Below are 122,275 nucleotides of genomic sequence, written 5' to 3'. Positions count from 1 at the left end.
GGAAATTCTTGGCGCATTTACTGCAGGGGTTTATGCTTAGGGCATCAGCTGAGGTGCCAGACAGTATCCTCCTTTTAAGAACACCCAGGAGTGAGGCTGTTCAAGGGCAGGAAAACCTGCTCTTTTTGTGTGTGGAAGACACCAACCCAAAGCCATTTCCAAAGCCTTCACTTTGCCCTCCTTTTTCTACAAAAGCCAAAAAAGATAGATGCTTGACTTTCCAGCCTCTTTGGGGCAAGGAGTAATCACATGATCCAGTCTGGCCATCAAACATAAAAGGGAATCTGCAAAGAAGTTTCTTGGATGGCAATTTTCCTGATGAAAAAATGTAGTCCTCACTTGACTTGAGGCAATGAGACTGTAAGAGGGGAAAATCAACACCCTAAGGACAGTGGAAAAGACAGGAAAAGCCTGGATCTTTGATAGCAAGACTGAACAACTGCCCTCCTCTAAACTTCTTGCTAAGTGAAAAAAATAACCACCAATGGTATGTAGACCATTATTAGTTGGCCTTTCTGTTACTTGCAACCTAACACGCCCTAACCGATAATCCAACAGCCAGACTGGTTTCCATTTTATACCTTGTTATAAGCCTTGTAATTAGGCATGCCTCTTGTCTTAGCTTTGGCTCCCCGGGGAGGTTACCAAATTGTAACCCTGTCTACATGAGACCATATGCTGTTAATTTTTGTCTCTGTATTGGGAGGTGTTTATTTGGTTTTTAATATTTTATTTTTAAGTAATCTCTACACCTAACATGGGGCTTGAGCTCACAACCCCAAGATCAAGAGTCCCATGCTCTACCGACTGAGCCAGCCAGTTCCCCCTGGGTTGGTTGTTTGTTTGCTGATCTATGTTTTCCTTTTACCCCACTACCTCCAAGTACTTATTTTGCAATTCTGTTTATGCATTAAAAAGAGCAACTTTCTTTTCTAGTACACAGCAAGGTATAAATACTACGAAAGCAAACCAAAAACTCAAATTCTGCTGGAAGACTGAGGAAGTCGTTTTAATAAAGATTTCTCAGGGGCAACATCTGTGTCTCACCCTTTAGTTAAATTCAGTAGCTCCAATTAGTCCTCAGAGTGTAACTGAACCACATCAGCAAGTAGTTTAAAGAGTGGCATACCACATATTGTATCTCTATTAAATTCAGAACTCGAAGGTTCTCAACTACCGGGAACACAACTTAGACTTCAGAAGATCTGTAAACCTCCTGATAGAAACAAAATTTTGTTGGGACCCAGCAGTGTGTGTTTTTCTGGGTAAAAACCTGAGGCTTTCCTCAAATAGGCAGTCCGTTATTCTAAAAAATGTCAAGAATGTCTGGGCCAAAGTTACCCTAACCCTTTTTTGAGTCCCATTCCCACCTGCCCCCAAACCAGAGTGACCACCTTGGTTTTTGCTTTTCCGTCAGGATCCGGAAACTTCTGTCAGAATGTTGACACGTGCTTTGTTCTGGGCGTGCACACTCAATAAATGTTAGTTGACTTGCATTGATATTTAATTATTTACACTGCATTTGGTGTCTGGAATGGCAGTCTCCAGTTGAACATTCTGGAACTGTGAATCCATCCGCTGCATCCCCATGGGCTTGGCGTGTTGTAGACACACAAATCAAAGTAGTGTGAGGGAGGAGAAAAATCCTTCCCTTCTAGGATAATGCATTTTTCATGAGAAACAGGTCATTACAGAACCAGTGCCTAGAGCTTGCTCTCACTCCACCTCTCCATCCTTTCTCTTGTCAATTTATTCTACTTCTCTGTTCGTCTCTCAGCGTCTCCCCTCTGCTTTATTAGTCGGTATTTGATTATTTTACCGTCTCCTCTTTTTCTGATGTATTTAAACGATTTCTACATAACATGTACCTTTGAACTCTTTTCTTGCGGATCTAACTTTTGTTCCTTTTTCATCTTGGGGGCATCTGTCTCTTTGTTAGCTGTTGCACATTATCCTGTCACGTTCCAGTTGATGCATTGCACAGATTTTCTCAAACTTATCATTTCAATTCCCAACACATAACAAGACAATGCTCATATCCTGTTTTTCCATGATACTTTGATTCTCCCTGAAGATTTAATTTTACTGCCCATTGTAATATGTTCCTATTTCCTTTTAAGTCTGTGAATATAGTAATTTACTTGTACCAGTTTTCTATCTGTTATGCAAATTCTGTGGCAATTTCCTCACAAGTGATGGACTTGAGGTGATCAATCCATCACATTTCTTAGAGCAGCTTTCTCTTCTCTGGTTATAATCAGGAGTGGGTTTAAGTAAGCTAGAGATTTTTGAGGAAGAAGATTTATGTCATGAGAGAAGTGACTCCTGTGGGGAGTTAGGGAATATCTCAGTAAAAACTTCTTTCATGTTTCTGTTGAGAGGGTTTGTTGTTGTTGTTGTTGTTGTTGTTGTTGTTGTTTTAAACTAGCTAAGTTATAATTTTTACCAAAATTTAATTACATGCAGAGAGTAAACATCTGGAAATCATCCTGGGTAATCAGCGTGAACTCATATGGTGAATCAGAGGCTTATATTATATGCCAGAGTTTAGAGATTACAATCTTAATGATCTGTACATTATTCATAAGTCTTTGTTTTAAATCTGTCTGTAAGAAATAATTAGAATCCAAGGCATTCATGAAACAGGAAACTTGCCACTTCTTACTTTATTTCTTACACATATCTCCCTCTGGAGAGCAGGGTTGTTAGAAGGAAGAGTTAAGAATTGGTTTGTTTTTGGTGTGTATGCTTTTTTCTTTACTTCATTTAATTTGTGAAATTTAAGAAGCAGTAGGGATCCTAAGTCAGGCAAGTAAGCTGGAAAACAATAAAACTTGAAAACTACCCAGGCGTAAAATCCCCTTGAACTAAGGAATGCTTCCAGCATTAAGTTCTTCATAAGCATGAACTATAAATGATAACATTTCAAAATTAGTTTTTGAAGGAAGGCTCATAATAGGAAACTTGATCATCTAAAATTAGCCAAACCTACCTTCTTACTAACCTAAAATAATAGCCTATACCCCTTCTGATATGACCTAAAAATAACAGATTACATCTCACCCCCAAAGTAACTTGGCTTGAGCCCAAGAATTAATACATACATGACACTTAGGATTGCATCCAAAAAAAGAAGTGGCGTTCTCTTTCTTGTGAGCTGTCACAGGGTGGTAAGCCTCTCTGGTTCTGTAATCCTAATTAATGTTCGTTGTCTTCACTGTGTTCGGTGTGAAAAATGCGGAGCAGCAACACTCTTTACTGGGAATGAGGCTCTCAAGAGGCTGCCATTTCAGAAGGTGTGTCTCAAATGCTATTCTGAGCCTTCCATTCTAAAAGGGATTATGTGTCTTCCCTCTGAAAGCTGATAACCTGAGGAAATAAGCAGCTGAGACAGGAAAGAAAAGCTAACACGTGAGAAATGCTCATTTTTATTTTTTGTTTTCATTTTACAGGAGAGGGTCACAGGGAGATAGGCCAGAGAATGCTAGAGGTAGGAGAATAATAAGTAAAATGGTGGAGGGATGCCTGAGTGGCTCAGTGGGTTAAGTGTGTCCAGCTCTTGATTTTTGGCTCAGGTCATGATCTCCAGATGGAGAGATGGAGCCCAGCCTTGGGCTGCCCACTCAGTGGGGAGTCTGCTTGAGGAGTCTCTCCCTCTCTCTCTGCCCCACCCTCTGCTCATGCACACTCTCTCCAAAATGAACAAATAAATAAAATCTTAAAAAAAAAAAATGGAGGGGCAGAGTAGAGAGAGGCAAGGAAGAGACAAAGATGTAAAAAATAATGGAAAGAGAGAAAAAGCAATGCAAAAGGGAAAAGCAGATAGCAGGGCTGTGCTCTGCCTTTTGTGGGCCCTGGGAACTTTTGCCTTTGTGGGTGTCTTCCTTCAGAAGAAAATATTAAAATGAGATTTTACTACTGCATTGGAATAAAGATAACTATACTTACATAATGTATTAAATTTTTTCTTTGAAAATGAAAGTTCAGTTTTTCTTCTGATTTTAAAGGAAATAAACATATTTTTGTGTGTTCCTAAAAGGATGATGAGCCCAAGATACTGTGCCCACTGTGTCTAGGGGCGAAGTTGGCCCTACAGATAGAGTGAGGAGGAGGGAGATAGGAAGAACACTTTGCTCAGAAGGGAGGGCAGAGTGGGACACCTGGGTGGCTCAGTGGTTGAGTGCCTGTCTTCTGCTCAGGTCATGATCCCGGGGTCCTGGGATCGAGTTTTGCATCGGGCTCCCTTCAGGGAGCCTGCTTCCCTCTCTGCCTATGTGTCTGCCTCTCCCTGTGTCTCTCATGAATAAATAAATAAAATCTTTAAAAAAAAAAGTGAGGGCAGAGTTAAAAGGAACAATACAAAAATTCCAAAAGTACATATATTTGTGTATTTCTACAATCTAGATCTAAATCATGTATTAAGTCTTCCTAATCATGCCAGCTAACCTTTCTTAAACAATTACCATGCGCCAAGCTCCTGCTTTATCTTACCCATTCCACAAAATAACCCAGAAGCTAAGCAGAGGAAGATGGGCCTTGAAGCTTTATGATCCCTCACTTGCATGGGTTCCTTCCAAGATTCTGTGCCCAGTTTTTAAGAGGGCCTCTCAAAATTCTGTACATTTCAAACCCTAAGATACCTGAATCTGCCCATATGGGAAGTAGACAATACATACCTTCAATTCACAGTTGAGCTCATTGAAACACATAAGTGACCTGCAGAATGTTTAGGGTCACAGAGCTACTTGTTGAAGGATAGACTCAGGGAGATTGAGTTTGATTAAAAAGGGATCTTGAGTCATAGGCTGGAATTCAGAATTGCATTCAGTGTAAGATGCCCAGAACTCCATTCTCAGCTATGTCTCCCGGAATCTCTTTAATGTCCCTGGCATTAGCTTTCACCCATTGACTGGTGACCACCAAATTTATATCTTCAGCTGCTTCAATTAAGATGCTTTCAACTGTCACTAACAAGACCCTCACCCTAATGATCATGAAAGACACAGAAATGCTCATAGAAGAGGCAGTCCAGAGGTGGTATATGCTTCCCAAATGGCTGATGCACAGGTTCAACAGTGCCATCAAGGAAGCAGATTCTTTTCTTTCTACTCTGCAGTCCAGAACTGGCTTCACCCTGTGGCTGGATGTCTTTGTGGCTGGAGGAAAACTGTCAGGAACACTAGGGCTTTAGGTTTCCTCATCCATATCTATTGGGAGAGAAATCCTGACTTCCTGCACCTTTCCCAAAGGCCTCCTGCAAACCTCTCTTTGTCTCTCATTGATGGGGATTAGATCACATGCCCATCCTTGATGTAATTATTGACAAGTAATTACTTCTAAATAAGTACTTTTAGATCAGTCAGTCCCATGTTTAAGATGAGGTTAATTTCCAAAATCACACTGAGAGAGGAGCAGAACAGGTATCGAGGTGTCAAAGAGAGCTGCAATGTCAGCCCCAGACCTCTTCTAATTTGTGCCCACCACTGGCTGTCTCCCCATCTTACTGTCCACGGTCATCTTCAATGCAACATGTCCAAAGGTGAACTCCTCTTCTTCCCCTAGAAAGTGCTCTTCCTCCCATATGCCTTCATTTGATCAGAAATATGAACCCGAACTCAGAAAATAATCCTCAACTTCTGTCACTCCTTCACCCCCGTATCCAGTTGTTGAGGCTGCCCCCGCCCAGCATTCTCAGCATCACCCTATTTAACCCCCTTATGAGTCCATATCTGAATTATTGCAATATCCTTCTTCATGAGCACCTTAGTTCAAATCTACTTTGATCCATGTACCCACTGCTAACAGAATTGTTTCCAGATAGAATAATAAGGGAAGTTCGTGTCTCCAGTTTAGATAACTTCCTTTAGTAACTCCCCATTAGCTTCTGGATATGGATCATTTAATTATTTTTCAGCAAATATTGATTGAGGATTTCCATATGTCAGTCTCTGGGCTTGGTGATATGGAATAAAAAGATGAACAAATAGATGAAATCTCTTCTTTGATAGGAGTTTATAGTCTAGGGGAAAAGAAAAAGTAGGCAGAAGTCACCTGGAGAGAAGTCCTGATCCAGAGGGCATGGCAACTGGTCAGTTTTTGTAGGAAATTGGCAACTTGAGATTGGCTGGAAGGGAGTTGCTAAAAGAGCAAATAGCAGTGCTCTCAGTGTGCCCAGAATTCCTTGGACCTTATTAAACTGTTCATTGTATTGTCTTAACTATTTGTCTACATCCTAGTCTCTCCCTTTAGACTATCATCTTGTTCAGCTTTATATCCCCAAAGCCTAAAATTTCTGTGTGTCTTATTTGTTCATTTCATCCATGCACTTATACCTTACCCTGGATACCCCCACCACCAAAAAGAAAAAAAAAAAGGGATTTCCTGGCCCATAGTACAAATGCAAAAAATGTCTTGAACAACTTTATAAGTGTAAAATTGAGACCCAAAAGTTTAAAAATGTTGAACAAGGGCAACCAGCTAAATTTCCTCTAAAGCTGTATAAAGTTCAAAGAGTTATCATGAAAGGTGAGTTCCTCATCACAGGAAGTATCTGAGGACAGGCTGATGTTGAGTCATAGATTATCCTTAAGTCCAAGTGGTCTTGTCCAAGCTGTGATTCTGCAAAGCACAGTACTGGCTAGTGACTTATAATCCCTTACAGAGCTTTTTAAATACGGTTACACTAATCTTATTTTTTAAGTTCAAGATTTTAAATATTTTAGGAAATTTTTATTTTAATATCTATAAATATTTACCTAAAGAAGTTTGATAGGTTCTAGACAAATACATACTCTAATGGGAATCCAAAAATTATGTTGATCTGTATAATGTAAATTCACCTTTTAGAATATGAATGTGGTATAGCAAAAACAACACATTTTGAATTTTGTCCAGGAAAGAAGTTTTAAGTGAATGAGTTGTGCTCAACACCCTGAAAGAATAATGTAAGTTCTGAAAATCCTATGGAGCCAGCCAAATTTATCAATGAAACAAGAATTAACCTTGAAGAATATTTTAATATACAGTTGCTTCTAATAGGTATGCTAAAATCATGTGAAATGTCTCTTATCCACATTAACAAATGTTTATTAGGCTTATCATGTGGATGGAATAATGAGGATGTGAAAGCATTAAATGTCCAAAAGCCAAACAATGCCTCAGGATGCTCCTTGGATTCTTTTTTTTTTTTTCCCCCTTGGATTCTTAAATGCAATTTTTATTTAATTGGAGTCTATAATGTTTTATTGAACATTCTACCTCCAAATTTATAACAAAAGTACTTGTGAAAAATTACTGTTTTTATTTTGACTGTGCAACCAAAATCCTGGAATATATTTTGTATAGAAGAGAGTGAAATCATACTTTAAAAAAAAAAAAAAAAAAAAAAAAACTTTGAAGACATTTTGATGGAATTTTACGTCTCCTGAAATTTGGTCTCTTCCATGACATCTGGCTGAATAGTATTGCGTACATTCAACTTTACGACTTAAACTGTAGACTCAATAATGAGTATTTTCCTACCTCCCTAGAAATGAGAATTATCTAACCTACTCTAGGCTCACAAGATGTGTCAATATTTTTTCTAAAACCATCTAGTCAAATGCCTCCTTTACAGGCATTTTCTGCTTTGTGGAAATGAGCTATGAAGACCTACAATTCAACTCTCAATTATAAACAAAGCTTCCTTGTCTTAAAAATTTGTAAAGGCAAAATTCTATCGGTAAATCTCTTCTTAAATTGTGCCTAGTAGCTTGCCTTGTGTTTGTGGAAAGATACAACTTGTTAACAGTAGAGCCTGAATACTAAACTTAGAAAGATAGTCCAGGAGAAAGGATCCAATGTAAACAGACATTTCCAAAAGTTGTAAATAACAAAGGGCACACATTTGATGTGTATTTCATTGAGTTGCCACATCATGGGCTCATAGTAAATGAGTCCAACATGGCTCAAGATCCATGCTTAGAATTTCTCCTATTACCTAATGCAATGTGGACACGCACGTCACACTCCGATCCTTGCTTTCACCAGGAAAAGTAAACAGTGACATGACATCATTCACAGCCAATCCAAGCACAGTCACAAAGGTAAAGAAAGTATTGGGAGAATCATTTTGCAATTGAGAGTCACAGTGAGTGTGCAATATGTCTGATAAGCTATGCTAACACATGCCCGAGGGTTTCAGCTGTAGTCATAAAATAGCATTTGTTGGACTCAAAAACTTCTGAGGGAGGCCAGCAATATGTCACGTTCCACAAGAAGAGCAATTGTGAGGATGGACCCAACGTGACCAAGGACAACCTTTGTTCGCTGTTCCATCACATGGCTCTATAATAAATATTAGTCATCCAGTGTACACATAGGATGTGGTGAGGCTTTCTGAGAGGGCAAAACCCTCTCCCAGAGGTCAGAGTACACTCCCTGTTCCAGGCAGATCCGTAATCAGATTTATAATCTTTACCTTGGAGAACCACAGCTTTCTATTAAGTAGAAGCCATCACAGGCGGCAGCATTGGAGCTCATTTATTAGAGCTACTTTCAAGTTCTCCTTTTTCCATCTGAGTCCCAAACAGTTCATGGTCCCCTGATTTTGATTAAACCAGATTTTGCTTTTTTCAAGTTTTGCTTCTCTCCTTTATCTTGCCATCCCTAAGTTAATATAAAATGTTCTGAATGGTCTCACCTTCTGGCTTCATTGACTAGAGATACTGCAAAATCAGAAGGCGCTGCTATTATATTTGGAGGCACAGGCCCATTTTATCAGAATCTATCTCTTCCATTCTCCATTAGAACACAGTCTTCTCTCAACACCAGGTTGTAGATTCTTTACCAAGCCTTAGCAGAAGTCAAAAACAAAACCAAAAAAGCATGATATGCAATACACAGCATCAACTTAACACAAAATATTGTATTATTTCTTAGGCTGTGTTTTATTTAAAGATATAAATACACTGTGGTTTTCACCTTTTCCCCCAAAATGAATAGCCTGTTTTTTTTTTAAAGAAATACTCAATATTGTAGGAAACATCATACTCTATCACTTCTATTCAAAAAACTAATATGTGAAGAGTTAGAACTGATAGAAAGAATTGGCAAGGGACACCTACCTTGGATTTGTTGAGAAAAAAATAACACAACACTATATATACAGCAAATACAGTGTATATACACTATATACAGCAAATGCTCTGAGCATCTTTACTAACTAGAAATATACCCATTTTTTAATAGATATTGCCTGAGTTGTTATATCCCTTCACCATGAATATTGCCTTTCCAAGAAAGACTATAGGAATTAAAGAAAGGCCAGCACCTTGTTTAGCCCGGTGATTGCAATAAGACTTTTTCTTAGTCCCCACCCATCCATCACTCCAACCAGTTCTTCACAATTGTTCTGATCCTCCTAGTTGGAGTAAAAGATTTATAATTAGGACTCATGGGACATCTGGATTCTTCTGATATATTTTAAATTCCTCTACCCTGATAAAAAGCTCTCTCAGGGGCAGCCCCAGTGGCGCAGCAGTTTAGCGCTGCCTGCAGCCCAGGGCGTGATCCTGGAGACCCTGGATCGAGTCCCACATCAGGCTCTCTGTATGATGCCTGCTTCTCCCTCTGCCTGTGTCTCTGCCTCTCTCTGTCTCTATGAATAAAAAAAAAAAAAAAAAAAAAGCTCTCTCAGTGACACTGGCATTTATCAAGATCTGGTTCTGCATATAAGGAGCTGGAAAGTCCTCTCTCTGTCCTAACAACAAGTGAAAAGCTCAAGACTGAAAACTCAACGACTCTATGGATCCGTGAGAGAGGGGAAAACACAGGGCAGATACCTGCACCCAAGATTGAAGAGACAGGCAAATACAGAGAGCCTTGGCTTATTGAAACAGAGACTCAAGAGTAGAAATTACCCACATGAACCAGTGCCAGGATAGGAAAACCTGAACTATAATTCATGAATTGCTGGCAGCTCAGTGGGGACAAGCCTGAGAGTTAAAAACTCCGGGGGGGGGGGGGGGGGAGAGGCAGTCATTCAGGCCTCCCTACACACACACACACACACACACACACACACACACACACAATTGCAAGATTTACCTCCAGGAGTTCAACCGGGTTCTCACAGTAAATATCAGAGAAAAATCCTCTTGTGCTTCCTGAAAGAGGAGAGGGAAAAAGTCAATTAAAAATAATGTCAGAGCATTCTTTTTCTTTCTTTTTAAAAGATTTTATTTATTTAATTGGGAGAGAGAGAGAGAGAGAGCACACAAGTAGGGGAAGGAGGACAAGCAGACACCCCACTGAGCAGGGAGCCCAATATGAGGCTCAATCCCAAGACCCTGAGATTGTGTCCTGAGCTGAAGTCAGCTGCTTAAGCGACTGAGCCATCCAGGTACCCCTGAGCCCTCTGTTTCTCTTAACAACAGGCATGCCTTAAGGGGATACTAGTTAACAAGAGCCTAAACAGCTGTGGTGTTGTCAAAGCCTAACTGACCTGAGGAAGAATCACTCCAATTCCAGCTCAATCTGGCCATTCTGTCCCACCTATGGGGAAGAAAAACACTGAGAAACACTTGTGAAGTTTACAGTCCAGAGGGTTAGGCTCACTAAAAGACTAAGGTCTAATTATAGGGCTACAGGATGATTTCCCTCTCCCTGCAGCACATTACTAAAGGCTTATTTACAGCAGTTCCTTTTACTTGATACATTGGGTCTGGCTTTCAATGAAAAATTACAAGGCATACTAAAAGGAAAAAACAGTTTGAAGAGACAGAGGCAGAGCAAGCATCAGAACCAGACATAGCAGAGATGTTGGAGTTACAGACTAGGAATTTAAGAGAACTATAATTAACATGCTAAGGGCTCTAATCGGTAGAGTAGATAACATGCAAGGACATATGGGCAATGTAAGCAGAGAAATGGAAATCCTAAGAAAAAACTAAAAAGAAATGTTAGAGATCAAGAACACTGTGACTGAAAGGAAGAAGGGCTTTAATAATAGGCTTAGCAGTAGATTGGACATGACTGAGCAAAGAATTTCTGAGCTTGAGGAAATCCCAATAGAAATCTCCAAAACTGAAAAGTAAAGGGAACAAAGACTGAGAAGAAACAGAATACAACATCTAAGGACTGTGGAGACATTGAAAGGAAGACAAAGAGACAAAGAAACAGATGAAATATATGAAATAATTTCAAATTATTGAAATTCATTAATGTACTCAAAAACCGAGAATTTATCCTAAATTAGTTAATGTCAGACACAAACCACAGATCCAGGAAGCACGGAGAACACTAAGCAAAATAAATGCCCCAAACTCTATATCTAAGAATGTATTTTGAACTTACAGAAAATCAAAGATAATGAAAAACTCTTGAAAGATTGGGGGAGTGGGGAAGAAACACTTACCTATAGAAGAAAAAAGATAAAAATTATATACAACCTCCTCAGAAACCAGGGAAGCAAGAAGAAAGTATAGTGCAATATCTAAAGTGTTGAGTGGGGGGAAAAAAACCCACCAGCCTAGAATGCTGTACCCTGCAAAATTATTTTTTAAAAGTGAATGAGACTTTCTCAGATAAACACAAATTAAAGGAATTCATTGCCACTAGACCTGTCTTGCAATAAATGTTTAAAGAAATCTATGAAATTAGAGAAGGAGATAAACTGTAAGAAACTCTTAATCATAGGAAACAACAAACTGAGGGTCACTGGAGGGGAGGTAGGTAATGGGATGGGGTAACTGGGTGATGGACATTAAGGAGGGCATGTGAGGTAATGAGCACTGGATATTACATAAGGCTGATAAATCACTGACCTCTACCTCTGAAACCAGTAATACATTATATGTTAATCGATTGAATTTAAATAAGAATTTAAAAAATAAACATGTCTTTAGATAAAAGGAAAATAATATAGATCGGAAAATTGGATCTACAGAAAGAGGGGAAGAGTAGAAAAGACAGAATAAGTGAGAGTAGAAAAAAATTATTTTTCTCAATTTTTTTAATATATTTTTTTTAATTTTTATTTATTTGTGATAGTCACAGAGAGAGAGAGAGAGAATGAGGCAGAGACACAGGCAGAGGGAGAAGCAGGCTCCATGCACCGGGAGCCCGACGTGGGATTTGATCCCGGGTCTCCAGGATCGCGCCCTGGGCCAAAGGCAGGCGCCAAACCACTGCGCCACCCAGGGATCCCTATTTTTCTCAATTTTAATTGATCTAACAGATAAGAATTTGTTCAAAATAACAGCAACAATATATTCAGTTATGTATGCTTATATATCTTATGTATACATGGCTCATGTATGTTTACAAGTAAGTGAAATGAATGACAGCAGTAATACAGGGGATAGGGGAAGGAATTATTTATTATCAGTATTATTATTAGGTACTCACAATACTTATGAAGTGGTATAGTGATATCTGAAAGTAGATTTGGATTAGTTGTAAATGTACATATTGCAAACTCCAGGGCAACTATAAAAAAGGGGGGGAGAAGTATAACTGATATGATAAAAAAGGACAGAAAATGGAATCATATAAAATGCTCAGTAAAAAACACAAAAGGCATAAGGTGCCTTGGTGACTCAGTCAGTTGAGTGATTCTTGATTTCGGTTCTGATCATGATCTCAGGGTTGAGAGACTGAGCCCTGAGTTGGGCTCCATGCTGACTGCAGAGTCAGCTTGAGATTCTCTCTCCTTCTTCCTTTGCCCCTCCCCTGGCTCTAAATAAATAGATAAATAAATAAAATCTTAAAAAAAAAAAAAAAACCACAAAAGACAGGAACAAAGAACAAAGGCTACCAGTAGAAAACAGAAGCAGATATGACAGCTATTCATCTAACCTTACCAGTAATCACTTTGAATGTCAATGATCTAAATGTGCCAATTAAAACTATGATGAATATTTCATCATAATGGATAAGGAAACAAAATCTAGCTATATATTGTCTACAAGAAATCCACCTTAAGTAGAAAGACACATACAGATGAAAAATTAATGGATGGGGGGAAATATTCCGTGCTAATATTAATCAAAAGAAAGCAGTAGTAGCTATATTAATTTCAGACAGGGCAGACAGCAAAGCTAGGAAAGTTATCACAGATTAAGAGAAGTGTTACATAATGATCGGGTCAGTTCTCCAAGAAGATACAACAATCGTTAATGTGTGTACACTTAGCGCAGAGTGTCAAACTTCATGAGGCAAAACTGTTGGAACTGCAAGGAGAAATAGATGAATCTACTCTCATAGTTGGAAGTCAACACTATTTTATCAGAAATGGATACATCTAGTAGGCAGAAAATCAGTAAGGACATGTTGAATTCAACAACAGCATCAATCAACTGTGTATAATTGACATCTATAGACTGCTTCATCCAGCAATAGCAGAACACACATTCTCAACCTCCTATGGAGCATTCACCAAGAAAGGCCATATTTGGGGCCATAAAACATACCTTAACCAATTTAAAAGAATAGAAGTCCTACCATCTGCTCTCAGACCACAGTGGAATTAAATTAGAACAGTAGCAGAAGACACTTACAAAATCCCCAGATGTAGGGAGATTAAGCAACACACTTGTACATAATACATGGGTCAAAGAAGAAATCTCAAGAGATGTTAAAAACAAGATTTATATCTACCATGAGCCTAAAATCCAAGCTTGTTCTTGACCAGAAGTCACTCACTAGGCTGAGTCATTCAAAGATCACTGAAGCATATTTTGAACAGTTTGATTTTTTACCTGTACCTTAGTCACCAAGCTAGCCCATCGCTGTGTTCTCACCTTGGCTTGCCTGCATCCCTTTAATCTGGGAACTCTTCCTGCTTTACTGACGTCTTCCTATTTTCTATAAGGTGGATGTCATGTGTCAGACCTCCCACCATATATGCTATCACAGTCATGATGAACAGAGGCCATATAAGACTCCCAGGACCAACTATCAATCATCATCATCTTCACCTTTATGAAAGCTTCACCTGAGGCCCTTATAAATTTGCCCCTTCGATCATTCTGATCCGAAGTGTCCAGAATTTAATGGTGGGGGGAGGGTTAGCACCTTTTCTCAAGCCTCAAATCCATGGTCCTCAGTGAAAAGGATTCCAGGGGCAACCTATCCTAGGTAGCCTCCAATCTTTTCCATTCTTACTCCTAATCCAAGAAGAGATTTTTATCAGAGCATGATAGAAATAACATCAACAGCCTTTCTCCATTTCTATCAGGTCAAATCAGTTTTTATTTATTTATTTATTCATTCATTCATTCATTCATTCAGATTTTATTTATTTGTTCATGAGAGACCTAGAGAGAGAGAGAGAGAGAGGCAGAGACACAGGCAGAGGGAGAAGCAGGCTCCATGCAGGGAGTATGATGTGGGACTTGATCCCAGGACCCCAGGATCATGCCCTGGAACGAAGGCAGGCCCTAAACTGCTGAGCCACCCAGGGATCCCTCAAATCAGTTATTTAATTATTTTAATGATTTTGTACTTCCTAATATTTTAAGGAACTTTTGAAAGGGTGTCCTAAAATCTCTTTTGACATTGTTCATAGTTGTTTTGGAACAATTCCAGAGAAGATTCCAAGTTGGGGGTGGGAGAAAAGACCTAAAGGCATAATACATTTTGTATTTAGAGATTCTTCACATCAGATAAGATTATTTTATAGAAAGATCTTTTTTCTTATGTTTACTTTTTAAGCTGGATGTTACTTGCTGAAATGTGGCTAGTGGAATTATTGAACTCTAAACTTTTTTCTTAAAGGTAGCAGAAAATGTAGTTCCTAGAGAGGATGACATTTGTGAAGTGGAGCTATTGTGGAGATTTCTGTTTCTCAGAGGGAATTTTTCTCATTCAGAAGGATCAACCACAAATTAGGTGGTCTATGCTCTACTGAGCCCTGGGGCTAGCCTTTGGCAAATCTGAGTAACTGGCAAAATCAGGCTTTGCTGCAACCCCCTATACACCCACACTGGCCCAGGCGGATACCAAGCACCTTGAACCCTACTCCGGCCAATGTCTAGAAAACGTCCTGTCAAGTGTCCTATGCTGTAGAATATTCTTCCTTCTCTCTCTTCTCTGAAAATGTCCTCTCAGGAGACTATCCTATTGTAAATGGAGAAAATAGGGTCAAATTACAGAATTTTGAAAGCCATCACAAGTTAGTTTTAAAAATGCTAAAAAAAAATGCTAAAAGTCATCCAGTAATTTTAAAAATTATTAATTCCTAGATTAGCTGTAAAACTCTTTCTTCAGAAAAAAACAAAATTGAAAGAAAAGGTCCAACATATAAATAAGATACTCAAGAGCTACTTTGATCAGACTTTTCCCTTCCCAGAAGAGAACTTGAAAATGTATAGAGACCTAGAAAAATATCAATCTAATGCATTCCTTCAATTTACAAATGACAAACTTGAGCCCAAAATTGAATCAACTTGTCCAATATTGCCTAATGAAATGATGACAAAGGTCACATGCTCCTCAGAGGCATGTCACTGAGCCTGACACAGGCCCTCAGAGGCCCGACAATAAATGTTTATCACCTGACTTCAACAATTCGTACTATGGTGTTAATGACTGATAGCATCTTTACACATCACCCTTCTTAAAAGTGTTTACTTTCAGTTAAACAGGATTCAGTCCCTTAGATCAGAGAAAAGAATATCCAAGAGCAGATATGGAATGTTATCAATAAGCTTGTTGGTGCAGGAGAAAATTGAGGGTAATATAACAGAATCTCCAAAGAGGGCTATGCTATCATTTGAAAATCATATACAATTTTCTAATATGATTGTGGGTGTGTTGTTCTCAGGGCAGGGGAAGAATCAAAAGCAATACCTGTTGTTTTTATAAAAGTACCTAAAAGAAGAAAACCTAAACCAAACAATATTGACTGATCCGGTGCACTGAAGTTGGAATGAGAAGTATTCAGAGTTGGTCCTAGAATTCAGGGAAGGACCTATTTGTTAGCTACTTGTGGTATCATCAACTATGTGGTACGATGTATACTTCTCTGCCATGACATGAGCAGGATGTTTTCTGTCTTAAGATGAGTGTAAATTTTGTTTCAATTTAAAATTTGCCTTGATATTACAGTAATATAGTACCAATGAAAGGACTTTCAGGCCCTTAAAATGTATTCCTCTTTCTTCTTCTATTTCTTCCAGCCCATAAATTGAGAAAGTTGAAAAAAGTGTGAAGTAAGTAAGTAAATTTGTTTAGATTTCCTAATGGCATCAACAAATGGTGGCAGGTATTATACTGTTGAGCAAATGTGTCAATGGAAAATAAACAAAAATTCCATTTATTAGAGATCTTGGAAAATTAAGTCCTTGAGGGGAGAAAACCATACCACCCAACACCCCTATCAGGCCTCCTTTATTGCCTGACTAGACTGACTAGACACCTTTCCTTCAGTACTCCTGAATTATTATTATTATTACATAATTATTATATTATAAGATATAATATTATAGTGGTTGATGGGTGGTTGATGATAATAGGAAGAAAAAGAGAAACAAATATAGGGGGCACCTATATGGGTGGCTCAGTGGTTGAGCGTCTGCCTTTGGCTCAGGGCCTGATCCTAGGGTCCTGGGATCAAGTCCCACATCAGGCCCCCTACAGGGAGTCTGCTTCTCCCTCTGCCTGTGTCTCTTCCTCTCTCTGTGTGAATATCTCATGAATAAATAAATAAAATCTTAACTTTTGTTTCTTTTTCTTTTTTTTTTTTAATTATGGCTTCTCGGTTATTGCCAAAGAAGAGATCCCCCTTCCCAGTGTGTTACAAATTCCAAAACACTCGACAGCAGCACTATGTGACTATCATCTTGAGGGACATTTGAGTCATAATCATTCAAATCTAATTTAAAATGCTGCACAGTTGTTTATTTTTCTGCAAGTCACAAGTGTCAGCAACACACAAAACTGAAAATATTAAAACATCAAGAATTCACAGGGTGGTGAAGGTTTTCTATCATGAAATTAGGAGCAAAAAAACAAAACAAAACCTACCACTTCATATTCTGCATTCTTCCAAAACTATATTTAGGGAGAAAATTAAGAAAAAATTCCCAAATATTTCCTCATCCATTTCCTACCAACAAATGACAAACATCATTGTTACCACCAATCCAATCATTGTCCTTTCAGGCATTTTGAGGCTCCATCCAAAGAATGTTCTGCTCAACTCTTTGCTCATGTGACTAAAGATGATGTGTAGGGAGAAATTCTATCTTGCTAAATATTGGAGATTATCATTAAGGCTTATGGTTTCTTAAATTAGTTCAAATGAGTAAAAATGATCTTAATGCCCATGGAAGGTGCTCCAAGTCAGAAATTTTTGTTGAAAATCAAAGAACAAAACTTACCTGCTGTTACCAACCATGAACTTCCACATTTGGCCTAGGAAGCTATAGGAAGACATCGGTTTTGCCCTCAAAATACGTGATGGGCTGCCTTGCTTTAAGATCTGCATGCTTACCACATACTCCAAGTCTTTGTGGAGTTCTAGATTCATCGAGAAATATGATTGGCTACATTCAGCAATTGATAGATTAAGCTGTCCCATTTTTGAAATACGGAGAAAGGACTCAGAATAAACCTTCAAAATATGTCATAGTCAGTATGGCCTGGGCACGGACAAGATGGATACTGGCCACAAATGATAGGTCCGGCTGCACGGGGGTGTACCTCCCCAACACCAGTCTTCCCCACTTCAAATTCAACGAGATTGCACCATAGGTGTCATACACCAAGTGAGGAAAAGAAAAAGAAAAAGAAAAAAAGGTTTGAACCCTATGTATGATTCCATTTGTAAAAGTTTAGAGGAACATCCTCCTCTAAAGAGACTTAGAAAATACCCCAATAGGGTTGTGATAAACAGGTGCAGAACCTTGCACAAAGAGAGCCCCTAAGAGTCTATTTCCTAAATTCCTGACTCTACCACACTGCTTAACTCTTTTATACCTCGAGTTCTGTAAAATCAAGGAGGTAGATTAGGAAATCGTGACACCTCTTGCAGTTCTAATTTGCTATGTGTGTTAAGTATTCTTCCTCAGTTTCCTTTCATGAAATAAGGGCTTCAAAATATCTTCTTCAAAGATTATTGAGACGCTTTAAATGAGTTGGTTTGAGAGCCCACTTTGTAAATTTGTGAATACAGTTTACTGATAATGATCCATAGCTTGAAAAAATTCTGCATTACAGTTTATTGTATCTACTAGTTCTTCCTAACTTTAGCTCCGTTTGGGATATTACCTACACATATTCTTCATCATGAAAGCAAAGAACTTTATGTCTAAGGTTATTTTAGGGGCTGAACCATATCAAATGTCAGCCTCAGGGAGCAAAAAGTCTGTGGCAGCAAAGCTGATTGAGCTGAACTTCTGAAAAGTGAATTCTGTTTTCCCACGGATGCCCTTAATGAAATCAGAATTGTGTTTCCTAGAAAATATTCCAGTGGATTCGGTTGCGAACTTATTTTCTTATTTGAAGAATTATAGAAGTTGGCTGGATAGCCTTTGTGTAGGGCCTCTGTCAACTAAAATAGACTATGGTTCTGATTCTATTTTAGGATTCAGTCCAGGAGGTACCCTCCCACAAACTGCAATGCCAGTGAACGGGCCCCTCTCAGAATTCCCTAGTGTCTTAGGAATGTGTATCCCTTCTGGATGTCAATCCAGTAAAGCTGAGTTTACTCCAAATTTGTTTTTTTTTTTTTTTTATTAAACTGCGTGTCTGTCTGCTGAGGACAGATATAGGATTGGTGATAAATGTCATTGAGAAAATAATTCAATATGAAGAACTTCCTAACAACCAGAGTTGTTCAATTAAAAAAAAAAAAATAGGCTGCCATTTGGAAGAATTGAGTTCTGTGCAAAGAGAGAGTCCAGAGAAGGCTCTCCCTGCTTATTGGGGTGGCTGTCCACTTTGTGTCAGGGTATTTATGCTTATATTTTATCTCCTTTAATATAGTCTAGTCATGCTGAGGACAGGTTTTTTTTAATTTGGCTTGTTTTTGGATTTCTGGACACATTGTAGATTTCAATGAATATATTTTTATGAATGAAGGAATAACACAGAGGGGAGGTAACTAGCATTCATTGAGTAGAACATTGGACAGAGAAAGTTTAAGATCCCTTAATTGTGAAATTCTTGGAAGGGTTCATTGTCCTGGGGAAAAGCAAATTCAGTGGTAAAGGTATAATGTCATAGTGAATATTTTGCAATTTTCTGGAACTCTTGGCTCTCTCCAGACTGTTATCAATTCCTTCCTGCAATTCTCTACTGACACTATTTTATTCTTACTTCAAATCCCAACTACATACTTAGGTGCCCTGGAACCAAGAAATCATTCTTCTTATTGCAAAATGTCTCATATTTCAAAGAGCTATGATGCCAAATCATCTCTTGCCAGTATGAGTCACATACTGATTGCAAAAAAATTTTAAAAAAACTTTGAAGTTTCCCATTATAGCAAATAATGATAAATTTGCTAACTTCTGAATTCTATAAAACTTGTCTGCTTCAAGTAAAGTATACTTGAATCTCCTGTCATTCTAGAGTCCAACCAGCACCTTGATTTGTTCAGGTCTTTCACACTTGGAGCCTCAATTCTTCAGTTGATGGTAAAATAAATTTAATGGGTTAAAACCAGAATTTTAAAAATTTTAAAAGGGTTGCCCAGGCATTTCATTTGTTAAGTATCTGATTCTTGATCTCAGCCCAAGTCCTGATCTCAGGGTGGTTAAGTTCAAGCCCTGCACTGGGCTCCATGCTGGCCATGGAGCCTACTTAAAAGAAAAAGAAAAAAGAAAAGGAAAGAAAGAAAATATGAGAATGCATCATATTTAGCAAGGAAAAATATTTTTTTCATGGAACTTTTATTTAAGTAACTTAGTTTTGTGTGGGTGTATAGTATATGTGTGTTGTGATATGAAATGTATTTCTTACAATGGCTTGTGTATAAAAAAAGTTTTGAAAATATTGGTTTATGGGATGCTCCAAGGCCCTTAAAATAATGTCCATGGTTTGTCAATAGTTTGATTTTCTCAGAAGATCCCTTTGATAGCTAGTCAGGCTTATACCCAGTGAAATTATTCAGTTCAAAATTTCTTAGCAGCAATAAGAACAGATGACGCAATTCGCAAAGTTCATGCACTTAAATTCATTGGAATTAAATAAGAGGTATAGGGTATTAATTTCTTTTAAATCATCCCCAGATGATCTGAAGGGCATGTGTTTCACAGGCTCCAAGGGTCCTGACATTTATGACCCACTACCTTATCCTGGGTCTGTGTGTAGCTATTATTCCTTTCCTAAGTTTCTCTATGGCAAATACCACCCTGAATGCACCGGATCTCATCCGATCTTGGAAGCTAAGTAGGGTCGAGCTGGTTAGTACTTGGATGGGAGTCCTGTCCTGGATTTATCTTTGTTGTCTTTCTCCTTTCCATCTTGCTACCCACTATTAGAATTTGCCTTACTCTTTTTCTTAGCATAAGACAAATAGTGTGAAGCAAAGTTTTTAAGAATTAAGTATTTCTAAGAATCTCACTCTGTTTTTTAAAGATGTATTTATTCATTTGATGGAGAGAGGGGCAGAGGGAGAGGGAGAGAAGTAGACTCCCCACTGAATGCAGAGCCCAGTGGAACCCCACAGAACCCCAGGGAGCCCGACAACAAAGGGGACCCTGGGCTCTAACTCACCAGGACGACTTGGGGCTCTGTCTCAGGACACCGAGCAGAAATCAAGAGTCCAAGGCTCCACCAGCTGAGCCACCCAGGTACCCCTGAGAATCTAACTTTTGAAAGGTTGCTAGAAAGGAACTCTTTCCACTACCTTCCTTACTTCTTTCTTCTTCCTTTCACCTCCACTCACCCTAAAGCCACAAGATAAGTATTTAAAGCCATTCTTGTTCAGAGTGGTCTCATCTCCTTTAGAATAGATTTTCTGTGTGGTGGCAGTGGTTGGAATAAGTCAAAATAACAAAAGATAAGCGAACGTAAACAGTTTTAAATTGCCTTTTTCTATTTTCTTTCAGTACCTTTAAATAGCTATAAATAATACACAGTTCATAAGAAGAATAAAGTTGATGCATATACGTATTTTATTCTTTTGACGGAGCTAAAATGTTGAACCTATTTCACTTGGTAATATATTTTTCCATTTACTGGTTCTTTTCAAAAAACACTCCCCCACCCCCATTTCTGCCTTATCAGTATGATGCACAAAGAATATTTTATTTGAGGTTGAATCTCTTCTCAGTTTTTTGGTGTGACTATTCTCTAACGAAAGTATTGTTAAAAGCAGACATCCACAAAATGGACCTTACCAGTAATTATTTTCTTTGAATATGAAAAGGATATTTTGATTTCTCAAATGCACATTAACTGGATTCTTGAAATGGATCCTTTCGTGGGTGACTTTTCTTTCTTCTTATTCTATAATAGAAATATGACATTGTCTCCCAGAGACCTCTAACGCTCAAGAGTCCATGGCATGTGTCTTACATGAACTAAACCCAGGACAGTATCAATTTCATTTTTCTATCCTGCTGTAGCTCCTATAGGGCCCTAACTTTTGAACTATGGAGTGCTCAGTGTATCTCTTGTCAAGCCCTATAATAATGCTCTTCAGAGAGGAAAAGCAACTTGAGTTTTCTAGAAAGGGACCTATGACAGTGAACAAGTACCTTTGCTTTTTGTGACCTCAGTAACTACTGTATAAATTTCAGCGAGAATAATCTCCAGGGGCTTTTTAAAAAATCTTCCAACCTCTAAAAATTCCCCAATTCTATCAGCCAATATTTAACTATTTCAAGTTGAACAAAACCAATTTTTGCATCATTGTAGTGTTATAAATGTAGGTTTCCTTCTACACTGTCTGGAGTGGACGTCTTAGAAATATATTGGATTTCATTGTATTATATGTAAATTTGAGCACTTGTTAATGGGAGAAAAAGATTAAAACTAATACTGGTTTGATTATTATGCAAGCCAAGTGAACAGACTGGAGGGGGGTGAGAAAATCTCACAAGACAACAGCAAAGACAACCTTTGAATTTCTTCTCTCCTTCATTGAAACCTATTACTAGTAAAGTGTATATGATCAAAAAAGATTCACAAGTTAGATGGTCAGTATGGTGGCAGTCCATGCTGATGGGACACAATACAATTTGGTTAAGGCACCCTAATTGAATACCTGAGAATCTTGCCTTTCCTCTAGCAGCTATATAAAGTTAGACGTGTTTGCTTTCTTCAAAGGCTAAGAAAAGTTGCCAATTTGATTACCAAAATAATTCATGAAAACCTAGCCCAGTCAGTAAGAGCTGACTTGAGCTGTTCAGAGCGTACCTTGAGGCCACAGGAAAACACATCTTTGCAGCCCCTTCCTCAGGCGGGAATGCTGACATTATCTTATTCTCAGTGGAGGACCATCTCCCTTGCCACACCCGCCCCACGGATTGCTGAACCTAAGGGTCATTTCTCTCCAGTCCAGGAAAGAAGGTAAAGGGAACTAAAAGTTAAGCTGTTCAGCCATAAATCTTGGGAAGGTCCTAGAAGGCTTTCTTTCTGCCCAGAAATTCAAGAGGAGGCCTAGGGCTAGGGAGATAAACAATGCTATCAAAGAGTTGGATCCTAGAGACGCCCCTCCCATCCCCATCTGCCTTTGCAGTAAGGTACCCAGAAGGGCAAAAACGCTTGGGAAAGACAAGGAACTGTATTACACAGGTCCTTATCTTTGCCTTACCAGTCTTTATTTTAAAACCTTCTATATTGAACATTTTTCAGATACATACAAAAGTAGAAAGAATAGTGTCGCTCAACTCAGTAACTGTCAACTAGTGGCCAATCTCATTCATCTCCACTCTTCCCACTCCCTGCCTTCTGCCAGCTTGTTTTGAAGCAAATCCCAGACAGCACAATATTCTAGACGTTTTAGAGGTGACTTTTTTGATGACTTAAAATTATTTTTCAGAGATCAGGAAATCCAAATGAAGGAAGACAAATGAAAACTTCGGGTAAAATTGTGATTAAGATAAATTATATGGAGGGGCGCCTGGGTGGCTCAGCTGGTGGAGTGTCTTCCTTCAGTTCAGGTCATGATCCAGGGGTCCACGGGTCAAGTCTGCATCGGGTTCCCTGCTCAGCTGGAAGTCTGCTTCTCCCTCTCCCTTTGCCCCTCCTCTCTTCATGCATTCGTGCATTCTCTCTCAAAATAATTTATTTTTTAAGATTTTATTTATTTATCAAAACCTGTTATAACCCAAGTGGAATTTTTATTATATCCTCCAAATTGATATCTGTTAACAATCAGTCAACAAATATTTGAGTGTCTCCTGTGTGCCACACTCTGTTAAATCCCAACACCTTTAAAAACCACTAATGGCTCTGGTAAATGAATATACAGCTATTTGCCTAGGAACAGACAAAAAAGAAATACATATGCATTCCTAAAGAAACAGATCTTTGCTATCAGAAAGTTAATGAACTTTACTATTTATCAGAACTCAAAACCAATATGAATCCAATTAATTAGAAATTCCCAAGGAAAAATAGATCTGAGATCACTCCTTGTGATCATCCTTAGATACATGGTAATGTTTTTTTTCTACATTTCTTATCTAGCAAAAATAAAATACTCATAGTAGAAAAGGCCCTCATGATTTTAATGGCGTTAACCTTCCCCAGCCAGCCTGCCAGAAGGAAATGTAATCTTGTCCACACGGATTTACCTGTACCTACATTCCTGGAAAGACTGCAGTAAAGGTAAATACAGGCCTCATTATGGGGCTAATTTACATTTCAAACTGCAATTCTTTATAGCCTAACAGTCTACCTTTACAAGCTAGCAGTGAGGCTTTTCCTAAGACAAAACAAAACAAACCCAACCCCTGATTAACAACAAAGATTCTCTTATCTAAAAAATTTATTTTTCTTCTCTTCACTCAAGATTCTATTTTTGGACTGATTGGAGATTTCTCCTGTCCTAAATTAGTTCATCAAAAAGATCCATTTCTATCCATCGGCGTCCAAATTTAGTTTAGCTTGAAAAGATTTTTTACCTCCATTCTTAGAGACTGTCTCTCCAAAGGATTCCTCCTCCTGAGGCTTCCTACTTTCTGGAGAACCCAAGTTTCAGGACTCTGAGAGCACCCCGCTCTGCCACAGACAGACCTAGAATCTCACGAAATAAAAACAGAGATGAATGAGACAGTGAATTCTCATTTGGTTTTACTGCCAAACTTGTATAACACCCTTTCTAATGTCTTCTAGATCTTGGATGGTGTGGATAGTCTTTTTTTTTTTTTTTTTTTTTTTTAATGGCAGAGTCTGTATAAGTGGTTAATGTTCTTACAATCACAAACATACACATTTTTCAATGTTCGGCCACTGTGTCAATGTAGAAATTTAAAACTTGGTGGAGGAAACTTAGTAAATCCTTTCTTCACATTTTTATTATCCTCAAAGGTCTTGAACACAAACTGAGTATTTACTAAATAATGCTTTGTGGTTCTTGAGTCAAATGTCATTAAAACTTGATATGTTGAGAAAATTGACTAAAGAGAGCTCCAAATCAAGGGGAAGAAATATTTCTAGAACTTTCCATGAGCTGGTATGTCTTCAAATTGAAAAATATGTAAATATGAATTTCCTTGACCTCTTCACGGAATAGATGTTTTTCTTTGAAAAAGAATTATTCATGTACAATTACTTATACCGTAAAGAACTCTCTTTGGTTCCATCCTTAGCTAATAATTACAGGGCTATTTTCCATTTCCATCTCCAATATTAACATACCATGACATACAACACCTGACCCTATAGAACCAAAAAGGTCTTCAGAAGCCTCCACAAAGAAGAACCTGAAGGCTAAAAAGGGAACAATTCTTACAGAACATTTTGATGAGAAAATAATGCCAGGCTCTTTAGGGACTTAAAGTTCAAAGTCCCTAAATGTATAAATGCGAAATTGAGACTTGAGCCATTATACCATTTGCTCGAAGTTTTTAGTGGCAAGAACCACTTGTTTGTTTCAACAAATACTTATTGAACAACTATTCCATAGCTGGTGCTAAAGATATTTTGGAAAAAAGAGATGCAAGACGCAGTTCCTGCACCCTCACCCCGGCCACAAGGTGTTCACGGTCTATGGGAATGGCTACTCAGTAAGCAGACATACAGAGGATAGGTCTCTTGCTAGAGGATGCCACAGGGTGAAGCCCAAAACCCAGAGAGCAAGAAATCATCTTTCTGGATTGACCCTTTGCTGGTTCTTGCAAAAGGCAAAGTTGCTGGTCAGGAAAGGAAAAGATCAGAAGTAAAGGGACTGGCTCCTTAGCTCTTCCTGTGTTCGCATTAGACTAAGTCTACTATTAAAATATCTGTCTGATATCAAAGTATTGGGTTTTGAATTTTGTTTTTATCTGTGAATGATTGTATCTCTAAGTCAGAACATGGTGCTCAAGGACTGAAAGCCACAAAGGGAAGGAAACCCAAACCAGCCACCTAAAAAAAAAAAAAAAAAAAAAAAAATCTCACACCGACCACAAGAGGGAGCAGGTTAGAGACGGCTGAATTTGGGCAAATCACTCACCACTCCTACTAAAAACTATGGGCAGGCAAGCAACCAAGTGTAGCAGAGGAGGGGCAAAACCCACCCTAAAGACCTCTTTGCTTGCTGGGTTATTCATTTCATCAGTCTGTGTTCTTTGCAACAATCACTTTAACATGCAGGTAGAAAATAAGTCTTCAAAAAAGCATATGTAAAACACAAATTCATTAATTCGAGCATTTCTTGAGTTGTTCTTCTTTGCCATGTAGATTTTTAAATGACATTTTAATCATACTTTTAAACCTTTTAAAAGGGATTTGGGCCTTTAGTTTGTTAACACATTTATTCATGTGTTTATCTCTGCCCTACTTTGAAGGCGTTCAGTCTAGAAAGACAATTACATCAAGAACAACCTCAGTGTGATACTGTGTGATACAGTGTGATTTCAGACAAGACTTAATCAGTGTATAGAAGATGGAGTCCGTTGCATGAAGGGGACCACTAGTTAAGTATCTCTTGAAGGAAGGTAAAAAGAGTGCTTGGAGAACACCCTCCCAACAGGCTGTATAAATGACTCTAAGCTATCAAAAGTGGGATTTCTGGATATTTCAAATTTGTGTGTGGTGCCACAGTGTGTAGAGTTGGAAGGTGATATCAGAAGTTCATTCATTCCTTCATGGACGCTGTGGGCTCTTCCCTGCCTTCCAGGCTCTAAACAACTGGTTCTCTGGACCTCTGAAAGGGAGACCACATTTTTTTTTTTTTAAGATTTTATTTATTTATTCATGAGAGACACACAGAGAGAGGCAGAGACATAGACAGAAGGAGAAGCAGGCCCTATGCAGGGAGCTGGATGTGGGACTCAATCCCAGGACTCCAGGATCACGTCCTGAGCCGAAGGCAGACGCTCAACCGCTGAGCCACCCAGGCATCCCACATTTCTGACCAAAATTTAGGAACTGTGGTCTGACAAATACAAATGTCATTAGGAGGAAAATGCATGGAACGTTTAAAATCAGTATTGTCACGGAGAATTCAGAATATACGGTTGCCATAAACCAGCAAGATTCCATGGGCTTCCTGCCGGGGTGCTGGGGATGAGGTAAAGAATCATCCCTCATAGATAAAGAAGTCCTTTGGCCTGACGATTAATAAGATAAGCAGCAAATTGTGAATCAATTACCTGGTCACTTCTAGCCTAGTTCAAACTCATTCCCTGTCAGCTGCACTCACTAGCTTCAACCGACGCCAGAAAATTTCCACTGACTATGGATCCTACATTAAGAATATATTAAGAAGATCAACCAAGGAACTCTACTTGCTGGAAAATCAAGAAGGTGTTTCTGTTTTGTTTTGTTTTCTCTAATCTACGCCAAGTCTATATTTATATTTATAATATAAAATATTTATATTTTCACCAGCTTTTACCGAGAGAATTCTTCACCAGGTATTTCTAACTCTCCACAATCTGACACATGGTCAGATTGCATTTTCCCAGCCCTTTTTAGTTGGCTCAGGCCATGTGAATATTTCTGACAAACAAGTTGAAGAAAATGAAATAAATCAGAGCATTTAATTGCTGTTTTGAGAGTCTTCAGAGCACTCTGTTCTCTCTGGCACAGAGGTCAGCTATGCTCAAGATGGCAGCTGCTCTGTCAGCCAAGGCCCTTGAGTGATGACAAAAAAATGTAACCTTTCTCTCAGGGTCTGCAAGCCAGGACTGATTTCCTTCAAGCCGCATTCCCAGAGCCTGGTGTTCTCAATAACTGCCATTGGTTTTTCCATAGCACCTTAAAACTGTAACAGTATCTCTACCCTTCCCCTCTCTCTTAAAATCACAGGTCATTGTCTTCAAAGGCCAGATTCAGTCAGTCCCTAGTTGATTTCTTCCTTTAAAAAAAAAGATTTTATTTATTTATTTTGAGAGAGAGAGAGTGAGCAACGAACGAGGGAGTAGGGGCAGAGGGAGAGGGAGAAGCAGGCTCCCCACTGAAGAGGGAGCCAGATGCAGGGCTCTATCCCAGGACACTGGGATCATGACCTGAGCCCAAGGCAGATGCTTTAACCGGTTGAGCCACGCAGGCGCCCCACCTGGTTGATTTCTTGGAAGTGTCTTTACCCATACAGGAGATATTTTTCCTTATCACAGCTTACGCAGTCAGTAACTGCAGAGCAGGAACTGTATTAGAGAGAAAAATCACAGCACAGGTGACCTCATGGAAGGAACACCAGAGCACTCTAAGTATTTCTTTGATTCCAAATTCTCATGACGGAAATAAGAGTGGACAATGTGGTAATTACTAAAATGTACTGAAGCCTTACTGTGCGCCAGGTGCTATCCAAAGTGCCTTTCACGGAGTCCTCACAGCTCTTGGATGGGGATATGATTACCGTCAACAGCTGAGGTTATCAAGGCACAGAGAAGTTGGGTAACTTGCTCAGGCTCACCCAGACAGCAGGTTAGAGGGTCAGGATTTAACCCAGGGCAGCTTTGCTCCAAAGTGCATGCTTTTGCCCGTTACTCTATTTTGGCTGCCTCCTCGTGTCAGGAATTTGGTGGGGGACAGAGAGTATGTTTTAATGTTTTGGGTGGAGCATTACTAAGCTTGAGATGTTATAGGGCTTGAGGAGATAGTGTTTTAATTCTTCTGTAAATGATTTTCATTTAATGCCATTTGCCGAACTCCTAGTTTTGAAAGTTACTCATATCTTTCCTTTTTACCTAACTTTTCATATATTTTTGTCTTATCTCTGAAACCAGATTTTAAGCTCTGAAGACAACTTTTTTTGAAAGCCTATAAAACCTACTACAGTATCCTTCATACAGTAAGTGTTCAGGGATTCGTTGCTAAGTTTCTGAGAGCAGACAGAATTCCATCACAACCTTCTGTCTCTCCTATCCTGCCTGGAGTTTCTTTGTTTGTTTGTTTGAATATTTAAAAAAAATCCTTCTAAAGAGCACTTTTAGGTTTACAGGAGGGTTAAGAAGGAGGTAGATTTCCCATATACTCCGTGCTCCCACGCATGCATATATCCCCTACTATACATTATCAAAATGTACCATATGACTCACCAGAATGGTACATTTTTTTACCAAGGATGAACTACACTGACACATCATAATGACTCAAAGTCTGTGTTTTGCATTAGGCTTCCCTCTTGGTGTTATACATTCTATGAATTTAGATAAATGTATGATATATATCTGTCCTTGTCATATCATGCAGAGTATTTTCACAGCCCTGAAAATCCTCTGTACTTTGCCTGTTAATCTTCCTATCCTACCCCCACCACCCCTTTCAGCAACCAATAATCTTTATATTGTCGCTACGGTTTTACCTTTTCTAGAATGTCATATAGTTGGAATGATATGGTATGTAGCCCTTTCAGGCTGGCTTCTTTCCCTTAGCAATATGCATTTAATATTTCTCCATGTCTTTTCATGGCTTCATAGCTCATTTCTTTTTAGTGCTGAATAATATTCCATTCTTTGAAAGTACTTCAATTAATTTATCCATTCACTTGCTGCTGGAGGACACCTTGATTGCTTCCAAGTTTGGGTGATTGTGAATAAATCTGTTATAAACATCTTTGTGTAGGTTTTCGTATAGATGTAAATTTTCAACTCTTTTGGGTAAATGCCAAGGAGCGTGTTTGCTGGATTGTATGGTGTGTGGCATCTTTTCGTATGCTTCTTTGCCATCTGCATATACTCTTTGGTGAGGTGTCTGTTAAGGCCTTTGGCCCATTTTAAACCAGGTTTTTTCTTTTCTTATTGTTGAGTTTTGAGAGTTCTTTGTATATTTGGGATAGCAATTCTTTATTGGATGTGCCTTTTGCAAAATTTTTTCTGGTATTCTATGGCTTGTCTTTCCATTCTATTAATAATGTCTTTCACAGAGCAGGGTTTTTTTAATTTTAATGAAGCCCAGCTTATTAGTTATTTCTTTCATAGACTGTGTCTTTGGTGCTGTACCTAAAAACCCATTGTCAAACTCAAAGTCATCTAGGTTTTCTGCTATGCCGACTTATAGTTTTCCATTTTCCATTTGGACCATTTGAATTTTTGTGAAGGGTGTAAGGTTTGTGTTTACATTCTTGCTCTTTTTTTTTTTTTTTTTTTGCATGTGGATGTCTAGTTTTTCCAGCACCATTTGTTGAAGAGACTATCTTTGTTCCATTGTATTGCTTTTGCTCCCTTGTCAAAGATCAGCTGACTGTATTTATGTGGGCCTATTTCAAGGCTCTCTATTCTGTTCTCCTGGCCTCTTTGTTAATTCTCTTGCAAGCATCACACTGTCTTGATTACTGTTGCTTTACAGTAAGTCTTGAAGTTGGGTAGTATCAGTCTTCTATATTCTTCTCCTTCAATATTATGTTGGCTGCTCTGGGTCTCTTGTCCCACCATATAGATTATAGAATTAGTTTGCTGATATTTATAAAATAATTTGCTCAGGTTTTGATTGAAACTGGGACTCTTTTTAAGTCATCCTTTGACCTCCTTGAGATAAGCAAACTTATTTTTAAAAAGTCCTCTCACTTCCCCTCTCCTCCTTTCTTCTCCTTTTCCTCCTTCCTCCTCATCTCATTCTTATTCCTTTTCCTCCTCTTCCTCTTCTTCTCTTCCTCTATTTCTCAAGTGTGGCCCAAGACCAAGAAGAGGGTAGAGTCAAAAAACAGTAGAGACAGTTTATGCCTGCCAGACTTAAAATTTTAGCTGCTATGTTGGGGATGGGATTGGACCTGGAGGCAATTGGATGGCATGAAAAGGAATTAGCACACAGGCTGGTATTCTGGCTTTACTGCTAAGTATCTGGATGTGTTATATAAGCCACTTGGTCAACATGGGACTCCATCTCTCCATCTGTAGGAAATAATAATAGCTAATATTTGTTGAGTACCTATTGTGAATTCAGCCACTGTTCTAAGAGGTTTAGATGGAGGAGGATGGCCAATGTTTTTCACACTTTACTTTTATTCAAGGGACTCTCCTTCAATAAAATAAAGTCTCACATGGCTTCCAATACAAAGAGCAGGTAGGAGGGGCATACCTAATTTATTTATAAATTGAAATATATAATATTTCTTCATGAGAAATTGAAGAGATCAGTCTGTGATCTCTATTGCTTCAACCTTTGATCTACATTTGAGTATCATGATTTTCTAACTTAGTTTTTGAAAGAACTACAAATAAATTCAGTCAAATGCTTGTGGATCTCCTAAAGCACTTCTATAGGATCCTTGTTTCCACAGAGCACAGTTTAAAAGCCTCTGGGTAAGTTTATCTCTGAGGTCTCTTTTGAATCTCATATTCTCTCTGAATCTGAGCTTGGGTCAGATGGCTAAAACTGCTGCCAAGAACATACACAAACCAGACATTCTTCTCTTCCATGAAGAAATAGGTTTCTTCTTCTATTTTCTAATAGATCAATGCCTAATACTAAAAACCTATTGTTACAACTAGTCTTGATTTAGGTATTGCTCTGTCTATGACAGTCATAGCTGCTTTGAGTTTCAGCGTGGACTCCCAGTATATAAATCTATATGTTTGCAGAAGTATCAAGTCAAGCTCAATAAAATTTGTAAGCCAGGGGACCTGAAATCCAGTGAATAAGAAGTTTGAAATAGTATCACATAATGAATTTCAACAATGCTCCTTAAATGAAAAGAGGAGTTCCCATCCTACTACATGCCTATGTGACCATGGCCAGTCACTTTATATTTTTGGAGCCTAGTTTTTGATCAGCTGCTCTGCCTTATATCTCCAGTGCTTCTTAGCTATCAGCAGGGCTGGCCTCATGGACATATATACCCTGTGTATGCTCTGGGCCCCACTTTCAGAAAGCCCTGTGCTTGGTTTAATGCTATGCCGCTCCACATTGAAATTCTTAATAATTTCATTTTTGAACTTGCATTTTGTACATGAAGTCCAATGGGTGCACATAAACAGAAGAGATACATGGAATATGCATGTTCACTGCTGCTGTTCCTTGCCACCCCATTTCCATTGCCTTCAAGATGCCCACTGACACAGAAGCCCAGTGAACCCACAATGCCCGAGAGTACATCAAGACCCATGTAAGTACAAAGCAAGTATGTTATGTCTACTACTGAGTAAGCAGGAGTGCTGACAGCTCTGAGAGGCCAAGCTTTCTATTCAAACTAGAACTTGCTTCAAACTCAGAAAGAAGACAATGGTTCTCTAAGATACATGAATGAATGATCAAGGAATACGAACATATTCTTTGTTACTCATATCATTTCTCTATGTTCGCCAACTGCTTATGCTGAAAATGATGACAGAGAAGGAGAGGTAAAGGTCGGGCAACCCAGGAGTCTTTCTCTTTGCAGCCATTCCTTGTTTAAGAGTAAGCTGAAGGCAAAAAAGTGTTGGTAGAATGTGTGAGTATCAAGAAGTTCAATTAAAGCAGTGGAACTAATTTTGTACAACTTTTCCACTGTTCTGGCAAGAACAAAAATACATATGCATGCGCAAGCTATGAAATACAAACTGTATAATTTTGGTAATTCTACATATGACTTAACTGTTCTCCTAGTTGCATTTAAAACTGGCTTTACATGATATAAAATGAATGATAAAATTTAGGATGAAATTTTATTTTTTTAGAACAGCATTAGATAGCAAATAAATGTTATGACATGGTATACTTGTATAAAGCTAATAAAATATGTATAAGATCTATAGGAGGGAAACTATAACACTCTCATGAAAGAAATCTAAGTAGATCTAAATAAATAGAGATTATTCCATGTTCATGGATGAGAAAGCTCACTGTTAAAATGTTAATTCTTCCTAACTTGATCTGTAGCTTCAATGCACTCCCAGCAAAAGTCCTAGCAAGTTGTGGTGATTGACAAACTGATTTTTTTTTTTTATTGACAAAAAGATTCTTAAGTTTATAGAGAGAGGCAAAAGACCTAGAGCAGTCAACATAATTATGAGAAGGGCAAAGACCTAGAATGGCCAACATAACACTGCAGAAGAACATTGAAGAACAAAGGACTGGCACTATACAACTTCAAGAGTTGCTATAAATCTATGTTATCAAGACTGTAAGATATCGGTGAAAGAATAGACAAATAGAAAAATGGAACAGAGTAAGAAGTGCAGAAATAGACCCACACAAATATAGTTAACCAATCCTTGACAAAGCTAAGGTAATTCACTGGAAAAAAGATAGTCTTTTCAATAAATAGTACTAGAACAACTGGACACCTATACACCCCCCACCCCCACCAAAAGAATCTAGATCTTGACCAACTTTTCACAAAAATTAACTCAAAATGAATCATAGACCTAAATGTAAAATACACAACTATAGAACTTCTAGAAGTTAATGCAGTAGAAAATCTAGGTGTATGGAAAAATCTCCCCTAGTTTCTCCTTTATTCTCACACTCCTCCTGCAATGAACTTCACTTCTCACACAAAATATGTGGGTTTTCCACGCCTCAAGCAATTTTCTGACAGCAGCAGGTGTCCCACATAGTAACTCAGTTTTGACACTATTTACCTGGAGACCGAACTGCATTCCCCCTCAACTTCAGAGGCTAAACAAAAGTCCCAGGTTGTCACCTGTGTTTCTGACTGACCAGCTATGAATTGAAATTCCTACAATCCCCATCTTGGGTTCAATAATTTGCTAGAATGACTCACAGAACTCAGGGAAATTTCTACTTACATTTACTGATATACTATAAAAGGATATAATAAAAGATACAGAGGTATGCCCAGATGGAAGAGAAGTGTAGGGCAAGGTATATTAAAGGGTCTCAAATGCAGGAGCTTCTGTTCTCATGGAGTTGGGATGCACTACCCTCCCAAGCACATGGATGTGTTCACCAACCCAGAAGCTCTCTGAACTCCATACTTTGGGGATTATTATGGAGGCTTCCTTATGTAGTATGATCAATCATTAACTCAATCTCTGGCCCCTCTCTGCTTCCTGGAGGATGGGGAATGGGGCTGAAAGTTCTAAACTTCTAATCATGGCTTGGTCTTTCTGGTGACCAGCCTCCATCCTGAAGCTGTGCAGGAGCCAACCAAGAGTTGCCTCATTAGAACACAAGATGCTCCTATTACCCAGGAAATTTCCAGGGAATTAGGAGTTCTAATCAAAAATCAAATATTAGAACAAAAGTTGCTCCTAGTATTCTCTCTTATAACTTAAGACAATTACGTGGGTTTTAGGAGCTCTGTGTCAGGAATGGGGACAGAGGCCAATGCATATATCTTTTATTATTTCATACTAGGTGACCTCGGGTTTGGCTGAGTTTTTAAGATACAACACCAAAAGCATGATCCTTAAAAGAAAAAAGATTGATGTTAGATTTTATTAAAATTAGAAACTTCTGCTCTGTAAAAGACACCATTAAGAGAATGAAAAGATAAGCCACAGACTAGGAGGGAGTATCTGCAAAAGACATTTCTGAGAAAGGAGTTGTGTCCAAAATATATAAAGAACTCTTAAAACTCAACAATAAGAAAACAAGCTAATTAAGAAGTGGGCACAAGATCAGAACAGACACCTCACCAAAGACATACAAATGGCAAATGAGCACGTGAAAAAATGCTCAACATCATATATCATTAGTAAATCATAAATTAAAACAGTGAGATACCACCGCATACCTAAGCTGGTATGGCTAAAATCCAGAACACTAGCAACATGAAATGCTGGCAAGTATGTAAGAGCAACAGGAACTCTCTTTCATTGCTGGCGAAAGTGCAAAATAGTTCAGCCACTTCTGAAGACAATTTTACAGTTTCTTACAAAGGCAAACACAGCCTTCCAGAATGATCCAGCTATTGCACTCCTAGATGATTATCCAAATGAGTGGACAAATAATTAGAGTGAACTCTAATGTGAATTATAGTCTTAGAATTATGTATCAATATTGGTATCTTTCTTTTTTTAAGATTTTATTTATTTATTCCTGAGAGACACACAGAGAGAGAAGCAGAGACACAGGCAGAGGGAGAAGCAGGCTCCATGCAGGGAGCCCAATGTGGGACTCGATCCCCGGTCTCCAGGATCACGCCCTGGACTGAAGGCGGCGCTAAACCGCTGAGCCACCGGGGCTGCCCTCAATATTGGTTTCTTAATTAAAATATATGTACCACACTAATGCAAGATGTTAATATAAAGGAAACCTCGGGGCTGGGACAAGGGATATATAGAAACTCTGTATTTCTGCTTGATTTTTCCATAACCCTAAAACTGCTCTAAAAAAGTCTATTAGTTAAACAAAACAAGAACATGACAAGTTGAGAGAGAGGGCATGGGATAAAAGAGAAAGCTACATAATTTAATACTCTAATAGCATTTTTTTCTTTTCCTTTGAATAAGTGACCCCACGTTTTCACTTTGCCTTTGTGTCTGAAAATTATGTACCCGGCCCTGTTTATCACTGTATGAAGAATAATAGCTAATGTTTGTTGAACACAGTTTATGCACCAGGGACTATGCTAGGTACTTTTCATATATTATTTCATTTCATCTTTACAATAACCCTGAGAGATAGGTAATATTTTCATGCGCACTTGTAAATAAGGAAATCAAGATTTAAGAAGTCAAGTGTTTTGATCAATGTCACTTAGCTGATAGGACAAAGAATCCGATTTGAACCAAGCTGCCTGATTCCAGAAACAGTTCCAGAATAACCACTGCCATCTTAGATTTCAAGCCTTTTGAGGTACTTCTTTTGCTATGCTTCTGACCTCCAAATATAAACTTCACTGATTGCAATGCTCAGGCATCTGCCAGAGGACAGTCTTGCAATTTTAATCATCTTGGATGAAATGTGGAATATTCCCAACCAGCAGATACTTTGAACAAAACCTCTCAAATTCTTTGGATGATGCAAGCCACATAAATGCACAAGAGACTTTACGAACATTATGGACAGTACTTCTTTAGAAACCCATAAATCATGAAGGAATTAACTTTCTCTAAGGAAACACACGCTGTATATAGAGAGAGAGCAGTCCTCAACAATCTTGATTTTTGAATCGAGAAGGCACATGCTAGATTTGAACATCAACAACAAAAAATTGAAATTAATCCTCACAGCGTCTTTGGATAAGTTCTTTTCCATACTTCCTCCTGCTTTTTTTTTTTTTTTTTTTCCTTAAACTTGCTCAGCACATAACTATGGGTTTAAGCAAAGGAGATCTTTTCATCTGTGCGGGTTTTGAGGCGCAGTTGTCCATACAAAGTTCAGGGCTCTCTGCCAATCTCACAGGTTCCAGCTCTGCAGCACAGATGTATGCCTCAACTTACCGGGTCAACTCAGCTCTGGAGGAACCGATCTTTCTCATAGTAACTGCTGATCTTAAAAGGAATCTGATACGAACGAGTCTGCTGAAGTGAGCTCTGTACTTCTGATGGAAAACCACATCTAACTGAGCGGTCGAGCCTGTCATAAGAGCCTTTGGAGGTTTGAAGTAGATGTTTTTAATCCTGCTGTGATAGAGTGAACTAGCCCATACATCTCTGCTTCTTTGGTGCATGATGGAAGCATAGAGGATATGTTATGATAAAAATCCCAATTATGCCTTCCACCATCTGTTAATAACATGTGCTTGTGGACACGTTGCCAGGAAATATCAAGAACAAAGGAATGAGAGGCTCTCATTCCAGAGAAATGGATCTCGGCTCCCACTGTGGCTCACTGGTTTGGTTACAGATGTGTCCACGTCCTCGACACCCAGCCCCATATAGCACAGAAGGCCATGGCCTTGGGGAAGACTAATCCAGGCCTGTTTGGAGGAGGACTCCGTGGCAAGCAACACTGATGTTTTTCTTAGAGTGTTTCGAAAATACAGTTAAAACAGAGAGAAAGCACCAACTAGCTTCCACTTCATATATGTATATGAGAGTTGCTCACTAATATTTTTTTTTAAGATTTTATTTTATTTATTCATGATAGACACAGAGAGTGAGAGAGAGGCAGAGACAGAGGCAGAGGGAGAAGCAGGCCCCATGCACAGAGCCCAATGTGGGACTCGATCTCAGGTACCCAGGATCACACCCCGGGCTGCAGGCGGCACTAAACTGCTGTGCCACTAGGGCTGCCCACTAATAAAGATTTTTAAAAACCACAATGCTCCTTGAAGAGAAGGCATGCACATGCCATGTCTTGAATCAAGTTATATGAAAAGATAAAAACTTACTAAATATCTTGGCTGGAACCATCTATCTGATCACATCGGGGGACTTTTTTCTTCAAAGATGATTGAGAATAGCTAGAAAAGACCTAAAACAATATGTAGAAATAAGCAGTAACTTTGCATAGATAATTAGAACCCACATATAGGGATCCCTGGGTGGCTCAGTGGTTAAGTGCCTGCCTTCAGCCCAGGGCGTGACCCTGGAGTCCTGGGATCGAGTCCCACATGGGGCTCCCTGCATGGAGCCTGCTTCTCCCTCTGCCTGTGTCTCTGCCTCTCTCTCTCTGTGTCTCTCATGAATAAATAAATAAAGTATTTTTTTTTAAAAGAACCCACATATAAAGCAATATATTGAATTATTGGTTTCTATTTCCATTTAACTGAACTAGTATCAGAGCTAACAACCAGCGAAAATCCTATTGTATTTTTAAGATTTTTCTATTTTATAAAAAGATCTAGACTTTTAAGAGATGTGTCTAAAGTGCTACAAGATGGAAACTATTGTGTTCCAAGAAACTGAGAGTCTATATTAGAGGACCCCAGACTTTCTTATAACACACAATCAAGGATCTTGTCACGAAGACCATATTCAGAAATGCTTTGTAGAAGTTAGAAGTGTACCTGGGAAAGCAAAGGTTTTCCATGTATAAAATAAAATTGGAATCTTATTTCTGTTCCCAACATCCCGCTTTGATAATACCTTTGAGTTTTTAGTTAGGGACAAAGTTTTCTTCTAGCACCACCACTAAATGACGCCTTCCAACAGCCACTTTGCCAAAATTCACTTTCTTCCCCTCCAGCAAACATTCCTCCTCCAGAGTCTACTTGGCACTACTTCTCCTTTGTCAGTTGAGTTGCCTGCTGCCGCACATCTACCTTGAAAGCTGGCTCACACAGAATATCCAGAAATATGTGGATCATTTTGTAATGTAACCTACTTACTTTAGAGATGAAGAAATTGATGACCAAGAAGTTGAATCACCATGGGACTTAGCATATGGAAAAAGAACTTCTGGTTCATTCTTATTCTTATTCTAGTGTTCCTTCTGAGACAGTTGCTGCCTTTTTGCTATTCATTTGTCCTTTGCCTCTCTGCCTATTGCCACCTCCACTCCTAACAGAACACTGGCCCCATCACATTGTGATGGTTACTCTTCACCCCCATTCTCACAGGACTGAACAAGGAAGGAAGGGAAAGCCCTCCTCTTCCATTCTCTCTTCCTGTACCTCTTTCCTCAGTTGCCTCAGTACACAAAATAAAAAAGCACTAATACATAGGCACATAGTTTCTTAATTTTCATATTATTATTTTTTTAAGATTTTATTTATTTATTCATGAAAGACAGAGAGAGGCAAAGACACAGGCAGAAGGAGAAGCAGACCCCACACAGGGAGCCCAATGTGGGACTCGATCCTGGGACTCTAGGATCACACTCTGAGCCGAAGGCAGATGCTCAACCGCTGAGCCTTAATTTTCATATTAAATTAAAAAGTTAACCTCCATTTCCAGTAGAATACTTGTACAGTTATAATGAACAAGACAAAAATCACCTGTAAATCCACAACCCAAATATAACCACTGTGAACATATTTGATCTATTTTCTAATTTTTTCAATACATTGCCATATGCTTTAAAACTCTTAAGACTATACTAGAGATAAAGTTTGATTAAAGCTTTTTCTCCTCACATCACTAAAAATTATTTAAAGCAAAATTTCAACGATTGCCTGCCAATATTTTGTCATAAACTCCATATGAAGAGGGTTGCTCACTACCAGCTAACCCTTCATATTGACCCTGTCTTAGGGCTGTGCTGGTAAACTTAGTTTCAGGGCAGGGGGCAGGGAAGCCCTCATTTGTAGCATTTGCCAAATTCCACGGTACAAATCTTCCTCCTATGAGGGATTTCAAGCTACCAAAGATTAACCAACTGGCTCACAAGTTTCTGAAAATTTAACAATTGATTTTTAAACTGATACAAGCCAGTTTCACGCACCACTGACTGTGTCATATTTCTACCTTGAGGACGCCATACTTAAGTAGGGGAGTAAAGAGGTCCTTGATAAACAAGGAAATGGCTTTTACCCACATGGTGGCCTCAGTCTTAGCATATCTCCTAGCCCTTTAGCGTATCTTTACTTCAATCAGTGATGTATTTCTACTAAAGACCTCAGAGAAAGACTGGCAACTTAGAATGTCCTATAGTACTTCCCTTCACATTCCTTACCCGGGTCCCTCAAAAGCATTTTCACTAGGCTTCTGCTTCCTGCTTTCATTGCTTTACAATCCTAATGGTTTCCAACTAGGTAACTTTTATTCAGGTGTGGTTACATATGTTTTGAATGTGGAAGAAGATGGTTAATCTGAAGTTAAAAAAAAAAGAAGAAGAAACAACCAGTTAACAGTAACTAATCTTGTGGGTAAGTGAAATGAGCTTTTAAGTCATCTAGGGCTGACTGCTGACTTGTTCTTTAAAAAAAAGTCTTGGGGGATCCCTGGGTGGTTCAGCAGTTTAGCGCCTGCCTTTGGTCCAAGGCATGATCCTGGAGACGCGGGATCGAGTCCCATGTCAGGCCCCTCACAGGGAGCCTGCTTCTCCCTCTGTCTGTGTCTCTGCCTCTCTCTCTCTCTCTCTCTTTCTCTCTGTGTCTCTCATGAATAAATAAATATAATCTTTAAAAATAAAAAAAGTCTTAAAACTGTGACATTAAAATAAAATACAGAGTGTTTCCGAAAGCTTGATTACCTAGAATGGGATTCTATTGATCATGAGCTTCAGAATAAGTGTGCTGAATTTGAATTTGAAATATTTCACGTATTATCATATTATTATAACTCTTGGTCTTCTCAGCCGAGTAAAACATTAAGTAAAAATTTCAGATTCTACCTGAATTCATCTGTTTCCCCATAAAGCTTAGGGCAGTGCTTACATGTGGTGACAATTCTCAAAAAACATTTCTTGAATGAAAGAAGATTGACATGGGGAATGAGGAGAAAAAATGTTGAATATTTGAGGGTTAGTGTCATAAATAAAACATAGGAAGCAAAATGACCGGACTTGAAATCCCAGTTCCCTATTTATCAACTGTATGACCTTGAATGAGCTATTTACTCTTTCTGAGCCTGTTTCCTCATCTAAATATTTGGATAATGTCTATTTTAGTAGGGATAGATTGTGAGATGTTTCAGTTATCAACTGCTAAGGAATAAACCCTTTAAGACTTACTGCCTTAAAAGAGCCATTTATTTCAATTTCAGTATTGTAGTTCAGGAATTGGGGGAGGGCTCAGCTGGGTAATTTGTCTCTTCCATGTGGCATCAGCTGAGTTGGCTGGGGCTGGAGGTCTGAGTGCACGGCTCAGAGGTAAACATGCACTCAAATGTATCAGTGCCTTAGTCCTTCCTGGCCTTTCCTTCTCATCCTCTAGGGTGGAAAGTAGGCAGACTTTTCCTATAAAAAGCCAGAGAGTAAACATCTTAGGCTTTGAGGGTCACACGATCTCTGTCACAACTATTCCACTCTGTTCTTTTAGCATGAAACCAGCTATAGATGACAAGGTAAATAAATGAACATGGCTGTGTTTCAATAAAACTTTATGACATTGAAATTTAAACTTCATGTATACTTTTACATATCAAAAAATATTCTTTTGATTTTTTTTTCCCCTGACCATTAAAAAATGTAAAAACCATTCTTAGCTCTAAGGCCGTACAAAAAAGGAGGTGGGCTAGATTTGGCCAATGGACTATAGTTTGTTGACCCCTTCTCTGGGGCCTCTACAGATACCTTGGGCTTGTCACAGCATGGTGGCCCCAAGGCAGTCACACATTTTAAATAGTGACTGATTTCCAACTATAAGGATTCTGAGAAGGAACTAGGCTCTTAAGGCCTGGGTCCTGAAACCAGTGTCATTTCTGCCATATTCTTTTGATCAAAGCGGTCATAGGATCCATAGAGATTGAAGGGGGTGGAGAAATCAAGTTCTCTTGATGGGGTAATGGCAAGGTCACAATGCAGAAGAGCATGTGGAAGGAAGGGAGATGTTATTGTGGCTACAGATACAATCTATCACATGAAGATCAGCAATAACAAAGTACCTTCCTCATGGTAGATGCTCCTGTGAATGATGACTCATATTACTATTAATAGTATCGCTGTTAGCTTTTAGAAAGGGACAATCACCATTAAGATTCATCCTGAGTTTCTTAGAGGAGAACGGTAGCAAAAATGGTCAAAAATTAGGCTTCTAAGAAACTCTCACTTGTATTTTCCTCATCTGTGTAATGGGGCTTATAATTGCACTGTCTTTTTTTTTTAAGATTTTATTTTTAAGTAATATCTACACTTAACGTGGGGCTTGAACTCACAACCCAAGACTAAGTCAAATACTCCACTGACTAAACCAGCCAGGCTCCCCCATAGCACTGGTCTTTTAGAGTGGTTTTGGGAAGTTAACGAAATGAAATCTGAGAAGTGCTTAAGTAGAACAGGCTTGGTATGAATACAATAATAGCTATTGCCATTATTACTGTTTTCTGTCATGGTTTGAAAATAATGGATCATTTTCAGTTACCTAGGTTTTTCTAGGACTTCTAAAACCTATACTCTGGGGATGCCTGAGTGGCTCAGCGGTTGTCTGGATCCGGGATTGGGTGTTACATGGGGCTCCCTAGATGGAGCCTGCTTCTCCCTCTGCCTCTGTCTCTGCCTCTCTCTCTCTGTCTCTCATGAATAAATAAATAAAATCTTAAAAAAACAAACAAACAATTAACGAGCATGTTTTAGATGCATTTGACAGAAATAAAGCACTGGGCTAATATGAAATATTGATCACTATAGTAGCAATAGCACAAGAAGAGAAACAATAAATAAGAAAAGCAACTGATTGAGAATTGGAAATAGGGTGCAAACTAAAGCCTTTTGGGTTTTGTTGATTGGTATTGCTTTCAGTTAGTGAGTTTCTAGAATAAGGCAGCAACTAGATAAAGGGATCAGAGCACAAATGAAAGCTCTAAACAACTGCAAATAAACTAGATTCCCAAGTAATAAATCTTGAATCTTGCTGTTTGATCACCCTTATCAGGCAGAGGCCTGAGAAAATAGAAGAGCTCTCCATCCTGCCCAGAAGGTCAAGGACACGCTCAGCATCACGAGCCCCACATTCCGAAGGGGAGGACCCTCTACTGAGAATGCAAAGAATGGCTTCTTGGTCTACATAAAACCTTGGCTTGAGGGGCTCTATTTCCACTGGATCACGGCAAGGCAGCATGTAGCAGTTTAAGAATTACACACTTTGATGCTGGGCAGTCATGAAATAGAATCTTTGTTGACATGAGAAGACAGCCCCCAATATGCTGTTACATGAGAAAAATAAGTGCAAAGCTATAAGTATAATGCATTCAATTTTTGTCAAACAGCATACACTAAATATACATGGAAAAAACCCCACAATGTAAGACCTTGCCAAACATAACGGAGCCTGTCTCAGCGTGGCAGGATTTCTGGTGACTTATATACCTGTTTGTATTTGTTTTGTAAGTTTTCTGCCATATCTGTTACTTCTAAGATAGAAAACAGTTGTTTTAAGACTGAACTAGGGGCAGCCCGGGTGGCTCAGTGGTTTAGCACCGCCTTCAGCCCAGGGTGTGATCCTGGAGACCCGGGATCGAGTCCCACGTCAGTCTTCCTGCATTTGGAGCCTGTTTCTCCCTCTGCCTGTGTCTGCCTCTCTCTCTGTGTGTGTGTGTCTCTCATGAAAAAATAAATAAAATATTAAAAAAAAAAGGCCTGAACTAGAAGAGAAAGAACAAAAAAGTGATACTGAAAGTAAATAAGGCATAATCTGACAGTGCTTGCCGAACAAATCAGTGTTCTCTCTCTCAGTACATAATATCTCAATTCAGTCACAATATGCTATATTAAAAAAATTCATGTAAGTTTTTACAAGGCTCAATTAGGAGGTGTAATCAATAATGTGTAGCTATTAGGTACTGCTACATGTAATTAAATAATGAAAATTTATCAGGAGAAAGACATACAAAATTGTAGTTTCCAATATACAGACTTAGAGCAAACTTGAGCCTTGTGGCTTACATCACATAAGGTTCTTTTAAAAAAAATACCATCGTGTTGGAGACCATGACATCATCATCTCTGAATCATGGGTCTATTTGACCCCGTTTGTGGTGAAGTGAGGGTGGGGGCAGGAGGCAGGAAATCAGTTAGACGAAGCAATATACGTGTTATCTTTTCAGAGGGGAAAAAAACCCATTGTAGAATTGAATTCCTCAGCTTCCCTTAGGTTGTGTTCCCTGAGGTTTATGTTGTGTACAAAACCCTCTTCCACAGGGTGGTTGCTCTGTCCTTGATCTCTTTATCTCTAGTACCTGGTGCATTGTGTATGGTGTGACCCGGAAACACTCGTGCGGTGAAGAAGGCCAAAGTCTTGCTTACAGGTAGTGAATGTACTACAAGTAATCCCAACATCCCTTCATAGAAATACTACTTTCAGTTAGAGTTGTGCCAATACACAGCACACTTAATTACTACTATCAGAGTGACCCGTTTATCTCTGTTGATAAGAAATAATCATCATTTCCTTACATGTGTTCTGGGCTTGCTTAGTCACTAACCAGTCATCAGTCACAGGTTATACAAGTCAAGAAACAAAACGAACTGCTGGCTCACACTGTAAGTTCTTTAACGATACCTGTGTGTAGAGTATTTTCATTTTGTCCCCTTCACCTTATAGAAAATCCCCCTTTGGCCAACCATGAAACTGAGAAAATCTTTTGGTTTAGCCTTACATTCGTTAACTTTATGGGAAAAGGAATGGCTGTGTGTCTAATAGATCTGCATGTCAGTTGGGAGTACAAATTCTCAGAAGGCATGATTTTGATCTCCTCGTATTTTATTTTTGTTTGAACCTCCTATGTTGCCTCGTCTGTATGGTTACTTAATAAGGGCTGTTCTGAATGCCTGATGGGACTGCTGAAAGCCTTTGATGAGTGAAACTCTTTTGTCCTTACAGAGTTTCTCCATGTCAAACTGTTTTGGAGCACTCTGTAAATTGGGAACTTGGCTTGTGACTGCCAATCCCCCATGGATCCTCAAGAATGAGGGACTGGCCCTGTTGTTCCCATATTAAAAGCAAATCCAGGAAGGAAGAACCCTTCATGTGCACGTGTCTGTTTACCTCATTCCAGATGGGGAAGTACACTGATCACTTGGGGTCCCTTCCAGCTCCACTGGGGTTTGGTATTAATTCCTTTGTGCATTGATTGAGCAAATATTTGTTAAGTGCTGACAATGTACAGAGCTCTGTGCTAGGTTCTTTGGGGATATAAGGTTATAAAAGACATACCTCTAACCCCCAATAAATGTGTATTATGTGCCAGTTTGCAATTTAGTTAGGACAAGCAGATTCTTTTCCAAATAAATAATACATAAAGGAGCACTTCCATTCCGAAGCAGTGGCTTACATGTTTCAAGAAATATTTGAGACTGCTTAACTTCCATGTGACTTTTAAAAAAAGAAAATAAGTACATCTGCAAGATGCCACACGGAAAATGATGTGAAAATTATTCATCCCTGTGTACAAGTTAAAGTTCCTGCTCATCTTCATTAAGATACTAGGTGTCTGGGAATCTGGGGCCAGGGTTTTTAAAAGGAAGCTTTGACCCATATGGTCAGGACGACATGGTTTCTACGGTATATTAGTAATTCATCACAGTCATTTGAGAAATAACACCGCTACCTGGGAACTCACAGACAAAGCCCCAGACTTAGATTTCCTTAGCCAGTAGGATATTTCAGTTCCTTCTTTGTTTCTCAATTCCTTACCCTTCTGCTTAGGCTGCCACACTATTAGTTCTCTGATGTTTTTGGCAACACTGTCTCATTTCCTTCAGAAATCATTACAGGCTATTAAATATCTCTTCCAGAAACTCCTCCAATGCATATGTCATCAAGGCAGGAGAAGTACTTTTGCAGAGGATACTCAGGAAGGGGAGCTCCCTGAGCCAACCTCCAGACCCTACAGACAAGAGAGGAGATCTAGTCCTCCCACAAACCCAAATAACGGTGCTAATAATCCTCACCCAATTGTTCCTATCATCTGTTTTTGGTTTTGTTCTGTTTTCTAACCTCTTAATTGGGTGAGGCCACAATGTATGGCAGACAGTATAAAACGAATGAATGAGTTTCCTAACTTCTCTCAAAGCATCCACCTCCCACATCTCCTGACCCATCTACTAGTAGAGGCAGCAGAGGCAAAATGCTAAGGCTGGTCATTTTTGACCTTGGCATCTCCTTTCTCTGTCACTGCTGCTTATCATTTGGTAAAATCATTCAATGGGCAGTATGTATTTCTCCTCATTTATCTTCTTTTTTATAGACTTCTCTTTTTTTAGAACAGTTTTCGGGTCATAGCAATATTGAGCAGAAAGTACAGAGATTTCCTATACACCCCACACCTGCCACCATATACGCACAGCCTCCCCACCTTCGACATCTAGATGTTACGTTTGTTACAATTGATGAACACACACTGACCCATCATTATCACCTAAAGTCCATAATTTACATTAGGGTTCACTCTCAGTGGCGTACATTCTATAGGTTTTGACAAATGTGTAATGACACGCTTCTGTACCCGCCATTGTAGTATTATATGAAATAGTTTCACTGCCCTACAAATCTTCTGTGCTCTATGTATTCATCTTTCTCTCCTCCCTAACTCTTGCCAACAACTGATCCTTCTATGGTCTCTAAAATGTTCCCTTTCCCAGCACATCATGTAGTTGGAAATAAACAATATATAGCCTTTTTAGATGGATTTCTTTCACTTAATAATATGCATTTGGGGTTTCCCATGTCTCTTCATGGCTTGATAACTCATTTCATTTTTTTTAAAGATTTTATTTATTTATTTGAGAGAGAGAGAGAATGAGCAGGAAGAATGGCAGAAGGAGAAGGAGAAGCAAATGGCCCACTGAGCAGGGAGCCTGATGTGGAACTCGATCCCAGGACCCCAGGGTCATGACCTGAGCCGAAGGCAGACACTCAATCACTGACCCACCCAAGTGTCCCAATGCAGAAATATTTTAACTCAAAAGCCTTCCCAGTGCCCTAGGAGCCATAATTACTCAGTTTTCATTGATGTTATCCAGTGAGGCATGGTGATCATACATCCTGACTTATCTAGAATATGTTTATACCTATGGTCCCAGGAAAAGCTATTAATTGTGCCCCCTTTCACTCTCCAAGATATTCTTGTTCAGATGATTAATTATAAATACATCCCATCAGAAATATCCAGGATATATAATCCCAATGTGAGCCCTTCTTGACTGCCCTCTGGCTGGGGGTGTCTGGAGTACCTGGTAACTATTGGGGTACAGCCAAGGATCCTGGCCATTCATCTGCTTTATATTCATATGCAAGCTCCTGAGGAAGTGGAGACTCAGAAACTTTCCCAGAAAACCTTGGCTGTATATTTTATACAGCACTGAAGTATAGGCAAAAGAGGAAAATGGTCCATCAGAGTATTTTGCTTGTGTTTATTTGACTTAATGAGTCTTCATCAAGGCCTAGTTTCATCAATGCTGGTTTCTTTCCTTCTGCAATAGCAGTAAATTCATCACGGTAACTCAACACAGTGTGAACGGACAATTACTGTGTAATTTTAACAGCTGCCTAAATCAGCACTATTAGAATATATTTTCATCTAGTTTACATCAGGAGAGTATACCATAGGTCATGGTCAGGACAGGCATAAAGCAAGTGGTTCCAAAAACCCTGCCTATTAATTTCAGGTATACTTAGTAGTAGTAATAGCCCTCCTTCCGGAGCTAGTGCACATAATCAGACAAGACCACTCACAAATGCTCTTAAGCATTAGCTTTAGTCTTTTTCAACAAGAGTTATTATTTAGCTATTATTCTTAAACTCAGGATGGTTACCACAATTGAACATAAGCCCCAACTTCCTGGCAGCCAGAGCAAAGAATTAAAAATCAGTGGTTCATTTCCATTTACTTCCTTAAAAGAAGCCTATCTGTTCATGAGGAGAGAGAGATTTGTTTTCCAACTTGAATCATCCCACATGAATTTAACAAAGGAGTATTTTCCACAAGGGACATTGAAAGGCAAAAGGAGTGCCAAAAGCATGCAAAAGCCTAGAGGTGACAGCTAAGGAGGACTCAACGGTGACAGCCAGGCACTGTGGTAAAGACCTTTAGCTCATTTAATATTTACAACTTAAGAGTTTAAGGTAGGATTCAAATGCAGGGAGTCTGGCCCTAGAGCCCATATCCTCAGATTGCTACAAGGGGCTCACAGTGACCTACGGAATTCAAATGTGTGGCTTCCTGGTGACTTGACTTGCTGGAGTATGAGCTCATTGATGTTACACAAATGAATTGTTTGCGCACACTAAGACTCTTAAATTCTCAAATTTCAGTGCTCCCAAATAGGCGTGTGAGAGAAAGCATTAACGGAAATTCAGGACTAAACTTCCTTGATGTTCACTAAATTGTGTGTGTGTGTGTGTGTGTGTGTGTGCGCGCGCGCGCATGCAGCCAATATAGGCTGAGAAAATATTGCTTCCTACTTGGGAAGTAGAAGACATGCAGGGGCTCATGAAAAAAGCTGCCAAGAAGACACTTGTCTTCTAGAAGAAGCCTTCTAGATGCTCAAGAAGGCAGGCATCACACAGTTCCCATTGCACTTAAAAAAGATACTTCCTTAAATCTAATGTGAATGAGATAGAAATGTCAGGATTATGTTTCCTTTAAAAAGCAAGGGTTTAGGGGGTGCCTGGGTGGCTCAGTCAGTTGAGTGTGTGACTCTTGATTGCAGCTCAGGGTCATGATCTCAGGGTTGTGGATCGAGTTCCCATGTAGGCTCAGGGCTCAGCACTCAATGGGGAGTCTGCTTGAGATTCTCCCTCTCCCTCTCCCTCTCCCCCCTGCTTGCATGTGTGTGTTCTCTCTCTCTCTCTCTCTCTCTCTCTCTCGCTCTCGCTCTCTCTGTCTCTCTCAAATAGATAAATACATCTTTAAAAAAAACACAAGGGTTTAAACATTAATGGCACAGGAAGGAACAGATACTACCCCACATAGCTGGGTCCTTTCCCACTCTGGAGAGAGAGCCCATTTTAGTTCTCCTTTAGCTATGGTAGAGGGAGGGCGTGCCAGGCAAAGTGAAATTTCAGGACACAAAGCTGATAGAAGAAGTAAAAAAGGTTCATGAACAATCAGAATGGATCTTAAAGGGCATCTGGGTGGTGCAGTCGGTTAAGGGACCAGATGCCTGGTTTCAACTTGGGTCCTAATCTCAGATTTGGGGGATCAAGCCCTGAGTCAGGCTCCATGCTCAGCATAGAGTCTGCTTGTGACTTTTCTCTCCCTCTGCCCCTCCCCTGTCCCCCTCAAAAATAAATAAATTTTTTTTAAAAAATGAATTTTAAAAAATTGGTGAGAAGCCCTGCCATGATGGTTGGAGACCTGATATGTGTGGGAATTAAGCTACAGGAGTCCGAGGACAGGGAATATCCATCTTCGTTGTGGATGTTTCCATTGCTGTTGAATGCTAAGCCTCAGAGAGGAAAGCTAAGGTAGGAAGGGCAGTTACCCTCCTTAAATACACCCCCTGGCCCCTTCCTCTGCTTGGAGAGCTTGGAAAAAATGTATTCACATTTTGCAGAACCACTTTTCTGTTTATCCCCCAAATTAGCTGTGAATTTTTTTCCTGCCAACGTTAAGTCTTCCTAGGCTCCTCGGTTCCGCTTGTCTTCTTGGATTAGATTCTCCTCAAGGCCAGGACCCCTGGAATCTCAGCTCCATTTCTGAGGTAATTCTACAGGAAGGCAAGTTTGGCAGGTCGGTTTTTCATACACGCTGTGGCAGTTGGGGGGTGAGGAGGAGAGAGAGAGAGAGAACACAATTCTATGAGCCCTGGAAATCCAACTGGAATTTCTGCTAGTTACATTTTTGAAACTTATTCATTATCCAGACCTATGATAGACTCCAACGAAGAATAGTTCATACAATATACTTTGGAAAACTACCAAAATGCAGAAACTCTCCTAGTCAGCCAGGACTCCATGGTGTTTCCCTGGGACTTTGGTGGATTTTTCAGGAGGTCGGTAATTTAAGAACCAAAGAGGTTAAGTATGGGATGTGTGCACTGAAGTTCTCTCTCACTTCCCTAAGCCTCAGTATAAAGCCTTGGGCTGGCAGAGGAATAGTGGTAGCAAGCCTGGCGGGGTGTTGGCAAGGACACAAACGACTCCCAAGGAGACCTTTAATTTCTAAACAATGAATGGTCACAGGATTACACCCAGGCTTTGCAAGGGAAAGAAATGGAGTGCGAAATCCAGCCTGTCCTAAGTGAGCCCAGCTCAGGGGAGGCACCCAGGTTGGGTCTCACCTGTCATCAGGGTAGGGGCTGATCAGTGGGCAAGGCCAGAGAGGATTTGGCAAGGAGGTTATGGAAGCTTCCCGTGGCCTCTGCATTCAGGCCCAGCATAGTCACCAAGGCAGATGGCGCACATGAGATCTTGGTGACATTTGCTCAGGTGAAAAGTGCAGGGTGTGGCGTTATCAACACTTTGTTTGACTGGGCAGTCATAATTCTTCTGAGGTCACAGAATCTTGAGTGTCAGATAGCTTGGCTGGGAAAGGCGAGGGGATACAGCTGCCCCGTGTTTGGGAATGTCTGTCAGGGTCACCTTAGCTGCAGTGTAAATATAGTATCAGGAAAATGTTCACTTGTACTCATTGTGCAATTGGTTGACTATCGAAAGCACAATTATTCTGAGTAAACATTAAATCCTCACCACTAACCTAGGGTAGTTCTCTGACCATTTTTTTTTTCACCTTTGTTGCTTGCAGAGTTGTTTTTTAGATAAAAAATTTTTTACAATAAAACTTGGTATATATACAATTAACTGCCCCTTTTTGGGGGTGTATAATTCTTTTTTTAAAATTTTTAAAAATTTGTTTATGATAGTCACACACACACAGAGAGAGAGAGAGGCAGAGACACAGGCAGAGGGAGAAGCAGGCTCCATGCACCGGGAGCCCGACGTGGGACTCGATCCAGGGTCTCCCGGATCGCACCCTGGGCCAAAGGCAGGCGCCAAACCACTGCGCCACCCAGGGATCCCTGGGGTGTATAATTCTATAAATTTTAACAAATATATAAAGTCATGTAACCATCACCACAATCAGGATGTCCCTCACTCCAAAAACATCCTTGATTCCTCCTCTTTGGAGTCAAACCCTCCACCCATCCCCAGGCTCTGGCAACTCCATACTATAGTTTTGGCTTTTCCAGAGTGTCCTATAAATCGAATTATATATCATGTAAACTTTTAGTTCTGGCTTCTTTCACTTGTCTAATGAATTTAAAAACCATTGATGTTGTAGTTTCCAGTTGTTGGTGATTCTAAATGATGCTCCCATAAACATTTGGATTATAGGTTTTTCTGTGAACTTGAGTTTTCTTCTCTCTAGAGTCAATACCTAGGAGCGGGACTCCTAGTCCTGTGGTTTGTATCTGTTTATTTTACGAGAAATTGCCAAATTGGGCACCTGGGTGACTCAGTTAAGCTCTTGATTTAGGCTCAGGTCATGATCTCAGGATTGTGAGACTGAGCCCTGCATCGAGCCCCAAGTCGGGCTCTGCGCTGGGCTTGGAGCCTGCTTAAGATTCTCTCTCCCTCTGTCTCTGGCCTTCCCCCTACCCCTCCATTGTCTCTCTCTTCAAAAAAAAAAAAAAGAGAGAGAGAGAGAGAGAAAGGAAAGGAAGGAAGGAAGGAAGGAAGGAAGGAAGGAAGGAAGGAAGGAAGGAAGGAAGGAAGGAATTCCCAAACCGTTTTCTAGAGTAGCTACATCATTCCACATTCCTACCAACAATGTGTGAAAGTGCCAGTTGGCCCACCTCCTTGTCAACCCTTGGAAGGATCAATTTTATTTTTACTTTTAGCCATCCTAATAAGTGTATAGTAGTATCTTATTGTGGCTTTAATGTACATTTCCCTAATAACTAATATACTTGAGCATTTTTTTCACGTATTTATTTGCTATCTATGTATTTTCTTCAATTAAATATCTATTCAAATCTTTTGCTTTGTTTTATTGGGTTATTTGTTTTCTTATTGTTTTTTAAGAATTCCTTTTTAGGGGCATCTGGGTGGCTCAGTCGGTTGAGTGTCTGACTTTTGCTTTTAGCTCAGGTCATGATCTCAGGTTTGTGGAATCAAGCCCCATGTCAGGCTCTGTGCTCAGAGGAGAGTCTGCTTGAGATTCTCTCTCTCTCTCTCTCCCTCTGCCCCTTGCCTGCTCATGCTTTCTCTCTCTCTTTCTCTCTCTCTCTCTGTCTGTCTAAAAATAATCTTTAAAAAAAGAACTGTTTATATATTCTGAGTACAAATTCTCTGATAGACATGTGATTTCTGAAAATTTTGTCCCAGTCCATAACATATGCTTTCATTCTCTTTAGTGCATCATCTACAGAGCAAAGTTTTAAATGTTCTTGAAGACCAAGACATCAATGTTTTGTGTGTGTGCAGGGTCATTCTTTGGTGTTTCTTTTTAGCGACTCCTTGCCTAACCCAAGGTCATGAAGATTTTCTCACGTTTTCTTCTAAAAGTTGTATATAGTTTACCTCTTTACATTTCTATCCATGATCCATTTGGAGTTAAAAAAAATTTTTTTAGAACTTTTCAGAAGGGGTTATTTGTTAACTGAAACCAGCATATCCATTTACATCTGGTCCCCGGTACGTATATGAGCTCAGAGCTACAAGATATCTTTATCAGAGGCATTTTCAGTATTCCTGTTCTTTAATCAGTCAACAAATATTTATTAACCATGGCATTTTTCTTTTATTAGTGCCTTCTGAAGCAATTTAGAACGCCCCTGGGTCGACATCCTGTACTCCTAGTTCACATCTCTGGATTTCATTGTCCTCACAATTATTCCCATGGAACCAAAACTATTTTCATTAGCAGCCCACTGACAGATATACATTCAAGAAGTTTGGAGTCCAAAGGCAAAAGCAACTGTCTTACATCTCTCCCCAGTAAAATTCCATTTATTGTTCTCCTTAACAAAAAAAAGAACTCAGCCACACAAAGTGAAGAACAAATGGAGGTAATTGGTGGGATAATTCAAACTTCCATAGTTCTGTGATCCACTCCATCTTGACTATGTGGATGTTAGTGTTTTACATCAAGCTGAAAGGAGCTTGGAGGTCCCCTCATCCCAGTACTTCACCCAACCACTTAACCAAGCCAACGCATATCGCCGAGAGCCTCCTATGAGCCAGAGGCCCAGCACATACCAGATGAGAAAATCAAAGCCCAGCCAAGTGCAGGGAGCTGCCCATAGCTAGAGCTTGTCCAGGGGGCACTAAATCATGATTCTCACATCACTGACCACCACAACCTCCTCATGTTGCTTCACATCCTCCGCAGGTCATAACTCCCTGATGCTTCTCTCCTGGATCCCGTCCCAGCACTGTCCTCGAATGATAGGACATGTGTGTCTTGGTTTCTGGGAGTGGACTGCAGCTCAGGGATGTGGGTTTTGGGAAACAGACTATGTTTGGGAAATGAGTTTAAAGAGAAGTTTTGAGAAGGAGTGCTGCGGCTTGGGAGATGAGGTAACTAGAAAGAAAAGGCCAGGGGCTGTGGTTTGGAAAAGAGAGTTTTAAGAAGGGAAAGTATGATTTAGGGTTTTTGTTTTTTGTTGTTTTTCGTTTTTTGTTTTTTTTTTTTTTTTGAGAGAGAGAAAGGTCTATAGTTATTGAGAGGGAGATAAGGGAGAGAGGGCTGTGGTTTGGGGCAAGGGGTTAAGAGAAGAGTTAGGAGAAAGAAGAATAGTTTTAAGGAGTCATCTGTGGATTCAGGCCAAGATTTACTTATCTTAGACTCAAGTTCATATATTAGGTACATTTCAAAATTGTACCTAAAACAACAACAGTACAGTTTTAAGGGTTATGCTCTGAGAGTTTTTTTTTTAACAATAACTTGGAATATTTCCTTCTTTGAAATAAGTGTTTAGGTAACATTCTCATGCATTAATGATGGCTTAAGAATGCCAAAAGTTTTGAGTTTTTTCTCTTTCAACTGAAGCAGGATGGAAATCCTGTCTCTTTGAAGATAGCCACGAAGGGCAAAGCAGCCTGCATGCTATGAGAATGAGGATTCCCACCTGTAAAACGACAGCCTACTTGGCACAGACAGGTGGCAGCCTGTGCCTTGTCCATACATGGAATGAGGAAGAAATACCTGAGCTTAGGTTAAGAAACTATCTAGTAGGAGCTCAGAAATGGATTCACTCCAGAGCCTGCAAAAAGAACAAGCTAGCCAAGTTGGTCCCTAAAAAGTTTATCTAAAAAAATAAAAAATAAAATAAATAAATAAATAAATAAATAAAAAGTTTACCTAGATTCATGAGGTCTGAGCCAGAGGGAAGCCCTAGGAAGACTGCCAGGTTCTTTGATAGAGAAGAAAATACTTGGGAATTCAGTCACTCAAGTTTATATCAACCTAAGATTCCTATGTTGAAATCCTAACCCCCAGTGTGGTGGTGTTAGGAGGTGAGGCCTTTGGGTGTGATTTAGGTCATGAGGGTGGGGCTCTCATGAATGGGGTTAGTGCCCAGCAAGTCCCCATGGAGCTCTCTAGTTCTCTTTCTGCCATCTGAGGACACACTGAGAAGACAGACATCTAAAACCTCAAAGACAGCCAGCCTTCACCAGAACCCACCATGCTGACACCCTGATCTTAGAACCTCCAGTCTCCAGAACTATGAGAAACAAATTTCTGTTGTTTATAAGCCACTCAGTCTATGTTTTTGGGTTTTGTTTTTTTTTAAAGCATCCCTAACTGACTAAGACAGATGCCTATGGATAAACAAATGTTCATAGCAGCTTTATTCATAATAGCCAGAATGTAGAAAAAAAACCAAATGTCTACCAATTAATAAATGAATCAACAGAATGTTATAACTGCATAGTGGGATGCTATTTGACCATAGAAAGAAAGGAAGTTCTGATGTCTGCTACCAACTGAATGAACTTTGAAAATATTATGCTAAGTGAAAGACACCAGACGCAAAAAAGCCACATATTACATGATTCCATTGATATAAAATGTCTAGGATAGACAAATCCATAGAGACAGAAAGTAAATTAGTAGTTGTCAGCAACTGGGGGAAGAGGAGAGACTGCTAGTGAGTATGGAGTTTCTTTTTGGGGGTGATGAAAATGTTCTGGAATTAGATACTGGTGTTGGTTGTACAGCTTAGAGCATAGACTAAAAACCACTGCATTGCACGCTTTTCAAAAATGAAAGCGTTCCATTGCCGTTGCTCAGGCTGGTCCATCCACTGATTTCCCTGTTGCCTTCTCTGCTTGTCAGAATTCTCAACCCCTGGGGGCACCTGGGTGGCTCAGTCAGTTAGGCATCTGCCTTTGGCTCAGGTCCTGATCCCAGGATCCTGGGATCGAGCCCCACATCGGGCTCCCTGCTCAGCAGGGGAGTCTGCTTCTTCTTTTCCCTCTTCCCCTCTTCTCGCTCACTCACTCTCTCTCAAATAAATAAAATCTTAAAAAGAAAAAAAAAATTCTTGACCCTTTTGAAGCCACCCGCCCCAGAAAACATTTCCATCCTTTAAGAAGGACCGTCTCTATGCTAACTTTCTGTTGACACTTCTCTCTCACATCCCTCAGCTTACTCTCTGCAGTGTTATAGGTTTGTGTACTTTTGTAAGCTTTGTCTTGCCTTGCCCTCTAAACCACTTGTACCTCCACGCTAGCCCAGTGCCTGGCACATGATAGGAACCGAATAGAAGTGGGCTCAGATGGGCATACCAAGCCACTCTTCTAACTCACCTGTCTACCATACCTGGTTATAGGGGGATCCTTGCTTCTTGCTTTAACCTCTTACAACTTCCATCCTTAAAGAGGGAGGTTGAAGGGTCCCAGCACCCAACATACCCTTCACTCAAGGCCTCCTGCAGCCTCTAGGACCGCACAAAAACCCCTTTGATAGATGCTCATGTCCTACAGGTAACTCTGAAAATGGTGAGGTCTGTTTTAGTCTGTTACTTGAGAACTAACATTAGGCCATGACACCAAGCAGCATAGCAGGACTCCTCCTTCTTCACCTCTCTCCCTCACGGCTACTGGCCTCCACTGTAGCTGATGCACTTAAAGATGAGAGAAAGCTGCGAGGCTTATAGGAATGGGGGAAGGGGTGGGCTTGGGGTAGAAGCTGCCAAGCGCCTGCAGCCAGCTCAGCTTGCCAAGCCTATTAGAGATGTCCGTAGACAGGAAGGCACCTCTGCTACAAGCACAGTATCTGTGTATCTGTACTCCACAGACAAGAACATTTCATCAGCCTAGTTTACTTTTCTCCTTTATTGGTTCTAACTTGGATTAAAAGGCTATGCCAAAAGGCCTGTAAATAATTTTAGCACAATTTATAAAGTTTGAATTTATATTACCCTCATTATTGAAGCAAATTATTGCAAACTGAACCAGATATTGAGTGCTAAAGAACATTCTATTTAAAAGAAGTGTATGGTGAATCCATTTGTAAAATGAATGGTCACTTCCCAGCTTATTTGTACATATGTTTGGGGTTTTCGAGCATTGGATTTCCTTCCAAGGTGGTAAAAGTTTTCTTAATAGATATGAGGCGGTCTTTGAAAAATAGCTTATTTCTTATTACAGAAGAAACAGATGGTCATATATCATATGTGTTTTTAGAACCTAAAAGAAAATGCTCATGAGAACTTATGATGCCTCACTCACGGTAGCTACTCATAAAAAATAAAATGATAAAAAAAAAATAAAACGAAAAAGAACTCACTCATATTCCCACTGTCTAGAGGTAACCAGCATTAACTTTGTGGTATCTATCTTTCTAGTCTTTTTCCGTGCATATTTTGAGCACACTGCTGTTTTATAAGCTGCTGTTTTCACTTAACAGGGCGTTGTGAACATTTTCCAGATCCCTCACTAGTTGCAAGGTACTCCCTGGTTCAGCTGGGTCAGATCTACCCGTATCTCGAATGCTGACCTGCAGCCTCCTAGCTAGGGGAGGGCAGGGACCATTCTGAAGGCAGCCCCTCCCGATGGAGCTGGCATTGCATTGCCTCAACACGTTTCTGTGCCATCCCAAAGTATTTAGGTTGAGAGAGCAAAAGTCCAAAGCCCCTCAGAAGGACCTCCTAGAGCAGGGCTGTGAGAAGAGTACCTGGCAGCCGGTGTGTCATCTGTCACCTGTCATGCTCTACTGCTGGGTGACATAGCTTTTTTTTTTTTTTTTTTTTCGGTCTTTTTCTGGCCTCAGAAGTTTCTTTCGGTCTCTGGCCTTAGGAGGAACTGATGGCAGCTCGATTGGGTTTCTGCCAACCATGAGGAAAGAAAAAACCCTACTCGAATGGTCCCTTATCACTGGGCCTAAGCTCTGCAGATAAAGTGGTTTCCTCCCGCATTACGTGTCATGGATTATTACAGAGTCACAGTGTTTCCCCCGAACTCTGTGACTGAGGGAGGACAGTGCTTTCCCAGGAGTATTAAGTCTGCTTTGGGGGTTTTGCGAGGGGACTCAGAGCCTGTGGTGTGCTGAGCAGCCAGCTGGGCTCAGTCTTTGATGATATTACGGTATTTATGTGCATGCCGTGTGCACAGGGGGGTGCAACTCAAAGCTGGCCTTCCAGGCTGGGGTTCAAAAACAGTTTATATTCCTAGCTAAAGGTACCAAAAGGAAACTACAATAGGTAGATGGAGCCAGTCCATTACTTGAGTATATTGAGGTTTAGGATTTCCTTAGGTTTGGGAATGCAATAGTGAAAATGTCTCGGTTACTGCCATTTACTAGGTGATTATGGGCAAGTTCCTTAACTCCCCTATTACTCAGGTTCCTCATCTATATGTGGCTAATAAATGCAATGCAATAAAGACATCAAAGGGGATGTCATCCAGTTCGCATTATGCAATGTGTACAAGTACTTAGCCCAGGGCCCAGTTCAGCAAAACCACCTCGTGAACGTTACCTATATTTTTTTCTAATAAATTTTTTTTATTTATTTATGATAGTCACACAGAGAGAGGGAGAGAGGCAGAGACACAGGCAGAGGGAGAAGCAGGCTCCATGCACCAGGAGCCCGACGTGGGATTCGATCCTGGGTCCTCAGGATCGGGCCCTGGGCCAAAGGCAGGCACCAAACCGCTGCGCCACCCAGGGATCCCACGTTACCTATTTTTATTGAAGTTGAGCTTCCTGTCTTGTGTCAAGGTAAGTGATGATTATCCTATCACGACCTGCCATTTAACCTCAGGGTTTATATCTTCTAGATAAAAACATGTAGACAACACTCATGTGAACCAGGGAATCATCCCAAAGATACATTGCCCTCATAGTACCTCCGTTTTTTAGGAAATGGGATGGGAGACAAAGACTCGTTTCTGTGACAGAAAGTGCTCTTGCTAAAAAGAAAAGGAAAGATTGATGAGGTAACTGAGATCAATGCAATTTTATTTGTAAACCGTCTCAGTATTTATTTTTAACTTATTATTTATTTATTTGAGAGAGAGAGAAAGAGAGCGCACAGACGGAGGGAGGGGCAGAGGAGAGGGAGAAGCAGGCTCCTCGCTGAGCACAGCACACAGCCCAATGCAGAACTTGAACCCAGGACCCTGGGATCCTGACCTGAGCCGAAGGCAGACGCTTAACCAACTGAGCCACTCAAGCGCCCCTAAACTGACCCAGTTTAGTAGTTTGACAAGAAAGATGCTTGGTTCTGAGGCTTCGGCAAAATATAAGAACAACCTGTGGTTTTACCAGTCCCACCCCTTATTACCCCAGTAACTCAAACTAGTTTGCCCCAAAGCTACTGCCATCACCAGAGAACCTGGCAAATAGTCGTCGCTGCCATGTACCTCCTGTTCCATGTACCCTCTAGCACACATGCCTAATGTTGCCTGCCCACCCGACACCCTGGTCCTATCAGCCCTGTACATGCTCATTTTGCCTGGGATCCTCATGAACTCAACAGCTGGCTTGGACTCAACGTTACTGTGACTTGGCAACTTCCCATTAGTAGATCCAAACTCCCCGAATAGTCAAGGACATGGGTCTTCAGACTCAAAGGTTTTGGAGCTCCCAGAAGGAGCCTGAGAGCTGTGGCTCATATGCATTCAGTTCTCATTTTCCCTCTTCCTGGATCACAAAGACACCCCCCACCCCATCTCCCTTCCTCCTTTCCTCCTTTCCTTCTTTTCTTCCTAACTTCTTTCCTAACTCCTATTCCTTCCTCCCTGCCTTTCTTCTTTCCTATTTTCCTTCTCTCCTTTAGGTCTAACCTAAACCTTTCTTGATGTTATTTAGGTTCATAGGATTAACCCATGCTGCGAGTTTTGTGAGATCCTTACCCAGTCTATATACATCAGTCCCTCATCTCTATGCTCAGGATTTTCTCTTAATCATTCACTATTGATTGCTTTTGCAGACACGCTGTGCATGTTCTACTTTACACAATGTTAACTACAATGTAGATTTCTTCTTACTTTAGAAGACGAGTCACAACTTATCAGAGAGCTAACCGTTGGAATCGTTACTTGTGCCTAGTGACAGATGAGGGAAATATCCTATTTCATATCCATTGCATAGCAATAATTATATCTGCTTGAAAATACCTCAATTGACACCTGAGGAAAAAAGTTTAGCAGTGGAACCATACTCAACAGCTATGACAATTGTGTGCTAGATATATCTTAGCTCTATTTTTATTTCATCACTTGAAAGTATACAAATCAGAGATAACTTTTATGATTTTCTTCATTTTAAGATTTTATTTATTTATTTACTTACTTATTTAGAGGGCACACATGGGGATGCAGGGCAGAGGAAGACGGAGATAGAGAATCTCAAGCAGACTCTCTGCTGAGCGTGGAGCCAGACGCAGGGCTTGATCTTACAACCCTGAGATCATGACCTGAACTGAAATCAAGAGTCTGACCCTTACCTGACTGAACCATCCAGGCATCCCAGATTTTATAATATTCTAAAATCTATCAATGATAAGGTAAATTTCAGACTGTCTGTATTTTCTCTTTTTTTTAAAGTTTTTATTATAATCTAGTTAGTTAAAATAGAGTCTTATTAGCGTCAATAGAGTGATTCAACAATTGCATACATCACCTGGTGCTCATCACCTGGTGCACACATCACAACAAATGCCCTCCTCAATACCCATCAGTTATTTAATCCATCCTCCCCCACCACCCTCCCACCACCAGCCCTAATCTCATTGGGTTCCTTAGCTCACCAAAACTTTTTCTCATCAAAGCCAGAGGCTCAACTATGCTTGAACTGTACTTATATTTTAAATCCTAAGGCCAACTATTAATATAAACTTCTCATCATCCTTTTAATATGATGGGATCTATCAATAGAGTCAGTTAAACAAAGAGCTGAAGAATCAATTAAATAGAGAAATGTTTAATTATGAATGATCAAGGCAATTGAGACCCCAGAAACCCTCTTTGCTTGAACTTGAAAAAGAGCCATTGCCTCCAGGAGAGCTCTGCTCTCCCCTGCTTACACCCAGGGCACAGGTTCTTTGGTGACTGCAGCACACTAGATGTCAGTGCCTACCTGCCCAGGTAACCTGCATGACCATGCCCTACACAATGATGTATAAAAATGAGCTTAACCTACAAAGCTATTGACCTGTAGTGTCCTCTAGCCAACTGATACATATTTCTACGCCCAAGCCCAGAAATGAGTATTCTGACCAGATGATAATCACAAGTATTCTCAAAATAAAAAGGGGGGTAGGAAATATGGTAGGATCATGAGTTAGCCAAATTCATAAGGATATCTGAAAGAGTAAAGCCAAAAATAAGCCACCTCTATGAAGATGATGAAGGTGAAATATAGGTATAGGTCTACTTTTAGGTACATTTGATTATGTCTTATGTTGGTTTCATGGGACCTCTGTTTTTGACTCTTTCTTTAAAAAATGTTCATGGAGCCATAAATTGATAAAGTCTTCTCACAATATGGTTTGGGAAGTCACTATCAGAAATCTTGAGTGACGCCTGGGTGGCTCAGTGGTTGAGGGTCTGCCTTCGGCTCAGGGTGTGATCCCGGGGTCCTGGGATCAAGTCCAGCATCAGGCTCCCTGCATGGAGCCTACTTCTCCCTCTGCCTATGTCTCTGCCTCTCTCTCTCTCTCCCTCTGTGTCTTTCATGAATAAATAAAAATCTTAAAAAAGAAAAAAGAAAGAAATCTGAATGTGCAAATATTTGAGCCAGCAATTTCATTCTAGGAATGGATCCTGAAGAAATATACACACATACCCATGAAAACTATAGGACAGCAGCAATGTCTCCAATAGCAAAAAATTGAAACCATTTTACAGTTCTCATAAATAATGCAGAAAAAAATAAGTTCATAATATTTTATCTCTTTGGATTATATCTTTAAGGAAAATTGTAAATAGCAACATTATCAAGTTAAACAAGAATTTAAACATTTTATGGCTTGCATATGCATTGCAATTTTTTTTTTCCCAAGAATAGCTTAAAAAAAAAAAAAAAGAATAGTTCTAATGTTGTTGCTCCAAGAGGTGTTGTTGGTTTTACTCTATTCTCAGTAGCACTGGGTATTAATTTTTTTAAACTATTTTGGGAAAAGTAGAACAATATACTCCTGGAATGAATTATACATTTGAAAGTTTCTCTTTTATTAATTAATTATTAATTGCATTTGGTGAATTAACTGTTCAGGTCCTTTGTCCATTTATTTGTCTAACAATATTTTTTATTAGTAATAATAGTTGACTCCTACTGAGTGTCAAGAGGCACTGTTCTAAGTACTACACAGATATAATCACATTTTAACTTTACAAAACTCCATATTACTGGTGTCACCATTTTACAGATGAAGAAACTGAGCCCCAGATATGTGCACATCGTAAGAAGTCTAATTTCAGAGTTGAGGCTCTTGCTGTTATCATATTCTGTGGCTTCATATGAATGTGTCAAATAGTTAAGATATCATCTTTCATCTGTCATACTTGTTAAAAGTATTTTCTCAGTGTTATATTTTTTACATTCTTGCATTCTTATGTGCAGAACATATTAATGTCCTTATGAATTCAATTTACTTTTATCTCTGTAATTTCTTCTATCATTTCTAAGCTTATAAAGATATCCCTGCTCCAGAAATGTGAGAAATTTTCAAATTGATATTTCCTTTCAGTGTGTGTGTGCAAAATATATGAATATACATATGCATTTGTATTTGCGTATATAAATGTACATAAACATTAACAATATACAAATTCTTTAATCCACATAGACATTATCATGGCATACGATATGAGGCATTTGGGACCTTTTTTAATCCTGACACTGTGGCTGAGCAGAAAATCTCTCTGCCAGTGTCCAGATGAGATACTAAGCTACTAGGATTTTAATCTTCAACTTACCTTTGCTCCAATTGATATGATTAAGCCAAGATTATTTAACCCAAGCCCCAATGAGTCATTCCAAACCTTTGAATCATCCTGACAGACTTGACAAATCTTCTGCTGAATTACTGCCTTGGAGAATTCTTTGCATGACTAGTTGAACATTGAATGTCTGCAAGCCTTATGATTTATAGTCCTTCATCATCGAGGCACATGCCTGACCCAATGGTTACACCCACTGTATTTCCAAAGAGAAGAAATATCTTAGGCATTAAATTGGTAGGTCCCAGTTGGTTCTGAAGTATAGGTCAGTAGAGCAGTGCATATAGTATGCTCCCATTTAGGGGGTGATGGGAGTAGGAATATGTATCCTTCACATATAGAAAAAGATAGGTATACATTAAGATATGAATATGGGTGTAGACACATAGTATAGATACATAGAAGGCTACATAAGAACACTGGTCAGACCTGGGGGCTAGGAGTGATGAGGAGTGGAGGAGAGTTTTCACTACTTATTATCTTACTGTGACTTTTGAATTTTGTTTTGTGTGCCTGTATTATCTACTCACAATGAATTTTTATATTAAAAATAATTAAAAGTTGGGATGCCTGGGTGGCTCAGCGGTTGAGTGCCTGCCTTTGGCTCAGGGTGTGATCCTGGATTCCCAGGTTCGAGTCCCACATCGGGCTCCTTGCCTGGAGCCTGCCTCTCCTTCTGCCTGTGTGTCTCTCTCTCTGTCTCTCATGAATAAATAAATAAAATCTTTTAAAAAAATAATTAAAAGTTAAGTTCAGGAATCTAAGTGGTGATTCAGTAACATTTTCGAGTCACCTTATGGAAATATAATGCAGGGTTGATAATAGAAGGGGTTACTAATTCCAATGTGGTTTGGTAACAGTATGCATTATCCAAAATTTCAGGTTTTGCGATGTGCAGGCCACACTCCCTTTGCTCTCATCTGAATCCAGTACCCCACTTTGGTTACAGGGAACTACATTTCCCAGCGTCCCTCCAGTCTAAAAGTGGGAGCAGCTTCCTAGTGTTCCTAATCTCTGGAATCCCTCTCCTTTCTAGCTTCCAAGTTTGCCTCCTCAGGTCTTCCATTTCCTAGGTAACCAATTCTTTGTATCAAATTTCCTCTGTTGGAAAAACCTGGAATGGCTCTGCTTTTCTGGTCAGACAGCCTGACTGATACACTTCACAGGCACACATTTTCTGTTTCTTGCTGGAAATATCCTTGCCCACGAATAAGAAAGACACCTTTGGGGCCTCTCATATATTATATGATCTTAGATTCAGATTGCAGAACTCCAAACACACTGAGCATTTGGTTATTTCTTTGCATATTACCCCTATATTCCATAACTACCATTCTGCATCATTGCCCAATGCTGTAAATGGTTTTTTAAAGGATACTATTTGGAGATACATACTTAGGAATAATTGCCTTTGCATTCTTCTCAGAGTCAGAACACTTAGGACATGAAAAGTGGAAACCTCTCTGGTGAGACTCTTCAGGACACTGGCCTGGGGCTGTATCAGGCAGTAGCTGAATTGTGAAAAAGTCAGATATACAGCTTCTCTCTGGCAGAGATTTTAGGGGGGAAATGACTGTGTGGTGCTCAAATATGGACTTTCCATTTCTCGGCTTGCTTTGTTTCCAGCAGTTCTACTCTTAGAAATCAAAATCTCATTTCATTTGTTCCTCAAGAAAGATAATTGTTCTTGACCAGACCAGTGGCCTTTATCTAAAGACCATGGGCCTATCTCTTGTCAACCGCAGGGTACTTGCTAAAATTTAACCTAAGCCTAACTGATACAGATCAATTATAGGTTTGTGAAGGTTTGCTAACACGTTTTAATTTGCTTAGGGTTTAATTCATCTAAAATAATTAGGTTTTCTCAATTCATAAGTTATCCAAATCATTTTCTGGCCTGGTGTGAGCATTATCATCCTTCATAATCACAGGCAGTGCCTGACTCAAGGCTTCTGACTTATGCATGACCCTTACATCACTGCTCTTCTGCACTTGGTGGGACCCCGCCCTTCCTCACCACCCCTGCACCTGTCACTTCTTTCCTCCATCTGCTACAGGTGAGAATGTACCTTCCTTCTTCCCTCACAATCCTCTTCCCTGAAGTTGACCCAATCCTTCTACCCCCTAACCACAGCAATATGAAGTTAACCTGAACCCCTGCACCCCAGCCCACTTCAGCTGTAGAATCTGTCCCCATCCCCATCTCTCCACTTTTGGCCTTTGGGACAGACCCACCCAACCTTTCACTAACCCTGTTGATGTCTCACACATGGCCCTATCCTGCAACCCCAAAGGCCCTGCCCCTCCAATAACGTGCCCTTAGTCCTGACTCTGCACATGATCCCTGATGCAGGAACAAACAACCTCAACTATTAAACATCTCCTCCCCAGGCATTCACCTTGTGAGGGTCCCGGTATCTGTCCCTCTTGTCCTTTACCTGTTCCCCATTAATCTTCACCCTCTTTGTCAAATCTCCCATCTCTCAATTGTTACTCCTGACCTGACCCTGTCATCCATGTAGACACAGATTTACTAAAGTGTTAATGAAGCTTAAATTTTAGAGGTCCTTGCACAGGTCCCTTCCAAGGCCTCATGTCTTGTTTTGCATTCATAATGGTGTGTTCCTCCTAAAGAAGGCCCCACACGTGTTAAAACTTCAGGCCACAAAACCTGGGTCTGCTCCTACTTAGGTGATAATTTCCTTATTATCTTGGAATCAGGGGAATGTTCCCACTCCCATCACAACGCTGCTTCTAGGAAATATGTGCTTCTAGAACCACAAATTGAACTTTGAATGCCCTCAACCTTAGACACATTGTTAAACTTAGTGGTTAGTTTTAATTATAAGACTGGTGTTTTGTTTCAGCTCTTTTTTAGGTTAAATAGGTTTTTGCTGATTGGCTTTGGAAACCAACCACTGAACAAGTGACTTGTAAACAAACTTCTGGAATGTAAGCCATTTCTAAATTGTAGGCTTCAGGGACTTACCATTAACAAAAGCCTATAAACCACGACATACACACTGTATTTTATGTGTGGAAACCTATGTATAAATACTGACATTTTGTCATATGAAAAAAATTACCCGGTAAAGTCGATCAAAAAATGTGGGAAATTTGTAACATTCAACGAGTCATGATGTGTAATTACAACCAGTCATGTATATTTTCTGAGGCAGGTTCAATTTGAAATGTTTTGTTCTGTGATCACCCTGTATGACTCTCTAGTTCATCATTTTATAGCCAGAAACTGGTATAGTACCTAGCACACAGTAGGCACTCAAGCAATACTTGCAAAATGAATGATTGTATAATACTGTTTTGCAGACCATGTGCCCTACTTTTGGTTTTAAGATTATGGTCACTGACTATAATGAACATATACAAGCAATTTAACTTTTTTCTTTTTACTATTTTTAAATATACATTGGCAATTTTTAAATATACATTCTGTCAATTTATTGAATTTTCCAAATCTCACTTGCAAAATAAAAAGGCTCGGACCTCAATGAAAGATACAATATATACATTACTGTCTCTCCCATCAGTGAATCAATTCTTTACCAAATAATTACACAACATCTTCCAGAATATTGTGTTTATTTTCTTAGTAATGTGAAAGAATGCTTTTATATCAGTTTTGGCATGCAAATAGTTTTATTTTTAAGGAATCAGTATACTTGGAGCATCCTAACCTCCCACATAGTTCTTCTAAATTCTACAAATATGTTGCACACACTCCAATTTTTAGTCTAAGAACTCATTAACTTTCAGTGAGGCTATGGATCCCCTCCAGCAAGTAGATTAACAAGGTGAGTTTGATGAAGAAAAATTTTCATGTAAATTATCTCAATCCTTCAAAGAATCCAAAAGTATTAATTATAATTGAATAATGATCAGGAATGCCTTTTATTTTGGATTCCTGGACTGCACCATTGTTATAAATTGGTAGCAGCTTCTCCACTGCCTCTTTCCCCTTCCCCTTCTATCCCTTCACCCCACAAGAGAAGTTAATAGTCAACTGTTGGTATTGGGGGAACATGTTTGGGGGAAAAAAACAGGAAGATTTTTTTAAAATTCTTAATTCTAGGAATATTTATAGCTTTGGAGCAAGTTTTGGTATTGCACTATTCATTTCTCCATCAGAATACCAGTCATTAGAATAAAGACAAGTTCTGATACCATTTGTCCTTTTTTCCTCACCCCACCTCTCACCCACCCAAAAACCCTCCAGAAGAAATATTTTTTCCTGTTCTCTTTTTGCCACAAGGATTTTTCATCCCAAATCATACAAGAGCACACCAAGAAATCTCTTGATCCTGAATTGCAACATACACATGTGTCCACTTCCCATCCTGATTTTTAAGATAATCCCTTCCACCTTTATTCCTCATCTTTGACCAACAAGTGAGAAATACAGCCAACTCCCTTTACCACACAAAGTATGACTCATGTCTTTCATGGCTGGGAATTTACCCAGAACAGACATAGAATGTGATAAATCTTATAGATTATTATTTTTATAAGTACATGAGTGGTCTCCACATAAGCTAGGGAAGTTGCTGGAAGTCTGGAGAAGTTTTCAGAATACCTGAAGGCCAGAGTCCACTTAGTAGTTCTTTGAAGAAGAAAATTCCAGACATTTCAAAAGAGCAGATCATTCAGACAACTGGCGTTCCATTTGCAAACCAGCTTCTATCCTCCCTACCCACCCCTTCCAGAACATCCCTGTCAGAGGGTCGTTAGAATGTTGTTTGAAATAGTGGTGGTTTTTCAAAAAATACCAGGTTCTCCCACTTCAAAGAACAGCCAGCAGAGAGTTATTGCTCCTTCCTGAGGCGTTCTCCTGGACAGAAGTCTACAAGGGCCTTCCCATATTTCCCTATTCTGCCCAGGCAGAGAGGGGAAGATTTTTTTCCTTCCTAGTTCTCTGAACGAGCCTGAAGAGAATTCTTCATGATGAGCACTTTAAAGCTAGATTTCAGAAGATCTACTTGTCTCTCTGATGAGCCAAGAAGAAAACTTGCCTACAAAGGAAATCCAAGAGCCTGAAGAGGAAGAGGAAGACATTGGCTATGACATTGCATTAGACCCCTGACTGGTCAATAACTTTACCAGGTGCTTAATTCCCCCCGAAGCAGTCATCAGACCCTTGGCAATGGGTGGTCACTACCTCATAAGCAAAGTGTTTTATTTTTAGCAATTGTCTCCAGTGGCTTGCTCACATTGCCCCTCAAAGAGATGAGATTCCAATGTCCTCATTGTAGTGGATATTTGTTCTCTTTCACCTCATACCCAGACTTTCCTGACTTGTCTGCCCAGAGGCAAGGCCAGTGGTGCTTTCATGGGACCAATCCTGTGGTGTGTTATTTTAAAGATTCTTGATCAGTTTTTGCTTTTCTATTAGGTTTCTAAAGTTTTCCATTGGTATTTTGATTGAAATAAGTTAGTCCTATAAACTATTGGGAAAATTTGTTAGCTTTAAAATTTTGTTTCCCGTCCAAAAACATGCATTTCCATTTATTAAAGTATTAAATTCCTGAATAAATTTTTCTAATTTTCTTCATGTAAGTTCTGTACAACTTTTTAATTGTAAATAGTTTTTTCATTGTATTTTTTCTAGTTGATTACTGTTCTTACAGAGGAGTTATTTTTAATTATATATTTGTGTAACTAACCACCTCATTGAATGTAGTTAATTTTCAGTAATTTCTCAGTTCTGTTACAATTTGTGGTTCAAGATTATACCAACTACGAATAATTTTTTAAAAAATCATGGTTTTAGAGGAGGCAAAGTGTGAATTCTGGGGGAAGTGGCAGCAGTGAATTTAGTGTTTAAGAAAACAGAGCACAGGTAATGAAATAGCTCATTTTCTCTTTCCCCCCAGGGGCCTATGGCAGCCTCTCCATGACCGTGGTGCCTAGGTACTGGAGGAAGGAGCAGTTCCATCTAGTTCCATGGAGATGGCCATGAAATGTTGCTCACTTATTTCTAACAACTTGGGGTCTTTAATTACCAGGCCATTCTCATAGAATAGAACTCAGCAAGAGGCTGGGAACCAGAGCTCTAAATGCTAAATTCTTTCTGCCTAAGGCTTGCTAGGGTACCTGATAAATTCTTGACCCCGTTCATAAACCTTGTTTTCAGCAAAGTCAAATGGAACAGCCTTAACACTATTGAATATTTGACTATATTAACTACCTTGCCTTTGAAAGCAACTCTCCACTTAGGGCAGGAGCCTCCATTCTGCAACCCAGGAGAGGCAACAACAGTCTCTATAACCCAAGTTAGGAAACCAAGAGGAAATGGTCAGTGGACTCAGAACACCCTCTTTCTCATTCTTTTTAGCCTTTCTTGAATAACTGAGCATGAGCTACACCTCTTCTCAGAAACTATTCTGAGATGCAGAAGGCCCATTCTTTCCCCTCCCCCAAAAGCTACATGATCTCCACACTATTTCCTGTAAGAACCACTCAGCTTGCTCTTAAGAGCAAGGTAGAAATAGTCAACATCATTACTCACCAGAGAAATGCAAATTAAAACCATGATGAGGTACTATTTCACACCCACTAGGATGGCTGTAATAGAAAAGGCAAATAATAACAAGTATTGGTGGAGATGTGGAGAAATTGAAATTCTCATGTATAGTGGTCGGAATTTAAAAGGGTGCAGTCGCTGCGGAAAACAGTCTGGTAGCTCCTCAGAAGATTAAACACACAGCTGCAAATGACCCAGCAGTTCTTTTCTTAGGTACCCAAGAGAAATATGCCACAAGAAAAGCTTGTACATGAATGTTCATAGCAAAGTTATTTCATAATAGCCAAAAGGTGGGAAAAGCCCAACTGTCCATCAACTGATGAATGGATGAGTAAAATGTATATAGATAGATAGATAGATAAAGATATAGATATAGATATAGATATATATGGATATATATATATATATACACACAAGGGGAAATTATTCAATCATAAAAAAGGAATGAAGTACTGGTACATGTACAACACAGTTAAAACTTGAAAACATTAGCATATACTAAGTGGGAAAAAAGCCAACCACAAAAGACCATATAATGTGTAATCCCATTTATATGAGATGTCCAGAATAAGCAAGTCTATAGAAACAGAAAATAGATTAATGGTTATGAGGGGCTGAGGAGGAGGCGAATGACTGCTGACAGGTATAGGTTTTCCTTTTGTAGTGATGAAAATTTTCGGAATTAGATAGTAATGATTATGATTGCACAACTCTGTTAATATACTGAAAACTATTGAATTGTAACATTTTAATGTGTGGATTCGACAGTACAGAAATTGTAGCTCAATAAATCTATAAGAAAGAGAGAGAGAGAAGAACAAAAGAAAGAAAAAGGAAGGAAGGAAGAAAAAGAAAGAGGGAAGGAAGGAAAGAAAGAAGGAAGGAAGGGAGAAAAGAAAGAAAGAAGAAAGAAAGAAAGAAAGAAAGAAAGAAAGAAAGAAAGAAAGAAAGAAAGGAAAGAAAGAAAAAGAAAAAAAGAAAGAAAGAAAGAAAGAAAGAAAGAAAGAAAGAAAGGAAAGAAAGAAAAAGAAAAAAAGAAAGAGAAAGAAAGAAAGAAAGAAAGAAAGAAAGAAAGAAAGAAAGAAAGAAAGAAAGAAAGAGAAAGAACAAGCTAGGGAAGAAGAAAGGAAGGGAAGCAGCCTGGTTGGGGTAAAGACTGAGTTAGGTGTAATCTCGCCCTCTCCATATCTCTTTCCCCAATAGGCCCCTCCCAGGGTTCCTCTTCCTCTTTCTACTTCATCAAATTTGCCCCCAGAAAATGAAGCCTTTACAGCCAGTCATGACCTCCACCCTCCTTATAATTCATGAGCTGACCTCAGCCACATCCACTTGGCACAGCCTCAACACAGCTGCTCAGCCTCCTTGCTAGGGAAGGTATCTACCTACCAGAGCCCTGCCTTGAGCCCTTTGCTTGCAAGATCCTGTCCAGATGCCTCTGTGCTGGTGGTTTTGCTCCTGTACTAATCCATGGTTACACGGCCCCACCCCTCTGTGAGCATGCTGGGAGAAGCTAGCTGGCCTACGTGCACCCAACATCTCCAGCTGCGTCCTGCTCAGCCCAGGTAAATTCAGGGTGGCTCCTGCTTAAACTTCAAAAGAATTTCTCCTAAAAGCCAAGTGCTTGGTATACGTAATTCCACTTAATCTTCACAATAGCCCTCTAAAGAAATTATATTATCCCCATTTTTTTAAGAAGAAGAAACAGATTTAAAGCTTAACAGACTTAATCAAAGTCACATAGATTGGAGTCAAGATTCAAACACTGAACTGTCGAAGCCAGCACTCTTTCTGCTGCCCTGGATATGAGACAAATACAATATGCCAGGCAGTGTTCTAAACATATTAACAATATTATTTCATTGTCTCTCACAACCCCATGAGATAGGTACTAGCATCTCATATAATAGATGAGGTTCAGAGAGATTAACTCTTTTAGATAATATTTATCACTCACTGAGTGCTTGGGAGATTGGGAAGATTTTTGCTTTTTCATAAAGGTGAAAGATGCAAACAGTGCTGTCCTTTTTCTCCTTCTCTTGCCTTTAATTAACTATTTTGAGACTATAAAAAGAAAGGCAAAAAAAAAAATCACAAATATTTTCCCAAACATCATCAACCTACTAAGTAATAAACTACCTTTGGATCTTTTATTACATAAGAAAATTGAAATCCTACTTGTATAATCAATCCACTGTCACTAGATTTTCTGTTACTTGTACCTAAACATGTTCTTAACTCCTACAGGAAGGCCCTATTACTACCTTCTTACAGATAAAGGGGTACAGAAGGATGAAGTCTTTTTCCAAAGTCACATAAATAATAAATGACTGTGGCCAACTGATAATTGTCCCCCCTATTCCTCTTTTAAGAACTTAATTACCCAAGTTATAGCTGGGCACAAGGGTGCTCAGAAATGGTCACATTTCCCAGGCTTCCTTGTGGCTTTGTGGGCCAAATGACTTTATTTTGGTTAATGCAAAGTGAGTGGAAGGAAGGAATGTGATCAACTTCTTGGTCATGCCCTCCAGTTTCTCTTTCCTTCTTCCCACTGGTGGTAATGGTGAACCATCTTCAATTACATGGACCAGGGTAACACCTCAAGAGACAGCAGAGCAACAAGATAGAAGGAGCCTATGTTCTTGAATGACCTCATGGATTAAGATTGCTCTACATCCTGGGATCACCTACCAACTTGGGCTTTTAAATGAGAGAGAAATAAACTATCTCAGTTAAGTCATTATTATAAACAATATTGTGGCCAACCAATTTGCAAACATAGGTCTCATTCCAAATTGGGGTGATTTCCACTACAATTCAAGTATCAAATTCAGAGATTGTGAACTCAAATGCCTTTAGATGCTAGGTGGATGACAAATTAGTGATGAAGACTGGGCTGCAGAGCATATATGCGGTTACCAAGTCCTAGATCCCTTTTCTCCTGCTAGACTTCTTTCCTGGCTTTCTTATAATTATCTGGGACCATGTGACTGAGGTCTGGCCAGCATAATGTGAATAGCAGGAATGAATGCTGCATCCAGTCCTGGCCCCCAAAAAAGTTTCTCACTCAATAATATACTCTTTCTTTTCCCTCAACTGAAGTAGAAAAGATGCCCCAGGAAGTCTTAGGAGCCAAGCAATGCATATGGCAGAGCCACAGGATAGAAAAATCCCTGGGTAACCACTTAGAGAAGAGCTGCATAAATTACATTGACATGTAAATTTTGACACGAGTAAGAAACAAAGTTTTCCCAAGTAGATTCATTACATGCTCAGGTCTCAGGTCTATTGTTACCACAGCATAAGGCAGTTTATCCTCACTAATTCCCCTGTAGGAATGCAGGCCCAGTATTGCCAGATCTTTTGTGTTTGTTTGTTTGTTTGTTTGTTTGTTTGTTTTAAAGAAGACAGAATTGCTGAATGTTATGAAAAAAACATCTCATTTTCAGTGTTAGCCAATACTGTGAAGGTCAGACATGACCAAGATCCAGATCTATCCCAAGGACTACCAGTTTACCACCTCTGCCCCAGTGTTATAGTGTACCCTGATCCTGGACTTTAGCCAGCTTCTTCTACTGGTTCCCGGCTTCAGTGGCCCCTTAAAATCCAGTTAAGGTTCTAAGACTTTCCCCAATTTGTTATGCAGGCTTATTAAACTTGAAGCCAATGGTTTTTGGTGTATAATTGTGAAAGGCAGGAAATGACCTATTACCTAAAGCTGTTCTCTCATTTGATACAAGTAATCTTGACAAGCATTTGTCTGGAGCTCCAGTGTTTCTCTCTCATTCACATGTTCTTAAAGTTAAGACCTAATAATGCCTACATGTCCAACTACATTCTTCAAAATGAAACTATTTATAAACTTTTCTCTACTTAGCCACCTGCCCAAATTCTTTCCAACTCAAGGCTTATCTCAAAGATTATCTCCTCTATGGGGTCTTTTCCTTCCAACCAAAGGAGCATGGTTCCTTCCTAAATTGTGAACTCCTCAAGAGACCAGATCATTTTCCTTTTCACAGTATCAGTTTCTGGAATGACACTTAGCTCATAATAAGTGCTCAATACAAGAACTCAATATATGTGTTAGTGTTTTGTGACTATTGTTATATATTTTATAATTGTTTTGTTTTACTTGACGTGCACCTAAATCAATGGGTTCCTCATAATTGTGCTTCGCATCCTGTGGCAAGATGCTGTCAGGAAGTATTGAAACTAAGAACATTGCAATAATTGAATTCAAAAACGTCAAATATCTTAGCTATTTATAAGGGTAGACTCTGGAGCCAGACTGCCTGGGCTCCTATACCACACTTACTAGCCATAACTAGCCATACAACTTTGGGCAAATTAACTTGTCTGCTTCTTGGTTTCCTCAACTGTAAAATGGGAGTAATAATAATAGTACTATTGTATTGGTTTGCTAGGGTTGCTATTACAAAATGCCACAAATTGGGTTTCTTAAACAATGGAAATTTATCATCTGACAGTTCTAGAGGCTAAAATCTAAAATCAAGGTGTCCGCAGCATTTGTTTTTCCTGAAGGATATGAAGAAGAGATCTGTTCTAAGCATCTCTCCTTGGCTTGTAGATGACTGTCTTTTCCCTGTGTCTCTTCACATGGTCTTCTCTCAATGCGTGTCTGTCTTTGTGTCCAAATCTCCCCTTTTTATAAGCTCATCAGTCATTTGGGATTAGGGCTCACCCTAATGACTTCGGTTTAACTTGATTACATTTATAAAGACTCTATCTCCAAATAAGGTCACCTTCAAGATATTGGGAGTTAGGACTCCAGCATACCTTTTTTGGGAAGAGAACACAATTCAACCCATAACTATATTGCCTACTCAGATTTTTATGAGGATAAAATGAATTAGTACATGTAAAACATTTAAGAACAGTGCCTGTTATACTGCAAGTTTTTAAAAACACTAGATGATATTGTTATACTTCTTAAAGTCTTATACCAAGGTGACCCTTAAAAATAAGTCACAGGAAATTACACTGTTCAGTATCGTTGTTTTGGGGCAGTGGTTGAAGAGAAGTGGTGATGGTTTCAGTCCTCGTTCTCAGGATATAGCAAAATGAAGCAAGTGTGAGTTTCTGACATTAATAATACAATAGAAGGTATGGCAAAAAAAATAGCAAGTTATTGCACTCACCATAAGCTTGAAAATGACTCAGTTTGAGGGGTATGCCATACATTGAGAGGTGCGCCACCATTAGAATTCATCCTGCAATTTATTATTAGGTATTGTTAATACATTTTTAGCAACAACCACCAAATTAAAAGTACCATAAAAGATTATAGCTTGACTTCTGCAATTCTGGAATTTGACTTCTTTTAAACAAGGGATTGGTTTCAAAGTCTTCTTAGATATCCTAGAGTTAGGATTTTTAACTCAGTCTAGAGGCAAGTTGATGGTTGTGTGACTCAACCACTGAAATATAGTCCAATAAACCATTCAAGTCACAAAATTTATAAACATAAGTATTTCCTAATAATGCCCAGGGATGCAAATCCCTGATTTATAAGGATCCCTACAACAACAAAAAAAGTCTCTCTGGTGAGATAATATTTACCATTCTTTTTAACAAAAGGGGAAAGAAAAAGCCAGTTCTCAATGTTTTGTTCTCATTCTTTTGAGAATCTATCAACATTTTATTTTTAGTTTGTCTCCTAAATCATTCATGAGTGCAGTTCTGTGGTGATACGGTTTATACATTCCTTTCAGTCCTGACGGCATTTTAAATTCTGGCCTCTGAGTAAAAATTTCAGCGCAGGTCCCGTTGCATTTGTTGATTTTACAAATGAATAGATCTTCAGTAGGGAGATGTCGGTGTCCTGTCAAAAGCCCTCTTCAAAGCAGAGGCTGCTTGGGTGGTATGGGTGATCTGAATATCGCCTGTTTAAATGGGCGGTCAGTGATGCGCATACCATCCAACCACATGTGTGGCTTATTTCTGAATTATTATACCAGGTCAGGAAACCTACCTCATAAGTATGTACCACCGTAACCCTCGAAGTTCAGATATACTATTTCAATTATATTCAATCTGCAAATCCAGACTTTTCTCCAAAGTCATGCTTCCATCATTTGTGAGCTTTGAGAAGGGCAAGAGGGTATAGCTGAGGCCTCTTTTCTCTGCTCCCATCTGCTTCCCTACATCCTCCCAACATTCTCTTCCCTTCTCCCTGCCCCTCTCTTCTTCATCACCTGTTTGGTTCAGGTATGTTGAGCCTGAAGATTGCAGGATTTCATCTTTCTGTTTTAGGTATAGCCATCAGCCTTGTGGTTAAAATTGGTTTTTTATCTTATTTTGTTTTGTTTGGGTTTTTTTCCTGCTAATTTTCATAGGGTAAATGAAGATTCAGAAGAAAGCTTTATATATACTTTAAAAATAAATTATTTTCTTACTATGAAAGTAATCATGGTCATTGTAAAAAAATTTAGAAATACAGATGTATTTTTAAATTTTTAAAATTTTTGTGTGTATACATATTTAGTTTTAACAAAACCACTTGTAAACTTTTTTTTTTTTAAGATTTCATTTAGTTATTCATGAGAGACACAGAGAGAGGCAGAGACATAGGCAGAGGGAGAAACAGGCTCCCTACGGGGAACCCAATGTGGGAATCGATTCCAGGAACCCAGAATCACAACCTTAGCCAAAGGCAGACTCTCAACCACTGAGCCACCCAGGTGCCCCAACCTGTACACTTTCAATGTTTAAACCTGAGCATCAAGGACGCCTGGGTGGCTCAGCAGTTGAGCACCTGCCTTTTGCCCAGAGTGTGATCCTGGGGTCCTGTGATCGAGTCCTACATTGGGCTCCCTGCATGGAGCCTGCTTCTCTCTCTGCCTGTCTCTCTGCCTCTCTCGCTTTCTCTCTGTCTCTCATAATACATAAAATCTTAAAAAAAAAAAAGAAAAAAAATAAAACTGAGCATATTTCTTTTCCAGTGAAATAAAAAAGAAAATTTAAAAATAAACAGAACAAAATTACAGTAGAGAATGTCAATTTCAAATAAATTTCTATAGGTTTTCCTGATTCTTCCAGCCCTTGTCAGGACTAAAGTCATCATTAGGAGAGAATTTTATTTTAAAAGTGTCATCTTAAATTGCAAGGATCTCCACTAAACATCACAATTAAATGTGCCAAAGGAGAAACCGTGTTGTCAAAATGCCCAGTTAACCCACACAAACATCTCAAACCTAACTTCTGAACTTTGCTGAACTTCTGTAACTCCATTTCTTTAGGTTTTTTTTTTTTTTTTTTTTTTTTTTAACAAGAGAAAGTAGCCAGATACATATTGGTCAATGGTAAATGCTAACCATCCATATTCACATAGAGACACAGCGTAATCTCTGAGCCCAATATACAGAGAGAGGAGGGAAAAGGCTACAAGTCTGTGCACTACTACACAGGGGCCTAGCACCCTCCAGCTTCCAGCAGAGCTAAGGGAGCAGATTTTTTTTTTTTTCTCACAGAACACAGTGGTGTAGATCCCATAAAATTTTTGTTGACACAGGAAGGGATAAAGATGAATTTGGAACAGAAATGGAGCTTTGCACAGTGGCAGTATCATAGCCAAGGAGGTTTATCCGAGGCGTGATTATTGCTAATTGGAACAGAAATGGGCAGAAATTCTTTTCCACTTTATTTTGCTCAGGGTAATTCCTCCTCCCCAAATATGTTGAGAACCATAGTATAAAGGAAAAGAAAAGAACCTTCAAAAAAATGGCAAATGAACACAAGGGGGAATAAAAGACTGCAACTTGCTCCCAGAGAAAATTAAAAAAAGAAAGGTCAGAACCCATCAGTGTTCCATTAGTCAGCTTCTCTTTCATCCTCTCCTTCCTCCCTCTCCTCATCATCTTCATCTCCTTAATCAATATCTTCCAATCCTTCTTCATCATCATCATCTTCTTCTTCATCATCATCTTCTTCTTCTCCTTCCCCTTCATCATCCATATTGGGACCTAAGTAGTATTATAATGGACTTGGCCAAATATCATCTTTGATGACCTCTCCTAACTCACCTGCACCTGCATCAGAGTGGTCAGTAAACCAGGGGAAGAAGCTCTTTGGTTCCTCAAGCTGTATCTTCCTGCTGGCTTTATCCTGTGTTTGATTTGAACATTTCATCAAGTCTTTTTCAGAATTCCATTAGATTTCAGTGGACTTTGGAGATGGATCACCACTCTCAATGAGAGGAAATTCTTTGGACAGATCTTTATTTTAAAGTAAAGATTTTCATCAAAATAAAAACCTGGTCTGTAACCTGATTCAATATCTTCAAATTCTATCACTGCAACTCTTGTCAAATAATGCAGCATGTCTTCATCCTCCACCACAAGCAGCAGACACTTGTGGATAGTTGACAAATGCTCTTACCCCAAATTTGGGATTTTGGCAATCAATTCTGACGTCTTCTGAAAAAATGGTTGGTGGCATGTATTATATTTCTGTTCTACGTTCAAAATCTCTTCACTGGCTTGTTAAGCCGATCTATTTCATTTTGTACTTTATCTTTATATTTAATTGCTTAATTGCTTCTTGCTTTCTCCCTTTGGAAAGTGCTGAGAGGTCATTGCCTCCAGCTTGGGGTCAGGAGGCAGTCTCAGTTTCTTCTTTTGAGCAGGAGAAAAGAGTGGCATTTCAGTGGGAAGTCAATGAAACAAGGGCAGACACATGTCTGGAAGAGGCTTTGATTACTACAGACATGTATTTTTTATTTTTTTAAGTTTTATTTATTTAAGTCACCTCTACACCTACCATGGGGCTTGAATTCATGACCCTGAGATCAAGAGTTGCATGCTATTGTGACTGAGCCAAAAAGGCACCCCATATATATATATTTTTAACAAGGAAAGATAATACCCCAGAAGCTGAAACCCAGAATTAAGCATGGCTAACATTTTGATGCATAGTTTATCAACTTACATATGTTTTTTAAATCTCTGAATTACCATGTAGTCAGATCACCCAACTATTCTATCTAAAAGAAAGGCAGATGCTGAGAGGTCCAACTACCAGGTTAATGACCTCCTCCATTACCCTTCATGTCCAGGAACACTCTAAGGGACCATATCAATCAGTTTCCAAACTCTTGCAAGAGTTTCTTTCCTGGTTGCTAAGTCTCCCCATTTGTCTCCAGTCAAACATTATTCCAGTATTGACCACTTGGCCTCAGATTATCAACTGACAGGCCAAATATAAATATACAGTAAAAAGGAAAGGACCTCCCAAATTTTTGAAAGGAGAAAAGTAACTTTTACTATGGCTAACTCAGTGCAGCAGCTGGTCTAGTACAGTGAGAAAGTACATACACTGAACATGTGGACTCCATATTTTGAAAACTCAGCTCATGCTGAAGAAATTTACATCTACCAGGAGAAAAAATAACATCTTTTGGTAGATTTTACAAATGACATTTTCAAGTAAAACTGTAAGTCCATGGCCATGTCCAGACTCAATGACCATGTAAAATATACACAAACTTGCACATTTTAAGAACATTTACTAGAAAATTATATCTTAACTATAAGTAGTATCCTCAGAGAGAATTTTAAAAATAATTAAGGTTATAATTTAAGAGCTAAATATGATTTATAAAAAGGCATGGTTCAAAAATTTAAAAAGTTCTTAGAACTTAAAAATATGATAATTTAAGCAGAAATCTGATAAACAGATGGAAGGATAAAGTCAAAGAATTTGCTAAGAAAAAAAATTCAGGTAGATTGAAAATATAAAAGAAAGGCTAAATTGTAAGCTGTAAATCCAAGAGGCTAATGTTCAATGACTAGAATCTCCAGAGGGAACAGACAAAATGATAGGAAAATAAAAACAAAAAATAAAGAGAATTTTTTGGCTGAAAGACATGAGTCTCTAGACTGAAGAGAGAGAGAGAGAAGAAACAAATGCTGTAATGCCGGACACAATGAATTAAAAATGAACCACAGTCACAGAATGGTGAAATTTCAGAATGTCAAATATTTTTTAAGACTTTTATTTAAATTCCAGTTAGTTAACATATAATGTAATATTAGCTTCAGATGTAAAATCTAGTGACTCAACACTTCTATACAACGCCTAGTGCTCATCACAAGTGCACTCTAATCCTCATCACCTATTTCACCCATCCCCTCATCCAACTCCCCTCTAGTAACCATCAATTTGTTCTGTATAGTTAAGAGTCTATTTCTTGGTTTGCCCCTCTCTCACCCCCTCTTTTTTCCTCCTCTACCCATTGGTTTTATTTCTTAAATTCCACATGAGTGAAATTATATAGTATTTGTCTTTCTCTGACTTATTTTGCTTAGCATAATATGGTCTAGCTTTACCCACATTGTTGCAAATGGCAAGATTTCATTCTTTTTATGGCTGAGTAATATTTCAGTGTGTGTGTGTGTGTGTGTGTGTGTGTGTGTGTGTGTATACCACCTCTTCATTATCCATCAATAGATGGACACTTGGGCTGTTTCCATATTTTAGCTATTGTAGATAATGCTGCCATAATATACACTGAGGTTCATGTATCCCTTTGAATGAGTATTTTTGTATCTTTTGGGTGATATTTAGTAGTGCAATTGCTGGATTGTAGGGTAGCTCTATTTTTAACTTTTTGAGGAACCTCCATGCTGCTTTCTAGAGTGACTGCACCAGTTTGCATCCCCACCAAGAAATTCCATGCTCAAGAATTGGAAGAACAAGTATTGTTAAAATGTCTATATTAACCAAAGCTATCTACACATTTAGTGAAATACTTAAAAGAATAACAAAGATTTTTTAAAATCCAAAAATTTTCAGAGGAAAAAAACCAAATTGTCTTCTTTTTAAAAAAATCAAATTGGCATCAAACTTCTCTTTAGCAACACCAAATGCTATAATACAGTGGAGATGTGCCTTCAAAGTTCTGAGAGAAAATGATTTTAAGTGAAAAATTCAATATTAAATCAAATTATTAATTAAATTTGAGAGTAGAATAAAGACATTCTAAGTCATGGGAGGACTCGTAAGTTTACCTACCATATCCCCTTTCTATAGAAATGATTCGAGAATGTATTCAAGCAGGGATGCCTGGGTGGCTCAGGGTGTGGTCCTGAAGTTCCGGGATCGAGTCCCACATCTGGTTCCCCGTGAAGAGATTGTTTCTCCCTCTGTCTCTGCCTCTCTCTGTGTCTCTCATGAGTGATTAAATAAAATCTTTAAAAAAGAGAGAGAGAGAGAGAGAGAGAGAGAGAAAGAGAGAGAGAGGGAGAATGTATTCAAGCAAAATAAGAGAAAAAAATACTTTAAAAAAATGGAATTCAAGAAACAAGCCAATCAGGAGAAAATGGAAGTAAGACCTAGGGTAGCAACTTTTCACCAAATGTAGAGCACAGAGGTCCAGTTTGGAGCTGGTGGAGCAAGAGCTCCAGAAAGTAGGTGTCTAGAAAGGAAATGTATATGACCAGAAAGAATTCCGAGATTTGATACTATCTTGAAGAAGTTGGAAAATGAAGTTGTAAAAAAATGCAGCAATGCAGGAAATGAGTGAGGAAAAAGAGACAAATAGAAATTCCAAGAAACACACAAGACGATGTATAAAAGATGTGTAATTGTAGTGTACTATGCGGCTGACCTGTGAACAATCTTTACGTAGAAAAAATGTTGTAAATGCTGTTGACCAATTTGCAGCTTTTGGAATCAACCCACAGGCCAGACAAAAGGAAGACTCAGGTCTGGTGGCAAAACAAGATTCATGTTTTCTTTCTTGATACCATAAATTGAAAGGAAGCATTCGACTGTGCTTAGAAGGAAATGAGATGAAAGAAAAGATAAGGGCGTTCATGGGTTCACCTCACAAGGTGAAGAGTCAAGGGGTACTGTCAATGGTTGCGGGAATTATAAAGATATATTTACACATATAATATACCTAACACATAACAGGTATGTGAAATATATAACAAACAATACATAACAAAATATATAAATAGTAAACAATATGTCACAAATATATTCTCCTAGAGATATGGTAACTGCTAAAAGGGAATAGACAGGGAGAGGGTCAGGCTGTGATCCGGCCTGCTGCCTGTGAAGGGAGAGGGGGAAGGAAACCTTGGGTAGGAAGGGCCCCAGAACCCCACCCAGTTCTGAGAAAGCAAAGCCGGGCTGGTGGGGAGGGTGTGTGCAGAGGTTGTCCCAGAGGGAGATCCTTCATTAGGCAGGGTGGGCCAGCGTGGGTACCCTGGCACCTCAGCAGTGTCCGGTCAATGGCTGGTAGCAGCCTAGAAGGGTGGGCTCAGGTGAGTGCCATAGGCTCCAAAGATGTGGCAGCTGGGCTTGCCATTCCTCAGGCACCCGCAGCAGCTTCTCTTAAAGGCACATCTGTATGCATCTCCATGGCTGCCATGGTAGGCATTGATTTGATGTTTACATCGTTCAAAAGTTTATTAAAGGACAAATAATCTTATAATCAGCAGGTAACATGAATAAACATTCAGGGTGACCCAGTCTCTTTTTTTTTCCTGTTTTTTCTTTTACTTTTTCAACAATTCTCTACATTACTCAGTGCTCATCATGGTAAGTGCTCTCTGACTTCCCTTCACCTATTCCCCTCACATCCCCCATCCCCAGCCCTCTGACAACCACCAGTTTGTTCTCTGTATTTAAGAGTCTGGTTTTTTGGTTTGTCACTTTTTTTCTCTGTTGGGTTTTTCTTTGCACAGTCTTTTATAAAGTCCATCAGCCACCTGGTTGGTACTATTCATTTTGCATTCCTTTTTTTTTGTTCAAAGGTGTTGCATGGAGTCGGATAAATTTATTTGTTTTTCTTTTTTTAAGATTTTATTTATTTATTTATTTATTTATTTATTTATTTATTTATTTATGAGAGAGAGCATGAGCAGGGAAGAGGGCAGAGGGAGAGGGAGAAGCAGGCTCCCTGCTTAGCAGGGAGCCCAATTTGGAGCTGGATCCCAGGACCTTGGGATCTGACCTGAGCCGAAGTTAGACGCTTAACTGCCTGAGCTACCTAGGCACTCTTTTTTTTTTTTTTTTTCTTCTTAATTGAAAAGGGTCAGAGTGAAAAACTGATGAGGCAGCCATTGTTTCCAAAAAATATCCATTTGGTCAAGGAATCAGAGTCAACGAAGAAATAGAATAGAAGAATGGAGTCAGCAAAGAGGAGCATCTCTTGAGGATCTATGGATTCTGATGAAACAGTCTCAGGAATTACATACAACCACATAGAATAGATTGAGCCTTCTAACTCTGTGACTCCCGCAGCTCCAAAATTCCCAATGACTTCACACTTAAGATTAACAAATAATAAAAAAATTCTGTTTACAGTACAAAGCAATTGAAAAAGTTTACATGTACATTTTTTGCAGTTCAGAGGCCAAGACATATATCCAACATCTTAGGTCCTGAATCATACAATTTTGGGGTCCTGGCCAAAAAAATAAAGATACAAAATTTATAAGAATAAAATGGTCATGACCATGTGATGCCAACCTGCATAAAGGAAGGTATGAGCATGTTGCAGGGCAGGAGCAGAGTGGGAAGAGATGGCAATCTTAAGCAATTGTAATTAAAGTTGCTTACTTTTGCAAATTTTGTATAAATACATGACCATATGAACACATTGCTAGCACCCCTCCCAGGGTCTTGGAAAGGGCCCTGCTGTTTATGCTTCATCAGCATCTTAGTAAATTCACATCTCTACACAGCCCTATTTGAAGAGGAACAGAGAATAAAGGAGTGTAGATTTTCTTAAGAAGTTTGTGGATATAAATATGAGTTGTTGGGCAGGGAGGGGCCCTTCACACACATGTTAGTACTGAAAATAAAAAGAATGTGTGCAGAGATGACTGGTCGTTGGTATAAATCATCTTCCATGTGTCTGGCACCCCCAGGCACTGATCACTCCCTGCCAGGCTCTGGCTCCAAACCCATGACACTCTCACGGGTCTTCTGCACACTCAGGGAACGGTCGCATCTGATTTCCCTGGGAACCTGTCACTCGGAGCAGGGAGCTGAATGACAAGAATGAGCAAGGCACATTATTGGGTTTTGTTATTAAAGAAAATGAATTTGGCTTGTTGAAAGCATGGCATATAGTGTATGGCCACAACTTCTTTTTAAAGAAAACAAAACAAAAAATCGAGAGAAGAACATGCAAATCTTAACAATAGTTCTCTTTGGGTGTTAAAACCGTGGGTAATTTATTTTAACTTACCCACTACATTTTCTTTAACAAGCATGTATTGTCTTTAAAATGAAAAATAAACTTTAAAAAGCATTCAGAGGGGTGCCTGGGTGGCTCAGTTGGTTAAGCATCCGACTCTTGATTTCAGCTCTGGTCATGATCTCGGGGTCGTGGGATAGAGCCCCCCATCCAGCTCCACACTGGGCATGGATGGAGCCTGTTTAAGATTCTCTCTCTCCTTATCCTTCTACCCTTCCTCCCACGCCTCCTCCCACTCCCACTGCTCACAGGTGCATGCTCTCCCTTCCTCTCTCTAAAAATAGATAAATAGGGGCGCCTGGGTGGCTCAGCGGTTTGGTGCCTGCCTTTGGCCCAGAGCATGATCCTGGAGTCCCAGGATGGAGTCCCACATCGGGCTCCCTGCATGGAGCCTGCTTCCCCCTCTGCCTGTGTCTCTGCCTCTCTCTCTGTGTCTCTCATGAATAAATAAAATCTTAAAAAAAATAGATAAATAAGTAGTGTTTAGAAAAAATGCATTAACTACATGTATATATGCATATATGATATATGTATAAATTAATGCATGAGCTATGCAGGCAACCAAGGAGACTTAAAGCTTCCCAAGACTCCCAGTAAGAGTATTTCACATGGTAGACATTATGAGTGTGATATGAGAATCAGAAAATCAATGAATCTCAGGTTTGGAAGGACCCTTGTATTCATTATCTACTGCTGTATAACAAATTACTCCAAAACTTAGCAGCCTAACCCAACAAACCTTTATTATCTCACACAGTTCCCGTGGCTTAGGAATCTGGTCATGACTTAGCTGACTGGTTCTGGCTCAGAGTGTCTGTCGAGGTTGCAGTCAAGCTGTCTGGCAGAGGCTGCAGTCATCTGAAGGCTTCTGTGGCACTGGAGGATCTGCCTCAAGATGGCTCGTTCATATGGCTGTTGGCAGGGAGCCTCACTACCTTACCACACGATGATTCACAGGGCTGCCTGACTGTCCTCACAACACAACAGCTGGTGTCTCCTGGAGGGAATGATCAAAGACACAAAGAGAGAGATTGAGAGGCAGAAGCCAGACTGTCTTCTATGATTTAGCCCAGGAAAGGACATACCATCACTTTTGTCATATTCTTTGGTCACACGGGCCAATCCTGATGTGGTGGACTGTAGGAGGCAGCTACCCAGGGCACGAGGCAGGGATCATGAGGGGCCCTCAATGACCTATCCCCATGGCATCGTTGGGAAACTAAAATTTTGCCATACATTGAGGTATACTGAGATTGTTAGTCAAAATAACCTAAGCCTTTGAAGGAAATAGGTATTTGAACCCTATTTTGTATTGTGATGATCAGGAACAGCTTCTCTGAAAACTTACTATGTTACTGGTCATGAGTATAAGTGACTTTTTAAAATGTCAATTGGCTTCACTTCTTGGAACATTACAGAAATTTTTTCCCCACTCTCTTCAGAGAAGATCAAGTAGAGTTTGGGGAGGGGGCAGGGTTTGTTTACAAATCTTAGCATTTTGATTGCATGGTTGTCAATATTTCTATAGGCAAAACAAAACAAACACTCTTTAGTGACTGTTTTCAGACTGGCTAGATGTCTAACTGATTAAAAAAAATACACCTCCCCCCTCAATTCTGTAATACTCTCCACAGATTCCGACATATGCAAAAGGCAGCTCATGAAACCAATGCGGAAGCTATATTGTTAAAAAAAACAACAAGCAGAATGGAAGGTCTGTCTGACTTGGGATTTTCTTTTCAAATGAACTAATTTATTTAGATGAAAAAACCTTGTAAATATCATCAAAATTAAACTCACTTTAATACATTTAATGAATTGCCTTTGATAATAAGATTAAAATTACGTGAAATGAGAAATGTCTTGAAATTTGAGACATAGAACTATAGAAACATGGGGCAGTGCATCACTTCCTCAGAGCTACTCCTCATCAGAAAGGGGATGGGAGTTGGTCAGTATTTGCCATTACCCGTGGACTCTTCAAGACCAGGAATTCTCTTGCATTCATTTCAAATCCCAAATGCCCAGTAGAATGCTAGGTACAGAGAGAAGGTCATGAAATATTTGCTGCATGAAGAAGGAAGGGAAAAAGCAATAAATGTGTGAGGGAAATGAAACAACTACAAAGGCCATTCTCATCCTATTTCCCAGTTTTTCCTTTGTCCTGTAAGTGCCCAACTTCCCCTGACTTCAAAGAGAGTCCCCAGGAAGAGAGCTGAACTCAGCCTTGGCATCAGTAGATCACCAACGGCTCCTGACTTGTCATTTTACCACATCCAATTAATCCCCTCTTCTGATATTTTAAATTCTAGCCCTTAATACTAAAGGAAAATGAATCTGCCCCAGTTCTTGTTTGTGGCATCTGTTTTCAACACCATCCCATAGATTTCTCTGCATTTACTCTCTCCCCGGGTGTAAGAATGGAACACGGATTCTGGAGAGGATGGATTCTATCTCCTGCCTTTCTGTCCAGCTGGAAAGCTACTTACTAGTTCTTTGTCTTCTTTTATAACAGATTTTCTCCCAGGAACCTGCGCTGTTGCTGTTAAACTTCCCAGCAAGTTCAAAGGCACTCTCATCCCCACCAGATCTGCCGGTTAACTTACAGCTGCTACACGGTATACTGCCTTTGATAATTTAGGCCTTCCCAGAGTCAGGTTGTTCTCTAGCTCAGGATAAAATAAGGTTTTATCAAGCTGTCAAATCCCTGGATTTTGGCATAGCTTCCAAAAGGGTGTTGGAATATTCCCAAAGGATGAATCCTCTGGAACTAAGGAATCACTGAGGGGAGAGGAATGCAGGCAGGTCTGACAGGATCTGCAGCTTTCTCCTGATTTATTGCACCCTGCTTGATAGGGACTAAAGGCTCCTTCTGGTGAGTTCCATAAAGATGAGACACTCTCTGTGGATCGAGGATTTCACCACATGCGGTTGGGTCATGCTTATCAAAACTCAGGTGTGCTCATCACTGAATCAGTAACCTCATTATCCACTTGGTTTCAAACTGTTTATCCCAGCACGTACATACTGTACCCCTCCAATATTTTTTTTCTTTTAGGGCTGAGATTCTATCAGCTGCCATTACAGCTTTTGATAAGCTATTCAAAGTTTAAAGTACTTTAAAAAAAAAAAAAATCCCAGGGGACTACATCTCCAAGTACAGGGTGGTCCAGGATAAATCAGATCTACAAAAAAGATAAGGGCTACGCTGGTCTTTTTGTTGTTGTTGGAAAAGTAATTGTCCCAAATTACAAAAAATACAAAAAATAAAAAAAAGGAAAAGAAAGAAGAATACAAGAAATAATTCCAGGATAGTCTTTGGTGTGTTTCCTTTTAGTCTTATTTATTTATTTTTTTTTAGTCTTCTTTAAAAAACATAAAATTTTGATTTTTTTTTTCTGCTTGATCTATTACCACAAGATCTTATTTTTTAAGATTTTATTTGCTTGAGAGAAAGAGAATGCATGAGTGGAGAGGAAAGGCTGAGAGAAAAGGAGAAGCAGACTCTCCTGCAGAACAGGGAGCCCAATGCAGGGCTCGATCCCAGGACCGCTGGGATCACAACCTGAGCTGAAGGCAGATGCTTAACCTACTGAGCCACCCAGGTGCCCCTGTGATCACAAGATTTTACACCATTTTGTTACAGAGTTTACTTCATAACTATGGCTTTTAGAGGTAGCTTTGACAGGGCCAGGTTTTAGCGAACAAAATTAGGCTGGGAATTTAAAAAAAAAAAAAAAGGAAAATTGAGGCCATCACATATTTTTCATTATATTATTTTCCATTACCATAGTTCATTGAATTATTTCTTATATGTATTTCAGAGTATTGCTGTTCTAAGCAGTACTCAATTATACATCAGATATGTTTAAGGGAAATCCTGAACTTGTTTTAAAGTTTATTTGCTCCACCAGGCAGCAATGATACTTTTCTTTTTTCCTTAAAAATTAAAGAACCCAGTCACATCAAAGAAAATGAACTTCCAGAATTGAGTTTCATGGGAACTCAGTTAGTCTGAATGTGTTTCCCAAGGTATAATCATGCTTTGCCAGTCCCAATACAGGGTGGGAAGATCTTAGGAGAATCTAATGAATGGACACAATGCAGAGAGCCTATCCCAGGTCCTCACCCTTCAAAATTCAAATGCAGCATTCCACTTGGTCCTTTTTAAAGTTTAATAAGAAGAATAAGGTAATATGTTGGAAGATATTGGAAACTGAGCAAAGATGAAAGGAGCAGTGTCTTATGTTTGTGTTTCTTTCACATTTGATATCTTCCCATATTAGAGAGAGAAAGAAAATATGCAAGAATACGAAGGGCAATGTTTTTAATAAAACCTTGGCTGCTTTTCTGTAAGAATTAATGCAAACAATTTTATCTCTTTGGGGGTCATTTTCAAAGCAAGAGGAAGAAGTAAATTGTCAGGCTCCCATAAGGTACTTGGAAAATACATTCTTTTTGTGCTTTAGCTCAGCTAGGGGAAAAAAAACCCAACCGAGCAAGAAGGCAAGATTTCACTCAGATTTGCTTCATGTTGAAGGAAGGAAGGAAGGAATGGAAGGAGGGAGGGGGGCAGGGGGAGAAAAACCCTCTCCAACTCCATGCCCTGTATCCTAGCATTTGCAGTACACTTGTAAAAGAGACTTTAAGATTTGTGCTTTAACTATACAAATTTGAATGATGGTCTTGTTTTGTTTTTTAATGAGAGGCAAAAATTATTATATTTCTATTTTCCTGACATGAAATGAGAACCTAAGTGAGCACAGAGACCCTGCTGTCAAGCTGGCTCCCACCTGAGCTCCCAGGGAAAGAAATCCTTTGCAAAGGACTGTATTTTATGGTCCTATCCTCAACAGTTCAGCTGTGATTCATTCAAAGATGCATTTCTGCCTCCCGTGTTCAAATAACCAGCAAAATGTCTTGCCCCTCAGAGGAGCACCTTTGGAAAAACAAGAGAACGAATGTACTCAAGCCACGTTCTATCCTAGAACAGCTACGAGGCGAGCTGCCACAGAAACAGAAATAGGGCACATCTGACAGGTTCTGGGTTTTCTTTTGAAAACAGGATATAGACCAGGCTTTCTGAAAGGGCCCCTGATTTCGCAAAATTTTCTCTGCCCCTGGTTGATTGAGTGAAAAAGAGCCAACTCCTAGCTTGGATTGGAAATCATGTGAAACTTATTTACACCATTTTTTTTATTTTCTCTCTTTAACTCCCCATCAGACGTTGAGCAGAGGTTGTGTCTGAGTCTGGAGCTGGTTTACATTCATACTGGAAGTCAAACTCAATATGGGGTAAGAATCCAGGTCAACTGAAGTAAACTCTTTGTGAACAAAATAACCACTGTATGTCCTCCCTCAAAGCCTACCAGCGCCTGAGTAGTTCCCATAAATCCAGGCTGCACTGAAAGGGTTTGCTCCGAGCTTTCCACCAGTAGCTTGCATCCACATGCATCAGATTCAGCTGTCTCTTAAATCTGCAAAATGTTATCTGTCTCACTGTGCACAAACTACTGTCCCAAACTGTATTCAATCCAGATGGGCGGCTTCGCCACTTCCTGACTTCCCTGCTATTACAAGAATGAATATTTTGAAACCAGGCAACTAGGAGACGGAGAGCCCAACTGAATGAGAGGCATATAATATTTGGGGAAAGCTTTCTAGGGGGTCTCCCAGAAGATGAGGATATTATGGCCCCCCCTTGACCACGGGATGGCTGAATTTTTCAACCTCCCAGCATGTGCATCAGATCACCTTTGCAAGAGGACATACCCTGGACATTTCCATACACAGGGTCATATACAATTCTCAGTGAACCAGTTTGATCTCTGTGTCTTTCCCTCTCACTCTCAAAAGCAAATTAGTGTATTAATTTGATAGCACAGAAATAAGCCATATCACAGGAATAAGCCATATCACAGGAATAAGCCATATCACAGGAATTAACTCTAATTTTTAAAAAATAAAATAAAATTTAAAATAAAATAAATTTTAAAATAAAATAAAATTTGCAGGGGCACCTGGATGGCTCAGTGTTTGAGAGTCTGCCTTTGGCTCAGGTCGTGATCCTGGGGTCCTGGGATCAAGTCCCACATCAGGCTCCCTGTAGGGAGCCTGCTTCTCCCTCTGCCTGTGTCTCTGCTTCTCTCTCTGTGTGTGTCTCATGAATAAATAAATAAAATCTCTTAAACTAATTCGCAAACACTGGTAACAACAATTAACTGTGACAGCTGATCAGACACGTTGGCATTTCAGTCCTAATCTACGCAGGCAACTACCATCCCCATAAACCTCAGCACTCCTCAATCGTATGGTGGCCATTGGTTTAGGTACCTACACAACCATAGGGGCTAGGACCAGGTCTTGGCCATCACTTTATATGAACCAATATCCAGGCTATAGCAAGGATTCAATAACAGGTATGAGAGGCAAGTGAAAGGTACATTTATGCCTTGGACACCTCTAGAAGGATCTACCAGAAAATTGGTGTGAGGGGTGGTCCTTAAACAGAAAATCTGGAAGACAGGGATGTGAAACTTGCTTTGTATTTATTAAACTTTTTTGCCCTGTGTTTTATATTTATGCGAGTAGAAGAGACACTTATTGAATGAATAAACAAGCAGATGAATGAATAAGGTACATCCAGGAGCACAAGGTTGACGCCCGAATATTTTTGGCTGTACCAACTTAACAGCAGTGTTTTCCTGACCCTGAGTTTCGAATCCTTTTAGTGACTCATGTTAAGTTGTGTGCCAGGTCAAGAGAGTGCTGACACTCCAACTGACTCAGTGTGTCCAGACATTTTTAGCCTCGGAAGAGACAAAGAACTGTCACAAAGGCTAGACTTTATTGGTTCAGTTTTGGCACATTCAGCAGAAATGGAAATGCTCCCTTGCTTTTCTCGATATTATCTGTTGCATCTTGCCTGTAAAGAGCAACGCTGATTACTTCTCTGAGATGAAGCTCTAAGCTAGGCTGAAGGAAAAACTGGAATTCTTCAGAAACAAAACAAATATTTGTCTCATGGCCATAGCTTCGTGTCTCCTCTTAGCCCCAGAGAGGCATATTAATACAGTGAATCTAAGAGCACTGGCTTCGGGGCCAGGCAGCACTTTCCTAACTGTTGCAGGCCTCACAATCCCCAGTTGTATATAAATTGGGAGCAATGGTTTCTATCTCACAAGGCTGCCATTAGGCCTAAATTAGCTAATATATTTAAAATCCCCGGAACATGGGCTCAAAAAGTGGTAGTTATTTGTATCCTAAAATAGTCTCATGGCCCCTTTCATCCTTCAGATTGGCTGGGAACCAACACAAGTCTTTGCTTGGAGACAAGCTTTGAGGATTACCTCCGATACACAACTACACTCTGAGTTTACGCATGTTTTGCTCCCTCCTATAATGAATACATTCTGGGTGTGATGTTTTTGGCATGTCACGTCCTTTGCCTACAGTGTAAAGATTAGCAATAAGCCTGCTACTTCCAAAATTCACCATGTCATCTGTCTGCTTATCCTAATCCCCCATCAGTCATCTTCGCTAGCGTCACTTTCTAGCCAACCCAGGTCAAGATTATATAGTTTGAGAGCTGCCCCAGTGCTGTTGGAAATTTGTCAGCCCTGTCATTTAAAGGGTGTTAGAAAGACATTGGTGCCATCATCAAACTTTGTAGCAGTCTGTCATGCCAAAAGAATTTTTATGAGTTGGGGGTTTTTGGGGCAGGTGGGTGTTGGTTTTGGAGTTGGGGGATGAGGCTGCAGAGGTCAGACTCTCTGAAACCATAATCTCCAAATTCCTGAAGGTTTGGCAAGTTTGCCCAGAGGTGTAAGAGCCCTGCTAGCTCGTCTGGCCACGGCTGTTGTCTGACCATCCCATGACCGGCTGGGCCCGCCAGGGGCCCTGCCTTTCCCAGCATGGAAGTGTGCAGCTCTCCCCACACCCCCTGCCCCAACAATGCCAAGAGCCAGAAACAAGGGCCGGGAGTGTTAGCAGGCCCCGCTTGAGTGGCAGCTTAGAGGGCCTTCATTGTGCCTGGTGCTCCGAGAGCAGATTGTTATTCTGCAGGCATGAATCAGAGCCTGGGCAGAAGGCGCCACACTCCTGCCCCAGCAATGCCTTGCTGCTGCTGGGAAGGAGAGGGGGCTGCTGTCGGACAGAACTTTTGTGGGCCACGTTCCAAGAATTGTCCCTAGAGGGCTCATCAATAAGGGGGAAACATTTGTTTTCCGAATTTAGAACACCCTTAAATTCCATTAGTCTATTATTTCCCCCCATCTTCCCCACCACCCCTGCTGCAAAATAGCATCATTTCATTAACCCCACTCAAGTATGATTATTTTCTCACTACTTCCATTTATCATTTCTTTATGCAATGGATGCATAAAGTTTTATCAAATAAAGAGCTAAGTTGGAAACAATTCTCTCCATTGTCTGTTCAACTGTCATTCAGATAGTGCTCCCTGCTAGGTTAGCTGCTACAGATTTAGCCCAGTTGCTGGATGAATGAAGACAGTCTGTTTTCACAGACCTTTTCTAGACTAGATGCTTGTGAGGCATCAGTCCGTGCAATGACTCCCTCTTTGCTCCAGGTATGGAAGATGCAGCTCTCTGCGCTTTCTCATTGGCATGAACTCATAAATGACCACTGCTAAAAAGTCTCCTATTTCTCCACCAAAAGAGATGTGCTTGAACCAGGGTCGCACGATTCTGGTGGTGGGATGCTTTGTAGCAATCAGAGACTGTCTGTATCTGGGCAAGTTGAATGATGGGAAGTGGTGACCAAGATATGCAAAGACCATTTGGGGGAAATTTTTGTAAAGGATCCAACATGCACATACCATCTCCTCTACTTCACCCTTTCTCCTCCCCCTCACCCTGACCCTCCAAAAGTGGAATTCATCAGCTTTGAAGGCATGAGAAACGTCAAGTGTGGGATTGTCTAGGGTGGAGTCTCCAATGTTTTCAACCCTCCTCCTCCTCTCGCGCTCACCCCCTCCCCCATTCTTAGCCTGGAGTGTCAAAGACACCAAAGATATTGAAACTCTTCCCCTACTGACTCAGCCTCACCACCGTGGGTGGGGATGGCAGGGAAGTGTGCATGAATTTCTCTAAGTCATTTTTCTGGTTCAAGCAAAAGGCAAAGGAAATGAAGGAATCTGATGCACAGAGCACAGACTATGAATCTCCTCTAAGACGTGTGCCCACAAGTAGGCTATCATTATTTGAGTGCGAGTATAATTAAAAATCTTTCAGCACTCCAGTCATACTTCCTGTCACAAGGACAGGATGACACACTGATCTAGGTTTAACGCTGCTGGCAATGAAGATAGAGAGGGCATCATGTGGACATACTCCCTCGTGCACGTATGTATGCATTGGCAAAAATGATCATCCCTCAACCATTCTTGAAAAATAGTACATTTTATCCATATTGTTTTTATAAGAAGCAGAATTCAGGTATATAGTAACCTTTCACTCATGTCACAATAAACATTTTTGGAATACATAAAAGAGGATATGCATTGTCAAATGAATGGACAGATGGATGGATGGTTTCTAGAACTCCCTAAATCCACCCATATACACATTTTACTTACTTTTTTTTTTAATCTTTATTTTTTTTAAGTAAGCTCTACATCCATCATGGGGCTTGAACTCACGACCCCAAGATCAAAACTTGCATACTCTACCAACTGAGCCAGCCAGGTGCTCCCCTAAATCTACTCTTAAGCTCACGTACTTCACTTTTATCTTAACTCATGTACTTTATTGGCCCAATATTAGAGTAACACTGAAAATCTGCCTCAGTCAAAGGGAGTGTAATCACAAGTTGGTAGTAGATTTTTCTTTTCCCCCCCTATGCTGTATAAGGAAGATTAACATGAAGATTGGGGAAAAGAAATGGTTTGCTTCATGTAGCTTTTGCTTGGGAAATCTGATGTCTGTTTCTGATGGTCTTCTCTCCAAAATAAGTTGGATAGATGTGTATTCTTTTGAGAGAACTCATGCACCAGAGCTGTAATGCCTGAGCTTGAAAAAGGAAGCTTATATCACAGGTAAGAAGTTGATGGAAGAACGTTGGTTAGATACACCACACAGCTCTAAAGGCACTTCCTTCCTCTACCAGATGGAATCCAAATCTAGACCAACGTGCTTTTTGTTCAGAATGTCGTCTCTTCAAAATATCAAAATAAGACCTCAAAACTAGTTTTAAAAACAAGTGAACTAATCAAAGGTAGGATTTGTTTATCTGCTTCCAAAGGAAGGCATAATAACGATTCCTTCCTCAGAAAGAAAAAGACCATTTACTTACCTCTTCTACGTTACCTATTCGTTATGCCCAAATGTGTTATTCTGGAAGCAATGACTCCTACGGTTCTGTAATGTTCACTGAGGATTCGGTATTTTATGAGTTGGGAATAGCATGCTAAAAGCATGGTCCCCACCTTGAAGGAATTCACCTAATCAGGAAGAAAAAATATTGTTTGCTGGCTAGATGCGTGATTAATTATAATGATTCACAGTTTCTATTCTGAGCTCTGCCATTCTACCCTGGGTAGCCCTGGGCAAATTGTTTAAATTTCCCCATGCCTCGGTTTTCTCATCTGTAAAATAGAACTAAGACTACCAGTCTTCCTCGGCTGTTCAATGAGAATTAATTAACGTTTGAGATCCTCAGATGAAAGACTCTCTGAATGTGTATAGGGCTATTACACAAATAATAAAACTGCTTTTATGCACAGCTGGGCATGATTCACGTGAGAAGAGACAAATTCTTGTAAGCTCTATATCCTGTCAAGGCCAGAATGTATATCTGCCCCTTGATGGTGTAAACCTTAGACTATGTCCAACAGAAATATAACTTTACCCACATATGTGATTTTAAGTTTTCTAGTTGCCAAATTAAAAAATAAATAAATAAATAAAAATAAACAGGTAAAATAGTTTTAATAATATATTTGATTTAGCTCAATATACCTCAAAATGTTATTTCAACCTGTCATAAATATAAGCAAGTATTAATGAGCATTTTATGTTCTTTTTTTTTGAAGACTAAGGAATTGAAATCTGGTATATGTTTTATACTCAAAGAATATCCTGAGTTTGACTAGCCAAGTGTCCAGTGTTCCTTAGCCACTTGTGGCTGGTGGCCCTTGTATGAGAGTTCAAGTCTAGAAGTTCTCAAAGCTCCAGGTTGTAAGTGTCATCCATTGGTCCATGTGCCTCTGGTTTCTCTTAGGTGGACAGGTCAGCACAAATATGCTCCACTCTTCTCCTCTGTACTGTTGGGCTTTAGAGAGGATGCTTCTAGAAAGTCCCTGCTTCTAGTAGCTCTTAAGAGATTAGCAAGATGGTAATGGAAGACGCTCTAAAGAAAAAAATAAATCTTTCCACTTCTCTCATCCTCACAGAGGAGTGTCTTGACACATTTGGGGCAAGTTCCCTGTATTTCTTACCGTGATTGCCAGCACACACTTGGCATCCCCCAGAGAATACAAAGACTCACAGCATCACCCCTGAGACTTCACTTAAGAGCACTCAGTCAACTTTAAATGATTCCCAGTGATGTTGATGAGAGTTTGAAATAAAATAAACAAAAATATGTTTTGTTTTGTTTCATCTCGTTGGAGGGAAACTGTCACTGTTGGATTGGTTGGTTGGTTGGTTGGTTGATTGTTCTTTAAACAGAAGAGCATCAAACTATTAAGGGCCTGAACTATTGTTGATTTTAACCCTTAAATTCATTTGCTTTAGAAAAATCCTAACTCAAAAACTAAATGATTTTTCAAATCAATTTGAAATAGATAAGCCACCATGTCATCTTACATAATGGTTTGCACAGTACCAAATGCTCATGAAAAATATGCCTCATGTGGACACATTGGCCATTTCACTCTCCCCACTGATCTTTGGGAAACCCTTTTTTCCTGGCAATCTTGGTAATCTCCCCGATGCATATTGAGACCATCCTGCTTCCACCTAAATTCCAGTCTTGATTTACCCGATGAATCTGCCTCATATCCCGCACTAAGCACATTCTCTGTGACCCTCTTCAAACAAAGTGTTGCATGGTCTTGAGTCATGCCAAGCTGACCTCAGGTCATCAAATGTTTATTAAACATCTCCTGTGGGCAAAACAGGGCCTTGCAGAGCAACGTACCATAAGTATGAAGGACCTGGGCTCCAGATGCCTCCATCTCAAAGCAGTAAGAGGAAATGTGCATTTTTAGAGTGAAAGGAGGGCCTACCTATGGGAGAAATGCAGCAAACTCTTCATACAAGAGTATTTTAGGTAGTTCAGGATGCTATAACAAAATAGATAGCATAGCTTACGCAACAAAACTATTTCTCACAGTTCTGGAAGCCAGAAGTCCCAGACCAAGATCCAGCAGTACCGGTTTCTACTGAGAGCTCTCTTCTCGGCTTGTAGACAGCTGCCTTCTTGCTGTGTGCTCACAGCTGTGTGGCCTTTCCTTGGTGTACGCAGAGTGAGACAGCAAACTCTCTGGTGTCTCTTCTTATAAGGGTGTTAATCCTATCAGGACAGTGCCCCATCCTCAAGACCTTGTCTAATCGTAATCATCTCTCCAAGACCTTTCTCTAAATACCACCACGCTTTGGGGTTAAGACTTCAATATGTGAATTTGTGGGTGGGGAGGGACATAAACATTCAGTCCTTCGCATAGGGTCTCAGACTAAAGAGACCCTACCCAGTTGGGTTGATCAGCAAATATTTAATGATGCAAGTTGCATCTGAGGTAGCTATTAAGGTGCCCTCCCTTCTGGATACTAACAGAAGTCATGCATCAAAGGCCAAATAGATGAAAAGAAGTTTGTACATGAGGGCAGCTATTTCTAATCAATATGCCTGTTATTCTGACACTCTGCTCATGTGGCCTTTATTTCCCTTTCCTGAACTCCAGCCTGCATATCTCTCTGCCTTCTGGACATCTCCACCTTTAGGACCCACGAGTATCTAAAACTCAGAATCTCCAAAACAAAATTTGTTATCTTCTATCACCCAGCTTGTCCTTACTCCGGTCTTCCCAAACTTCTTTGGCGCCAACACCTTCCACTCAGCCATTCAAGCTAGAGATCAAGAGATCTCCTTCCTCACCTCTGAATCTAATCAACTACAAGTCCTATCGAATCCACTCCTTGTCTTTCTCATCCCCTTCCCCTCCTCACAATTTCCACTGCCTATACGCCAGTTCTGAGCATTGTTATCTCTCTTTTGAACTACTGAAAGATTATTATTTTTTACTGTTACCATTACTGCTACTGCTACTACTACTTAGCAGGTATTGAGAGTGTTCCATAGGGCAGTGTCCGCCCTGAGCACTTTATAGGTATTGTTGCCTTTAATCTTCACAGCTATTATAATTTGCATTTTACAGATGAGGAAACCAGGTCAACAAAGAGGCTAAGGAACTTGCCCAAAGACACAGGTGCTAAGTGGGAGAAACAGGTGGTGATTCCCAGCAGTCTGAATCCAGAACTTGCTCTCATCATGACCCTGGAGTTATTCTGATTTCTTGGCAGGGGGCTCCCTCCTTCCGGACTACTCACTTCCAATTCTTCCTCTGTACTATTGCCATAAAAATCTGTCTAAAATGCAATCTGATGTTCTCATTTCCTGACTTCAAATTCTTCAACCTCAGCTTCCATTTCCTATAGGATAAAACTCTGTGGGACACAGGGCCACAAAACCCTCCAGATCAGAGAAAGGCGGGGCCTTTTGAATCCTTTTGCTTCCCTACCTCACTCTTTTTAATCTAGCACTTCTAAATACTGGTCTCAGAACATGTCATTCCATTTCATGCCTTCAAGATGACACATGTGCTGTTCTCTCTTCACAGAATATTTTTCTTCAGTAAGACACCACATTCCTTCCCATTCAAACGTGTGTGCATGCATCATACCCTCGCTTGAATGAAGCTTCCCCTCAAAGAAGCAAGCCAGTTAGCTAAAAAGTGATTTGCTGAAAGTGAATTCCTGAATGCTTACTTTGTCAAGTGACCAGTTTACCAAATTTATCAAAAACTTTAAACCACTTAGAAAGTTTACAACAAGGCAGCCCAGGTGGCTCAGCAGTTTAGCACTGCCTTCAGCCCGGAGAGTGATCTTGGAGTCCCGGGATTGAGTCCCACATCGGGCTCCCTGCATGGAGCCTGCTTCTCCCCCTGCCTGTGTCTCTGCCTCTCTCTCTCTCTCTCTCTCATGAATAAATAAATAAAATCGAAAGAAAGAAAGAAAGAAAGAAAGAAAGAAAGAAAGAAAGAAAGAAAGAAAGAAAGAAAGAAAGAAAGAAAGAAAGAAAGAAAGAAAGAAAGAAAGAAGGAAGGAAGGAAGGAAGGAAGGAAGGAAGGAAGGAAGAAAGAAAGAAAGAAAGAAAGAAAGAAAGAAAGAAAGAAAGAAAGAAAGAAAGAAAGAAAGAAAGAAAGAAAGAAAGAAAGAAAGAAAGAAAGAAAGGAGAAAGTTCACAACAATTCATCTTGGATGGGATGGTTTCTATAGCCTTTTTAAGATATCTGTGAGGTTACAGTTGACCAGGTTAATTAATTGATCTCAGGATCCTGACCTACAGATTTTCCCTCCTTTCTCTCTGTGATTTCTGTACCCATGTCTACACTTGACTGATTTACTTATCACCCATGTAGTAATCATTTCACATGTCTGAGATCTGTAGGATATCGTGAACTCCATAACAGGCTGGCTGTGTATTTTTAATCCTTATCCCTACACCTGGTGGAATGTGAAGTATGGTAAAGCTTCAATAAATACATTACGCTAAATCTTACCTAATAAATAAATGAGCCCTTTTACATACTACTCCCTTTCATCCATAAGGAAAATTAAAATTAAATTAAACAAACAAAACAAAATATATTTTCTAGAAAGTAGTAGTCATAGAATATATATGCTGTGAGCCTGTTCCTCACATTTTGGGGGCCCACCTAGAAAATAAATGGAGACTCGCATACAAAATATTTTGAAGTTTCAAAGGCAGTCTAACAAACTATTCAATTAAATATACTCTTTTTGTCTTGAAAAAGATAGCTTCATAACCATCTGGAAACTAGGATTAAATTTAGAATTCTCATTGGTAGTGTAGGGGTATTCAATCTTAGACCCTAGCTCTTGGTCCCTGGCCCCTGGCCTGTAGTCTACTCCTCCTTCTGCCCCAGTTCTACACTGTGAAGTAACACCCACATGCACTCACTCACTCACATTTATGTGAACATCCAGCCACCTGAGATAGCTGCCCCTCGATTCCATAGTGATGCAGCCCACTCCCTTAGGCCATAAGGCCCTGGAGGGGGCTGAGTTCTTTGGGATGAGGAATTCCCGGTACCATGTAACTGGAATCCCTTGGGCTCACAGCCATTCAATGTTATGTTGGAAATGGAAAAGTATGCATGGCATATTAAATTTTAAAAGCAGAGTTTGGAAGTTTTAAGACATATGTATGATAATCTATTTTTATGAATACGCATGCATAAAGGTACATAGAAAAAAATCTAAAAAATTATACATCGAATTTATTATGATTGTTATTATCTCCAGGTGGTGGGATCAGGTGTGATTTTTTTTTTTTACTTACCTATATTTTATATGTTTCCACTATGAACATGAATTAACTTATATTATTTTTAAATAAAATTTTAATCAAAAACATTTTTTAAAGTACTTATACTGGGATAATTTCTACATGGTTTAAGTGAAACATGATATTTCTTAAAAAACCTCAGAAATTTAGTACTTCCTATCCAGGAATAGTAGAGGATTTATAAAATATACCAGAGAACTTACTGGCTAGTGAGGAAAATGCATGAAGCTATTGAGACCCCCATATTTACAGACATGCGCTCATGAAGCTATGAATGTATACATTTATACTGAGTCATATAAAAATACTCAAAGTATACAGTGCATATGTGTTCATCCCAGTGCCTGGAATTTTGTGGACAGAGAAGTGCTCTGTTCTCCACAGAGCCTGTCACTAGCTCACTGTCTGAATGTGGGCAAACCACTGTGGGCTCAGAATGGTAGAGTCAGGATATAAAACTAGTCATTAGCAAGATGGTCACAGACTCTCACAAATGACCATCTCTCTCTATTACTAACGTGGAACGGAAGGATATTATTTGTTAATATTCCAGGTAATTTTAAGAATTGTGTGTGGGGGTGGGAACACATACATATGCAAATTGCTGATGGAGCTTGGATGCTTATATGCGTAGCATTTCAATAACCTTGGATGTTGTTGGGTTTTTTCCACTGAGAGTAACCTTCTGCCTAGAGATGGAATCAGAATAATCATCATATAAATTTTCAACAATCTCAGTGAATAATAAATTGACCCAAATATTCCCAGTGTTCAAGTTATAAATTAATTCTGAACTAAGCTTCTCTGAACTCATTTTTAAGAGTTAGTTTTAAATTAGCATTTCCTGCCATTTGTAATAAATAAGTGTTACATACAAATAAGAATATGACAACATTTCTGTTTTCGGGGGATTCTATTTAGACCATAAATATTCACTCCAGGATAACTGTCTGGGAGTGAAAAAAATTCCATTCCCAAAAGAACTGCTTATTTTCACCATATTCTGAAAAATTGATCTGTTTGAAAACAAGAATGTATTATACATTCTGAAGGTTTATGCATTCTGTTATCAACTTTGTTTCTCACAATACTAAAATAGAAATATAATTGCCTTCATAAGCTACACAAACAGCAAGTGAGAAATCAAAGAAACGTTCCATGGTGAAAGAGAATTAAAAATACTGAACACATTGCCATAACATGCCACATTCACACTCAAACTTCTTGTATTTATTCATTTTATTTACTTGTCTAGGTAGTTCTCTACTGATTTTAAGGATGCATTTCAAAAGCTGAGCATTCTGACAATAGAACACATATATCCTTAGGATCAATATTGAATTTGGTAGTTGAGTTTACCAGATAGCCTCAGAAGCCTATACCTACCCCATAGCAGAATGGGCTAGCCTTGGAAATTCACCACTGAGGACATGCATTCCCAACCATGGCTCAGAAATCATTTAACTACCCTTCCTCCATGCTTTCCTGCACTTTTGGACACAAGAAGGAGGCAACGCAGTGTCTGGGGGAATGCTCTGAGCCTCCAGGGTTAGAGATGGTCTGTCTCTGTTGTTTTTGTTTGTTTGCTTAATTAACTGTGCTTTGTTTTTCTGAGTATAAAAGGAATGTATGCCTGTTGCCATGAAAATTAATAATGCAGAAGGTAAAATTTAAGAAGTCAACGTCTCTGGTGATTCTATTCAACAGCCATACTCACTGCTAACAGTTTGGTACATAATCTTCTTATGCTTTTAGTAAGTGTTGGTAACTTGCATTTTAAAAAAGTAATCATATCATATATAGTTTCCTGCCAATAAACACATAAAAAGATGTTCGATACCATTAGCCCTTAGGGAAATGCAAACCAAAATCACAGTGAAATACCATTTCACACCCACTAGAACAGCTATCTTCAGAAAGACAGGTAATAAATAACAGGTACTCGTGAGGGTGCAGAGAAGTTAGGACCCTTATACACAACTGATTGGAATGGAAAGTGGTAGCCTGGCAGTTCCTCAAAAGGTTGAGATACAGTTGCCATGTGATCTAGAAATTCCATGTCTAAATTATACCCAAGAGAAATGAAAACCTATGTCCACACAAAACTTGTACACACATGTTCATAGCAGCATTTTCATGATAGCCAAAAGGTGGGAACAGCTCAAATGTCCATCAATTGATAAATGGATGAGTAAAATGTGGTATACACCCATGTAACGGAATCTCATTTGGAAATAAGAAGAAATGAAGAATTAATGTATGCTACAACATGAATTGCTATTTTAAAATCACCCTAGGGGCACCTGGTTGGCTCAGACAAGAGAGCACGGGACTCTTTGGGGTTGTAGGTTCAAGCCCCACATTGGGCGTAGAGGTAATTTAAAAATAAAATCCTTAAAAAGAAAAAAGAATCACTCTAAGAAGCCAAATACAAAAGGCTTCATATTGTGATTACATTTATATGATACATCCAGAATAGGCAAATCCATGTAGAAAGAAAATAGAGTCTGTGATTACTAGGGCTGGGAAGAGGAGGAGGAATGATGAGAGAAAAGTTAAGTCCAGACAGTTTTCTTTCAGGGTGATGAAAACGATCTAGAAATTAGCAGCAATTTATAACTCTGTGAACCATACTAGAAACCATCCAATTGTGCACTTTATTTTTTTTAATATATTTTTAAAGATTTTATTTATTTATTCATGAGAGAGAGAGAGAGGCAGAGACACAGGCAGAGGGAGAAGCAGGCACCATGCAGGGAGCCCAATGTGGGACTCGATTCCGGGTCTCCAGGATCACACCCGGGGCTGAAGGCAGTTGCTAAACCGCTGAGCCACCCAGGCTGCCCCAATTGTGCACTTTATTTATTTATTTTTTTTTAATTTTTATTTATTTGTGATAGTCACAGAGAGAGAGAGAATGAGGCAGAGACACAGGCAGAGGGAGAAGCAGGCTCCATGCAGCGGGAGCCCGATGTGGGATTCGATCCTGGGTCTCCAGGATCGCGCCCTGGGCCAAAGGCAGGCGCCAAACCGCTGCGCCACCCAGGGATCCCCAATTGTGCACTTTAAAAGAATGAATTTTATGCTATGTGAATTATGTATCAAAAAAGTGTTATTAAAATATATATATACTAGCTGTGTAACCTTCAACAGGTTGTTTAACCTGAGTCTTAATTTCTTTTTTCTATAGGGTACTGTGTGGTTCTACTAATATGTATATCTGATATATATTTAATACTGATATATAATCACTATCATATATATAACCATTGATATATATGTATGTACATATACATCATCACCAATATATAATAAATATATTTATATCTTTATAATAATTTTAGATACCTTATATATATTTATATATAATACTGTACCTGGCACAGGACAAATTTTCTGATAATGATAGCTATGGTGCTAAATTCTTTATGCTACAGAAAACTTCCTGTGATTTGGGGGGGATATTAATTTTACAGCCTAATATTTTTCAAGATAGTTTGAGAGAATAACTGGAGCAGATAAACAGGATTCTTAAGTATCAATAATAATGATCTTCATCAGTTTTAGTTGTTACAGAGCAAACCTCCTTTTTAATGTCTTTTCTCAATTTAAAATAACTAGTCATTCTCCTCCATATAATTTCCTCATCTTATATCCTAGTTATTTTTTTTTTATATCCTAATTATTAAGCTCCTCTTCCATTTAGCTCTCTTCTTGATGAATAAGCCCAGATTTGTAACACTTACCTGACTGGTGATTTTACATTTACCTGCTTGGTTTCATTAATTTGTGTACTAAACCATTCTAAGAAGGCAGGGCCCGTGCCTGTTTTTGTTGAACCCTGAATCAGTGCTAGCCCAGGGCCAGACACATAGTTAGAGTTCAAGAAATAGTTGTTGAATGAATGAGTGAATGAATGGATAGATAGATAGATAGATATTATATCTTCTTAGTGAATGGTCTTCCTGTAAATGGGTGGTTCTCAGTGAGGGATGGGGTGTGGAAAGAAGGCAGACTGTCATACAGGATACAGGGTGTCATATATGAATCACCTGGGGTGATTTTTTTTTTAAGTTACCTGACACCTTCTCCCCACGGTGTAACTACCAGATCTTACAGTGTGCTGTCTGGGGCAGGAAGGTCTACTTCACCCAAAACACACCCCCTACAACCAGTCACTAGTGACAAAAATTTCACCAAAGGACACAAAACCTTCCATTCATAATCAGAGATAAAGATTAGGGTTCAAATACCTTCCACCAGTGTGATACCACTGACTAGACCAAGTGTCAACAAAGCTGACCTTTAGACCTGCCTTGACTTTGGATATGGGTATGGCAGGAAGGAAGGGGGATAAATACACGGGCTGCTGATGATCCGAAGAAGGTGTTGGAGAAGTGAAGCAAAAGCAGAGACACAGATGGGATAAGATGTTGAAGGCTTCATCTTCTTCCTAAACTTGCTAGTGTCAAGCCTACCTTCCCTAGGGCCCATTTGCTTTCTGCTCTCAGGGTAAGAAGCTCATGAAGCATACTGCCCGGGTTTAAGACCTGCCTTGGCAGTCACCATCTATCACTGGTCCACCCAGTGATGTTTTCCCATATGAGCTGGGAGGAGAGCTTCTTGTCTACTGTGTGCTTCCTTCATTCTTATTTCCCAACATATGTTAATTTTTTTAACCAGAACCCTAACTGCTAATTCATGTTCACCTTTGATCCAGTCTGTTCCCAAGAGCCTTGACTGTATGCAAATCCTATTTTTAACTTTTTAAAAAATATTTAATTTATTTATTTGGGAGACAGGGCACTAGAGAGACAGAGCAAGCACCAGTTGGGGGCAGATGGAGAGGGAGAGGGCTCTACCGGGAGCCTGACAAGGGGCTCAATCCCATGACCAGGGATCATGACCTGAGCTGAACCGACCGAGCCACCCAGACTCCCCTATTCTTAACTTTTTAAACTATATAACATACACAGTGCATAGAATATAAATGAATAGTTTAATGAATTATCATAAAGTCAATATTTATGTGACTAAAACACAGTTTATATTTACATTGCATATGTATATATTATACATATATAAAATATTACAATAATTTTATTGCATTTCAGTTAAACCACAATAGGAAGAATTTTTAAAGGAAAAACAAATAGAAATGATATATTGTAAATACCTCCAAAAGACCCTACCCATGGCCCCTGTCCAACCACAATTCCTACAACCCTCCCTAAAAGAACCATTATTCTCACTTTTATGGCATTCACTTTTCTTGCTTTTCTTTTCTCTCTCTTTTTTTTTTAAGATGTATTTATTTATTTGTGAGAAAGTGAGAGTGGGGGGCAGGAGGAGGGTTAGAGGAAGAGAGAGAATCCTAAGGAGACTCTGCATTGAATGCAGAGCCTGATGGGACTCAGCCTCAGACAGAGACCCTGAGATCACAACCTGAGCTGAAACCAAGAGTCCGATGCCTAACCAACTACATCAACCAGGCGCCCCTTTTCTTGCTTTCCTTAATGGATTTATCACCTAAGTATGCCTCTCTAAAAAAAAACCAAAACTTTAATTTTGTCAGTTTTTAAACTTTCCACAATTGGAATCATACAACATATATTTCTTCATGCTGGATTTCTTCCTCTCAACATCGTTCTTAAGATTTATCCACATTATTGCTTGTAGCTGCAATATTTTATTACATACAGTATTTATATACTTTTATTTATATACAGTATTCTAGTGAATGAATGTCCCACAATTTGTTTACACGTTCTCCCGTTGATGGATACTTGGGTTGTTTCCAGTTTCGGGATATTATGAGTAATAATGCTGTGAACATTTCATGTACGTGTCTCCTGACATACAAATGCACCTATTTCTGGTGTGTGTGTGTGTGTGTGTGTGTGTGTGTGTCTCAGAGTAGGATTCTGATAACTTACCTGGTGGTATGTGTATCTTCACCTTTATTAGATAATGTCAAACTGCTTTCTGAAATGACCACCAATTTACAATCTGACCAGCAGTGTTTGAGAATTCTTTATACCTGGTACTATCAGACTTTTAGCTTATCCGGGAAGAAGCAGGATCTCATTACCATTTTAATATGCATGCCTACTCCCCCCTCTTTGGGGTACATTTTCTTTCCTACTGTTTGCTCTTCCTTAACATTTTCCTCATGATTTAATTTCTACTTACCAGCACGAATTCATTACCTATTGCCGTGGAGCAAATTATACCAAAAATTAGTGGCTTCAAACAACAAATACATATTACCTTTCACACTCATCAGTGTAGGTCAGGAATCCAGGAGTGCCTTAGCTGGGTGGTTCAGGCTCAGGATTTCTTACGAGGATGCAGTCAAGGTATTTGCCAGGGCTGCAGTCTGAAGGCTTCCCTGGGGCCAGAGGATTCACTTCTATGGTAGCTCACTCAGACACCTTACAAGTTAATGCAGCCACCATAGAGTGCTCAAGTGTCTTCATGCATGGCGGCCAACTTCTACGTGCGGGGGATCTAAGAGAGGAGCAAAGAGGCAATCACAATGCCCTTTCCGACCTGGTCTTTGAAGTCACTTCTGACATTCTGTTCCTTACAAGAGAGGCACTAAATGTAGACAATAAAGGAGAGGAGAATTAGGCTTTGTGTCTTGAAAAATGGAGCATCAAAGAACTTGTGTACATGTTTTAAAATGACCACACAACACAATTCAAAATCTCTTGACTGTCACCATCTGGCAAGCACCAAAGTAATCATTCTTTCAGGCATTAATGGGCATTAAAATTCTTGGGCAAAAGTTTGATTTAAAAAAACAAAACAGGGGGAATCCCTGGGTGGCTCTGTGGTTTAGCACCTGCCTTTGGCCCAGGGCATGATCCTGGAGTCTTGGGATCGAGTCCCACGTCAGGCTCCCTGCATGGAGCCGACTTCTCCCTCTGCCTGTGTCTCTGCCTCTCTCTCTCTCTCTCTCTCTCTCTCCCTGTGTGTGTGTGTCTCTCATGAATAAATAAAATCTTTAAAAAAAGAAAACAGAAAACATGCATAGTCTCAAAGTATCTTCTTACAAGATATTTACTAATTACAAAGGGAATCATAATGACTTTACATGGAAAAACTTAGCAAACGTGACCTTGACCAAATTATCAAAATTAACATCACAATGAGACATATCAGGTGACTTCCAATATGATGCACTGAGGACACGTAACATCATTTCTGTGGTATTCTTGCCAAAAAATGCATAACTTAAATTTAATCATGGGTAAATATCAGATAAGCTAAATCCAAGTTGACGAACATTCTACAAAATAACTGGGTAGTACTCTTCAGTAGTATCAAGGTCATGAAAGACAAAGACGGGTTGAGAAGTTGTTCCAGATTAAAAGAGATTAAGGAGACTAAGGAGATATAAAAACAAAATGTGATCTTGGACCAGAAAAAAGCATATTAATCAGAAATTGGTAAAATTTGAATTAAGTATAGTAGGCTAGTTTAAAGTGCTATGTTGATGTCCTCATTTTCATAATTGTACTGTGGTTATATAAGATGTTAACATTTGAGGAATCTGGGTGAACAGTATATAGGAATTCCTTGTTCTAGTTTTGTAAACCTTTAGTAAATCAATGAAAACAAAAAATAAAAATTATTGTAAAAATATGTATCTTAATTAAAGGATCAATAAAAAGATATGAGTGATATAGTCACATCAGAAGCTCACTAGTCTCAGGGACACCTGGGTGGCTCAGTGGTTGAGCATCTACCTTCAACTCCGGTCGTTATCTCGGGGTCCCTGGGATCGAGTCCCACATCAGGCTTCCCATGGGGAACCTGCTTCTCCCTCTGCCTATGTCTCTGCCTCTCTCTGTGTGTTTCTCAGGAATAAATAAATAAAATCTTAGAGAAAAAAAAATAAGTTCACTAGTCTCTAATAGGAGTAGCTGCTGAGAAGAACTGCAACAGTTTTCTGTATGATTTCCATTTCTTCCTGCTTCAAGTCCTAGTGACTAGGCCTTTCTGGTGATATCTGCAATAGCAGTTCATCTAAAACAGCTAGACGGTATATGGTCATGTCAATCTCCTACTTAAACCCTATCAAGGGCTTCTCATATCTTAAAAGAAATCCATCTTTCCTAGCAAGGCATCCTCACAGGAATCCTTGGCCATAGCTAAGAGAACACATTCTCAGAAGATATGCAATGGTTTCTCACTTCTGGATCTTTGCATTTGCTATTCCCTCTTCTTCACTGGGAAAGTTCTGATTTTTCTTGGAGATTAGCTTCCAAATATCTGTTTTTCTGTCTTTTTAGGGACCCTTTTCTCTCCAAATGCAGTTAATTGTTATCTCCTGCCTCTATGGCATTTTGTAAGGGATCTCCCTTGTAGGATCTGTTGTACTCTGTTGTACATAGGTGCTTGTATATCTGTTGTTGTTGCTTTTCTGGGTACTGTTAGCTTCTAGAGAGTCAAATCAAGCTCTGTTCATTCTCAGCATCGTCATAGTAACAAACCAATGGTAGACATATTATTTATTGCAATGTGAAAAAAACAAAATTAAAGCCACTTAAAGCAATAAATATGTAAGTCCAAGAGCAGTGTAGAAGGATGGATTCTGTCTCAGGTTCTCCTAAGGCCCAAATCAAGGTGTTAGGCAGGGCGGCAATCATCCAAAGACTTGACTAGGGCTGTTGGATCTGCTTCGGGGATGGCTTATTCACATAACTCTTGACAAAAGGCCTCAGTTCTTGTCCATCTGTTGACAGAAGGCCTCAGTTTCACCGCATGGGACTCTTCATAGGTCACTGACTGTCCTCATGACATGGCAGCTGGCTTCTTCCAGAACAAGTGATCCAAGAGAGAAAGGAAGGCAGAAGCCACAATTTTTTTTCAATAAACTATCTCAGAAGTTACATATCAGCACACAAAGCTACCCTGGTAAGGTGGAAGAGCACCATACAGAGCACGCATACCAGGAGGCAGGAATCATTGGGAGCCATCTTAGGGGTTGAAAAACATAGTAGGCACTTATTCAATGTCTAAATGGATGAATGAATGAATGAATGAATGAACCACCTCTGGACCATATCCCAAAGCACTTACTGATTAAACAACCAAAACGAACTTACGTATCTTAAGGCAGTCTCAACTATAATAGTCTCCCAAGACACTGACCAGGACCACAAAAAGCACTTGAGAGAGGTTCCCAATGCATTATTCACCCACTCTCCTAATTGAAGGATCTTATTATCATTTTTCAGGAATATGGACTCAGATCAGGAAAGGCAGAGCGATTGACCTGAGGTCACTACAAAGGTCAGATGACCCAATAGTAGACTCCCTGTCCACTGAAGAGTTTTAGATGAGCACACCTTCTGGATGGTGTTGAGCTGTTTAGAATGCTGAGTCTTGGGATCCCTGGGTGGCTCAGTAGTTGAGAGACTCCCTTTGGCTCAGGGCGTGACCCTGGGGTCCCGGGATCGAGTCCCACACTGGGCTCCCTGCATGGAGCCTGCTTCTCCCTCTGCCTGTGTCTCTGCCTCTCTTTCTGTGTCTCTCATGAATAAATAAATAAAATCTTTAATAATAAAAAAAAAAAGAATGCTGAGTCTTCTCCTATTTTCATTAAAGAGAGATTCATATGTGCAAGGGATGGCCAGCTCACAGACATCAAAATGTTAAGATTTTCCCTTTCCTAATTTTGGTATGAGACACACTTTTCCATTACGTCCTAATCTTTGGTATAAAAGCAGAACAAATAACTGGCCATTTCTGCAAATTTTTATTGAAGATTCTCATATTACTTACTAGCTGTGTACTTCTGAGAAGGATTCACAGCCTTATACCTTCATGTTGTCTTTCTGTATGACTAGTTCCCTGTATGGACTGTCCTTCCCTTCACTTTTATATCAACCTATTCTAATTCTACTAGTTCTTCTAGTTCCAGCCAAGAATCTGCTCCTACAAGAAGTTTCCCTGATCATTCCCTCCAGGGAGTTCACTTCCTAATTGGACCAACCCTATCCTACAATTTGTTTCACTCTTAGCCTTTGAGTCTGTTCTTTAAGCATTTAGGTATATGCAGGATGTGTCATACATATTTTAATCTCTACTTCCCCAAAATAAAATATTCTTTTTTTCCATAATAAATAGTCTTTAAATGAACAAATAGATACATTGGATATCCTTTACTAGAATAACATTTAAGAAGAACTCTTTACTTTTGAAAACTTGAAGGTAAATACTTTTGCAATACTCAAACTCCTTTTCAATCTTTTGTTTGTTTTTTAGTTTCTGTTGGCTTTTTGTTGTGATTTCAGGTTTTTTAAATTATTACACCCTTGAAGGCAGGACATTGATACTGTAAAAGTAATGGGTTACACATGTGCCTTGTTGATGCCTTTCCCCTTTAACAAAATTAAGTTTGCTGATCACATTCATTTCTAAAGCCTTCTGAAAATGTGTGTCATGCTTATGGGTGGCCACATTCCACAGAACTGAATATGTGCTACGAAAGGAGAGGAGGCTTGGGGGTGGGGAGGAAACCCTTACAAGGCAAGAGAACTGAGCATGTGCGAGTTTCTGTACTAACCAAAGGAGGGCAGGGAAGTGCAGTTTTGGAAATATCAAGAAGGCAAACAGAAAAGGAATTTAAGGGAGAGAGGGGAGTCTGACCACATTCAGGAGATCACCCAGGATCCACAAATGGAGAGAGTGCATCAAAGAAGGAAGCCTCTTCATCAGAGCACTGCTGACTCTCAGGACCTTTCTGGCATCTCTTTAGCAGGTTCCATCCTTTGGGGATGCCCAGACCAAGATACTATTCCTCACACTCAGTGACTCCTGAGATCCCAGCCCTTTACCTGACATACTATTGGTCGCCCTGCATCAGAATTGCAGTGTGGGAGGGTGGAGTCCAATGGAAGACTTCTGGCTCTGCTTGCTACCTAGAAGCTGGCAGGTTACCTAATGGCCTGTAGCCTCAGTTTTCTCATCTATAAATTGGGGTTAATAATTCCTATAGTGCAGATATTTTTGTGGATCACAGGTATCACAGGATTATTATAAAGATTACATATCAGTAGATGATAAATAGTAACTATGAAAAGCAGTCTTGTCTTGCATGGTGGTTAAAAGCATGGAGTCTGGATCTGGATTGTCTGGGTTTGAATCCTTTTTTAATTACCTACTCTCTGTATAACTTACTTTCTGTGATTCACTTTCCGAATCTATCAATGGGGATAATAGTGCAGCCAGTATCTCACAGAGCTGATGAGAGGATACAATGGTTACAGTACAGTGCCTGTCACATGAAAGGTATTCAGTAGGTGGAAGTAGTAGTAGTAGCAGCCGCAGCAGCAGCAGCAGCAGCAGCAGCAGTAGTAGTTGCTGTTGTTGTTTTGATTTAAAAAGATGCAGTGGAGGGCAAAGGTTAAGACTGTGTGCTCTAGTGCTGAACTAGCTGGCTTCCGATCCTTGTTCTACTCTTTACCAGTTGTATGATCCCAGAGTCTCCATTCTCTCATCTGTAAATTGGGGATAATAGTATCTTCTTCATAAAGATGAAATAAATTCATATGTATGAAGCTGATGCACAGTAAACAATAAATATTAGTCATTAGTCCTATAAATTCCAATCACCCATAGCTCCAGTTTTTGTGCATTTCTGTGGGTTGTGGTAAAGCTTGACATTTTGTACAATTAAATAAACTTAAAGTTTATGTATTCTGTGGTAATTAACCTGAACTACCAGTTCCCTTGGAAATAAGCCAGGTTTTTAACCATAAAAGGTTTTCAACTGGGTCCCAGCTGACCATCTTTTCAGGGTCTATGTGTATAGCAGATGGTGAGCTGCATTTTCAAAACTGTTCTCTCCAAAGAGAAGACTGTAAAGTTCTCAGAAAAATGAAATGCCCTCATTACAAGAGAGTGCCATTGTCTCTGCTCCCTCACCCCATACCTTAATGACTGGCATCGTGAAGTCCCACATAAAGGGAAGAGACCTCATCATTAGGCGTGTTGGCGAATCTACAGACTGTGATTTTCAATGACACACCAAAAGCCAGCCACTTCAACCCGCATTTTTACTTTGCTCTCCGACTGCACTGCAGTCACAGTACAAGTCATTCGCTCAGATGCCGGAAAGGCTGACACTCCAGGAAACTTTTTTTTCATTTCTTCAGCCAATGATCTTGCAGCCCAGTGATGTCACCCAACAATTATGCAATATGACTTAACTGTTGGATAGGTGACAGGAATTCCACTGACACCAAGATCACAATGAAACTGCTTAGCTGCTAAATTAGTCATATTGTACGTTACCGATAAGTCACTTTTAAACTGATTAACTGCCAGTTCAAATAGCACTATTGTCTAGTTAGGGAAGTCGGGGCCCCATCACTCATAGTTTAAATGATTACATCCAGTGACTCTAGCATCTGAATCATGCAAATGAAGTGGTTATCGAACTTCATAACAGCACAGGCCACTTGAAAAGGGACACAGTGTGAAAAGGAAACACTTTCTATCTTCCATTTTTAAGGGAAAATTTGTACAATATTTTCTGGACTGTAGCCTCCAATTAGTCATTCCAACCGCTTGATGATTTTCCAAATCCAAATAGCATGAGAATAGGATCCTGTTTCTCAGCGAAGACAGGGATTATTTAGCATTGTTTTTTTCTTTCTTCCACAAGTTGGCCTCTGTCCTACAATTCAACTACACTGTGAAAGGGGACTTTTTACTGACCGCAAACCACGAGGTGGATATCACTTATTCCATAATATCCATTGTTAAAATAATGCTTAAAGGTTCCCATTTAAAAAGTATTACATGTGTGTTTGAAAAAATTTAGGAAATACTGAAAAGTACAAAAAGGAAGGAAAGCCCCCCACAATCTGATCCTTCTCCCAAAAAATCATAACTAAAACTTTGTCAATTTCTCCCACTCTCAATAAAGAATGAATATAGCAGCCTAGCAAACTTTTGTCAGGGAGCGTGGTGGATGCTGGGCATAGAAAGATAAATAAGATTCCAACTGTCTCCCTTAAGAAGCGCACAGCTTAATGTAAGGGGGTATTTGAACACAAAAGAGGCATTTAGTACAGGCTGGAGAGAACAGAATGTGGAGTGGAGGAGATGGAAGGGATTATCGGAGCAGATTAGAGAAATCCTAGAGCAGGGCTACTCAAAGTGTGGTCCGCAAGGTGACACCAGATCTTACAAGCTACCTACAGAAACAGAAAGAAAGTATTTAAAACTTCTGGAACATTTTGACAGGGTGATTGTCTTTTGCATCTAAAAATAACTTTTTAAATTGGACTGGTGTTTTGTACGTCTTTTTTTAATTTAACTTCTGTTGTATTTATTTTTATTGTATTTTCAAAAAAAGCAGTCTACAACGGATTCAAAATTAAAAATGAAAAGCTCCCCTGTCACTATAAAAAACCACTGTCTTCAGGGACACAATAGCTTAGCTAAGTGTAGGGTAACCAACCGTCCTGGTTTGCACTAAACCTGGCAAAGTCCCAGGTTTAACCAGGATGAGTTGGCCACCCTACAAGTGTTTTAATTCCAAGAAAAAGTTAACTCCATGGGAGGATAGATCAGACGAAGGGGAAACAATCCTCAAAGAAACAAAAGAAGAAAATTTCTCTGAGCTGAAGAGAGATTTTACTCTTCAGGTCAAGAATTCACCAACAGCAAGATAGGATCATTGAAAAGGGAGTCACAGTCAGCTACATCCTGATGCACTTTGTAAATTTCAAGGATCAAGAGGAGAAAAATCGCATGAGATGACACACACAGCAAAATAAAATGAACAAAATAAATTAGTAAGATGGTAAAGCACAATATTTATAATATTACGTTCCTTTAACATAAAGATATTTGCTTCAGCTTCCTAAGAGAGAAAATAATGTCCTTTATATACAAATATAATAATGAGGATAATAAACTGGAGATAGAAAACCATGCTATGAAAAAGGAAATGCCAACATGGTTACGCCTTTAACATAATTTATATGATTTGGCATGAAATTTGGCTCTATGCTTCCTGGTTGGTGATGAAAAGGTTAGGACTCACAGTCATTAAAACTGCCATAACTATGATGAAGGAAGAATTATATATCAGACTCTCAGTCAGACATTATTTCCTGGCACTGAAATGTAAAACAAATTCTCTGAAGGAGTTTAGTAGTAGGGATCATCAAGTGGTATGATAGACACTGTCCTCAATAGCATTTCTATAGCAAACATAGGAACATATTTCACATATGTTTCTTATAAGGATCCTCATTACTGTCAGTACAGGGTTTCAAGATAGAAATATATGCGACAGGGGGCAGCCCAGGTGGCTCAGTAGTTTAGCGCCACCTTCAAGCCAGGGTTTGATCCTGGAGACCCGGGATCGAGTCCAATGTCGGGCTCCCTGCATGGAGCCTGCTTCTCCCTCTGTCTGTGTCTCTGCCTCTCTCTCAGTGTGTCTCTCATGAATAAATAAATAAAATTTTTTTAAAAAGAAATATATGTGATAGTCCAAACACCTTATTTGATCCAAGGATAGAACTCAGAATACCCTAGAGAAGATGAATAATATGTCCCTTAGTGGTCTCCAAATATTTTTTCTTTCAGCCAGACTGATGTGATAACATAATTTAAGGTCTTATACTATCAAAAAAGAAGTTACTCTGGTGATTTTGTCTTTGATTGAAGGAATATAATAACTCCAGTTACAAAGGAAATACAGTTAGACTTTGTGTACCTAGCCTTGTCAGCACTCTGATATTAATATTAATTAATTATTAAATGGACATCAAATCTGTATGAGATGAAGCTATTATGCTTCACAGAATAAATATTATTTTAGTCGACATAAATAGCATTAATACTGATTAGTTTTACTTCTCTGGCACTCTCAAAAACTCTAATAAATATTGTAACACTTCCATTCATATGAATGGATTTGTCAAAATATTGTTCTAATATCCAGTCTTAATAATTTTAAGGTAGAAAAGCTTCTTTCACATGCCATCTATTTGAGTGAAAATCAGTTTGCAAATCAAGTATGTACATTTTGATCATTTTTTGTAGAATATATATTTGTATAAACACAGTACTAATAAATGCATAAGTACAGAAAAAAATTCACGAGATGTGATAAAAATGTTAATCCTGCTTACCTCTGGGTGTCAGAATTTGAGTGACTTTTATTTTCTTATTTTACTTGTCCCTTGGCTCAAATAACTTGTATTATCTCTGCATGAAGAAAGATTAGTATTGTTTTATTTAACTGCATGTAAAGGTGGAAGCAAGAGAGGTCTCTACATCATCCCTGAAGCACATCACCCAGGTGATCTTTCTGCACCATCTACCTCTTGCATCACAGTTGCCCTTTAATGGCTTTCATGATGATTGCCAAGGTTGGGTAGTTTGAGAAATCATGCAATTAGGGTTAGAGACAATCCCCAATTTTGCCTTAATAGCAGCTAGGTGATGTTGGGCATATTTTTACACTTTTGATTTTCTGGTTCCTCATTTTCAAGATTAAGACTGGACTGTTGTGAGCATAAAATGAAATCACTAATACATACTAAAGCCCCTGGAACAAAATAAATATTGCATAAATGTTGCAATAAATATTGCATCTAATTTACTCGCTCCATTCCTTTTTTTTTTTTTTTTTAATTTTTATTTATTTATGATAGTCACAGAGAGAGAGAGAGAGAGAGAGGCAGAGACACAGGCAGAGGGAGAAGCAGGCTCCATGCACCAGGAGCCCGATGTGGGATTCGATCCCGGATCTCCAGGATCGCGCCCTGGGCCAAAGGCAGGCGCCAAACCGCTGCGCCACCCAGGGATCCCTACTCGCTCCATTCCTAAAAGGATTTGCCCTGTTTCTATAGACGCCAGTTCTCTTCCCTGCAGTATCCTCATGTAAACCTGGTTTACGTGTTGGAAAGTGTTGGAAAATTAAGCCCACAGTCTCTCTGTTCCCAAGTTCACTAGTTAGGAGTCGTGAAAGGGAGAAAAAGGAAGATCTACTGAGTATCAGGCACTGTTATGTGTGTTACTTTGCTTAAGGAAGGCTCTATATTTTCCTTTTTCACTTAAACATCTGTGAAGACTCAAGTTTTTTTCCTTATTATTAATGCATTCACCTCTGGAGAACTATGTTACATTATATCATCATTCACCCTAAAACAATTTCTTTCCTCCTGTTTTCATCTTCATAGACTCCTAGTGTTGACACAGAAGTGTAGCTGGTTATGTCATTGTCACAGGTCACATTTTCAGAACTTCACATCACAGTGTTTGGGACCCCAGAAATGAAAATGATGTTTTCCTATCACTTCATCTACATGTCAAAATGTCTCAAATCTTTATTTCTTACATCTGTGGGTTTGTAATCGGTCTCTCTAACCTATGTTAAGCATGCTTTCCTTAAATGAGCCTTACTTGATATGGAGAAAAGGAGACAGAAGGATAATGAAATGGATATCTCTAATTATCAGGCCCCAGTTGGGAAAATGTGACTAGGTTTATCCTTCTAAAAAGAACTGACTCTCATCACATTTATAATGCAAAAAAAGCATTCCAATACAAGAATGTTTCTGGGTCTCTGACAACTTGTTCTCATTATAACTTTGTATTTCAGACAGAGAGAGTTAAGCAATTGTAGGGAGGCCTGAGAGACTTGGGAATGGGGCCTTCCTTCCTAATGATCTATTTCAGTTGAATTGCACATCGATTGCACAACAAAGGCTTCTATTTTCCTACTTTTTTTCTTTATCATGTGTCAATTATGCCTTTTTCCTTCACTCTCTTAAAACTTCACCCTTTCTCTTCTCTTATGCTTTTGTGTCTGTGACATAAAAACTCTAAGAAGGCAAATTGCTAACTGTATACCTCAAAGTCTCAACTACGTATGATATAATTAGCCCCATAAACATGACCTGCATCTCTTCTTCTGAAAACTTTCCTAGCAATTTATCTACTAAAGCTTGGATTTTCTACAAACACATTTCCTAGGAAATGTCCCCAGATGGCATGTGATCTTTCCATTTTAGACAAGCTGCCTTGATCGGGTGTCACCCAACTGACCTGCTTTTCTCTACCTTTATTCTCAACACAATGTTGTCTCAACAGACTATCCTCTAAGTCCTGGTTTTTCTTCACTGACTTCCATTCTCAGCCCTATCCATACACCACCACACCTGCCACGTGCACTCATTGCTAGCATCCTCTTTATTCCCTCACGATTCTCACAGGGTCTCGGAGTGACCTTGAAACTCCCTAATCATTTCCCCAGTGTTCTCCTCCAATACTTTGGCTATATGGAGCTTGGCTTCAGGTTTGTTACCACCTTAATTCCTTTTTTAATTTCCAGTTGGCTGAGAGCCAGCCCTTGGCCCTCTTCCCCATAATCACCTTGCATATTACCAATCCAGGTCATCCTTTTCTTCATATTTCTCTTTGATCAAAAGAGTAAACCCAACCCAAAGCAGAGAGGATAGGTAACAGAGGAAGAAATCAGTGAGGGCTTGGGATGCTCTTAGATCGCAGATCATAAAGCAGAGTAATCCTTGATGGCATCTAGTCCAATTCTGCCATTTTACAGATGACAGTGCTGGGACCTCAGAGTCCAATGTTATAGACCATTCATCTGAATCCAGACCAGAGCTACTGGGAAGAGCATTTCCAAGTGATTATAATAATTAACTTTGGAGTCATATACACTTGGGTTCAAATCCAAAGCTATGTGCCCTTGTACAATTAATTTAAACCCTCTAATCCATGATACCCTTACTATTAAAAAGGGGATGATAACACCTACCTTGCTGGATTATGAAGCTGGATATACAGTCATTATTAATTATTAACTAGAATCCAGCTCTGTTGAATTTTAGCCTAATGCTCTGTATAAGATAATGCTGTTACTATGGTTCTAGTGCCAATCTTTCAAGATTCTATATTTAATCTTTACTAATGATGGTGTGACTTTGAGCAATTTATGTACAAAACTGAAAATAAATTGATTAATCAGTTGATTAATCCACAATGTAAAGCTAATAATAATAATACCTAGTGTACAGGAGGTTGTGAGGATTAAACAGATAATCCTTATAAATATAGCATTCTACCCGGTGACTGGCATGTGGGAAACAACAAGACATTGAAATGCTCTAGGTAGTCCCAAATGCCCAGAGTGAATTCATGAATGGTCAGGATAATCTCCTGCCACATGCCCTCAGAAACAGATCCAGGGTTATATATTTGGTTCTCTTTGGCCCACAGCACCCATATTCATTCATTCAAGCTGGCCCTCAAACAACAGGTAGCACTAGAGCGTGTGGAAATGGAAGAAAAGATGGTTTCCACCCAAGAAATGACTGTGAACAAAGAAGAAAAAGGGCAAGGTATGCTGGGGGTCTCTCACACATGAATTAATTTGGTTTCAGAGGCTTCAAATTGGCTTCCCTACCTATAGTCTCATGCCGTTCTATCCAGCATCCCTGCAGCTGCCAGAAATAAAATACTAATTTCAACGTGATTATAATCCTTCCAATTTTACTGCTCCCCATCACATTCAGAATAAAGTCCTAGCTCCTTAGCACAGCCCTTTAGCCCCGTCCCTATCTCTTTCTACCAGCCTTGCCATCTTCAATTCCACTACTCTGCCAACTGCCCTCCCTGACTGCACATATCTGAGTTATCTAACTCACCTTCAGCCCTGTGCATGGGCTGTATCCTTGGCCATAAACATTATATGTCCTACTTGGCCTTCAAGAGTCAATTCGGAGGTTGCCTGTGGGGAGTCTTCTATGATACCCTTTGCCCATCCCAGCCCTTATGCCCAAGAGCAGCATCCCTCCTTAGAGGTCCCAGAGCAGCCTACATGAACCTCAAGCACAACTGGGAACATAGAGGATTCTGTGTTTGTATCTCCCTCCCTCTAGAATGTACATTCCTTGACCGCAGATCCCGGACCCATTATGTGTCAGGGCACAGGTGTAGGAATTAAGAATGCAAAGAACAAGCAAGAGAAATCCCTGATGTCTCTGAGCTCATGGCCCAGTGGGTTAAAACAGACAATTAACAAAGTTAAGTGCAACAATAAATATTTTTAGATAGGGACAAGAGCTGTGAAGATAACAAAATGGCATAATATGCTAAAATGTGGTAAGAGAGGGGAAGAACAACATAAGATAAAGTGGCCTAATCGCGGCATTTGAGTAATAAACTGATGAGAGGCCAGTCATGTCAAGGAATATGAAGGATGAGATTATTCCAGGCTAAAGGAAAAAAAGTAAGAGCTCAAAATGCTTTTGGAAGGAAGGGATTGGTTGGGATGTAAAGGAGATTCAAACTCCTCTTGTTTGGGAACTGGAATTATACTAACTTTTCAGTTCGGGAGTATAAGACAGAAAAAAGCACCAAAATGATCAAGTCCACTTTAGACTTGGGGCCTTTAAGGGTTGGGGGGCAGTGGGGGTGAACTGGGAAGAACAGGTAAATGAAGAAGCTTTCTGTAAAACAAGATTTCCTGAAGAATGTTCCAGAAATGCCAGACTAGATCCCAGGTCACCTTCAAGTCTTTTGGGGAAATATTGCTCCTCCTAGCACTACTCCCCCAACCCTCATCCCCCAACCACTGGGGCACTCATAAAGTACCTTAGCATATTAAGGTCTCTGAATAATTCAGCATTTTGAAAAACTGGTTAATTTTGATTTCCCAATTAGTTTGACCATTGTACGTGTTTGTACGTGTTTTATTTTGTTTTGCTTTGTTTGAACACAGCAATGCTTAAGTCCTGAGAACCAGGACTTCAGGAAGCTCTGGTCTAAATCACTCTCCACAGCTCACAAGCCTTGCAGTGGTAATTTCTAGCTTCCAATTCCATTTTGTTCAGGGATAAATAAGGAGATAGGATTCTTTAGAAGATACAATAGTTTGGTTTGCAAGTATAAAGATAAAAGAGTACATGAGTTACAACAAATCTAATTCACAAATTTATTCACCTTAAAATAATTTCAACAAAATTAAAAATGATTAATAGGTGTAATGATAAATATATGTGACTATAAACTAATGTAAATGCTACAGAAAAACAAGAAGTTTATTGCTAAAGGCTAAAATTCAATTTAAATGCATTTTTATGCACTGCAGATTAGTCAGATTTTTTAAATTAAAATTAATGGTTTTTGCTCAACCAAACGCAAAAAAAATATCACAAATCCAGCTTGGTTATTTTGATTACAACTATTTTATTTTATTTTTTAAAAAATTTTATTATTTGACAGGGAATGTGAGAGTGAGAAGAAGCACAAGCTGCGGAAGAGGCAGGGGGAGAGGGAGAAGCAGATCCCTTTTCTGAGCAGGGAACTCAGTGTGAGGCCTGATCCCAAGACCCCAAGAACGGGACCCAAGCTGAAGGCAGATACCCAACCGACTGAGCCACCCAGACACCCCTGATTACAACCATTTTAAATGGCAAAAACTATCAAGCATACTCTAAGATTATGTTTTAAAAATCAGACACATGAAATCAGATTTCATAAGAATATAAATAGAGGGGAAAAAAAACCATGTCAAAGGCTAATTAATACCACTGATACTCTTTCAGTAACTAAAAATAAGATTAATAGCAATTTCCTTCAATACCATTTTATAATATATTTAATGTCCATTGAAAAATTGGCATTCTTTCCTGATTAATGTATTTTAATAAACTATGCAAAATGGTTGTTCTAACCATATGAAAATGTCAAATTTTAATCATAAAGTTCACATATATATCGTGAGCATATACAAAACCCACTTCCTTTTTTAATTCCCTTGTTTTTTTAGATTTTTATTTGACATAGAGAGCGAGCAAGTGAGCACAAGCAGGGGGAACAGCAGAGGGAGAAGGAGAAGCAGACTCCCCACTGAGCAGGAAGCTCAATGCAGGGCTCTATCCCGGGATCCTGGGATCATGACCAGAGTCAAAGGCACATGCTTAACCTACTGAGCCACCCAGGCACCCCCAAAACCCACTTCCTAACTAAGTTTTAATTATAGCCATCTTTGTCAAATAACTCTTCACAAGTTTCCATTTTTCTAAAACCTTTACAATTATGAGTCATATCAAATAAAGTGGAGACCTCAAAATAAGTTACTGGGGAAATGAATGCTAATAGTGAAATAACCAAAAATGCTAATAGTATTTATGTATTTTCAAACCAAGTTTCTTCTGGTAAATATCACATAATTTGTTACATTTCCAAACTGGTTATCAAAATGTGAAACACTAGCTTAATTATTCAGCTGATTAATGTACAGCTAATAGAATAACAATGTCATTGTTGGGGATCCCTGCGTGGCGCAGCGGTTTAGCGCCTGCCTTTGGCCCAGGGCCCGATCCTGGAGACCCGGGATCGAATCCCACGTCGGGCTCCCGGTGCATGGAGCCTGCTTCTCCCTCTGCCTGTGTCTCTGCCTCTCTCTCTCTCTCTCTCTCTCTGTGACTATCATAAATAAATAAAAATTAAAAAAAAAAACAACAATGTCATTGTTAATTAGAATTAACCTAAACCTCCCAAATTATTGCTTTATACAAGCCTTAAGTCAAAATTCACTTTTTAGGGATGCCTGGGTGGCTCAGTGGCTGAGTGTCTGCCTTTGGCTCCGGGTGTGATCCTGGGTCAGGAGATCGAGTCCCGCATTGCGCTCCCCACAGGGAGCCTGCTTCTCCCTCTTCCTGTGTCTCTGCCTCTCTCTGTGTCTCTCATAAATAAATGAATAAAATATTCTTTAAAAAATTCACTTTTTAAAATCTACCTTTTGTTTGTCTCTTAACGGTCAATTCAAAATTATAACTAAGAATTTTTATCATATTTTAACACACATGGCTGTTTTTAGCATCTCAGTATTTATTCTTTATAGGATAAAGTGCTTTAGCACTCTGCAGTAATTTTTCTTTTTTTTTTTTTTTTTGGCAGTTACTCGGGTCTCATGTTAAAGAAGAATATATACAAGAAAATACTCATTTAAAATGCTTTCTCAATTAGTTAAATAGTACCTCTCCGTTCATACGGTGAAATATCATAGGTTTACATAAAAGACATGTTGTGTGGAAAGGAATTTTTTAATAAGTGACACTGGGTCAATCAGCTACACATGTGAAAAAAAATCTTGATCGTCTACCACAAACTACATATAAAAATAAACTTTAGATATATTATAGACCTAAATGTGAAAGGTAAAATATGTGACTTTCAGAAAAAACATAAGAGAATATCTTCATGGCCTTAAAATAGGCCAAGATTTCTCAAACAGGACATAGAAATTACTAATCATAAAAAAGTGATAAATTTCAACTACATTAAATATAAGAACTTGCCTTCCATGAAAAGTCACCATTAGGAGGCAAGCCATAGAATGGGAGAAGATATTTGTACTACATATCTGACAAAGGACTCATTCAAAGATATCAAGAACTTCTACAGGTCAATACAAAAAAAGCAGACAACTCAAGAGAAAAATAAGCAAAAGATTTGAATAGACATTTCACAAAACAGTGCATCCAAATGACCAGTAAATACGTGCAATGAAAATTAAAACCACAATGAGGTACCACTACCCACCCATCCAAACGACCAAAATTGTCCTATATTTCTTTAAGTGAACATATCATCGTGGTAATAAAAACGACAAATATTATCTACACGCTTCTGTAGAGTTTATCCAAAAAAAGATAAACATATACATAGGCCTTATCAGTGTACATAAAAGAAGAGCCTCAACAGATTATCTTCAATGGTCTGGCCTTTTTAAACTGAGAATCCCAAGTGTTGGCAAGAATGAGAAACAAGTGGAACCCTTAAACATACGTTGCTGGTGAGAGCCTGAAATTGGTATGGCCACTTGGGAACTGTTCAGCATCATCTAGTAATGCTAACCATATGCCTACCATACAACCCAACAATCCATTTTCTAGGAGAGAAAGGAGTATGTATGTCTGCTAGAAGATTTGTTGCATAGTATTTCACCACAAAGTATTTAACCATTCTATTTTCCATGTGCATTTGTGGTGTTGGCCTCTCCTGAGCTATTATGAATGGTGCTGCTCTGAACATAAGGATGAGAGAAGCTAGACAAAAAAACAAAAGTGAAAAATACATACTATAGTCTTTATAAATATTTTATAACAGATCATCCATTTTATAAATATACTGTTTGTATAAAGTTCAAAATCAGGGGCGGGGAAGCATCTATGCTTTAGAAGGTGGGCTAGTGGGAAGACCTGAGATGGAGCACAGTGCCTAGAAGGGGGCATGGGGGAGGCTTTTGGAAAGCTGGTGCATCCTGTTTCTGGGGTGCCTCTTTTGCACGTGTTGGTTATGTGGGTGCATTCGCTTTGTTAACATTTGTCAAACTGCTCACAGTTTGTGTATTTGCACTTTTGTGTTACACTGCAACCAAATCCATACTTTAAAAATTCTGTTACGTAGATGCAATGAAACGCCGGGACACCTGCACCCCGATGTTTATAGCAGCAATGTCCACAATAGCCAAACTGTGGAAGGAGCCTCGGTGTCCATCAAAAGATGAATGGATAAAGAAGATGTGGTTTATGTATACAATGGAATATTCCTCAGCCATTAGAAACGACAAATACCCACCATTTGCTTCGACCTGGATGGAACTGGAGGATATTATGCTGAGTGAAATAAGTCAATCGGAGAAGCACAAACATTATATGGTCTCATTCATTTGGGGAATATAAGTAATAGTGAAAGGGAATAAAGGGGAAAGGAGAAAAAATAAGTGGGAAATATCAGAAAGGGAGACAGAACATGGAAGACTCCTAACTCTGGGAAACGAACTAGGGGTGGTGGAAGGGAAGGAGAGTGGGGGGGTGGGGGGTGGGGGTGACTGGGTGGCAGGCACTGAGGGAGGCACTTGATGGGATGAGCACTGGGTGTTATTCTGTATGTTGGCAAATTGAACACCAATAAAAAATAAATTTATTATTAAAAAAAATTCTGTTACGTACCCAGGCATGTGTCTGGAGTACAGTGTTAAATAAGAGGGATGTAGGCTAAAATGAACACCATGGTCCCTACTGGGAGAGGAAGAGAGCGAGAAGTGGGTATATGTATCCATCCAGCAGGTGGACCAGATACACACCAAATAGTAACAGCAATTCTCTGAGCTTTCGACCCTTTCTTTTCTTTTCTTTTTTTTTTTTTTTTTTGGTACTTTTTCTGGATTTCCTTAGGCGGCCAGATTACACAAAAAGGTAAAAAGGTAAATGTTATATATAGGCTCCTGCCAGGATTTAGACAAAAAGAATAAACCAATGTTATCAACACACAGGCTTTGTCTATAGAGGCAAAAGAAAGAATTTTAAGCAATTATCTTCAATGGCCTGGAAAATTGAGTTAAAACATCAGCCTGATATGAAATACATATTATGCAGAATATTATTGAGGAGCTGTGAAGGAAACTTGGAAAATATGGTCAACAGATGACTGTCTCTTCAATGTCAGGATCTTCTTGCTTTACGAAGCATCTGAAAAATTGCCTTATTTTGCCTCCCACATCCTAGCATATCAGTAACTCACCTACCA

At 39.4% G+C, this 122,275-nt stretch overlaps 2 long non-coding RNA genes and 2 pseudogenes across 4 annotated transcripts; 2 read left to right on the top strand and 2 right to left on the bottom strand.

Moving 5' to 3' along the window:
- The first annotated feature begins 26,623 nt into the window (after positions 1 to 26,623).
- LOC140613843 (uncharacterized) lies at positions 26,624 to 87,396 on the top strand. 2 transcript variants are annotated; one of them, XR_012014732.1, is made up of 6 exons: positions 26,624 to 26,889; positions 28,314 to 28,378; positions 31,481 to 31,630; positions 56,870 to 57,068; positions 84,578 to 84,680; positions 87,287 to 87,396. It is a non-coding gene; the product is annotated as an uncharacterized lncRNA (long non-coding RNA). The 2 variants fall into 2 exon arrangements; XR_012014733.1 differs by lacking the exon at positions 26,624 to 26,889 and adding an exon at positions 27,849 to 28,011.
- Positions 47,748 to 109,923, bottom strand: LOC140613842 (uncharacterized). Of its 2 annotated transcripts, XR_012014730.1 has the most exons (5): positions 109,620 to 109,923; positions 103,943 to 104,182; positions 82,802 to 83,059; positions 72,989 to 73,060; positions 47,748 to 48,647 (listed from the first exon to the last, which is right to left on the bottom strand). It is a non-coding gene; the product is annotated as an uncharacterized lncRNA (long non-coding RNA). The 2 variants fall into 2 exon arrangements; XR_012014731.1 differs by lacking the exon at positions 72,989 to 73,060 and having other exon boundaries at positions 47,749 to 48,647; positions 109,620 to 109,915.
- LOC140614540 (U4 spliceosomal RNA) lies at positions 75,394 to 75,462 on the top strand (annotated as a pseudogene).
- LOC140613721 (protein SET-like) lies at positions 75,660 to 76,489 on the bottom strand (annotated as a pseudogene).
- Positions 109,924 to 122,275: the final 12,352 nt, after the last annotated feature.

The sequence above is a fragment of the Canis lupus genome, chromosome 22 (assembly GCF_048164855.1).
Source record: "Canis lupus baileyi chromosome 22, mCanLup2.hap1, whole genome shotgun sequence".
In the NCBI taxonomy this organism is placed as follows: Eukaryota; Metazoa; Chordata; class Mammalia; order Carnivora; family Canidae; genus Canis; species Canis lupus.
The sequence above is the reverse complement of the archived record's forward strand: the minus strand, read 5'-3'. Positions and strand labels throughout refer to the sequence as shown.